The following is a 135,442-nucleotide window of genomic DNA, read 5'->3' as shown; positions in this document are numbered from 1 at the left end:
CCCCTCCCGCCAGCCCCGCCAGGACCGGCGGCTTGAAGTGTGCCTGGGACTGCGAAGCCAAGGGCAGCCTGGAAGTGCTGGACCTTGAGGAAGCTGCCAGGCCGGCTGCTGGCAAAGGCTTCCCCCGGCAGCTAGAGGCCAGGACGGCCTATTTGTGTGTGTGTGTGTGTGTGTGTCTTTGCGTGGTCCAAGTGCGTGCTGCAGACATAAATCCTAGAATCATAGAGCTGGAAGGGACTTCATGGGTCATCTAGTCCAACCCCCCACATTGTCAGGAACTTCTTCCGGATGTTGAGACGGAATTTCTTTTGCATTCATCTCATCCCATTGGATCTGGTCCTGCCTCTGTCTTGCCAAGGGCTAGCCCAGGGGTAGTCAAACTGCGGCCCTCCAGATGTCCATGGACTACAATTCCCAGGAGCCCCCTGCCAGCATTCGCTGGCAGGGGGCTCCTGGGAATTGTAGTCCATGGACATCTGGAGGGCCGCAGTTTGACTACCCCTGGGCTAGACCAAAAAGGCGCTCTGGCAGCAGCACCCACTCAAGGCCACGTCGCCCTGCTGTAGGGCACCTTTGGGACACCCCCCCCCACCCGGGGCCACGGGCCAGGGGAGGACGCGGGGATTCAAAGTCGGGGGTTCGGGAGGCCACGCGCTTCGTTCCCGGAGGCAGCCCGGAAGGGCCCGGAATGCCGGCCGCACGAGCGGGAGCGGGACCAGGAAGCCTCCTCTTGCACGAACACTTCTGCTCCGCCTCCGAGGTGCCGGGCGGCCCCGATCCCCCCCTCCGCGACGTGCCGGGGACCTTGTGGGGGCTCCGGCCAACCCCTCCTTTGCCTCCGAGCCGAGGCGGGCCCGGGCGGCGCTCCAGCAAGCGCTGCGCAAAGACCCTGCCGGGAAGTTGGCGACGCTGGCCCGGCCACCGGGAGGCAAGGCAGCTGACCCGTCGGGGGGCCACGGAAGGAGCGGAGCCGGGGCGGAGGCCGGACGGTCCCTTGGCCTCGGGTGGCCCGCGTCTCCCGAAAGAGGAAGGGCCGCGAGGGGGGGTCGTCTGGGCGGATCCACGGACGGCCCTTCAGACAGGAGCCCGCGTCCAGGAGCCCGTCGGGACGGAGCCAACGGGCCGGGAGCCCCTGCTCAGGAATGGCGGAGTCTTGCGGGGAACGCTCTCTGCACGCGCTCAGAGGCACCGGCCGCCGCCTCCGCCTCCGCCCCCTTTCCCCGCGGCCGGGGCGTCCCGATCCCAGGCGTGGCCCAGGCGCTTCCCTGGGGGGGTGGGGGGGCAGCCGCCCCCTCCCTCTCTCCCTCTCTCCCTCCCTCCGTGGCCAGGTTGCTCGGCCGCGCCCGCCTCGCCTTGACAGGCGTAATGAGCACTAATCAGGCCGCCCAGACGGGCCGTCGTCGCCGCGCCGGATCGCCTTTCCGAGCCGCTAATGACCGGCAATTACCGCCGCCGCCGCCGCCGCCGACACCCCCAGCCGCGCGCCAGATGTGCGCCCCGCCCGCGCCAGAAGGGGAGGGGGAGGCGCAAGGACCCCGCGGGGCCCTCCAGGAGGAGGCGCAGGCGAGCTCTGCCCCCGCCGGCCCCGGGCCCACCGGCAGAACCCCAGGGGCAGAAGCGGGGGGCGGGGGGGGGCAGCCTCTCCCTCAGGAAAGCCCCACCTCAGAAGAAGCAGAGGCGGGACCTGGGGCCACTGGGACAGACGCTTCCCAGGGCCTGGGTGTGGCAGAGCCCGGGCTTCCCTTTCCCAGGCCACAATCCTGCAACTTTGGTTCTGCTGCTTTCGACGAACTGATCCTGTAAACAGAAGTCAGTCGGGTTCCCAAGGGGCCGGGCATTGCACCTGCACACATCCAAACCTTTGCCCTTAGTTCCGAATTGGCTTCCCAGGAAATCTGAAAGCAAAGTGCATTTTCCGATAGGGCCCAATAAAATCTACTTCCACAGTACTTTGAAAGTGCATTATCCAAGGCATGCAGAGTGGCCCCAGGTATTTCCTCAACAGGTAGCCCGATCCTGGTTGATTCTCACTGGCAAAAGTGTTCTGGAATGTCCGCTGAGGGCAGCAGAAGAACCAAGACCAGAGACATTTTCTTCCATGAAAAACTGACATGCAGAGAGACCCTCCCCCCATACATACCTGCCTAGTCCAGATGGGGCTCTGAAGAGCCCAGTTTTGGGACTGCAAAGTCACCACAGGGACAGCGGAAAGAGGAAGAAAGACAGACAGTCAGCCACGCACTGGCGGGAGGAAGAACAGAATGGGTGAAAGAAAGAAGGAAAGACATACACTGGGAAAAGGGAGGAAAGAAGGAAGGAAAAAGACAGACAAACACTGGGGGAAGGGAGAAAAGAAGGAAGGAAAAAGACAGACAGACACTGGGAAAAGGGAGGAAAGAAGGAAGGTCCAGCGGCTGCAGTTCAGTGTAACCAGAGACTCAAAGAGGATGTCCTCAAGGGGTCAATGGGTACCATCCAGTTTGGTGTAGTGGTTCGGAGTGTGGTCTTCTAATGTGGCGAGCCAGGTTTGATTCTGCGCTCCCCCACATGCAACCAGCTGGGTGACCTTGGGCTCCCCACAGTGCTGAGAAGGCTGTTCTGATCAAGCAGCGATATGAGGGCGCTCTCAGCCTCACCCACCCCACAGGGTGTCTGTTGTGGGGAGAGGAAAGGGAAGGTGATTGTAAGCTGCTTGGAGCCTCCTTCGGGCAGAGAAAAAATGCATCTAAGAACCAACTCTTCTTTGATGACAATCTGGTCTCAGGTAGCTCAGAGACTGATCTCACCACCTGCCTCCATGTAGTCCTCTGCCAGTTTCTACACTGCTGGACTTAAGGTGAAGAAGTAGGTGTCACTTTGACATGCTCTCCATGGAGTTCCTCAGATTCTGCATTAATGCAGACTGTGGGGGAACACCCCACTTCTCCCAAGGGCAAAGCCATCCAGCAGGTGCTGCCACCAAAATCCAAGCAGGAACTGCAGTCCTTTCTTGGGCTCCTCACTTTCTACCGTGCTCTCCTGCCCAGCAATACCGCTGTTGCTGATCCACTCCATCGTCTGCTTGACAGGAAAGCACTGTGGAAGTGGAGCTGGGGGCACCAAGCCACATTAACAGTTGTCAAGGCTCTACTATCTTCTTCCAGTGTCCTAACCGACTTTGATGAGAGGCTGAACATGAAGTGGAAAGTAATGAGTTGATAATGCCTTTCTTGCTTTTCTTTCTTTCTACTTGAAATATGCAGAGAGATGCCCGCTAAAATTCCTTTTGGATGACAGGTCCAGTGCAGCCCTGGGAAACTACATGGGTGCCATGGGCAAAGCTCTATACTGACTTTGCAGGACCATTCCAGGATCAGTCATTCCTCATCATTGTGGACTCATACTCCAAGTGGTTGGAGGTGGTGCCTGTCTTCACAGTGTCCTCAAGGGCTGTCTTCAAGGCCTTCAACAGACTCTTTGCAACCCATGGGCTACCATATACCATCATGTTGGACAATGGGGCCCAGTTCACATCACTGGAATTCCAAGCATTCATGGACTCTAACCTGATCTGGCACATCATATCAGCACTCTTCCACCCATCCACCAATGGCCAGACTAAGAGGATGGCCCAGACTACTAAGGAAGCATTGACCAGGATTGTCCAGGTTGAATGGTTACAGAGGCTAGTGGTCTTCCTGCTCCTGCAGAATGTTGCATCCAGCTCTGCAACCAGCTGGAGCCCGGCTGGCAACAATCCTGGGTTGGATCCACCTCAATCTCAATCAGATCATCCATTATGCCCGGTGGCAGTCATGATGCCCTGCTCCTTTGCTCCTGAAGACCCAGCCTACATCCACAACTATGTGAATATTCCTTACTGGGTTCTAATGGTGGTTACCTGGGTCACAGGTCCTGTGTCTTGACAGATGCAGTCTCCAGATGGCTGCACATTATGCCAGCATGCAGACCAGATTTGGCAATGTGTGCTGGCCAAAGGGAACTCTAGCCCAGCAACTGCAGCAGTCCCAGAGCCTGGAACTACAGAGTTGCAACTGTCTTCCCTGGGCGTGGAGAACCCAGGACTGGCAGTGCAAGCCGCAATGCCCAAGACTGCCACTCTGACCCTGGCAACTCTGACTCCTCTGGAACTGTGCTGTTCCCAACAGATCCAGACATGGCACTGCTATCTGCCACTTGATAGAAATGTAAAGTGGGGAGGGGTGTTGTGTATACAGTGGTATAGAAAACAGGCGCTTGAATCCTAGAACTAGCATCAGAGATGCATAATTAACATTGGGTAGCTCGCAGGATTCAGTCAGCGATTGGTGGTTCTAATTACCCAATCAGAGGGCTCCGCTTAGGGCTGATCACAGGGTTTGGCAGGAACCTCTGAACTGTATAAAAGTTCAGGTGGTGGACTGTTTTAGTTCAGTTGTGCGCAATCTAATAAAGAGCGGATGTTTCGGCACATAAATGACTCTGTGTCTTATTAAACCGCCTATTAAATAACATGGTTTTCCATTGATTCAGGTCGGTCACCATGTTAGTCTACAGAACGTTTGAGTCCAGTGACAGTTTCATGGACAACAAATTTCTGGATATAAGGTTTTGTGTGTATACACACGTCTTCGATTTTGTGCATGCACACAAAAGCTTGTAATCCGGGTTAAACTTAGTTGGTTTTCAAGGTGCTGCTGGAATCAGACTTTGTTCTAAGGTTTTCCATAGTTTGGCTAGTTTTTTGCCATATGTTCTGGTGGGCCGTCACAAAACTGAATTTAAATTGATGCTTTCCCGGTCATCACCAGAAACAGTCAGACCATTTCTCTGGGTGCACATGTCTATGCATCTTTTTGTTGGTTTGTGAAATGATCTGGGTGAAAATATGCAGGTTGGATATTAAGTATTCTTTTTTAGAGTATGAATATATTTTGTGAGCTTACAGCAAACATCCTTCTAAGATAAATGTCAGCTTCCTTAAGTGCCCCCCATACCATGTTCAGCCGTCACAGCCAAAGAAAGTTTCGTGGCAGGAGGATAATGGTGGTCTTGATTAATTTAACACTGGAAAGCTTGTATGGGGAGGAGGGCCGCTACCACCGACATATCTCTACCTGTCTTTGGTATAAAGTACTTTCCTATTCTTAAAAGAGGCGTTCAATAATGGAAACTTTCATGTTGCAAATTGGGTGGTCATTCATTCGCTGACTCCATTCTGGCTGGAAGGCTTCAAACAAAATCCCTCCAGGGGTCTCAGTGAAGGCAACTGGTTCTGTTGGACATACATGGCCCACCAAAGGGCTTACTCAGGCCCATTTTATTTCATAGAATCATAGAATAATAGAGTTGGAAGGGACCTCCTGGGTCATCTAGTCCAGTGGTCCCCAACCTTTTTATCGCCAGGGACCACTCAACGCCAGGGACCACTCACCGGGGACCACTCAACGCCTTTTACTGAGGCCCGATGGGGGGGTAGTTTACTCCTCTACTCTCAACCACTGCCCTAACGCTTTCTGATCGCTATGGTAATGTTTAAACATCCCTTCAAAATAACATACAGACACACCACAACAATGAACATAAGGAACATTTTATTTTCATGGAAATTTTAACTCATGACAATGACAAATCAATGGGAACCCTGAGCTTGTTTCTCTGCAATGAAATAGTGATGGGAGACAATGACACCCGAAGTGTGTTGTAAAGGGCCAGGGGGGGTGAAGTAAAGGGCTGGGGGGGGGAGAAGGTGTCCTTCGGGGCCCACCTCCAATTAGTCGAAGGACCACATGTGGTCCGCAGCCCACAGGTTGGGGATCGCTAATCTAGTCAACCCCCTGCACTATGCAGGACACTCACAACCCTATCGCTCACCCACTGTCACCTGCCACCCCCTTGAACCATCACAGAATCAGCCTCTCCATCAGATGGCTCTCCAGCCTCTGCTTAAAAATGACCAAACATGGAGAATCCACCACCTCCCGAGGAAGCCTGTTCCACTGAGGAACCGCTCTGACTGTCAGTAACTTTTTTCGGATGTTTAGATGGAATTTCTTTTGAATTAATTTCATCCCATTGGTCCTGGTCCGTCCCTCTGCTCCGTCCTCTATATGGCAGCATTTTATATATTTGAAGATATTTATCAAATCCCCCCTCAGTTGTTTTATTTATTTACTTCATTTATATTCCACCTTTCTTTCCATTGGGGACCCAAAGTGACCTGCTTCATTCTCTTCTTGTCAGTCATCCTGACAACAAGCCTATGATGTAGGTGAGGCTGACAGTTTGTGACTGGTGACCAGGAAGGTCAGCCAATGAGCTTCCATGGAAAAGAGGAGACTTGTACCTGGCTCTCACAGATCCTAGTCTGACACTCTGCTATACCACACTGGCTGTCATCAAGAGAGACCAGTGAAAAATTGTCACACTCTGAGGTGGCTTAGGCAAAGACTGCAGCAGACCTAGTAACTGCCAGTTACTTAAAGCTGAAAGACAAATTATGCCATAGAGGAGGGACAGGACTGGGAAAAATTAATTGGAACATTAATTAACAAGAATTCAGTAGGCTCTGGCAGCATCTGCTCAATTAATTTTCTAATAAAAATAGTCGTGGGATATAGTCACTGAGAATAGCAAAGGAATATGTAACTGTACATTATGTACATACTAGGATGCAAGACCACTGTATTTTAAATACAGCAGGCACTAGCCTCGGGTTGGGCAAAGGGGCAGTCCTGGCACGTCCGCGGGGCGGTCCCTTGGGCCGGGCCGAGGCCCCCCCCCCCGGCTCTGGTGTGACGCCGGGGCCTCGGCCTGCCCAAAGGGGCAGTCCCATCGCATCTGCAACATGGTGGGGCTGTCCCTCTGGGCGGGCCGAGGCCCCCCTGCCCGGCTCTGGTGCAATGCCAGGGCCTCGGGGCCTACCTGCCATGTTGGCGGGCAGTGCCTCCCAACTAGTCAGTCCTGGGCCAAGGGACCAATCGTTGCCCCCCCGCATCCCGGACAGCGCCCACCCCCACAGCCCTTACTGTTTTATTTATACAGCTCTCGGAGCGGTGTAAAGCTGTAACTGTACATTACAAAAGGTAATGTGTGTAAAACAACACTGAAAGTACATCCTCTGGTTTTGGACATGTCATCATATTGCAGTCCACATTCTCTTGGAATCCCTCTATGAATGAGGCACCATGACTGGAACACGTGAGCTCCACCCCTTTCATCATGAAATCAGTGAGTTTTAAAAGGACTTAATTTTGGGCAGATCAATTGCATGCTGATTCAGAAACCTTCCCCAGAGGTCTTCCTTGCATATCAACTGGAAACCATGAGCAGATGTAGGCATGTCTTGGCTGAGCATAACAGCGTTTAAATCTTGGGCATTTCAGTGGGAGAAAAAAGATAGATGCATGTGCTTAATTTCACTATTGAAATAAACATGTGTCACAAGGGCTAGATGGGACTGAATTGTGCTCTGGTGTTTTTATTACACAAAGCCAAATATTTGGCTTCACATTTTGTATCTGAACAAATCCCAGAATCCGAAGAGTATTGGCCATCTTGTATTTTTTAGGCGTGTCTCAAGACTAGGCACATTTATGCTTGCCTGGAGAATTCTCCCAGTTATGAACTTTGATCTTTGTTCTCAAGAAACTGGTCCCCCAAATGCATATAAAATAGGCATTAAAGTGGCTTTTCTACCCTGGGTTTCTTCATTAGCCGTCCACCTCTACCACCCACCGCCGCTCTGCATTTAAGGGACTTCACGTAATTGAGTCTGTAAATTAACAAACACCCAGACGGCTGCAGAAACCAAGCCCTAGGTGGGACTTTGGCCCTAATGTTCTCATATTAGCACGTTGAACCAGCAGAGGGGGGGGGTGTCTTAATTATGCCTTGTTTTATGGAGGCATGATAAATACCTTTTCCTGGCTTTTCTGCCATGTCAATGGACGTTTTTGTGCTAATGTTGACTTAATAGAGATAAAAAAAAAGCCAAACCCCTCCTCGGCTGGAAGGATTATTCTGTGTATCTGAAAAACATCAGAAGTGGGCAGGAATGAACCTGGAGCACACCCCGGGCTGTTATTCAGCCTCCTAAACTACCAGTTATTCAGCATTACAAACTGACAGCTTGTAAATGTAAATTTTATTAAATGCCTGGCAATAAAAATTTGTAGGTTTCTGTCACTTTGAATTTTAGTGGCTAGAGCCTTTTTAAATTACAGCTTGTACAAGCTCAAGAACAGAACCAGGCAACATTCTGAAGCTGGGACCTTTTAAAAGCTTCATTATTTACACTCAGTCATGTAATATCCTTTGCAGGATCCAGGTACACATGTCTCATGTCACAGGTTGAGGTGACAGTTTTGTACTTTCTGGTTAATTCCCCCACCCCGAAAATGGTAGAGAGCACATAAAACTTGGCTTCTGAAGTTCTTGAAGGATGAGATCAAGAAAATATTTCATAAGGCTCACCATATCACAGGCCCAAACTATGCTTGTTCAGCACTGGTACATGACAGTGTGTGGAAAGAGGGAATAACTCTTAAGAGCACACTTTATTTCAACTAGATTAATATTCATTATCTTTTCCCAAAGAATGCTGGGAGCTGTAGTTTTACACAGAAGGGATGAAGAACTCCAACCAAAATTCACAGTGCCTTGCCAAACTACAATTCCCAGGATTCTTTTCGGGAAAGGCACTGCAGTTCATCTGTTGTGATAGCAATATGCTGTTTAATACAAAGGATAAATATTTGTCTTTTGGCAGCACAAAAAACATCTTTTCCCACATGATAAAGAGCTATTGAAAAGTCAAGGCAGGTGCCTGTTAATACTTCTATCATGAATCAGCAAACTCACCAATCCGAAGTGTGAAAAAGATTTGATGCATATCAAAATTAGGTTAGCAAAGTGCTTGTTATGACAGGCCACCAAAATAAAAAAAATAAGAACAATTGTCCTTAACTGGACAACAACAAATTGTAAGAAATCTATACAATGCAAACAATCAAGTCAACTTGTTTGAGGACACTGAGAAATTGTTACAGTTTACACTATGTGTAGGGGTTATTTACATTGTGTATACTATCAATTTGTTGTTACATAGTAAGGGATAATTATTGTTCTTTTTGTGGCCCCTGATACTATTTCACTCTCTTTCCATCAAGGAAAGTGGCGGTGGCAGCGGGGGAGGGGGGCGGAGGGAGGGCACAGGGATCCCACCACAGTATGCCGCTATCCCAACATCATGGGGGTGTACAAACGTCCGTGTGGCTTTGCGGCACTGCACAGCTGAACAGAGAATTTTGGGGCCCTTGCAGGAACACTGTAAGTGTGGGGAGCTGGGCCTCAAAAGCCTGGCACAGGCCTGTCCTGTCCTTATGCACAGGCCTGTCCTGGCTGGGTCTCTGCTGGCTGCCACAGCAAGATAGGGAACAAGCAAGAATCCGCGTTCCCTTGCTGTGGGCCAGGGGTAGTCAAACTGCGGCCCTCCAGATGTCCGTGGACTACAATTCCCAGGAGCCCCTGCCAGCATTCGCTGGCAGGGGCTCCTGGGAACTGTAGTCCACGGACACCTGGAGGTCCGCAGTTTGACTAACCCTGCTGTGGGCCATCCAAGGTCCTGATTCAGGCTAGGGCTGGGAGGGGGTCGGGATGGCAGTGATGTCATGCGTATGCGGAGATTAGTCCCACTGCCCTGTTTCCGTCAGCCCGGCCTTTCTGCCCGTTCATAATCGGTGCATGAATACTGAAAGGGGCCATGACTATTAGCAAATGTACTAAGGCTATTTTATTTATTTATTTATTTGATTTCTATACCGCACTTCTATATGGCTCACGGCAGTTTACGTACAACATGGGGGGATACATGGAACGAATTAATATATAACATAAACCAATACAACAACAATAATCTAAATAATGCAATTTCAGTGATCTTAAACAACAATATAACAGGAATAGGAACTTAGCTAAGGCCTTTAGAGAGAACAGACTGGTTCAGGCCATAGAGGGGATGTCTGAGGGGGACCTGTTATTGGTCTAAGGCAGGGGTCCTTAAACTATGGCCCGCGGGCCAAATCTGGCCCCCTGAGGGCATTTATCCGGCCTCCCAGGTGTTTTTCGATGCCTGCTTAGCAGCCGACCCCCCCCCCCCCGCAGTGTACATGCTGGAATGTGAGCCCCTCTCTGACTTGCCTCCTTCTCCCTGTATCTTGACTCCTCCTCTCAGTCTTCGGTGTGATTGGAGGATTGCCTGCCTGTGCAAAGGTGGCTGCTGCCTGAGGGTCGAGGTAAGAACAAGTTAGGATTTTTTTTTAAGTTAGGAGAGCCTTTTTTAAAAGTTGGTTAGTTGCTCAATGCTAATGCAAATTGTCAGTGCTCAGGGGAAATGCAAATAATCAGTGCTCAGTGTTATTGCATGGGGGCTTCAAGGCCCCTTGGAAACCCAATTTAAAGGACAGTAGAAGAAGAAGGAGAAGAGTTGGTTCTTATATGCTGCTTTTCTCTACCCGAAGGAGTCTCAAAGCAGCTTCCAATTGCCTTCCCTCTTCTCTCCCCACACCCTGTGAGGTGGGTGAGGCTGAGAGAGCCCTGATATTACTGAAGAAGAAGAGTTGGTTCTTATATGCTGCTTTTCTCTACCCGAAGGAGTCTCGAAGCATCTTACAGTCACCTTCCCTTTCCTCTCCCTACAACAGACACCCTGTGAGGGAGGAGAGGCTGAGAGAGCCCTGATATTACTGACGAAGAAGAAGAAGAGTTGGTTCTTATATGCCACTGTTCTCTACCCGAAGGAGTCTCAAAGTGGCTTACAATCACCTCCCCTTTTCTCTCCCCACAACAGACACCCTGTGATTGAGGTGAGTGTGAGAGAGCCCTGAGATTACTGAAGAACAGTGGTTCTCAACCTGTCTAATGCCGCAACCCCATAATACAGTTCCTCATATTGGGGTGACCACCAACCATCAAATTGCTACTTCATAACTGTAATTTTGCTATTGTTATGAATTGTAAATATCTGATATGCAGGATGTATTTTCATTGTTACAAACTGAACATAGTGATTAATCACAAAAGCAATATGTAATTATCAATTGTGTAATATTTATTTCTAATATTTCTCCAGGCACTGGGAGCAGAAGTCCCCAAAGCTGCCTAGTTCACCCCTCCAACAGCACTTTCCCTTGCCTGTACTGTGGGCCACGCCCTTGCCAAAAGCCAGTTAAAGTGGCAAATAAGGATCTGGGAAATCCAGCTTTGGATCCACACACACACACCTCAGTGTAGCTTACCTCGCAGGGTTGTTGTGGAGATAAAAGGGAGAGGAGAATGCTGTAAACCGCTTTGGGTTACCACCCAGTGGGCAGAAAGGCAAGATATAAAGAAAGAAAGCAAAGCAAGTGCCACCTTAGCAATTAAGCACAATAATGCCAAGATGCCAAGAGTACAGCTATTGCTCAAGGTGCTCTGCAGAAGAAGAAGGGAAATGCCTGTGTCAGGTTCAAAGTAGCCAGCAACTCATTGCTTTGAAACTTTAAACATGTGAGGACACGCTTCCTTAAGCAATGTGGCATATGTGATTCATCCACTCATGCCCCCACCCCCAGGTTACACCATGAAGTTCTGCCCTCCACCTTAGGCAGAGATAACCCCCTCTCAAGGTGCTTGTGAACTGGAAATGAACACTGGCAGGCTATTTGCACTTCAAAAGGATGTCACCACCTCACCTTTGCCTGTAGCCTGAGCAGAGGCAACCAAAGAGAAGGGGGATGCTTGTGCGGTGTCTGACTTCAGGATTCTCATCCTGCCATAGTGGGACAAACTCCAGAAGAGAGACGGAGCTGGCGCAGAGAGAAAGGGAAAACGATGGGCAACCCAAGCTGACGTTCAGCTCACTTCCCAGAAAGCGCAATCAGGATTGCAACCTTCTGCTTGCAAGCTGGGGCTGCAAAGTTCCTTGCATAATTGGGTGCCTTTTTGTTGTTCTTTGCTGAGGATCTCAACAGCCAACCGGGGACAAGCCCCCCCCCCCCGCCACCTGAGCATGAAGAAAGAACCTTTTCTATTCCAAGGGCACTCGGCGAGAGGGATTTTTTTTGGGGGGGGGGGGACACCGACCGAACTAGCAGTGACAAATATGGAACCAGACATGGACCATCTAATTAGCCAAAAGCTAGCCCATAGCTCCCATGGAAATACTGGCAAGTTTGTTGATTTAACTTTACTTGTATTTGTTCCCGTTTTGTTTTTTTTACTTCAAAATAAGATATGTGCAGTGTGCAAAGAAATTTGTTCATAGTTTTAAAAAAAAATTATCGTCTCCAACGGTCTGAGGGACAGTGAACTGGCCCCGTTTAAAACATTTGAGGATCCCTGGTCTAAGGCAAATGTCTGGTGGAGGAGCTCCCTTTTGCAGGCCCTGCGGAATTTTGGGAGTTCGGACAGGGCCCTGATATACTCAGGGACCTTGTTCCACCAGGTGGGGGCCACTTAAGTTTTCGGGAGTGGTGTCAATGGGCACCCTGGTGTACCAAGAAGCAGTCAACAGAGGCCAAGGTCTTCACTGATGTTGCCTTCTGTTATTCAGAGGTTTTCAGTGTGTGAATGTGGTAAAAAGGTAAAGGGATCCCCTGTGCAAGCACTGGGTCATGTCTGACCCTTGGGGTGATGCCCTCTAGTGTTTTCATGGCAGACTCAATACAGGGTGGTTTGCCAGTGCCTTCCCCAGTCATGACCGTTTACCCCCCAGCAAGCAAGCTGGGTACTCATTTTACCGACCTTGGAAGGATGGAAGGCTGAGTCAACCTTGAGCCGGCTGCTGGGATTGAACTCCCAGCCTCATGGGCAGAGCTTTCAGACTGCAGGTCTGCTGCCTTACCACTCTGCGCCACAAGAGGCTCTTAAGTGGATACTTAGAACTCAACATTTCAGTTCATCTCCTGTACGGTGTTCAGTGATGAAATGAGAAACTACAGGTGCTTCTAAAATACCATTCCTGATTCTGCTTCCCCGTCCATTGATTCTGACATGAACTAGACCCTCAGACTTGCCAATGTAATATGCTGGGCGTGAACACTAGAGAATATAGACACCAGAGACTCACTCTCTCTTTCTCTCTCTGATTCAGTGCTTTTCTCATTTCTCTACAACATTTCACCCAACACAGGCTGCACTAGGGGGTTTTGGTGCCTTCAACACACATAATGAGACAACTCCTTCCAAGGGCTGCCACCTTGAGTATGTAAACAGTGGGACAAAACCAGAGTCCAGTGGCACCTTCAAGACCAACAAAGATGTATTCAAGGCAGGAGCTTTCGAGGGCAAGCACTCTTCCAGGGGTAGTCAAACTGCGGCCCTCCAGATGTCCATGGACTACAATTCCCAGGAGCCCCCTGCCAGCATTCGCTGGCAGGGGGCTCCTGGGAATTGTAGTCCATGGGCACCTGGAGGGCCGCAGTTTGACTACCCCTGCTTCAGACCAACATTTGAATCTATTATCATCACTATAGATGTACATTGTTGCCCACTTGCGTCCATTAAATTGCCTGCGAGCCCCCCTAGTACAGATCAAATTACCGGCCTGCGGTTTTAAAGGCCAAAAGGTGTTCATCGCAAATAACGTCCCTCCTTCTCCCGCTCGCGTATTTTTAGCTCAAACCCCCCCCCACCGCATAATCTGGATTAGCCAACGCAACACGCATGCGCAACTCTCTCCTCCCCCCCCCCCGGCCCGCTGCCATTGAGCCTTCCGGCGGCCTCGTTTCCCATATTAGGCCAGGGGGCGTTCCTCCTCGCCTTCCGAGGGCCTTAGTTACCACGCAGGGCGTCACTATCTCGACGGTGGGCGCTTTGGGCCAAACCATTCCCTCGCGACGGTGGCGGCGCCGCCCCTGGCCCTCAATCCCCCGGAGGGAGCCGCGCCTCTTTCCAGCCTTCCTCTCGCTCCGCCCCCGTTCCTGGTCCGCGCAGCAACGCCCCCCCCCTCGCCGGCCTTCCTTTTCGCCCCCCCCCCGTTCCCTCCCGTGGTCTCGTCCAGCGGCGGCCATAGCGACGAGCGGCGGAGGGGGGCGTAAGATGGCGGCGGCGTCGTTCCCGCTGCCGCCGTGAGGAGGAGCGGATGAGCGCGGGGCTCCCTGGGGCCGCGGGGCGATGTCGGACTCCGAGGAGGAGTGCCCCGACCGGCAGCTCAAGTTCGTGGTCGTGGGCGACGGCACCTCCGGCAAGGTCAGCCGGGCGGCCGGGCCGAGAGTCTCGCGGCGTCTCGCGATACCGGCGCTCGGGGCGGGCGGGTGGGCGCCCTCCGCCTCCTCCTCCTCCGCCTCCTCTCGGCAACGCCGGCCGGCGGAAAACCGGCTGCCCGACTCCCGCCCGGGGGAAACGCCGGGAGACTTGGGGGCGGCGCCTGCGGAGGGGGAGGGGCAAACCCGTGGGGATTTGGGGGCGGGGGCGGTTCCCCCGGTCCCGGCGGGAGGTTGGCGCCCCGCAGAACGCCCTTCCCCCGCGGCCCTTTTCTCCCGGGGAACGGAGGGTTGGGGTTAGGGTTAGACCGGCAGCCCTCGTCGCCCAGAGCCGCGCTGGGCCAGCAGCACCCCGGCCCTGTCCGACTGGGCCCGCCCGGCTCTCGCACAGCCCGTGCCCCGGAGGGCCCCCACGCAGAGGCCAAGGCCGCCCCTCACGCCGTCTCCCGCTTAGTCTGAGCATGGAGGCCCCCCTCGGCCCCTGGCAGGCTTCTCCGCCAGAAGTGGGAACATTCCTGGGGCCCTGGCCACATCCACCGGCAGTGGAGCCCACCTTTTCATGACTCCTGTGCAAAGAAGTATTTCCTTTCAAACGTCCTGCCCGTCAACCTCATGGGATGCTCTCGAGTCCTAGTCTTTTGGAAGTATTGTTATTTCTCGTAGTAATAATAATATAATTATTTTATTATTATAGACTGGACTTTCCTAGGTTGCGGAGGGTTTTAAAATGATGTCAAAATTAGAAGCTGCCTTCTGATGGTAATTGGAATCTTATTGGGCTGGTGGGAAGTGTCGGTTGGTCACTGGTTGGGCAAATTTTTCTTGGGTATTATGTTTATATACGGCTCTCCCTGAAGGCTCAGGTAGATGTTCTCAAATCGGGAGAACCAGAGCTCTCAGAGCTGAGTTTTCACAATCTAATAAGCCCATCACTCGGTCAAAGGAGGAAACCAGGTTGGTCTGGCAGGACCTGTTGGGAGTCAAATTGGTGCTGACTTCCCCAGATCAACAAATTGTCCTTCGGATGTTTACGGATCACCCTCTATAAAGTCTCCTCCATTATCTTACCTGCGGTTCATGGTAGACATACTGGCTTGTTAGACTCCGGGGTCGTCTCCTCCCTTTTCTGAAGATTGGGATGACATTTACTTTCCTCCAGTCTTCTGGCACCTCTCCAGGATTCCAGGCAGGCCTAAAGATGATGGGCAAGGATTCCCCAAGTTCTCCATAAAGTTCTTTAAGCCCTCTTTGGTGCACACCATCCGGCCCAGGGGATTTGAACTCATTCAGTGCAGCCAGGTGCCTCTCGACAATCTCCCTGTCCATGTCAATCAGACACTATACCTTGCCTACTAACATCTTGAGGTGTGTTCATATTCTTTTGGGAAAACACAGGCAAAATAATACTGTGCCATTCTGAATTCTCGCTGTCCCCTATCAGAGCCTCTCCATCTTCACCTAGTGGTGGGCCTATGGCCTTGTTTACCTTAAGTTTGCTTTTCATGTATCTGAAGAAGCTTTTCTTGTCCTAGTGGACAGTCTCAGCTCTCTCCCAGCTTTGGCCTTTCTGATGACCAGCAGTGCCTTGTAACCTGCAGATACTCTTCTTTTCTTCCCTTATCTTCATCTTGATGCTTTCTACTGGAGTGTCACTCTCTTCCTCTAGGCAAACCCTCTCCTATTTATTTATTTCATTTTAATTATTTATTTATATTTATATACTGCCCTGAGGCTCAGGGCAGTTCATGACATTGTCCAATACAATATACTACTCCAGTAGAATATACGAAATATAATGCATTCTAAAAAATCATTTCAATAAAATTACATCAACATTGTTAAACATTTAAAACATTAAAAGCATTTAAAACGCTTAACTATAACTTTACAGGTTGGCATCACATATAGTGCTACTCCATCTTCTTTTCGCTCTTTTCTGTTTCTTTTGAACAACCCTTATCCATCCACTATTGCATTGTAGTTATGGGAATCATTCCACCAAGTCTCTCTAAATCATACTTCTCTGTCAGCATGAGAAGCCTGGGCTCCTCCTTTTTATTGCCCATGCTTTGAGCATGGGTAATATGGTACCTGAAACTTTTTACCCTGGGTTCTGTTTGACCTGTGCTTCCTGGGGCAAGCCACTGATACTTGCTTTCCTACATTAGAATTAGATCATTTGTTATCACAGGAGAAGTGTGACAGCCCTGCTGGAGAGTATTGGATCTTTGTTTTCTTCCAAGGCATCAGACTGCAGCTCAGGAAAGTTGCTTACCATTCCAGTCCCTTTACTAGTGGCTGTTTCATGGTGTGAAAAATCTGCTAGTCATACACCCTACCAGTCAGTGGCCTACCCCTCTTTCCTGGAACTATTAGTCTAGTACATCTGTCTCCTGCCTGTTCTTTTTATCCTTACAACAAACTCTTATTGGTCAGCTCTGCTGACTCTGTGTGAGTGTGAGAGAGAGTGAGAGAGCTTGTGGCCACCTTTGACACAGTGGGGTATGTGCAGTCATTAAATGGCTGCTGCAGGCGTTGGAGCAAGCCATACAACAGCTACCTCAGCTTCTCTTCCGCCACACAGCAGTAGTGCTTGTGCTTTTGTGACAGCTGCTGCTGAAACAATATGTTTAGACTTCTGCACAACCAGTCAAATTTCCAGTGGCCAATTACAAGCCTTGCTAAGCAAAAGCTCCACCTGCCCCTGCCCACTTTTTGAAACATTAGTTTTTGGGAGTGGTGTCAATGGGCACCCTGGTGTACCAAGAAGCAATCAACAGTGGCCAAGGCCTTCACTGATGTTGCCTTCTGTTATTCAGAGTTTTCAGTGTGTGAATGTGGTAAGCAGGTAAAGGTAAAGGTATCCCCTGTGCAAGCACTGGGTCATGTCTGACCCTTGGGGTGACGCCCTCTAGCGTTTTCATGGCAGACTCAATATGGGATGGTTTGCCAGTGCCTTCCCCAGTCATTACCGTTTAATCCCCAGCAAGCTGGGTACTCATTTTACCGACCTCGGAAGGATGGAAGGCTGAGTCAACCTTGAGCCGGCTGCTGGGATTGAACTCCCAGCCTCGCGGGCAGAGCTTTCAGACTGCATGTCTGCTGCCTTACCACTCTGCGCCACAAGAGGCTCGTGTGAATGTGGAGGCTACCCTTAATCAACATGACTAGGAGCTACTGATGGACTTATTCTTTATGAATGTGTCTAAGCCCCTTTTGCTTATGGCCATCAACTGCCTTCCTTCACAGTTTGTATCAACTGAATCACTAGTCTGGGTGAAGGAGTTCCTTTTGTTTGCCTGTAATCTGTAGCCATTCACTTTCCTTGGTGCTCTCAAGTCCAAGTGTAATAACAGCAGATCTGTCTGTCTGTACATGATTTTATAAACCTGTATTGTGACTACCCATGTTGATTGATTCATTTGAACTGAGAAGTTCATGGATAGTGCAAGGTTTGAACATGAGTACCTCACATTATAGTTCAGCACTCTAACCACTATAGCATATTGATTCTCATTAGAATTTTACCGTTATCTCATGGATCACTGACTGAGCATGTCTTCTTGCTGGTCAAAGTGAACCCTTGTCAGAGCTAATGCAATGGGATGTTTCTTTGTGCAGAACCATTCCTTGCAGAAGCCATTTAAACAATAAGGTTGGTTTATTGCTTATGTATTTTCAGATTTATATGCCGCCATTCCTCAAGGACTCAGCGGCTCACAATATATCACAAACATTTTAAACATGTTGAATTATGTGTAAACAATCAGAGGATCTCACTGCCTCCTCTCCAGTACAAGAGAGGGGGAGGTAAAGCACATTGTTGTGAAAATACTGGATGGCATACAGATGTTGGATGCTTGTTTGTGTAGGGAGGCCGTCTTATTGAAGGTATTTGTAGGCCTCAACCATAGACCTGGTAGAACAGTTCTGTCTTACAGGCCATACAGAACTGTTTTAAGTCCCATGGGGCCCTGATCTTGCTCAGGGCTGAGAAATCTCTGCCTCTTGTTGAGGTCAGTTTCTCTTGGGCCAGGGATCTTGAGAATATTTTGTATGTTTATAGATTTCTTTGGGGGCATATGGGAGAAGGTGGGTTCCACAGGCATGAAGATCCCAGACTGTTTAGTGCATTAAAGGTAAGTACCAGAACCTTGATCCTGTTTCAGTCCTCAGTCTGGAGTCAGTGCAGCTGGGAAAACATTGGTCAAATATATGCTTTCCACCTGGTTCCTGTAGGGAGCTGGGCAGTTGCATTCTGGACCAGTTGAAGTTCCCAGATCAGATACAAGGGTAGTCTTGCATAGAGTGAGTTGTAGTAGTCAGACCTGGAGGTGACCATTATTTGGTCACAGTTGCCAAGTTGGGTGTTGACAAGTAAAATGCTAGCTGCTGTACGTGGTAAAGTTATTAAAAAGCCTAGTGGACAGCATTTGTGACCTGGGTTTCCATTGATAGGGAGGAGTCCAAGATGTCAAAAATGTTAATTAGATACCATCAAGAGTTGGGAGTTGTAGCACTTCACCTGGGACGTGCCAATCCAGCCAAAGAAACTGTTTTATTTGGATTCAACTTCAGTCGATTCCACTTGAGCCACTCCACCACAGCTTCCAGTCCAATGCACTTGTGGGTGTGGATGGCTGGCTGTCCATCAGCACATAGTGCTGGGTATCATCAGCTTACTCTCCCTTACTGTCACTCTCTGTCCATGACCATGGAGAAAGGCCATACCCTGTGTCTCCATGTTGACTAGGCACTGGTTGAGAAATCCATATTCTGCAGAGGTGAACATTACTGTAAGGTTTAGTGGAATCAGCAGTGCTTGACCCCCCTAGATCCAGCTTTCTCTAACGATTATCTGTGGACGACAAGCGCTATCTCCACCCCACGGCCAAGCTGGAAGCTGGTATGGGAAGGATTAAGGGTCGATGTTTCTTCCAGAAAACAATTATTACACATCCGCACGTTCAACTACCTTATCAGGAATGACAAATATGTAGCCTGGCAGTAGTTGGTTGGGTCTGTTGTATACAGCTTTGTTTTTTTTCAAAAGCAATCTGACCGCTGCCTACTTCAGCTTCTCTGGAAAAGTCCCTGAAGTCACAGACAATTTGGTAATATTTATTATTTATTTATTATTTATTTAGATTTTCATACCACCCTTCCATATGGCTCTGGGTGGTTTACATATAACAGCATGGGGTAATTATATAGAACAGGGGTAGTCAACCTGTGGTCCTCCAGATGTCCATGGTCTACAATTCCCATGAGCCCCTGCCAGCAAACGCTGGCAGGGACTCATGGGAATTGTAGTCCATGGACACCTGGAGGACCACAGGTTGACTATCCCCGATATAGAACATTGCAACAAATATAACAGTCATAACATAACCAGAACAATATTTAAACAGGGACAAGAAGGTTGGCACTGCTTTGGGTTGGTCAGATTCTTTGGTCCTGGGAGCGGGAATCTGGGGGGCAGTGGGTGTTTTTGGGTTGGTCGGCCTCGAGCAAATGTTGGTGGAGGAGCTAGAGAGGGATGCAAGTAAACATTTAAATGTCTCCCAAGGCTTGGAAAACTCTTCCCTCTAAGCTTTGCATGAGAATAGCCTCTCACTAACACGGGAAGCCCCACTCAGCAGCAGTCTGGAGCTGGGCAGGCTCTTGCACTTACCACTGCCCATTTGAAGATACCAGCAGTTAAATTCTGCTTAGGAGACAAACTGTTCCTCTCACTAAGGGGAAAAAACTTAGAGGAAACATTGGTTACCAGTGCATTTTGGGACCACCTGTGCTTGCAAAACATTTATTTTCACATGCTGGCATTAATGTTAATAATCTGCACCCAAGATGGACTCTTCAGAATGTTAACATTAATTTTCCTTAACAAAAGTGAGTAGAAAATCTAATAATATGCAAGAATATATATGTGAGCTGGTTACCCTGTGAGCCTGCTGAAACTTAAACATTTAAAAGATCGTTGCATGATTAAACAACAGTTGCATCCCTAATTCTTTGCACATAGAGAAGTAACATGCTGGAACATCCTGTCGGAAGGGAACTGTTTGTATGGAAGAGCATTCATTTATGCTTTGAGGAGGAATGGTGGCACAGTGATTTTGTCATGTCCTTTGCACTTAGCGGGCCATAAGTTCAGTTGCTGGCATCTCCAGTGAAAAGGACCTCAGCAGGTTTTGGGGAAACACAGTCATAACAGAGAAGATATGACTACTGAAATAGCCCCAAGGCCAGAAGATGCAGACTTAAGATGCTCTGAGGACATGGATGAATGGGTTGGCTAGCGAGTGAGGTAGTTGTATCCAAGTTGGGTTGGTGTGAGCTACACTGGATACCTGAAAGCAGGCTTTCTCAACTAGGGTTTCATGAAGCCCTGGAGATTCTTGATGGCCCTGGGAAGGGTTTCCTGAATTGGGTGGGAGTTAATTAATTTTTGAAATAAATTTGCTAAACATTTATCGGCTGGTATGACCATGTATGGTCATGTTGATCTGCTTCCCCTTGCCAATGATGGGCCTGGGCATGTCCACATCTACGCTTTCCAATCCTATAAAATCAGAACTCAGTCAGGCACCTTTAAGACCAACAAAGATTTATTCAGGGCATGAGCTTTCGAGTGCAAGTGTCTGAGGAAGAGTGCTTGCACTCGAAAGCTTCTTCCCTGAATAAATCTTTGTTGGTCTTAAAGGTGCCACTGGACTCTGATTTTATTGTGCTACTTCAGACCAACATGGCTACTCATTTGAAGCTTTGCAACCCTGTTCTGCATTATTGCACCACTTCTGGGGTTTCTTAACGACCAAAGAATGTTTCAAGGGATTCTTGATGGTGAGAAAGGCTGCCTGAAAGGCTTGATAAGGTGTTTAGGGCTTGCACTTGGCAGTTTTGGTGAGAATCCGTAACTGGCTGTTCCTGATGGAAATTCTGATCAGGGACATTTCCAGGAGCATTTCTGATATCCCATAGCATTTTGGATGTTAATTCTGGGTGCTCTTTTTGACCCATAAGTCAGTGTTCGTTAATCTGTAGGACTAGAGCCTTTGACAAACTCTCCTACCCTGTGAGGCAAACAAAACTTTTGGCTTGATTTATTAGTCGTCCCAGTATTTCACTTTTAGTCTGCAGTGTGTAGATTTCGGAGAAGTTGAAGTAGTCTGAAACTAAGTTGAATGCCAAGATTTTGTTCTGAATTCTCCAATGCCTATTTTTGTGTGTTGCATGTATTAGGGCAAGAAGGCGTGGACTGGTTGCAAGGTATCGTTCTCAGTACTTCAGTGTGTTGAGGGCAACATGACTGTCTGGTCCTGCAAACCAGAGAGTGTATTTTAAGTTTAGAAAAATCTATAAAGACAAATGTTGGAATTAGTTTTCTGGAAGCCTGTTGCTGAATAGAAGAACATGAACTGCTGATGCCGTTGTACTTGGAGTATAAATATTTGTGCTTGAACTAGAAGTCATGTTTTTCCAGGGCTGTTAGAGCAGGACCTCCAATGTAGCACATTCATTAACAGCAAAAATATAAGGGGTCCCAGACAGTCACTGGTTTTCTGCTCTACATTCTTTCTCATTAAGGAGAGGATGTAAGAAGGCTGCTTTAAGAGAACTTTCCTTTGCTGTTGATAACTTCTTGCTCTCACTGGCAGTTGTTAACCCAGTGTGTGTTTTCATTAACACCTTTAAAAACCTCTGGGGAATATCAAGTGTTGGAGAAGGATAAAATTAATATTTACAATGTCCTTAAATCAAAGAGTCAGGAATAAAGTAGATAATCTTATTGGATGATTCTGTGTTTTCTAAATTTGCATCTATATTGTGCATATATTTGCCCCTGAAGTTCAGTTTCTGATCAGACAGAGGGCATAGTTAAAGTTGGGATCAGTTTGGGAAGAGAACCATTGGCTGTTTTCTCCATGAATCTTTTTCTTGCTGTTATTTTTATTTTAGAATTTTCATCTATGTATTATTTAGTTTGTAGCTTTCCTGTGAACAGATTTGAAATTACAATGCTGAAATATTTCTTAAGAAGATGCAGTTTTCAAATCAAAGTTTCAGAAGAATTTCTGGCCTGAATATCCTTTATATTGTAATGAATGGAGTAACTGCAGTTACTAATACACTAGCACAGTACGGTTTGTTTTCTATATTGTTGTTACCTGAAATTAATGTCGTCCTTCCAGAAACCCACACTATTTTAAGCTTTTAATAATGTGACTATAATTGAGGCCCTGGTCACAAGCATGTATATTAGGAAATGCATTCCATTGCATTCAGCAGGTGTTATTTCAAATACTACAAGTTTCTTAGTAGTGTGTTTAGAACTGAAAACCAATATAATATTAGGAAAATTGCTCCTTAGTTTCTAGGAGTCTTCTGTGTGGCCATACTTGACAAGTAGGTTAGTCCTCATGATCACACATGTATAAACATGAGTTTGCCTCAGTTCTCTTTCTGAGCAGTTATCATCAGCCATTGGGATTCAGCACGTTACTTAGACATCTTAGCTGTGTGAGATATTTTAAGCTTCCCCCTCTGTAATCTCCACTTCTCTGTGTCATACTGCTATTCATTTATTTACTCATTCCTTTGTTTGTTCGTTCGTTCATTTTTCAAATATCTATGCTGCTCTTTCCTGAGGGTTCAGGGTGGTGTACAGCATATCATAATAATACAACAATCAAAACATAAACATTTTAAAATTGGTTTGCATTAATTGTCAGATCCTCTTAGCTTTAAGAAATTATGGGGTGGGTGGTGTGGTGTGTGGGTGGGCAGGACTGCTCCAGAAACACAAGAGCAAAAAGCCTCGAGGCATGTGAACAATTTTTGTGAGGTTTTGGATCCTGGCCAGTATTAGTGATCTAGGAGGAAAGGAGCGGTGTAAATATATTAATAAATAAGCAGACATTGTCAGAAGTGTTTTTCATGATTCTGCAATAACGAATCAATACGTGACCTGGGGTTTTCTTGTTCTGTATTGCTGGAGCAGCTGAGAATTTTCATGTAATATTTGTATATACCAGGTGTTTTCTTGACAATGTTATTTATTCTAAAAATTCAGAACTGCCAATCACTCAAAAGAGTGACTTGCAAAAGTTGTCAGTTTTGCCTACCATTACGATTAAAATTGTGATGTCTTTGTAATTATGGCATTCAGAAAAAAACTGACAAAATACATATGTATAGAAGATTGAATTCATATGCTCATTTAGCGAGGAGTGGTGCTTCTCAGTAATCATGCATAGGTTGGGCTGTATAACTGTTTTGTCTTTGTTTTTACCAGCTATGTTTTTAATTCTTTTATCTTCTGTTTAAATTGGGATTATTTTATACATTTCTGTGCAAATCACTGAAGCATTAGCAGTTACTTTAAAAAATGTGTGCTGTTTTTATTTATTTTGTTACTGTTCAGATGTGGCTTTTCAGATACCAAGTGGATTTGATGTGATTCTGTTTTTAGACCTCCTTAGCCACACGCTTTGCTCAAGAAGCTTTCGGGAAGCAGTACAAACAAACCGTAGGACTTGACTTCTTTTTGAAAAGAATTACACTGCCAGGTAAGAAGATAATTAACGTGCACGAATGCAAACAGTGGGGAAAACTAAGAACAGCTGCATTCTGATATAGACAAGATTTAATGTGGTGCTTTAATAATGTTTCAGAGGTGTGCCTCTATAAAGAGTTGCGCATTTGCGGCTGGATTGTTTCAATTTAGAGATGAGGCTCTCAGGAATATATTAGTCCAAGTTTTCTAGGTGTGCGGATTCTAAGTAGGTAAGAAGAACTGAATTAATGTGTTTCTGTTGAAATAAGTGTATGATTTTGGAAAGAAGTATTCCCCACTTTTGCTTAGATTGATGGAGTACATGCAGTGTGGCTGTGGAGTTGCTAGGCTGCGATCTGTGAATGCTGTCTTATGCAAGGCAGCATGAAATTGCTGGCATTTAATAGACCACTAAAATGCAGGGTCCCAAGGCACTCATAAAAATACAGTTTGAGCATTCAAGATGTTTCACTTCATGATGCAAAGCAACTATTTAGATGCCAGTTGTGGCACACTGCATGGAAAACATAAAGAAATAATTAAGAAAGAATGGCAGGATCTTAAAGTTTGTTTCTAAACAAGTAGGGATCTAAAACAAATCATTTGTTCATTTTAGTGTAATTCAATTTGTAAGCATAAAAATATTCCATTAAATGCATTTTCCCTGTTGTGCTTAACAAACCAAAGCTGGAGAGAACACTTTCACTGAGACTGGGAGGAAAAATGATAATGTGGTTGCAAATTTAACCTTAAAAAAAACATTCTGGGATGCTTCAGGAAAATACAAATAGGGCATAGTTTCGTTGAACAGTGTTCAGGGCAGTTTTTCTAACTGACTCTGAATGCTAAATTATAGCATTGACAATTAGATCTCTGAAATATTTAGCTTTGAGTAGCTAGTGTTAAATTTGGGAGAACCAGTATCAAATTTATGGTTGTCATCCATATGGAGATGAAAAATAGTTTAAATATGTAGGTGCCAACATTAGTTTGACCACAGTTTGAGGATTTGGCCTCTAATATTCAGAGGACATAGATCTTCAGTATGACTTTGAATTCCAGGCCACACTGGCTACTTCTCCATGAATGAAGAAATTAACTGCAAGTGTCCCTGGTAGGTACCTGGAAGGGTGGGCAGGTAGGTATTCACGCTAAGACCAACAGAACATATGCCCCATACATGTGAGACTGTGCGTGCTGAGAATATGTGCATATTTTTGGTCTCTCTTGGCAGATGCCAAATTATTTATCTACTAATGTAGACTAAATGCTGCCCCGGAATTTTTCACACTTTTTGGTGAACAAAAACACTTGTGGGTCTCCTCCCCTGAATTTACTACGGTAAAATACATTTTTCCGATTTGGATATATGATTTTTTAAAAGAGAATGGCAGCATTTTAGGGCTAAAAAGTTTTAAAATGTGCATTGCGCTTAGACTTTAATTCAATTTCAAAAATTTGTTAATTTTTAATTATCCCAACAGAAATTTTAAAAAATATAATATAATAATATTGTCTACAGATAAGCATGTATAAAAATATCTATAAATATATCTAAAAATATGTGTCCCCCCCAAGATAGGCCCAAAACATATGTTTAAGAAACACCTCTTGCAAAGTTACAGCACCAAAAATTAAACACATTTCTTAGTCCTTTAATGATTTTAATACTGTGGTGTCCAGTATATCCTAAACATAATTATTTTTCCTGAATAAGTGGCAGAGTAAGGTCCACGGAAACCACAGGTTTAAAATTAATTCAGTTTGAATGGCAGTCCTGATTGTTCTTCAAAGTCAACTGTTAAAGCGGTCAAATTAGTGCTGCAGATGCTCTGTGTAAAAATGATTTTTTTACTGTTTACATTTGCGGAGTAGGTAATCCATTTTATCTTCCTCAGAGGTATATATTTTAGGGGGTTCATGCTCATATATTGGGGTGGTGATGCCTTAATGTGACACTATTATTTTAAGCTTAGTGCTCATCTGCTTCCTCTTTCAAAAACACCCGCTGGTTTATGAAGATCAGTATTCATTTCAGTTATTTAGATTTGGTACCTTACATTTGGCAGATTGGTATTTTTTGCAATTCATGCTGATTAATAAAATTTCCATAATAGACTGCTTAGGGCTGTGTTTCTGACCCAGGTTTGAATTCCCACTCTGTCATCAAATCTTACTGGGTGAACTTGGGCCAGCCACCCACTTACAGAGTTTTGTTGGGAGGAGAAAATGGAGAAGATAGTAATGCAAACTGATTTCGATCCTTAGTGGCTAGAAATAAAATAGTAAATGAAGAAATAAAATTACATTTGTGCGTGAGCCCTATTGAAGTTAATAGGACTTGTGGTTCCTGCAGCGAATTACCGTGCATGCAGTTACTCTAAGATAATGGGCGTGGCTGATGATTATTAAATACGATCTGATTGCAAATCTGGGAGCATGCTGATAGTTTAACCTCCTGCCTTTTAGCAGGCCAGTTTTGCTCCACTTGGTGTGGAAAAATCGTGAAATTTTAAAAATCTGATTGGTTTTGCATTGGACAGATTCCAAAACCTTGATGAAAGATCAGTGTTTGGATGTATTAAAATAACGCATCTGTGACATTGACTTCCAGGCTCCGGTGGGTGGGGCTCAAAGAGCACATTCACCATTAATTTACGACATTTCTCCTGTCTATAGGTCCCTCCTCTCATATTTTCATACATTAAATAATCCAATGCTTAGGCGCTGCTTTATGCAAGCGCAATTAAACCTTCTTTCAACATCTTGGACTAGGGGAAGGTTTGGAAACACTCCCTTTGCTGATCGATTCTGCTCCTGCCGACTCCGTCAAGTTGAGCTGACGGCTCATGTGCTGCTTCTCTGTCTTAGATACTCATTGCAGCGGAAGTTGTTTCTGACTCCATTACTGGGAACGAGACCTTTTTACTCTGATGGGATGCTGATTTGTTTTCCTCTTGAGGATAAACTCCCACAGATCTGCTGTAGCTCTTTTTATTCACAAAGCTTTTAATCCTTAAAAGTGTTTAAAAAAATTTTTTTCTTTTTCTTTTTTAAAAATTTTCTGCTGGGAACACTTTTCTCTTTTGTTTTTTATAGACACTTATTATACCATGAAAGGTGTTTGAATTAAAACAACACTGAATTAAAACAGTGGGTTTCTCTGCCCATTATATTGGCCTGTACTTTGCTGGCTTTGACCGTATTAATAAATCTAATATTGGCCTGTATGTTCAGAAGGGACCTGACATCCAGCATGTGGTACTCCTTCTTAAGCACACCTTGTTGGCTACATGGACAGCGGTGACAGCTTTGACAGAACTGAGGATTTGTTTGGCATCAGAAACGGGGCTAGTTCTATATACCCCACTCTCTCGGTCTCCCCCTAAACAGGTGGAGAGTGATGCTGATAGTGCTGGGCATCTTTTTGCCAGGAGGGTTCTTTCTCACACTCAGATCCCTGCTTTAAGCAAGGATCTCCTCCCTGTGGCCGTTGTGTTTTGGACTGGAGTATGTCCTTTTAGCACATCATCAAATATAGTTGAATGCTTTACCTGGAAATGTTTAAAAATGTCAAAGTGATGTAATTCTTTCTGTTCGAGGAGAAAATTATATTCAAAAGAGGAGCCCTTTTCATTATATTTCATGATCCAATGTGCTGTATAGTCTGGATGCAACCACTGTGCAGAAAATAGTGCATCTGTTAGTCAGAGGTTTTGCAGATAGAGCTCCTTAAGAGTCATAGTCAAAATACTTTCAGGAAGGTTGTGGGTATAGTCCAGCAAACAGGGTTTCACTGTGAAAAGTCTTTAAAAAAATCTCAGTGAAGAGGTGGACAGACATGTGTTTTTAGTTCCATCTTGACTGTAGATTTTTAAGAACGGTTAATGTGCCCCAGGTATACTTTTAGAAGGTTGCTGTTGAATCCTGCTAGTGGCTTCGATTCAGACCAAAAGAGCTTGGATAACTAATAAGATCAACTTTGCTTCAATTAAGCAGAATTTCCTGTAAAGTAGCTCCCAAAAAATGTTTCAACAAAATTCTTGAAGAATTCTTAATATATGATTCCTACAAAAACTTGGAATTTTACAGAGAATTTCCCCCCCTGTCATTGACTGTGAAGGTTATATTATAGATCTGCAGAAATGTTAAATAATACAGCACTGCTAAAATACATAACGCTGTGTGATATCCAACTCTAAACTTTCCAGTTTGCTAGATATAATTAAATTGCTTGAATATTACTGAAAGTCCATGGCTTGAGCTGGAAAATGTACATTTCTGTATGTAATTGATTGACATTCAGCACCCAAAGAAACAGAACTCAGTTTTTCGGATTCCAGTTCAAAGTAGATATTTATTTACCCAAGCAAGTCAGAAAATTATACCTGGAGCAATATGGGCATATTGGGGGACGGACCATACTGTGCTTGGAAAATATTGTTCTGCAAGTTTCTAATCTTATTAAAATACTTTTGCTCATAATTTTGTTGCTAGTGGCTTGAATTCGTCTTTCTCAGCAGCCCCGTTTGGCTACTTCTGGTGCTGTCCACTCAAAGTTTTTTTATTTTAAATGGTCTGTGCTGCAAGGATGGGAATTCCCATTCATTTCAGTGAGGCTTGCACAAGAGAATTTCCCAGTGGACTGTGTGCTTAACATCCAGCTGAAGATGCAGAGTTGCATCTGAATGTAGTTGTTACAGGTATCTCTTCAAGACAGGTGAAAACATGGTGACGATCAGGTAACTTTCTCAAGAGGAGGAGAGTATAGACCAGGGGTAGTCAAACTGCTAGCGGCAGGGGCTCATGGGAATTGCAGTCCATGGACATCTGGAGGGCCACAGTTTGACTACAATTACTAGAAGGAATATGGAAAGTGAAGCTCATAAGGTGCCATAGTTACTGGAAAGTTCTGACTTGTTTCTGTGCTCTTTTCAGAGCAGCTTTCTCAACAGTTAATCGGACACACACTGCGTTGTCTTCTGGTGAGAGGCACAGAGGAGCTGTGTCTCAAAGCAGTTCCCACTGTCTTAGCAGAAGCTGGTGCAATATGTGTGTGTTCAACTATTGAATAAATTGTCCTGATGAAGAAAACTAAATCATGTCAGACATTTTCCATTAATAACACCACACCTTATCGGCTTCACTTTTAGTGTCTCTTTATTGTGATGCCAGTCACGGTGTCCTGAGTCTTGCCTCTTTATTGTTGTCCTTGGTGCAGTTGTACTTCTTGATTTTATTTCGTGCTTGATGCAACGCGCTAAGTTACTAATATCTGCTACTACAATGTGGCAATTTTTGAGAGATTTTAAAAATATGGAATTCTATGTTTAGTAACTAAAAGAAGCCAGTTCAGTCAATTAAAGTTAGTTCGGTCTTGTTTCCATCAACGGAACATGGTAGGGTATAATTCATAAAGCTGGATCTAGCGCTGTGTTTCCGTAACTGCAAGGGCATCTACCTAAGCAGGATCATAACAAATGTTGCGTCTTTTAAATCAGGGGTAGTCAACTTGTGGTCCTCCAGATGTCCATGGACTACAATTCCCATGAGCCCCTGCCGCTGGCAGGGGCTCATGGGAATTGTAGTCCATGGACATCTGGAGGACCACAGGTTGACCACCTCTGTTTTAAATGATACAGAGCAGCATAATCCCAGCAGAGATTGGATCAAACCATCTTTTCTGACCACTCAAAAATGCTATGCTTGATATCATCGAACCTGCATCAGTAAAAGCCGCATGCGCTGGGAACTGCAGTAAGAAGGGGAATTGGATGAGCAAGAGTGGAAAAGATGGCCGTGTCCACTCCGTGCCTTTTTGTCTTGTAAACTATGAAGAAGTGGGACAGTTATTGAAATCCTTGGTATAAGAGCTCTAATAATTTTAAGTACTAATTAAGAAAAATTAAAACTCACCCATTTTGTTTGAGTATTTGAAGAGTTGTGGAATTCACGGAAAATAGAAGCCCCTGCTTTTCTGCTTGCGTGCCTGTTATTTGGGGTACAGTATTTCTGTGCGCAAAAAGATGGCACTCCCAAGATACTTGGGGCTTGATATAGTAGACCCAATGGCAGCATTTTTCCATAGGGGTAACATTGTAAAAGTAGCTCATGGACCTTAGACACAAAACTTTGTTTTCTGAAAGTGGTGCTGTCAGAACTTCATTGCATTAAAAAGTATTTCCTGTTGCCGTAGAAATGTCATGCTAGTTATAACAAATTGCATGGCTTCTGTTGTGTCTATAAAATATTTTGCAAAGTAGGCTCATATGTCAGCCTTTATGACCCCACCAACACTGCTCGATATATTATACTTTGATAAATTGTTTCATATTGATAGAAATGTTCTCTAGTCTGATCAGATGCATAATCCACAGCAGTAACCTGTGACCCCCCCCCCCGGCTGTTAAAAAATTTATGGTATAATCTGACTGCAGTTTGTTCAGTTAAATTTAGAATATCTGTTTTTCACTCATGCTTAACCCTCTCACTAAAAACTGAAGGATTTGAAGGAATTGCTTAAATTGTGTTTCTTAATATTTGTAAATATTATATGAAACTTAAATTAAAACATTTGGCTAGAAAAGAAAACAAGATCCAGTGCTATCTAAAAGCAGAATTCCCAACACACAAGAAATCTAAAATGATGGGATATTTAATTTTAGGATATTTGCTAATGTAGCAATATTTACATTATATTAATGTATTAGAAGATTAGATATGATGACCAGCACATGCATGCACACACACATTCAACTGACCTTAACTATTTTAGGAGCTGAACAATATCAGATATATAAATAGTTTGGTCTATTCAGGTCAGGATACAAGGAAATCAGAATTATTTTGTTACTAAAATTTGCACAAATTATGTCTATATTGCCAAGTGCATAACTGCTGTGTATTGCAGGCCAGGATCTAAGTGGGTAGGTTTTGCATTTCTTGATCATGGGTTCCTCAGGCGATTTCTATAAATGTGAATGGGTGGGCAGGGGGTTTGAAAGTGCAGTTCAGTGGGTTCAGACAACCTAGGCCCAAAAAGCTCCTTGAGTCGAGCCCTGCTTATATGCTTCCTAAAGATAACTGCAGGTAGCTGTTCAGGTATGTCCAAGGCAGCATTCAGGTGCGACTCTGTGAGATTTCTGGGCTGTTTTTCTTTGTCCAGCGGGCACTGCCATTAATCCCATTAAACTTTAATAGATTGGCATTATTTAAACAAAGGCATATTACAGGTGCCAGTCTTAAAAGTTGCCTTCAGTTAAAAAACAAAGGAGGGGGCTGCTACTTGGAGAAACCTAGATGTAGTATCCCTTGAACCCAAGCGTACAAGTTGTGTGGCTTGTTGGATCCGGGTCAAATATAGGTTCCTGTTTGCACAGTCCACTGTAGATGTCCACACACACACACACACACAACCTCCCTCCAAGAAACAAAATGCAACTCATCCAGCATAATTGATATCTATATTATTAAATATTTGTACTTGTTTTCTGTAAATTAAGTATTCAAACACTTATGTTTTGGGTGTTGTTCTCTTGCTACAGGAAATGTAAATGTTACTCTTCAAGTATGGGATATTGGTGGCCAAACAATCGGAGGCAAGATGCTGGATAAATATATCTACGGTGCACAGGTATGGCTTTAGAAATTACCGTTATTTTACTGTTGGCCTTCTGAACATGTTTACATTAAAGAAAAGGTTTAGGAGATAATGTGAAGCAACTAGTAAAATGTAAACATCTGCTTAAGTGAAATTGTTTTGAACTTTGCTTTTGTTAAACTAGCTTAAATTTTTATACAGGATTGCTCAACAGTATTTTCTTTTATGAAGCAAAGGTGCTAGTTTGTATATCCCTAGCAGCTCTCTGAAACAGATGTTCATTGCCCTGCATTGTGGGTTAAGTTGAAAATAGCCGTCTTTGCCGAGGTTATTTAGATATCCCCACGGTATGGTAGGTGTAGTGGCTGTTCTGAGTGCAGATGCTTCCTGGGGAGCGAAGGCAGAGGAGGAAATTAAGACCAATCCTATGCCATTAAACTTTCTCAACCAGCTGAACTTTGAGGAGGCCGAACAAAAGAAGTCAAGCAGGTAGCGAATTTTTTTTTTTGCAGAATGGTTAAAACGCTTTAGATATAACCCCATTTTCAAATATTTTTCTGGATTTTTTAAAAATAAACATTTTAGAAAAAGAACTGTTGGTTATTTTGGAAAAAAAGACACAAAATACCATTTGATTTTGGAACTGCATCATTTGGACTGCTTGAATAAAATTAGAGAAATGCACCAAAAAGGCTATTGCATATTTATATATTAAAAGATTAACTTATATTTGCTTGCTGCTTTTGGGAACATGTAAATATTGTGTGTTAGTATGTAAAAATAGAGGAAGAACTGTTAACTCAGGAAAGCCTGGAAATTACATGTTAGGAGATGAAAAAGGGGCCAAGTTGTTAAATTTTAAAGCTAGTCATTTTCAAAAATGTAGTTAACAGATGTTTAACATAACATAACCCAATCGTGAATCAACTTTGCCACATCTGTGTTGCCAAATCATGTTTTCCTACATATGAAGCGGAAGTGTTGTAAAGTGTGATTAAGTTAAAGCTCCCAATAACATGGGGCTTTACTTGTATGGCAATGAACTCCATGGACAAAGTTTAAAATGATTGGAGACATGAGAAGTAACAGAAATGCTTCTTACACAGTCAGTCCTAAACGGTTTGGGAAATAATTCTTATCCATTTTGATGGAGTTTCATTTTGACTTTTCATTAATAATAGTATTTTGCTGTTGATCTTACTATCAGTTCGTATTTACTTGAAGCGTCTTGAGAACTGTGTTATTTCATTAATCCTTACAACGGATATGGTATGAGGTGTGTTGTTATAATGACCCCTATTGCAGATTAGATGGGGCGGAGAAGAGGCAACTTCATTAAAGATACCCATTGAGTTTATGACAGTGGTGAGATTTGAACCCTGGGGTTCCTGGCTCACTTTATATTCTGACTCACTATATGTCCTTCAGCAAGGAGCGGCTAGCCAGCCTTGTCTCTTCCTCCCGTCCCTTTCATTCGGTGCTATCCTGTTTCATCATCCATGTCCCACAGCCCAGCTTTCCATTGACTGTGGTCACACATTTGATGACAGCAAAATTGCTGGTGATTTTGTAGGTATCCACAGTCCAGATTATGTTTAGAAGTGGGCTTTAGTGATATTTTCTTTGCCTTAGCCAGGACATAGTTTAATTGCCGAACACAAGTATAAATAAGGGATGAGCCTTTGTACAGGAATTATGATCACCAGCTCTTCTATCCAGCTGCTATTTCCTCCATGTCAGACTCAGTCTGTTGCCAGAATGCCCTAGACCAGGGGTAGTCAAACTGCGGCCCTCCAGATGTCCATGGACTACAATTCCCAGAAGCCCCTGCCAGCATTTGCTGGCAGGGGCTTCTGGGAATTGTAGTCCATGGACATCTGGAGGGCCGCAGTTTGACTACCCCTGCCCTAGACTGTTGTCCTGATGTTCAGCATTTTCACGGCCAGTTTACTGTAATTATTGCTCTAGTGGATTTCTGGCAAGGCTCTTCAGACAATTATGGGAACTACAATATGCTGCAAATTAGGGTGCTGGTGTTGATGTTCCACAAGCAGCGAAAGATGTTGATGGCTAAGGAAGCAATCTGGGCCACCTGACCCTATACCATGGTGGAGCGTCATGAGTCAAAAGTTAAGGAACTGTCCGAGCAGGCTTGTATTCCAGGTGAACAGTTCCATTCTTGGATAAGGTGACATTTTCCATAGAGAGAGATGGAAGGGGGATTGATATAAATCAATATTTGATTACTTCTTAAATTAAATACATGTTAAACATATATTTAGTATATGGTAGCTATAAGCATACAACTTATTTTTTTGCTGTCAAGTCTCAGCTGATGTAGGGTTTTCAAAGTGAGAGACGTTCAGAGGTGGTTTGCCCTTGCCTGCCTCTGTGTCATGACCCTGGACTTAGTTGGTGGTCTCCCATCCAAATACTAGCCAGGGCTGACCCTGCTTAGCTTCTAACAGCTTTTTGGAGACAGATGTTGGTAGATATCAACATTAGGAGATTGCTTCCTTTCCCCAGTATTGCTTTCTCTCTTTCCCTTTCTCTTAAAGCATGCCCCTTTACTTTTATATCTGCTGTGGTCCAGTCAGCTAGAGAGGAAATATTTTCAACCAGAATGAAGGTCAGGAGGAAGTAACTGGTTATATCCTTGCTCTTTTAGGAAATAGGTTGGTCATATCATTGCTGTTTTAAGAGGTATCCATGTTCTTTGACAGGTAGGTAAGAACCATAAACATCGGCTGCAGAGAGGTGAATCTAGATAAGAAATGGGAATGAAAGGCCACCCAGTAGATGTCAGTCACAGGGCCGTATGAATGCATGAATGATTGTGCTATATGATTAGTTGATGAAGTTGCATCCGTAAATGGATTAGGGAGGAAGTAAATTTGATTTTAACAGATTGTACATAGATCTTAAGTTCGGATTTTATTTTGATGCTTATATTTAAAAGAGAAATTTACTATAGCCAAAATGTACATACATTATAAATATAATTTAAAATTTAAAAATGATTAATTTTTAAAAAGTTATTTTAAAAATCTATTTTTATCTGCTCTCCTTGTGGGTGGGGTCATGATCCTGAGGCTCCATCTTCTGTGTTCTTCATCCGCGTGCATACTAGGGACCCCGAACATATCAGGCTTGTATAACTTTCCTTTTGTGTTACAGGAATCATATTTACAGAAGGGACTGTCACCATTTTTGAAGACAGCATCAATTAATACACTTTTCTTAATACATTATACTTTCCCTCCTCAGGCTGTCCTTCTGGTATATGATATCAGCAACCAGCAGAGCTTTGAAAACTTGGAAGACTGGTACAATGTTATAAAGAAGGTCAACGAAGAGTCAGAAGCTCAGCCGCATGTGGCACTGGTAGGCAATAAAAGTAAGTTGTTAAATTGTTATTTAGTTGGAATGTTTGAGTGATCTACTAAAATGCATATCAGCATTTATATTCCATCTTCTCAGCTCAGTACTACAACTCTGTGGGCTTCAGCCTTGCAGACACTGGTCTATGTGTGGTCCTTTTCGTTTCACTGGCACCATTGTGCATTGATTTTGGCAAGCTCTGGACTCCAGAATGTAATATTTCATGCGTTGCACCAAATGGGGGGTGCTATATTGTGACAGCAATCACAGTGTTTAGTCTGCTGGGGGATATCACTTCGTGGAAATAACCTGCTTCAGTGATTAGCAGCATGACACTGCCTGTAAAACTTGGGAAGCTCTGCTAGTTTGTTTTTCTTATTTTTCTTCCATAAAATGGCTGCATTATTGTTTATGTTCCCCCTTCAAAAAGCATGCTTGATCAGCAGCACATAACCTGATGCTTTTTTTCTTATTCCTTAAAAGTGAAAGGCTTCTGTTGGTCACCATCTCTTGAGAGAGACTCGTTGGTTGATAACATCATCCCAGTTCAATGCATGACATTCTTCCACCATTTCACTAATGAAAGATAGTGCAGGGGTAATGTCACCTGGTTTTCTTTCTCGTGGCAAGCCTTCACCTGTGAGGCTTTTTTGTTTGTGAGGACAAAAAACCAGGGTTTTTACAGGGTCTCTTCAGGGGTTGCCTGGGGCTGGCAGGAAAAGATCTTGCTTCCATCAGTGGAAAGTGGACAGGGATAATCAGGGATAATCAATAAAGCTCATCTAGCAAAGTGTTTCCGTAGGGGCAAGGGCATCCCATGGAGCAGGGGTAGTCAAACTGCGGCCCTCCAGATGTCCATGGACTACAATTCCCAGAAGCCCCTGCCAGCATTCGCTGGCAGGGGCTCCTGGGAATTGTAGTCCATGGACATCTGGAGGGCCGCAGTTTGACTACCCCTGCCATGGAGTCAGATTTTTCTGTCGCTCCCAAGGCAAATGCCTCCTGAGAGGCACATTGAGAGGGGGCAGTTGTGAAAGTTGCACTCCCCAGGCAGAGCTCCTTGTACGTGTGGAACTGGTGTCCTGGATCAAACTCATAGTTGCCATAAAATGGAAAAATGTAGGTGCCAGGTCAGAGGACCCTAAAGTCTGACTTTGACAATGGTGGGGAGCTGAGGGAAGAAGGATAAGGCTTTGAGAAGGAAGCCATGACAAAATGAAAAAGAGAATCTTTCCTGTTTCTCAATAAAGCTCCCAGTTTCTCTACAGCCAGCCCTTCAAGTTTCATCCTTGCATTCGCATATTAGAAAATTCAAAGTTGGAAATGCTTTGGCAGGCACCGTTTGGTTTAGATTTCCTTCAGTTCTGCTCATCAACTGCATGAGGCCACTGAAGGGCTGGGTATTTCAGCCCTTTTTTGGTGCAGCGTAGCCCACCTGGGTAGAGGTATCTGTTCAGTTTTCAGTTTCTTGACTTTTTTAAAATTTGAAACAAACAACATAATTGTGTTTGTACCTTGAACACTTTTGAACGTGTCATTTCTTCTCTCTTCATCAAAATTCAGCTTGATTGCATCACTTGATTGATTTGGAAAAAAAAAACTTCCTGTCAGTTTGGCACTCATATGATCGCCACTGTTTTTTAATTAGTATACTATTACAAAAGTGTACCAATCAGACAGTGGATTCAAGTGAGTAGCCATATTGAGTCTGAAGCAGCAGAATAACATTTGAGTCTAGTGGCACCTTTAAGACGAGTGAAGTTTTATTTAAGGTATAACCTTTTGTGTGCTGGCACACTTCTTCTGATATAATGAAATGGAAGTTACTGGTCCATACATATAGGCAGAGGGCAAGCAGCAATTTAGCACACAGCATAATAAAGATATTTAACACTCAAGGACCAAACAGAAAAAACAAGCTGAGTCTAGAAGGTTACTATTTATTTGGATTTAATTCTCAGGGGAAACATAGTTAAGGGAATAAATATGTCAAGATTGGAGATTAACAGAAAGATGTACCGATTTTGCTGTGAGTAATTAACGGAGACCCGCCATTACGCTCCATCCATCTCCTATAAGGCATGGAGGCATGTTTACAACATATCCTTCTTTGAAGTGGGGTAACTAGCTGTGTAGAGTTATCTCCCAGACCAGAGAAATACATGCCCATCTACCAGTCCAAATTACATTACATTCTACTATTCTAATCTAGCATTCCAAATAAGAAATAATTCCAAATAAGAAATGAAGAGGACATGTGGCCCTTTTGAGGGATTGTTAAGAAGGCAGATATAAGGGCCGAATGAAATAAGTGAGAAAAGAAACCGATAGCCCTGTTAAATCCTGTGGATTCCATTGTTTTGAGAAGTGTAATTTATGCTTCCAGTCTATTCGTGAAATTCCTTTGTAATAAAACAGCTATTTTGAGGTGTCCTATTAAATGTCTTGGCAGAAGTGTTCTCCTACAAGTTCTCAGTCTTGTGATTCTTGATGTCAGATTTCTGTCCATTTATCTTTTGGCGGGGCATTTGACCTGTTTGCCTGATGTGGAGAATAGAAAGGGCATTGTTGGCATTTAATGGCATATGTTAGAAGATGAGCTGATCTACATCAGATGATGGTAACATTTCCCATAAGCGTGTACTAGATGGAGCGGTCTTTGTACCTTTAACCAAGAGCCACTCTTGGTACTAACATCCTGTAAAGAGAATAGAGACAACTAATCAATCTGCTAAAGTCTGTGGTGCTTTACTTTGCCTTGATTGAAAATCCATTTTAGAGTATCTAGAAATCTCTAAAGTAACATCTTGCTCTTTTGCTGGTTACTGAATAAACGGTGGCTAACTTCCTAGAAAGTGCACACAGGACAGGAGCCCGTATCGCTTAGATGGCCTACTAGAGAATTCTGTATGCTGCACCTCCCTCAATTAATTAAAAAACCCTTTTATATGTTGCTAGAAATATATGTGAGTCTCTTGCTGGCCACTTCCCAATGGCTCTCACTAACATGGCCAATTAGTAGCACTAATTCCCCTTGGAAAAAGAAAATTTCCTGTGGGGTTGCTGTTTTATATTTCTGTATACTGTCAAATAGATCATTGATTTGCCTGGACACTGGAGGGCCTGATGATTGAAAGCTTTTCTTTTCACTATCCACTTCTTGGGGGCTAATTGGCTTATCCAAGGTAAGGAACTGTTATTGTAGAAAAATGCGTCTTTGGGAGTACTGTAAATTTTTTAAAAAACAAATTATGCAGTATTTCCTTATTATGGTGCTCTGGCACGTAGGAGGTAATATAGACAGTTGCTCCTTATTCAAGGAATCTGTAGCTAATTTTAAGATGTTTTCTTCTCTCCTACAGTCTTTTTCGTTTTGAGTAGGGGCTGAGGCAGGAGAGCAAAAGTGTGTGTATTTCAGTTTTAAAACCCATTTTTATGTCCACTACTATGAGTCTACATTCAGCTGGTAGAATAAAATCTGAGTCCAAAGTTTGAATTTAACTTTGTTGGTCTGTACTCAAACTTTGCACTAGGAGAATAATTTCTTTTCCAAAAATGCACACGCTGCTCTCTTCCTTCCAGCGTCCCTCCTTTATCGCATTTATAAGCAAAATCCCTAAGTGTCAAGTCAACATTCCTAGTGGATAAATTGTGACCCAAAATTAACCCAAACTGTGTAGGAGCTGCTGTTACTTGATTTGCAGTGTGCTTCTTGGCCTGAGGGCAGTGGTTATCAGCAACTTACAGAAGGGGTAGGAATTATCAGGCTGCAGTGTAGGCTGGATGGATGAACGATCTCTCTTCTCCTAGATGTTAACCAGAGCCTCTCCCGAAACAGAGTCCAATAAGTCAGCTTTTTAAACAACCATTGTGACAGATGGGGCTGAGAAGAGAGTGCATCCATGCTAATTAAAAATGCTGATGGTATATTTGCCTGAGTGATGATTAATGGATGCCGGAGTGCTGTCTCTGAGCAGGAAATGTTTCACTGTTGTAGTGTGAAGTGTAAAGGTTAACTTCTAATGTAAATTGTAAGGTTAATGCATTGAACTGTCTGATGATCTATTAGGACAACATAATTGCACTTGAAACTATAGATTTTAGTTATAAATCTGAGTATTTAGAAATAATTTTTACTAATGGATACTTGGCAATTTCCAAATAAACTGGCATGTAAGTGTAGCTCTTTGTTTCGGCTGAGAAATGCACTCTTACCTTGCGGAACAGAGAAGCATTACAGAGTTCCCTTCCGTCAAGCGGGAATAACAAACCCCAAGAAAGGATTGCCACAGGGTTTTCTGTAGTAAAATATAGTTTACATTTGCCTGCGCATTCTCTAAAAGGAGAAAGCCAGAAGCCGTCAAATGCCCTTGCCCCTAGAAAAGCAGTTTGGAGAAAACTCTTGAGGAATCTTGTTGCAGCAGCCTTCCGGCCCTGTTCGCAGTTTTAGAATGCTGAACTCAAAAATGACCATGCTCTAGATCAGGGGTAGTCAAACTGCGGCCCTCCAGATGTCCATGGACTACAATTCCCAGGAGCCCCTGCCAGCGAATGCTGGCAGGGGCTTCTGGGAATTGTAGTCCATGGACATCTGGAGGGCCGCAGTTTGACTACCCCTGCTCTAGATTCACTCATCCCCCTGCTTTGGTAGGCATCTCATGATGTAATGTTTCAGGCAGTGCAATGGGAGATCAAAGCAGAGTCCTGCCTTACCTCACAGGAGAAACTCATTCCAAATCGTGGGTTGGATCCAGACAAATTTTTCCATTAACAGAGTTGAAGTTTCCTACCTCCCCCCTTCCCTGCCTGGGGGCAGCCTTCTGTTCTCCCACAGATGCTTTTTGGAGCAGGTGATCCTGAGGAGTGACATGAGATCAGAGCCCTGCAGGACCTTAAACAGTTCCACAGGGCCTGCAAGACAGAGTTTTTCTGCCAGGCCTACAGTGGGTACCTAGAGACAACTTTATAGTTTCTGGCCACCTTGTCTACTGGCCATAACACTCAATGCCATCTGAATGACTTTTATTACTCCTCCCCATCTTTTACAGTTGGGGAAGCTTTGAAAATGCTTTAATGTTCTGTTTCATTTTATTTTTTAAAAATTAAAAACCTAATCAGTGTTTTATTTTTAATGTATTTTAATCGTTTTGATGGGGAAGGCAGGGGTATAAATGCAAAAACAAATAACATCCGGGAGAATTGATGGAAATGGCCAGTTGAGTCTGGATCCAACCCTATATTGACTGGAGGTTGCTTAGTTGTACCAGATTCCTTCAGAGTAGCTGAAGGATCATGAAGGATCAGGTGAAGCTAGGATATTGTAGCCCATTTCTGGCCCCAACAGATCCTTCCTGCAGGCTTTTTTGTGTATCAAGAAGCTTCCATTTTGTTTCCATTTTGACAGGGTTGTGCGTGGCAGCTCTGAATCCGCCGTACCAGGCCGACACAGCCGGCGCCACGGGGGGGGGAGGGGAGGGGGGTGCCTGTGTGTGTGTGCCGAGTTATTCACCGACGCCCGTGCCTTCCCTCCCCCCCACGGTGTGACGCTGGCTGCATCGGCCTGGAACGGCTGATTCAGATGCCGCCGTGCACAACCCTATGAATACACCAGAAAGCCATGCATGGTTGACTGTTTTCCTGCCATTTTGGCTGTTAGTACTTTCTTGACAGTGACAAGGAAATTGTTATAAGACGTTTTAGTCTGGCCACGCATTCGAAGCTTTGTTTCTTGGAAAAGCTTTCCTTGAAGGCTCACCACAGCTTTTCATAGTCTAATGAAAACAGCGGTGTGATGATCGCTAGAACAAGGGCAGCCAAACGGTTTTCCACTCAGTCATAACTTAATTGCTTTGAGAAGCCAAGTTGGCTTTCAAATGAAGCTACCAAGGTTACGACACAAAACTTGCAACAGGATTTTGGTTAGCTCTCCAGCGACCTATAGTAGTCTTTCATGTATAGGGTTGCCAACCTCCTGGTGTCACCTAGAGATCTCCCACTATTCAAATTGATCTCTAGATCACTAAGATCGGTTCCCCTACAAAAAAAAGGCTGCTTTGGAGGGTGGACCGTATGACATCACACTCTACTAAGGTCTCTCCTATCTCCAAACCTTGCCCTCCTGAGGCTCCACCTCCAAGATCTCCAGGAATTCCCTGTTTATGCGATGCACTTGAGTATCCATGACTGTGTGTGTGGGTGTGGGGGGGGGCAATGCTGAAGGTAGTTGTGCTGCCTCTGCGATCATTGAAGCCCGAGGCAGCATGTAGGAGGCCAGTGCCGTGGCGTGGAGAGGAGAGGAGGAGTGGCGGCAGTGGTAGCCAGCGCACCACCACCACCGCCCCTCTTCTCCACACCGTTGCGCTGGTCTCCTACATGCCACCTCGGGCTTTGGTGATCGCTGAGGCAGGCCAGCCGAGCCAAAGCGCACATCCCTACACCATGCATAGTAGCCAGTGAGCTAGCAGGCTTTGATTGTAGCTTCCCTAGTTGAAATTATCTTTGCTGGCTGCAACTCTTCCGCATCTCCTTTCTCCATGGGAATAGTATGATAGGGTGCAAGAGGGAGAGGAAGATGAATTATTTGAGATCCTGGGTAGAAGCTTTGGTGTCCATGCACAAGGGACATGTAAGGGGAAGGGGATGGAAGGGCTACCGGACAATTTGCCCATGGAGGTCCTCCAGTCCCATACCATTAATGTCATTTAAACTGAGGTGTGCATGCGCAAGGAAGCTTAGACCACTTTGAGACTCCTGCTGGTGTGAAAAACTCTTTTTGTGAACTTGTTGGTCTTAAAAGTGCACTAAAGTGCCACTGAACTCATGTTTTGCTATTTGGGAGTCGGTTAGGGATGGAGAGGTGCCTCATGGCATTTTCAAAATCAACAAACGTTGTCAATTAGCTGCCTCATCCTCCTGATTGCATTGCCTTTCATTATGTAATTGTTCAGAGTCTCAGTGAGAATGAAAGGTTGTAAATAACATTCATAAAAATAATGTTTAAAGCCCCATTTCTTATTCACACCGTTGCCTTCCACTGAAATAGGTGCGCCTTCACTTTTGCCTGAACATTTCTCCACCCTCAGTTTAAATTACATGTAGAGGGGTGGGATTGGAGGGCCTTCTGGGCCAAATGCCTATGACTCCTTCATCCCCCCCCCCCCCGCCCTTGTATGACAAGAGCCATTAACAAAGTCAGTCAAGGCTTTCTTTTGTGTATCTGCATGGTGGTAATTGCAATTAGTTAACTAGATTATGCTTTGCTTAGAAATCAGTCAAATTAGTGAAAAGCAAAGGCTTCCCTCAGAGCTGACCAGCTACAGAAATGATAACATATTTTGAAGTGACATCTAAACTTGAAAAGCAAAACTTGGATGGCATTATAATGTTAGACCATATTTTGTGCAGTGACCAGGGTGTTTAAAATCTGCCTGGTGAAATGTGGGAGATTTTTTGTGCAAGGGCCATTGAATTGAGTGGCATTTGCGCAGGAGAACTGCCCAGTGGACTACCCCCTTGGCAGCATGGCCATAATTCTGGTAAACAAAAGAGGCTTCGCGAACCATAGTGAGGATAAATGCATCTCTGGCTTAACTGGAAGTATTTTTCTGGCTGAATCCTTCATTCTTTAGTCTTCTTATAAAAATGATTTTAAAAAATTGCACCTAGTGAACAGTTAAATTATAGTTGAAATATAAATAACAAAATGGGTATCTAGGATAAATGCAGTAAAAATGGCAAGCAGAAAACTTGAGATGGTGCCTTGGGCTGGAAAATGTATTGCCCTGCCTGATTGCACCAGCTCTTATATTTAAGATAATTTTTTCTCTGTTGATAAGTTAACAGCAGTACAGTTTATGAGGAACTTTGCCCAGTAACCCCAGGGAAATCCCTTGTTCCACAAAGTTTGCTACCTGGGCCATCCCCAAGAGTAAATAAGAGTTACCAATAGGGCATAAATAGCACGGCTGCCTTGCTGTGGCAAGGGGGCTTGCGTAGCTCAGTGAAGCTATGAGCTATGCCGTGCAGGGCCACCCAAGACGGACAGGTCATAGCTGAGAGCTCAAACAAAAGGTGATCCACTGGAGAAGGAAATGGCAAACCACTCCAGTATCTTTGCCATGAAAACCCAATGGACAAGTTCAAAAGGCAAAACGATATGACCCCAGAAGATGGGCCCCTCAGGTCGGAAGGTGTCCAATATGCTACTGGGGATGAGCAGATGGCTAGTATGAGTAGTGCCAGAATGAATGAAGTGACTGGGCCAAAGCCGAAAGGACACTCAGTTGTGGAAGTAACTGGTGGCAAAAAGACAGTCCAATGCTGTAAAGATTTTTATTCCATAGGAACCTGGAACGTCAGATCCATGAATCAAGGCAAGCTGGACGTGGTTAAACAAGAGATGACAAGACTGAACATCGACATTTTAGGTATCAGTGAACTCAAATGGACAAGAATCTCGCAGAAGAAATGGAGTAGCCTTCATAATCAATAAGAGAGTAGGAAAATCAGTCTTGGGATACAATCCCCAAAATGTAATCTGGGGATTGCATGAGAATGTTCTCAGTTCGAATCCAAGGCAAACAATTCAACATCACAGTAATCCAGGTCTATGCCCCAACCACTGCTGCTGAAGAGGATGAAGTTGACCAGTTCTATGAAGCCCTACAACACCTTCTAGAAGCAACACCAAAAATGATGTGCTTATCATCATGGGGGATTGGAATGCTAAAGTAGGAAGCCAAAAGATAACCGGGATAACAGGCAAGTTTGGCCTTGGAGTACAAAATGAAGCAGGGCACAGGCTGGTAGAATTTTGTTAAGAGAATTCAATGGTCATAGCAAACACTCTTTCCCAACAACCCAAGAGACGACTCTACTCATGGACATCACCAGACAGTCAACACAGATATCAGATTGACTATGTGCTCTGCAGCCAAAGATTGAGAAGTTCTATACAGTCAGTAAAAACAAGACCAGGAGCTGATTGTGGTTCAGATCATCAGCTTCTTGTTGCAAAATTTAGGCTTAAATTGAAGAAAGTAGGGAAAAGCACTAGGCCACTCAGGTATGAACTAATATCCCCGACGAATATATAGTAGAGGTAACAAATAGATTTAAGGAATTAGATCTGATAGACAGAGTGCCTGAAGAATTATGGACGGAGGTTCGCAACATTGTATAAGAGGTAGCAACTAAAACCATCCCAAAGAAAAAGAAATGCAAGAAATCAAAATGGCTGTCTGAGGAAGCTTTACAAATAGCTAAGGAGAGAAGGGAAGTGAAAGGCAAGGGAGAAAGAGAAAGATATACCCAATTGAATGCAGAATTCCAGAGAAAAGCTAAGATAAGAATGCCTTCTTAAAATGAACAGTGCAAACAAATAGAAGAAAACAATAGAATGGAGAGGACCAGAGATCTTTTCAAGAATTTGGAGATATGAAGAAAACGTTTCATGCAAAGATGATAATGGACCAAAATTGTAGGGACCTCACAGAAGCAGGAGAGATAAAAAAAAGGTGGTAAAATTATACAGAAGAACTATACAAGAGCGAGCTTAACATCCCTGATAACCATAATAGGGTAGTTACTCACCTGGAGCCAGACATCCGGGAATGTAAAGTTAAATGGGCCTTAGGAAGTCTGAGCAACAATAAAACTAGTGGTGGTGACAGCATTCCAGTTGAACTATTCAAAATCTTAAAAGACGATGCAGTAAAAGTGCTACACTCAATATGCCAGCAAATTTGGCCACAGGATTGGAAAAGGTCCAGAGGTATAGGCAGGATTTCGAAGAAGCAGAGGAACTAGAGATCAAATTGCCACCATACGCTGGATCATGGAGAAAGCTAGGGAGTTCCAGAAGAACATCTACTTCTGCTTCATTGACTATGCTAAAGCCTTTGATTGTGTGGAGCACAACAAATTGTGGCAAGTTCTTAAAGAGATGGGAATACCAGAGAATCTTATTTGTCGCTTGAGAAACTTATATGCAGGTCAAGAAGCAACAGTGAGAACTGAACATGGAATCACTGATTGGTTCAAAATTGAGAAAGGAGTTCGGCAAGGCTGTATACTGTCGCCTTGCCTATTTAACTTGTATGCAGAGCACATCATGAGAAAGGCAGGATTAGAGGAATCACAAATTGGGATCAAGATTTCAGGGAGAAATATCAACAACCTCAGATATGCAGATGATACCACTCTAATGGCAGAAAGTGAAGAGGAACTAAAGAGCCTGTTGATGCGGGTGAAGGAGGAGAGTGCAAAAGTTGGCTTGAAACTCAACATCAAGAAAACAAAGATCATGGCATCCGGCCCTCTCAATTCCTGGCAAATAGATGGGGAAGAAATGGAGATAGTGACAGATTTTATTTTCCTGGGCTCCAAGATCACTGCAGATGGGGACTGCAGCAAAGAAATTAAAAGACGCTTGCTCCTGGGGAGGAAAGCTATGGCAAATCTAGACAGCAACCTAAAAAGCAGAGACATCACGCTGCCAACAAAAGTGCGTTTAGTCATAGAATCATAGAATCATAGAGTTGGAAGGGGCCATACAGGCCATCTAGTCCAACCCCCTGCTCAACGCAGGATTAGCTCTAAGCATCCTAAAGCATCCAAGAAAAGTGTGTATCCAACCTTTGCTTGAAGACTGCCATAGTCAAGGCTATGGTCTTCCCAGTTGCAATGTATGGCTGCAAAAGTTGGACCATAAGGAAGGCCGAGCGTCAAAGAATTGAGGCTTTTGAACTCTGCTGCTGGAGAAGACTCTTGCGAGTCCCTTGGACTGCAAGGCAAACATGTCAGTCCTAGAGGAGTTCAGCCCTGCCTGCTCCTTAGAAGGCCAAATCCTGAAGATGAAACTCAAATACTTTGGCTACCTCATGAGAAGGAAGGACTCCCTGGAGAAGAGCCTAATGCTGGAAGCGATCGAGGGCAAAAGATGAAGGGGACGACAGAGAATGAGGTGGCTGGATGGAGCCACTGAAGCAGTCGGTGCGAACTTAAATGGACTCCGGGGAATGGTAGAGGACAGGAAAGCATGGAGGATCATTGTCCATGGGGTTGCGATGGGTCGGACACAACTTTGCACCTAACAACAACAACAAAGCATTTTTTTTTTAAGTTACAACATGGTAGATAATCCGCATTATCCCCATGCCATGTTTTGGCTTTATGGATTCAAGCATTATATGTGGTTGTGCTGCTCCAGCAAAAGGTTAAGTATTAATGGAAAATGTTCACAGCTCTTTTACTCAAAGAAAACATGTTACTTGTAAGTTTTCTTTTGATTTTTACTTTTACAGTTACATTGAATGTCTTCATTCATTTAGCCATCCATAAAGCAAATATTGTTGCACATGCAGTGGATAATAAGTCTTTTTAGGACTACTTGTGTGGTATGTCACAGATCATTAACGGCAAGCAACCACCTGACTTGGGGGAAGTCTGGAAGCATCATTACAGTGAAATGAGCTTTTATTTCTCTATCACTGCAGCACATTGATTTGGAGGAATGTCTCCATTAGCTACTGTGGAAATATATCCTCACCAAAGGAAGCTGATGATAGAGGATAACGAATGTTCGATTGTAAGAAGGACATTAATACTGGGCTTTTGGACAGGGTTTGTAAGGAGGGGCAAATACGTGTTTAAGAATTTCTATAAATCTTTTTCTGTATGTGCCATTAAGCATTTTTTTTTTCAAAATTGTTTCTTTCACTGAAGAGTGAGTCAAATTAGGAGCTGTAATAAAACTTCACAGCCTGCATACAATGTTGCTCCTTATGCCACAGATTCATCTGATTTCTGTATTTGTTTTCAGTTCTAGTGGCATAGCTGTGTGTGTATGTTATGCGCACATGTTTAGGCGGTGGAAGTATGACCATATACTTGAGAAAGGGAAAGAAGGCCTCTTAGCTCAGTTGCGACTGGAGAAAAAACTATTAAGGTTTTTGGTAGTTGTTGTATGTTCCAGCTTTGATAACAACTGGTAGCTAGGAAGCCTGCCAGAATACAGAAGCCTTTATTGGCATTTAAGAACAAGATATACAAAAAATACAAAATGATATAATTATGGTAAAGCACAATTTCCGATTAGGTGCATTGTTCACAACCCTTATAATTAGAATGCTCTTCAGCACTCTTCCACCACTTCAGTTCTGCCAGTAAAGCAGCAATTGCAGTGACCTGCCATATAAGGACTCTGTGAGGATGCGTTCATGTTTGCTGGATTATTGGCGCTGCTTAGCAAAAGGTGATCATAACTGGGGCCCGTTGATTTCAGTGAGAGAGTGAAGTAAGGGCACTGAAATCATTTGGGATGAAAAGTGCCTATAGGTTCTCTGGATCTTCTAGCTGTGAGGTGAATGACGTTTTCTGTAGCGAAGGTGGGAGTTCTCAACCATGAATTGGCACAGTAGGGAGCAGAGTTAAGATTAAGATTGCTTATTCCTTCTGTCTGCTTATTGTCCTTTGGAATCTTGGTCTTTGGGTCGGGCCTGGGTTTAAGAGTCCCATGATTGCTACCAAACATGTACTTTTCCCCTTCTGGAAATTCATTGATGAATTAAACTAAATACAATGGTGAAGCGAGACTTATATTCAAAACTTAGTTTGATGACAATAACTGTAGATGGGAACCGTGCAGATTTACATGGGAACCATATGCAGGGAACCATTAATTCGGGGGTCATCAAGCCCCAGTCAGCGGCCTGGTATCGGGCTGCAAAGGCCACAGTACCGGGCTGCCGGCAGCCGCGCCTACCTCCCCCCCCACAGCAAGAAGGAAGGGAAGAGGCAGGCGCAACCGCCGGCATACCGGCGAGGCAAACGCGCATGTGCGCAGTTGCCATGCACGTGCGTTAGCGCCCCCTGGTGGCGAATACATGCAGGCGCGGCAACTGTGCGTGCGCATTTTCGCGGCACCTGGGCTGTTGGCTCTCCCCTCACCTCCAGAACGGTCCCTGACCTCTGAAAGGTTGGGGACCGCTACATTAATTTACAGGTAAATTCAAAAACTAGAACCCTGGGACCCATGAATGAAGATTTTTGATGTCTCTACACTAATGCATAGGATATGGGGAATTAGGAAGAACTATAAGTCCTAATAGAGGAATGGAACTATGACCTAAGAGGCAGTGGGGTAACTTGGTGGGATAACACTCATAGCTGGAATATTAGGATTGAGGGGTACAACTTATTTAAAAGGGACAGACAAACAAAGAAGGGAGAAGGAGCAGCAGTATATGTTAAGAATGCGTATACTTGAGAGGAATTGTATGCATCTGAGCATAGAAGTTCAGTTCAGAGTTTTTGGGTAAAAATAAAAAGAGTAGGAAATAATCATGGTATCATTGTGTGGGTCTGCTATATACCACCAAGCCAGGCAGAAGACTTGGATGAGATACTCCTTGACCAGATTACAAAATTCTCAAAGAGGAGGGATACAGTTATCATGGGTGACTTCAGTTGCCCAGATATCTGTTGGAAGACTAATTCTGCTAAACATGCAAATTCCAATAAATTCTTGACTTTGTCTTGCCGACAGCTTCATTTCCCAGAAAGTAGAGAGGGGAACCAGGGGGTCTGCTGTTTTAGACTTGATTCTCATCAATAGGGAAGAAATGGTAGACGAGGTGGAAGTAGTGGGCACACTTGGTAGTATTGACCGTGTGCCTTTGGAAAGTATTAGAAAAGCTAACGCTCAATATGTGCTTAGGCCAGCAATAAATGCTAAACATAGCAAAATAGGGTCCAGTTACATTTCAAGTAAGAAAAAGAGTAAGGACATGGTACGACCATTGCAGGGACAAGAAATTGAAATTGTAGCAGGTGATGAAGAGAAGGCTGAACTGCTCAATTCCTACGTCTCCTCAGTCTTCTCTTGCGGGGGAAATCGTGCTATATGCGACAAAATCATATCATGTGACGAGGGATGGGAGTTGTAGCCTAGGATCACTGTAGGGTAGTCCATCAACACCTAATTTCTTTATATGAAATGAAGTCCTCTGGGCCAGATGAGTTGCATCCAAGGGTACTAAAAGAACTTGGGGATGTAATTTCTGAAACCTCTGTCCGTTATTTTTGACAATTCTTGGAAAACAGGTGAGGTGCCAGAAGACTGGAGGCGGGGAAATGTTGTTCCCATCTTCCAGAAGGGGGAAAAGGAGGATCTGGGTAACTACCGACCTGTTGGCTTGATGTTTATAGCTGGCAAAATTTTGGAACAAATCATCAGTCGGTCCTTGGAACAGCTGGAGCAGATGACTGTGATTACTAAGAGTCAGCATGGCTTTCGCAAGAACAAGACATGTCAAACTAACCTTATTTCTTTTCTTTTCTTTTTTTTGAGAAAGTTACTTGGCTGCATTGGGGGAATGCTGTGAATATAGTTTATATCAATTTCAGTAAAGCTGAAAGGTTCCACATAGTATTCTTGTTGATAACTTGGTAAAATGCAGTATGGATCCTAATACTGTTAGGAGGATCGATAACTGGTTGACAGATCATGCCCAAAGGATGCTTGTTAATGGTGCCCCTTTAGAACCAATGGTTTTACTCAGGGTACAAACTTTCTTGTGCACACACACGTCTTTATCTGGAAAGTATGCTTGCACATGGATGTTTATATCTTGAATAAAATGTTGTTGGTCTGATCTGCACCATCCACTACAGGCAGATCCAATTCCTTTAAAACTCGACTCAAACCTTGTTCTGCTGCTTCAGATCAACATGGCTACCCACTTGAATTTAATGTAAGTTTAGATTTGGAAATAAATTAAGCATTACATGTTATTTCAGTTTCCCCCAACATTTCTTTTCCCTCTCCTTGTTTGCAAAATTTCCAGAAATGTGTGTCTGCTCTGCATTTATGCGATCATTTTCAGAGTTAGTCTGGAAACGAATATATTAATGAAGAAATGTTATTAAACCCTTTAGTGGGCATGATTTTGCTTTGTTATTAAAATTCAGAGTATTGAGTGATGTCTAGATTTGGCTGTTTGTTTTGCTCAAGAGACCAGTGTGAAATAGGAGGCCTACTCTGTTGTGGGACTTCCTTCCACTTTACTCTGCCCTTGAAGGTGAAATTGTTCTGTGTCAGTGAAGAGCAAACCAGATGAAATTATTAAGGGAAATATGCCCATCCTTTAACTTGAAAGAAGCTAGTGGTCGTTCCCACCCTTGCCCCATATTTCTTGATTATCCCCATATTTCTTGGCTAAGGCATGAAGAGGTAATGAGCTGACCTAGATATTCATTTAACCCTTTTTTGGTATTTAAGCTTTTACCCCCTGAACCTATGCTCTCCTCTTTCTTCTTCCGTGATGTCAGAATTTAAAAGGGCATGTGTGGATATGCATTGATTCTGTTTAGCAAAAACAGCACTTGTGTGTGTGTGAGACATAATCTGGTGACAGCAAAAGGTTGGCATCTGATGAAGAGAACGCAGGTTTGATCTCCTGCTCTGCCGTGGAAGCTTGCTGAGTGATCGGTCACATTTTCTCAGCCTAATGCACCTCACAGGATTGTTGTTCTGAGAACAATATGGAGAAGAGGAAAACCATGTAAGCTGGTTTGGGTCCCCTTTGGGACCCAGATAAACACTTAGGTAGAAAAGGCATTGATCCAACGTCTGCTACTCTATCTTGTGAGTGGCAAAATATGTGCTTTGCATGGAGAAGGTCCCAGGCAGAAAATGAGGTATGCTTTGCAAGAAGTATCTATATTAGGTGCTGATGAGTACTGGAAATAGCAGGCAGGTAGCAATTTGAAGACTTCTCTTTTAAAAGAGGAAATTAGACGTAGTTAAAAAAAAATTCTTTGACCAGGTAGATTTCTCATTGCAAAATTAATGATTTTCCTAAGATGTCTTTCTGATAAAAAGTCTAACCAGCAGAATCAGTGGAGACTCCCTCTGGTGTTTATAACTTCCCTAGTGAGAACAAAGCCAAGCCAAAGTTTTTTGGAAGGCTGCATGTTTCAAGACATGGATGGCTCAGGCAATAATTTCAGTTTCTGAGCCCAGCCAGTCCTTTTTCCAGCTGCTTTATAGTGAGTGATATCTTGAAGCTTAAAATGTAATCTACCGGGTTAGCCACAAAAGCCACTCAATATTAAAGCAGGCCCAGACAATAAATCACAGTTGCCCAGCTGGCATCACTACTAAAGTCATAAACTTATTTATTAAAAATCTAAACAGAAGGATTATATTAAAGCACGGCATAATTTCTGCAGACCAGGGGATATACTTTAAAACCTGGAAAGTGTTCTAGATTAAGGACCAAATTTATGAACATCTGTTTTGGCAGTTTCTGTATGATACTCATGCTCTTTTACAGTGGAAGTGTGAGATGTATGTCTCCCTTACTGCCCTTTCATATTAATCATTCTATTCTGCAGTTCATAAACCTCTTATTTGACCTTACATGCGTCCGTCCCCCCATTTACACACTTAACATAATTACTCTATTTATTACTCAAAAAAGAAAAAAGTGCATATGTAACTTTGGTGAGCTGGCCTAGAGGTGGCACGATTAAATTCACTTATTTCAAAAAGCTAGTGTCTTTTATTTACAGCACCTGAACTTCAAGTCTTCATATTCTGAAAAAAGCTGAGATGATAATGGGGATTGGTCACTGATGGATCTGTTAAGTATGCTGTGTTTCAGAGAACTGCTCAAGTTTCAGGCAAGAGCATTTGCTGCAGAATTCAGCTTCCAAGAATCTTGAAATTTTGTGTGCGCATTGTTTAGGTTTGATAACATGGTAGGAACACCTGCAGAAATACGGAAACTGGGATTAGTAATACTTTTAGTGGGTCTCCATTTGGACTTCAGATCACAATTCCTAGCTGTTCTGCTTGAAAATGAATACATTTACAGTGTGGTACAAATTGTGAAGTATATTATTATGAAAATAAAACAATAATAAAATACATTTTGTGTAATTTACTCAGTTCATAGAATGAGCTTTTTGTCTTGTGGAAGTTGGGGTATCTAGGTACCTGGATATTATTTTGCTTAGCAAATTCCAGAGGGTGGCAGTGTTAGTTGAGTGTGGTACTTTGAAGGCTAACAAGCTTTACTGAGGCATATGTTTTTCTGAGCTGGAGCCCACTAAGTGTTGGTAGTGATTAATAGCGTTGGCAGTGATCCTCTTTGAATGAATATCATAGTCATGACAAAGTAAATCTCTGGTTCTCCAAACCTTATGCTTCAATAAATTCTGTGGTCTACAAGACTCTGATTAGCAGTAATACAGTCATGCGTTAAATGCCTCAATTACTGAAACAATTCATTTTGCACAGTTATCCAAGACAGGCAAGCAGTGTTCCCTATTGATCAGTGTTCCTAACAGCTAAGTGAGTTCATCCTTTGTCTTGTTACACAGGAATATTTCTGTAGTGACTATGGAGAGTGTGTGTTCTAATTCTGTGTATGTGTGTGTATTGAGTAATCCAAGATAGTTAGGTCATGCCTTTATTAACTCAAGTGGTGATATGCACATTTTTGTTGCATGGCTTCCTCCTGGGTGACCATATGCTGGCCTTCCGTTTTTGGTAGCCCTGTTGTTCAGGCAGCAAGCTCCTGGCTGTGCTCCAAGCCATAACTACTTGGAATAGAATTGATTTAGCCTTCAAAATTCTATAGGCGAATATGGCTCCTTTAAGAATGTACCATCCCCTCTACCAACCACTACCCCCGGGAACAGTTCTCCCATCCAACATTGGAAACTGAAGACACCTTTAGGGGAGTTACTGTGTCAGGTAGGAAAAAGAAGCAGCCCTCCTGCCTGAGGCTCCAGGTAGAGGTATGGCAGTGGATGAGAGAGATTTCCAGAGGCTGCTGCCACAAGGAGAGTTCCCCAAGACTTCAGGCGGAAGCTCTCCCACTGCACAGAGCATCGGAGATCTGAGTACTGACCCTGCAGTGGCTTCCCAGAGGGAAGAATGGCACAGGAACTCCTTGGGACCAGTGAGCCCCAGTGGTGAGCCAAGCCTTCTGGGAAAAGTGCCAGACTTTCCCTTTTTTGGGAAGGGAGGGAGCAAAGAACCATATCCAGGAGGGAGGTTCTACCAGTAATTGTCAGCCCCTCTTTCCAGTTCCTGGCAGAGGAAAAATAGGAGTGGATCCCAAGATGTTGCCACCACATGCATGGAGCACACCGTGCTCCCTCTTACCCACGACCTTACTCTATTGGGCCAGGTTGGACTTGACAGCATTATAGCGGACCCTGATCTTGCGCCACAGCCTGGAGGCCACTCCATCCACTGCATGAATACCCTGCGGCAGCAGGTCAGTATTGTTATGTGGCATGGCTGCATGGGAACCAACTGCGGTGCCAGAAACCAAACACAGGGAGATAGAGTAGCTAGATGTATCAAGGGAGGGCCCCATCATCGCCCTGCCTCTTCTTCTAGAGAGGCCTCAGCTCCCCCCCCCTCCCGGGCCAAATAGTTACGGGCATTCTGAGGCTTTCGGGGAGGAGGAGGAATGGGAGTTAAGGCATCTGTGCTCTGTTCCTATGTCATTCTCAGAAGGGGAAGACACCAAGGCCCCATAGATGTCCCCTCCCTCTACAGCATGGGACTATGTGGATGTTTCTTCCATCATAGCATCTACAGACCTTGCATCAGAGGAGGAAGAGGGGTAGTGGTCAGGGGAGGAGGCTGAGGTGTAACAGGTATCAACTAGACAAGCCCTTCTCAACATTTTTAACTTTGAGAACCCCCTGAAATATTCTCTGGGCTTCGAGAAACTCAAAGTAGCATAATCATGCAGAAAATAATTAGAAAGCATAGCTGTGTACGTGTCCACCCAGAGCCCCCCCTTTCCCACCCCATCTAGGGCCATTGTTAGCCGTATTGGGAGAGGCGGGTGTTAAACAATAAATGTTTAACAAATTTTAAAAATTAATAAACTCTGAGGGACTTCCGGTGAGCTTCTGACCTGGTTGTAGGCTCTATCTTAGAGCTCCTTGGGACAGAAGATATATTCAAGTCTTTTAAGGCTTGTTTTTTCAAAACACTTCAGCAAAAGAAGTGTTACAAAGGCCTCTATGTAAGCCCAGCAGAGCGGGGTTACTGCAGAGGAGAGAAAGGAAAGAGGTAAATATTTACTGTCCCCACCCACCTTGAGCATGTGAACCATGGGTGGAGGAGCCATTTTCTGATCCCTACCCATAGACTCCTTTTGGAGAAAAGGTTTGGAAGGTTGCTCATTTCAAAAACTATTATAAACTTTTATAACACAATCTGAATTGAAGCTTACTTACATTGAATGGAATGTGTGTGAGAGTCAAGAGCCGCCTAGCTGTGTGGGCGTCTGTGTGAGAATAAAGCCAAATTGCCGATAAGAAAGAGAAACAGAACTATGCAGAAAAGGATCAGACAGTGTATAGTTATTAGTATGAACTGTTTAAAGACATTCTCAGAGTCTGAGAGACGGTGTTGAAAATAAAGATAATGAAAACAGCTACAAAGATAGCTAATAATGACCCCACAGAAACGTAACCAAACTCAGATGCAAGCAGCTGATGTAATTGCAACATCAGATAAGCTGAATATGCAAGAATTAATAGAAAAATAGCCAAATGACTAAGACAATCATGGATACAAACAGAAAGGTGGGAAAGATAGACCAAGACCTTTCCAATATTAAGAAGGAAACAGCAAAGATTACAGATATGGAGCAAGGCAAATTGTAGAGGACTTTAAAGTTATAAATGACAAACTAAATCAACTGGAAAATGTATTGATGATTTGGAAGAAGAAAAAGAGAAGGTTGACAACAAAAGACTGATGCTAGAAATTAAACAGAAGGAAAATTCTTAAGAATTAGAGCCTTGGAAGAGACATAGAATGAAGATATTTATAGCAAGATCACTCAGCTTTTGGCTCAGAAGTTAAACAAAGAAGAGAAAGATTTTGATGTTGAGATTGATGAAGTTTTTCGAGTGAACTCTAGCGTGGGGAAAGAGAAAAATCTACCAAGGGATATTTTAGTTAGGTTTACTCAAAAGTCAATGAGATATGCTGTTCTTTATGCTCATTATGAGTCTAAGAAAATTAGATGGTAAAGAAATTATCTTAATTAAAACCTATGCTGGTATTGCAGAAGAGAAAAGAATATAGTTTTGTAACTGAGGCCCTCAGAAAGCATGATATTTATTTTCATTGGAAAGTACCAGAGGGATTATCTTTTCTATTTAAGGGAGGTAAGAAGAGTTTGAGAAACATCCAAATGGCTAAATACTTTATGCCTAAAAAGGACTTCAACTAAGATAAAGAAATGTATATACATAGGAACAACTGAAAATGGTAAGGGTATTAATATTTTATCCTTGAATGTGAATGGGTTGAATGAACCATGTAAAAGTAAAAGGGGTTTTCCAATATTTAAATGAAAAGGAAAGTCAGATTATTTGTTTACAGGAGACACATATTATTAAAGGAGCAAAAAATATTTGTTTAACGAACAATTAGGTAAGGAATTTATAGCAACTTGACAAGGTGCTAAGAAAAATGTTTGTTAAAGATAATTTGAAACCAAAAATAGTGATAGCTGGCAATATGAGTAGATTTTAATTGATTGAAATTATACTTAATGAAATAAAGGTTTCGTTAGTAGGAGTTTATGCTCCAAATGCAGGGAAAGAGGAATTTTTTTGTGTTCTAAAAATAGTATAGAAGACTTATTATATAAGGATCTAATCATGATGGCAGATATGAATGCGGTGAAGGACTCATTAATAGAAAAAAGGAAGAGGGAAAGAACTTAGATAAAAGCCTAGGTAAATAACCACAGATATTTTTGAATTACTGGAAAATCTAGGTTTATTAGATATATGGAGAAACAGAAATAAAAATTCTTATGAATATACATTTTTCTCAGCCAGACATAAATCATGATGACAAATTAATGTCATCTAAAGTGGAAATCCTGCCAGGTGTAATTTCTATAGTTTTATTATTTATTATTATATAAAGCATTTACAGAAAAATTAAGAAAAAAGCGACCAGCTGATATGGTTTGCCATCTCTTTTAACATACACATTCAGTTCCCATCAAATATTATTCCTAATCTAGAAGTTTTTACCATTTTTCTTAGCAAAGTGATTGTTAATACATATGAGAATATGATCTGTTATAAGAATATATTCTGTTATTATCTTAAGTGATATAAGGTCAGTCCCCTTCATAAATTGGCCCTGACCTAGGAGCTACTACTGCCGTCTTGTTAATACCTATGAAGTATAGTTTGTCATCCTCTTTTAGCATACATATTAACATACATATTCAATTCCCATCACATATTGATCCTGATCTAGGAGTTATTACCATCTTTCTTAGCAGAGTAGTTGTTAATACATATGAGAGTATAATCTATTAAAAGGATATATTCTATTATTGTTTTAGATGATATAAAGTCAGTTCCCTTCATATATTGGTCCTGTCCTAAAAGTTACTGCTGCTATCTTTCCCACAGGAAACCAGGAGAATACTCCATTGTTCAACTCAGCCTTCAGGTGGTCGCAGAAGATGAAATTGTGTTTTTTTCCATAGTAGAGTGTTTCTGATTGTCCTTCTGTCAGTGCCAAAGAAGTCTCTTACTTGATTCTTGCTTGCAGTCATCTTTGAGTAGGCTCTGTATACTTTATCAATCTGGATCTCTTCCTCTGGTCGCACAGGAATATCTCCTGATAGCTTCCTGGGTGCTGTCGCTTTTGAATAGACTCTTTTTATTTTGCTGATCCAAATCACTTCCTGCTCTGAATAGATTTCCAGGTTTTCGGTGCTTTCCTTCCTTGAATCTGTTTTCCCAGGTTCTTCAAAGGTACTTTGGGTTTTTACATACCTAGCTCTCTCCCTCTCCTGTTGATTAACTTCCAAACATTGAATTTTCGTTTGATTTATTATTGGCTGAACTATGTCGGCTGTTCTCTCCAGACCGTCGGCTCCGTCCAAAAGCTCCCCCTTAATCCCACAGATTTCCTTTTCCAGCTTATTGACTGCTTTCAGTATCTTTGAGTTCCCTTCGCATAACAAATGGAAAAGCTGTGCCTTAGTTAATTTTTCCATAGTTCTAGGCAGTCACAAATTATAAACAAAGTCTCGTGAGGTCTCGCGGGAGCACGAGCGATCCCAAATTATCAGTTTGTCGATCTCCGTAACAAGTCAGCAACCCCCACTGAACTTTCACCGACAACACTTCAAAGCTCTCTCTTTGTTTGGTTAGTGGGTATAATTAGCTGGGAGTCTCTCACTCCACGAAAGAGGGAATTCACTTGTAAATTGGTTGAGGAGGGGGGGGGGAGAGCTTGTGGGAAAAGAAAGGGAAAAGCCAGAAAGCTTTCAATCCTTACTGTTGTAAACTTCAGCTTCTGTCAGCGCTCCTGTCAATCTGGTAAAAGATGGTCTGGGAAGAATGTAGGGTCAGCTGGTCGTTTCAAGCTTAGAAAGTTGTTTGCGACAAGGGCGCCATCGTGACCTTGAGCACACGCCGCTGTTGATCCGGGGAGCTCGGTATCCCTACCTCCCCACGGATCTGTAGGACCCTCAGGATGCCGTTCCCGGTTCCTGGGGCGACCAGCGAGCAGTTTTGCGTATCTGCTCAGGTCAGCCAGGTGCAGATGCTCCTGACCCTCGGCATGGCTTAAGAGCTGAATAGAAGTCCAGCTTTTACGGCGCCATCTTCAGTCGACTCCCCACCCCCAGTCTCGCCAGGTGTAATTTCTGACCATAAACCTGTAATGTTAGAACTTAAAAACTTGAAGGTTGGAGGGAAATTTAGATGGTCATTAAATGATTTATTGTTACAGAATGAAGAGGTAGTGGAAGACTGTAAACAGATATTGACTGAATTGTTCAATCAGAATCTGAACAAAGGAGTTGACGATAGAATAGTTTGGGATACAAGTAAAGCTTATATATGAGGAATTATAATTGCTCATAATTCTCAACAGAAAATTATCAGGGATAAAAAGCTACAACATATCCAGGAAAAAAATAGAAAAGAAGAAATAGAATTAATGAGAAATCCCAGAAAAGAGGTTGTAACCCAAAGATTAAATATACTAAAACAACAAATAGATATGTTAACAGAAGAAGTTAGTAAGCAACTATGGGTGGCAAAACAAAAATATTTTGAATCAACAAATATACCAGGGAAATGGTTAGCTTGGAAGTTAAAGAAACAACATCAAAAGAAATGGATAGATAAAATCAAAGATGGCTCTGAGGTTTTTAAAAACAGTGAGAAAACATTTAAAAAATTGAATAGAGAATTTACATTAGAGGAATTAAAGGCAGTAGTTGAAGTATTAAAGCCAGGGCCAGATGGCATTACTGCCAAATATTATAAATGTTTTTTTGAAGAATTGTCATTAGTTATACTCATGAATAATATAAAAGATAATGGAATACCAGATTCATGGAAGGAAGCAAGTATTTTTTATCCCTAAAACTGATAATGTTTTACCAAATACTAGTGATTTTAGACATATCTCACTCAATGTAGATTATAAAATATTTACTGCAATAATTGCCCAAAGACTAAAATTAATCGTAAAAGATTTGATTCATGAAGACCAGGCATGGTTTCTTCCAAATAGACAGTTAAAAGGAAATATTAGAACATTAATAAACATGATTGAATATTATCAAAACCATCCAGATAAACAATTAGCTTTACTTCTTTTGGATAGAGAAAAAGCCTTTGATTCTTTGGACTGGAATATGATGTTGGTGTAGAGCCTCTTGTGGCGCAGAGTGGTAAGGCAGCCGTCTGAAAGCTTTGCCCATGAGGCTGGGAGTTCAATCCCAGCAGCCGGCTCAAGGTTGACTCAGCCGTCCATCCTTCCGAGGTCGGTAAAATGAGTACCCAGCTTGCTGCTGGGGGGTAAACGGTAATGACTGGGGAAGGCACTGGCAAACCACCCCATATTGAGTCTGCCATGAAAACGCTGGAGGGCGTCACCCCAAGGGTCAGACATGACTCGGTGCTTGCACAGGGGATACCTTTACCTTTAAGAGCCTCTTGTGGCGCAGAGTGGTAAGGCAGCCGTCTGAAAGCTTTGCCCATGAGGCTGGGAGTTCAATCCCAGCAGCCGGCTCAAGGTTGACTCAGCCTTCCATCCTTCCGAGGTCGGTAAAATGAGTACCCAGCTTGCTGCGGGGTAAACGGTCATGACTGGGGAAGGCACTGGCAAACCACCCCGTATTGAGTCTGCCATGAAAACGCTGGAGGGCGTCACCCCAAGGGTCAGACATGACTCGGTGCTTGCACAGGGGATACCTTTACCTTTATGATGTTGGAAGTTCTAGAAAAAATGGACTGTGGGAAGAATTTTATTGATTGGATAAAACAAATATATAAAGATCAATGTGCTAGTTTAATAATTAATTGAGAAATAACCCCTACCCATAAAATAAACAGAGCAAAGAGTTAAATTAATTAACTCCCATTCAAGAAACCCACCCAAGGCCACCAAGAAACCCCACAGTTTCACGAAAACCTGGTTGAGAAAGCCTGAACTAGATGCTTCCAGATTGGGAATTTCCAAAGCTGCTAAATGAAAGTTGCAGCTCTATCAACTACCTAACAGAACCCTTAGAATAACCTGCTGCAGGTGGCAAATCTGGATTCTAAAATATTCAGAAAGTCAGCAAGGGTCCATGCACTATACCTGTTTCCAGCACATGTGCCATCCCAGAGGGAAGAAGTTCTCTCAGTTCACAAGCAAAATAGATTTACACCCTGCCCCAAGGAACCATGATGGACTTGAAGGTTTCACTGGTAGATATGCTGGCGATAGCACTGCACTCAAAGGCGGTACTTCCAAAGGGTGGGGAAAATGCCTTAATAGACTCCATAGACATAAAGAATGAGGCAGTGCTCAAGAAAGCGCATGAAGCTGCATTGCTGGTGATTAGGGTGTCTCCAGTTATCTCCAGTTTTGCAAAAGCTATAATTGGGCAGATGATCTAGTCCAGAATCCAGAACTTAACCTTCTGGCCTTGAAGAGAGCGCATCTCAAGACGGCTGTGAAGTGCATATCTGATGCCTCAAGGCTAGAACCTAGGCAGTAGACATCAACATCAGAGAGAATATATTGCTCAAGCACTGGAAAGTTAACCTTCCCTCAAAGAGTAACTTGTCAACCAAGAAATTCTCAGTACATTGCTGTTTGGGGAATCTAACCTTAACAAGGTATTAGTGGGGACTAAAGAAAAAGGCAATGCCATCGTCTTCTGCTGCAAGAGACAGCGATGCCAAGAAGCGACCATTACATTCTCCTTGCAGTTTTTGGTCTTCAACTGCAGGAAGGGAGTCTAAGGAGTATAGAGGTTTTTGCTCCTTTGCATAGTGATCAATAACTGGTCATCATCAACAAAAACTGTTCCGGCAGGAAAAAAGTCTTCCAGCCAAAAGACAGTCAACCTGACTCACAGATCGGGGACAGGCTTCAGTTCTTTGTGGACACCTGGAAGAACTCAGTGGCAGACAAATGGGTGCTTTCATTTATATCGAAGAGCTACAGGATATAAATGATGTCTCCAGTTCCTCAATCTCCAGTTCCTCAATCCTCAATCTTGATGTCTCCAGTTCCTCAATCCAGTTCCTCAATCTGTTGGATCGGACAGTGCGACACTTGTGGCAGATTAGGGCCATAGAAGAAGTCCCATCAGAACAATGATTGAGTGCATCTATTCTGTCCTTTTTGTAGTGCTCAAGAAGTTGGGGGCCTGGAAACCAATTTTGAACCTTAGCGGGCTCAACAAATGCATTAGGTGGTACAAATTCCACATGGAATCAGTATGCTATATACTGCAAGCTCTTCAGAAGAACAATGATTTGACTGCATTAGACCTCAAGGAGGTTTACCCACATACACGAAGATTTGAGGAGATTTGTGCACCTGTACTATCAGGGATGCCATACTGCAGCAAGTAATGGTGGACAAAGCATACTAATTCACCCCACTTCAGAGTGAATAAGTGAAGCTTAGGTACAGATAACCAGCTTGGATGACCCCCCTCCCAACTGAAATAGAACAAAACATTGGAACCTATCCACATACCTCTCCCAATAACAACAACAACAACAACGAAACATGGAATCGTCACAATGATTTAAGTGGAAGAAGTAATTCGCAGAGGAGCTTGGACATTACTGAATGGGCCAGCACGTGGCCACCCAAGAGGAAGCTACACAAGAAAAATTTGCATAGACCTACTGAGAGAGCAGATGTGTAACCTAACTAGCTTGACTGACTTTGCCCCACTGAAGAGAAGAAACCTTCCGATACGTTACAAAATTTCGTTCTGCATGTTGGCATCCTTACCTTTTGGGGAGGTAAAACACAGACCTTACTTCCCTACCTGCAGCTTACTATTGGGGGTTTGTGTGTGCTTTTTCATGACACTGTCAAGCAATTGTCTGGGCTTTCCTTTACTTCAGTTTGAATTTTCCTGAGTCTGCTTTGTTGTGATTCTTCAAGAAAAATTGTGTTCAACTGGGCTTCGTGGATGGAAAGATGTGGATTTTTGGACCTCCCTTACCCACCGTGATACAATTTCTCTTCTCTATCCCTTTTGCACCTGAAATAGCTGTCTTCCTTACCACCTATTAGCTTTTTCCTAGCTTTTTAAACATGGGTGCTATATTGCTAAAAGACTATAGTGGTCTAGTTACTACTGGTTTTGAAAAAAAACAAACAGCTTGAGGGAATTGGCTATCAGGGGAAACTGCTAAAGACCTCTGTGTGGCTGCTCTGTTGCCCCTGGGAATGCCTGAGCAGCCATTGAGTGCGTGACAAAAAAGCATCCCTGTGTGGGAAGCAGCCTGATTGTGAGAATACTTACAAACACACCTACACTTCAGCCGTGGAATTCTGTCATAAGAATTAACTACTCAGTTTCTGTTTTTTCTTTCTGATGCCTGAAGATTAGAAGGAGAATTAAAAAGGTTAAGTAGGTGATGTGGGCATGAGACTGGAACCCAGTTCCTCTGAACCCCAACAAAGTTAGCCTTATTGTTTAAGAGGCAGTTGTTGAGAACAGGTGTCGTTCCCCCCCCCCCCCCGCTACTCTAAGGTTGCAAGAAAATAGGGACTGACAAAATGTGCTGCAAAAACCTCTGTTTCCCTCCCTTCCATTTCTGAAATATATAAATCACTGCCCTTTAAGGTTTTCTGACATAGACTTGCGGTGTCTGTAATTAAAGAGGAGAGGGAAAGACCCTGTTTAGTCAAAGGTAGGATCTTTTGTTCATGTAGGTTGCTTAAAACGGTATAATGGTTAGAGTGTCTAGGATCTGGGAGACCCAGGTTCAAATCTTCACTCTGCCTGGAAGCTTGCTGGGTGACCTTGATCCAGCCACATGCCTCCCTTGCAGGGTTGTTGTGTGGATTAAATGGAGGTAATGAGAATGATGGAGGCTGCTTGGAAAGAAAGAAAGATGTGGTATAAAGAAGCAAATAAATAAAATTCAAATGTCACATACTAGGGATGTCAAGTTTTTGGCTTTTCAGTCTCCCTGAAATGTGAACTACTGTGTATTCACAATCCTCTTTAGCCATTTTTTTTTTTTTTGGAATTTGGTTAGAATGTCATTTTAGTATTGTTCTTTAATTCGGTTAGCAGGAGAGATCTTGTTCTAGAGCCAGTGGAGCTGTTGGAGGAAGATTTTCCATTACTAAATATCATTTTTCCTTCATGATCTTAGGACATCCATCTTGGTAAATCTGTTTTCCTTTGAAAATACTTTAGTATCTCTTTGATATAAAGGTATCCCCTGTGCAAGCACCGAGTCATGTCTGACCCTTGGGGTGACGCCCTCCAGCGTTTTCATGGCAGACTCAATACGGGGTGATTTGCCAGTGCCTTCCCCAGTCATTACCGTTTACCCCCCAGCAAGCTGGGTACTCATTTTACCGACCTCGGAAGGATGGAAGGCTGAGTCAACCTTGAGCCGGCTGCTGGGATCGAACTCCCAGCCTCGTGGGCAAAGCTTTCAGATGGCTGCCTTACCACTCTGCGCCACAAGAGGCTCTTTGATATAGATGTGCTTTAATTTATTTATCAATGATTTAAGCAGTTTGATTTCCAGAGATGAATTCCATCTGCCTTTTCTTGTTTGTGTTTAAGTTGCCAAGTTTTTTTTTAATGCAGATGATAACAATCTAAAGATTGGTGGTTGGCTTACGTACATTTATAACTCCAGAGAGGACCTAAATATTACTGTTTCTATGTCAAAAGTCCTTCTCTTTAGTAAAAAACCACCCAAAAACGATGAAGGTGAAAAAAGCAGGCAGTAACAGGTTAGTCTATGGAGCAAACAGAACTATTTAAGTACTTAGGACTTCTGTTTCAAGCAAATGTTTCTTGGAAGGTGCATTTGAACTCTGTAATAATATAAGTCATGAAGGCTATTTTGAGATTTTATGATTCCTCTGGGGGGACAATATGTTCTTGCAGCAGTTAAAGCATTTAATGCTAAAGTTTCTGGGCAATTATTGTATGCTGTATGGGTCTGAGAATTCTGAGATGTGTGGCAGGAATAGCTTTGAGAGCTGAGATGACTTTTGAAGCAAAGTCTTGGTGGAGGGTGTTTAATTGGAAAATTAGGATGTTGAAATTGAATCAGGTGGTCTTGGCTTAGTTATGTTGGATCAGCATACAAATGATTGGAACAAATACTTTGGATTTAAATTATTACATGTGGACATTACCAATTACATAATAGAAACTCTGCATAGTAGTGAATTGAGAATCAATTAAAGGCATTTGAGGGATCTTGGTTATAAGAGTATGCTGGTCAGAGTGAGCAGACAGAGTATGTTAATCCTTTTCAGTTGCTATTCTCACTCTGCCAATTGACCTTTTTGAATGATCTCTTCCAAAGTGCAGGAGGGCATTTATGTGTTTGAACACCTTACCATTGGTGGTGTGATTAGGAAGGTTTAATGGTATTCCATGCTCTCATAGGTGTGGATGTAATACTAACCAACTTGACTGTATTGATTATATTCTTTTGAATTGCCCAGAATTTTCAGATTTGAGAGCTGAATTTATCTTTCCTTTGCTTAAGCTGGACTCTATTTTTAGAAGCCAAATCCTCTTGGTTACTAAGAGATGAAGATAAACAAGTCACTTTGCATGTAGCTAAGTTGTAATACTGGTAGCAGATCATAGGCTTTCCTTTTAGTCTGCGGTGGTTCACTGTTCATGAATTTTGTTGTGGAAATAGTAATTAAGAATATAGATTTGCAGCATACTTGCATTCTGCCTGTGGAATTCTGTTCATTAATTAGGTTCGGCTGTATTTTAAGTTGTTAACCTTGATGATCCGATGATTATGTGCAGTTAGAAAGTGATTAAGTTGCTAGACCATGTTTATATATTTCAAGTTCATTAGATTAGCAGGGGTAGTCAAACTGCGGCCCTCCAGATGTCCACGGACATTCACTGGCAGGGGCTCATGGGAATTGTAGTCCCTGGACATCTGGAGGGCTGCAATTTGACTACCCTTATATTAGAGTCTTACATCCTGAATGGACATCTCAGAATTAGGCGGGTATTAAGCCATTATATTGTAACTGGAAATTAAGCCCACTGTAGATAAAATGCAGCGGGATGTGGAGGAAGAATGTAGTAAAGGAAGGTAGAAGAGGGAAGGAGGGATGGGAGGGAGAAAGGATGGAAGGGGTGGGTGAAGGGATAGAGGCAGAAAGACAGGAAGGGGGAAAGAGAGCAAGTGAGAGGGATCGAGAGAGAGGCAGGAAATAGATAGAGAAATACAGGAAGTGAGGAAGTCAGGAAGGAACGAAGAAGGAAGGAAGGCACGCAGGGAGGTAGGTGGAATGGGATGGTAAAGGGGGGAAGGAGGGTGGTGCATAAAGGGCCCCGGGGGGTGGTTGGGGGGGAGTCGCGAGGGGGGCCAGTTGGGAGGGGGTGGCGGGGGAAGATCATGGGCTATAGTGGGGTGGGTGCATGGGTGTTTAGGGTGGGGGAATGTGTGGCGGAGGGGGGTGGGAGTGCAGGGGGAGACTCGTGGGGGGGTTGGGCGGTGGAAGCACGCAGTGGTTGGGTGGCTGGTTGGGTAGTTTGGCGGTTGGGGGGGCGGTGAAGCGGCGTAGAAGCGGTGGCGGAGTGCGGTGGGGGTTGGGGGCTGGCGGTGAGACCAGGGTGTGTGTGTTTGTGTGTGCGTGTGCGCATGTGTGGGGAAGGGGCGAATGGAAGCGTAGGTGGCGCTGTGGCTTACCTGTGGCGTAGCGTGGTTGCTGGCCAGGGATTGTTCACATTGTTGCTGGCTCGGGGCGGCAGCTGGCAGCCGGCTGGCGCTGTCCGTGGGCGGCAAAGGGACAGAGCTGCCGCATCAGTGATGTGGTGGGGCTGTCCCTTCACTAGGGTTGAAGGCTCCCGGCGCCTGGCTGCCTTCAGGCAGGCAGGGTGGGGCGGATCAGAAGGGGCACGAGTTGGCCCTCCTGGGCTCCGGCTTCCCCCCTTGGCGCCTCCAGCAGGCCGGCCATGGCAGGCAGCCGGCTGTGGGAGCGGCGGGCAGCGTGGAAATGGCAGTGGGGTGTAAGTCGGCTCGAGAGCCGCTGCACGGCTCCCGAGTCGTCAGGTCAGTGGGAAGTGGTGGCTTGCGGCCACCCGCAGGGCAGGACCTGGCCTCGGCATGGGGAAAGGAGCAGGGCCGCCGTGTCATTTCCCGGCGGCAAAGCATGTTATGCCAGTCCCCGCACCCTCCAGTCCATGGCGGGCCAAGCGGCCAATCAGGAGCCGTGTGCAGTGACACACTGAGGAGCCAATTGGGAGCCAATTCGCGGCTCCCAATTGGGTCCTCCGAGTTTTTATCACAGACTCATCTCCGCCCCTTTCTCTACCCACTTAGCCCTTACTGCTTTATTTCCACAGGAGCGGTTTACAGACTAGTCTTTTAAGAACAAGAGAAGAATTGTGCTGAATCAGCCCAAAGGCCTATCTTGTCCAATATATTGTTTTTCATTGTGTTCAACAAGATGTTCTGAGAAGGCCACATACTGGGTTGAAACCAACATCCCTCCACTGCATCTCTAAGCATCAGTTGCCAGTGAGAGGAGATACCCCCTGTGCAGTGCCTCTAATTTAAATGGAGGTTCCTTTTCTTCACAAACAGCCCCTGCAAAATCCAGCCTCGTGAGCAGAGCTTTCAGACTGCATGTCTGCTGCCTTACCACTCTGCGCCACAAGAGGCTCTCCCTTTAAAGCCATCTAAAATGGTGGCCTTGTCTTTTGGAAACAAATTCCATAAATTGTGTTGGATGAGTATGTTGTTCTTCGTGCTGTCCTCAATCTACTGCCAATAATTTAGTTGGGTGATTCTGGTTCTAGTATTTTTGTATCTAATATGAGCAGATATAAAAAGCGTATTCCTTTACCACTTCATTCTCCTCATGTGTAGTTTAATGACAGTAGTCTCTCCTTCGTTATAGCCCCCCCCCCCACTAAACTAAACTTATTTTTCTAAACTAGATTAAACAGTTTTGGAGTAAAGAGGACTGTCTGTTGTGGATCTCTGCAACAAAAAGAGCTAGAAATTTACTTTTTAAATATGAAAGCAGTCAGAAACTAGATCACTGCAGTAGATAACTATAATATTATTGCACTATTGCACAGTGATAATTACTAGTTTTAGATACACTCTGGTAGAATCAGAGTTAGAAGGGACCTCTAGAGTCATATAGAACAGGGGTAGTCAACCTATAGTCAGCCTCCGGGGAGGGCGGTATAGAAGTATGATAAATAAATAAAGTCCTCCAGATGTCCATGGACTACAATTCCCATGAGTCCCTGCCAGCATTTTCTGGGCAGGGGCTCATGGGAATTGTAGTCCATGGACCTCTGGAGGACCACAGGTTGACTACCCCTGATCTAGAAGAATAACTGGTTCGCTCCAGTTTTTCTAGTCCAACCCCCTGCAAAATACAGGAAACTCAGAACTACTTGCCTACCCACAGTGACCCCAATTCCATGCCCAGATTATGCTTCCCCCCCCCAACATCTCCCCCTCCCCCCCAGAATCCCTGGCCAGGCTGGCCGGGAAGAAATTTGCCTCCGAACCCCAAAGTGGTGATTGGTATTTACCATGCAAGAAAGGGCCACAATAGCCAACCCTTCTCCCCTCCCCCACTCACAATCTGCCTAAGTTTACAGAATCAGCATTTCCGCCAGATGGCTGTCTGCTTAAAAACTTCCAAAGAAGGAGAACCCACCACCTCCCGAGGAAGTCTGTTCCACTGAGGAACCGCTCTGTCAGGAACTTCCTCCGGATGTCTAGCCAAAAATACTTTTGAATTAGTTTCAACCCATTGGTTCTGGTCCGACCCTCTATGGCAACTGAAAACAACTCTGCTCCACTATATAGCATCCTTTCAGGTAATTGCAGATGGGTAGCAAATCATTTCTTAGTCATCTTCACTACAGGCTAAACAGACCAAGCATACCACTTGGTCTCCAGACCCCTCACCATCTTCATTACCCTTCTCTGGACACGCTCCAGTTTTTCTATATCCTTCTTCAATTGTGTGGTGCCCAAAACTGAAAACAGTACTCCTAAGTGAGGTGTAACCAGAGCAGAGTAGAGCTGTACCTTAACCTTGCACAATCTGGACACCATAAAAGCCCCAAGTCTCATTTGCCTTCTTAGCCATTGATTCACATTGCTGACTCATGTTTAGTCTACTAAGACCCCTAGATTCTTTTTGCACATACTACTGCCAAGACAAATCTTCTCCATCCTATAATGATCCGTTTGATTTTTCCTACCTAAATGCAGAACTTTACATTTATCACTGTTAAAATTCATTTTATTCATTTTAACCCAGTTTTCTAGCCCTAGTGATCTAGTGGGTGGAAAAAGACAGCTATGAGGGGCTGATAGAAATGGTGCCAACTCTCAAAAAAGGGGAACCTTTGCAAAAGTGCACCTCCTGGCACAGATGTTAATGTAACTATATTGTGTTCTTTCTGGGGAGGGGGATTACTATACCAAACTGAAGAGAAAATGCATTGAGGACAGGAAAGAAGGAACAATGTTACATGGATGCTCTCCCCCCTCCCCCAGCTGCCATTTGGAAGCCAAAGTACTGAAAAAAACTGGAATTTAGGCTTGTGTGCTTCGGCCGCCGAAGCGGCCATTCAAATCTGAAGCAGCCGGCGCTGCGGCGCTGGGGGGGCGGCGACGGCACTGGTGGCAGTGTGCGACCCGGTGCCTGCAGGCAGGTGCAGAGCTCTATACCTGCATGCATAGCTGACTGGCGCACCGGCGCAGACTCTGCCCCTCCCTCCTGCGCCATGACGCTGGTCACTTCGGGCTTGAATGGCTGCTTTGGCCTGGTGTGGATGCAGCCTGCCTTCTGCAGAAGCAATGCTGATTCTTCATCAGCAAGGCCTGTTCTTCCATGTGCTTGATAATGTTTTCCATTTGTTTGCCTGGCTTATGCACTAAGCTAAGTAAACTGTAATTTCCTAAAACAGAGTTCTTTTGGGTAACTTTCAGATCCTTTAATAATCATATTGTCAAGTATAAACTCAGTGATCATGGGAGAACTCTTATCAGTCATCTCTGTGTTAGTTCAGTTAGGTCTAGAATGTTATTTCTTGCCTTTTCTATTTTAATGAGTTATTTAAATATACTAACTTTTATTTTCATATTTCAGTCCATTCATTAAACCAAACGTTAACAACTGTTAACAACCACTACAGCAATAGATTCAGGAAACAAATCCATATCCTACTTAAGCATGCAGGGCTCCCCAAGAATTTCATCTAAAAAGTCGTTTGATCAGGACTGCCAAAAAAATGTTATAAGGCTATATGATAATTTAAAGAATAACTCAGATCACAAAGAATGAAATTCTGGAATACAAAAGAGCTTATAAGGCTCTTTTAAGATAAAAAAGAGATATACAGTCCCTGAGAACTGGTGGTTCTCTCGTTATTCTAGTCCATCCCCCTGCAAAATTCAGGAAACTCCCAACTACCTGCCTACCCACAGTGACCCCAATTCCATGCCCAGATGATGCTTGATGATGATCAAAACTGCCGAGTCTACAATAACATGGGAGATTAATCTCTCATATTCATAACTTTACATCTAATTTTATGGCCAATAGGTGCATCACTTCTCATTATACACTGATCAGCAGCTGATCAGTGTATCTGGATTGCATCCCTCCTTGGCCACCAGGATCAACCTGTGAAATAAAATGATTAATTGAACAATTGAAGAGTGGGAAAGCTCCTGGCAGTGATTTCATTCCGGATGCTTGGCTGAAATCAAATACACACAGGTGAGCTCCAATCTTGACAACTCTTTCTATATTCATTAGATAGCACAGCCCAAGTACCACCAGATAGGGGCTTGGCCATTGTAGTACTCATCTTTAAGAAAGGACTGATCTGACAAATTATAGGCCAGTGAGTCTTTTAAATGTAATCAGAAAATTGTGTACTAAACATCTGTGTTTGAAATAATTTAAATGGGTGGATCAGGGAGGTTATCTTGAGGCACAGCCAGGCTTCAGGCCCAGTAGGTCAACTATGGATCACTGTCTAATTTTAGATTATCTTATTGAAAAACAAGTTTGTTCTGCAAATGGAACACTCTGTGCAGCTTTTTTGGATTTCAAAGTCATCTTCGGTACAGTTCCTTGTGGACAGTTGTGGCACAAACTAATGAACTCTACTATAGATAAACTCCTACTTTTATCTGATAATTAAACTTCATACAAATATTAGCCTATGCATAAGATTTAGCCAATGAGCCTCTTGTGGCGCAGAGTGGTAAGGCAGCCGCCTGAAAGCTTTGCCCATGAGGTTGGGAGTTCAATCCCAGCAGCCGGCTCAAGGTTGACTCAGCCTTCCATCCTTCCGAGGTCGGTAAAATGAGTACCCAGCTTGCTGGGGGGTAAACGGTAATGACTGGGGAAGGCACTGGCAAACCACCCCGTATTGAGTCTGCCATGAAAACGCTAGAGGGCGTCACCCCAAGGGTCAGACATGACTCGGTGCTTGCACAGGGGATACCTTTACCTTTACCTAAGATTTAGCCATGATATCCACCTCTATACCTGCATAGAAAGGAGTGAGACAAGGGGGCCTCTTGGCCCCCCTTGTTGTATATCAACTTCCTTATTACATGCCTTCAGAAGGAGTGATGCATACTTATAGGTGAACAGAAGCTACCCATATTTATGTTTGCAGATGATGTGATCATTCTGTCCCAAACCAGAATAGGCTTAAAATATGCACTGGGTGTGTTAGTTTGGCAATGTCAAACAGCCTAATTAAACATCAATTACACAAAACCTAAGATAATGCAATTTAACTCGTAAGTTTTAAAAAATTGCCTGGCAGATTGATAGATACCACATTTCTGTAAGAAACAAAATGATCTATCAAAAAAGGGGGTGGCCAGATGGCTATGAACTGGGATATCTTTTTGTCTGCCTTTTAAAAAGCATACTGCATTTTGACCTATTTGACATATTTACAGGATGTCTGTAAATATTGTGACGACTTGTTTTTTATTTTACTTTATTTTATTTTATTGCATCGCATTGCATTGCATTGTTTGTGCTAGTCAAAGACTGTAACAAATAAACTAGCTAACCTACTTAATTATGAACATAACCAATCCTACCCGTCTATACTAATTTATCACTGCCATCAAATCCCTAATCCTTAACCTTAATCTTAACTAGAATAAATGCTTTAAATAAATCTCTAAACCTTTTCAGGTATTTTGGTAGGCGGTGAATAAGCTCCATGTATCAGAGAAATCAGTAACTGATTACCCTTTACAAGTCCCCATTGATGTGTCTCATTTTTTGTCCCCATGAGCCACTCTTCATTTAGCCATAGTCCCAGTGACGTTGCTGCAGCTCAGGGGTAGTCAAACTGCAGCCCTCCAGATGTCCATGGACTACAATTCCCAGGAGCCCCTGCCAGCATTCTGGCAGGGGCTCCTGGGAATTGTAGTCCATGGACAACTGGAGGGCCGCAGTTTGACTACCCCTGCTGTAGCTGAACAGCCACCTTCAGATATCCTGTCTAAAAACTGTAATTCATGTGTTGGGTCCCTGTCCAGCATACACGGCAGTGAAAACTGAAGAATAGAATCCTTTCACTTTCATCCGCAGCTGACTTCCTTGGACTTTGGTCACACAAGCCTGTTTAACGACCGATTCCACCACGTCTAAGAACTCCCATTTGAAGTCAGTAGGATACATCACTAATTTGCGATGGGAACATGAGACCACTTGAGCCGACTTTGGCGAATTGGTACAGGCTTTTTAGGAAAATGTACTGCGAATGTTGCTGTTCAAATAGCTATAAGACATATTTACACAAGGTTCACTTTCCATTAATTAAAACAAAACAGCTGTTTAAGGCACCCACTTAGATTTTGTGGAACTCTTTTATATGTTTTTTCCTCGCTTCTTTCTCTGGACGCCTCTCCGCTGGAATCAGCACAGCTGCGGTGCCTGTTGCCATTCGCCTTTTAACCTCTACTTTTAATTAAGAAAACCCTAAATCAAAATTTTTAAAGCTCCTAGCTTAGCAGTAGGGAAATAAAACTTCAATTCTAGCCCAGAGGTACGTGAACAGCTGTTTAAGAGCCACGAGCTAAAAACTTACTTTAAAAAAAAAAGTTTTTAAAAAGGGAAAAATTTCCACCAAGACTTTACCTATCCAAAGCACTTTCACATTGGCTGGCTGCTTTTCACCCTTAGTATTCATTTATTTATTTTTCTAGGGAGAAACTAGAATTTATGTTCTAGAAAGACCACAGTTTTACAATTTTTTTTTGGGGGGGGTAATATGATAGTAGCTCAGACAAACACATTTGAAACTCCTTTGTAGAGAAAAATTTTAAAAACATTGAGGAACGAATGTAGATTAAAATGCATCTAATTGATTAAGAAAATATCTTGTACATTATACCTATATTTTAACGAGCCCATTTAAATTAGGTTGGGTCCGAAGGTGATTTTGTGTGGCCATAGGAGTGATATGAGGCAGTTTCCACCCTGAGGACTCACCCGGCCATCCTTTTGCGATGATTCCTGGTTTTAAAGGTTGGGATTGCACCCTGGACTGTTTCATATTTCTGCATTGGAAGCATTTGGCCCTCTTTTCCCTCTCTTTGCCCTTGATTTGGGCCCCCAGATTCATTTCCACGCTGAAGCTGAGCGACAGGAAGTGGAAACTTCCCAGCAGCCTTTCTCCTCCCCCACTTGTCCATCATGACAAAAACAGCCAATCATCTGCCACCACTATTTTGCTGCCTCTGAATGCCAGACCCGATGCATTACCCCAGGGGTAGTCAAACTGCAGCCCTCCAGATGTCCATGGACTACAGTTCCCAGAAGCCCCTGCCAGCATTCGCTGGCAGGGGCTTCTGGGAATTGTAGTCCATGGACATCTGGAGGGCCGCAGTTCGACTACCCCTGCATCACCCATTACTCTCCAGTTTAAAAAGTAAGAAACAGATTTTGGGGGATTCCCCTGATGTGGGGCAAGTAAGGGGGCAAATTGAGTCTGTGCCCAAAAAGGGGGATTTAAGGGTAGATAATGGATGAAAAACTTGACCTTATGCAAATACAAATCTGAGGCAAAACCCTAGTATGGAAACAGTCTGAGAGAGATTAATTTGTAAGTTGGCTGGTGTGTGTGCATGTGAAACCTCAAATGTATTCAACCGTCCAAATAAAAATCCACTTGGTTTGAATTCACTTGGTTTGAATCCACTTGGTTATTTTTGATTTGAGTTGCACACCCAAAGTTAAAATTCCTGTTTTTATATCTCTTTTTATGGGGTGGAAGGGATATTGTCATCTAATACGAAGCTAACGTGTGCTGTTCCTGCATGCCGGCCGTGGCCCTCAGGCTGCCACCTGATGACCGTTCCCCTACCAAGGTTGGCCCACCTGGCATTGCCCGGCCCCCCCTCCCCCCCTTAGTGGAGCAGGCTTGTTAAAGGAATGAGGGGAGCCCCACTGCAGATCTTCAGGAGGAACCACAAGGGTTGTTCATTTGCCAAGACTTTTAATGGGATATGAGCAGCAGCCATCTTTGGTGGGGAGGAGGGGAGTGGCATTTGGGTTTCTTTAAATTCGTATTTAATTTGCAATGCTTTATGAGCTGCCTTGAGCCAAGGGGAAAGATGGGCTGCACAAAGTTTAATGAGTAAAATAAGTAATGCCAGTGATTCTGTGGAGAGTGGCAGAGAAACTGAAATTCCTTGACGACTTCTGTGAAAGAAAGTTAAATCTAGAGTTGGGTGATTTGGTGGCCGAAGTGGCCGTGCCACGGCGCTGGCTGCTTCAGGCTGGAACGGCCGCTTCGGCCACGAAAGCACCCAACCCTAGTTAAATCCTGTCGAAATCAAGGAGTGGCCAACCACAACTGTGACATATCAGGCACAGTTCTTTGGGTGTGCTAAACTGACTGTATCAAGTGTTCTCAGTAACTGTTCTCGGATTTTTATTTTTGTTTTGCTATTTTAAACAATGTGAAGGAAGGACATGCTGGGGTATGTTTTTTTAAAACATGTTTACAAGTATTACTCTAGTAAAATAATTTCCACACAGCTTTGAATTTGCTTGAGTATCACATTAAAACAACACTTCCTTTCCTTTAATTAAGTGTGTGTTGCTACTGGGACAGAAAACTAACACGGGATACTTTGTTGTTTACTAACAGTGTATCACAACAAACGTGGCAAAGCAGATCATGTCATCAAAACAAAACAAAACAAAACAAAAAACCTTAAGATTCATATTTCCCCCCATAAATCCACATAAGCAGCTGTAAGCATTAGTGCTAGATGACCAGAAATGCCGTGCACATTTCCCCCACAGTAGAGCCAGAGTTCTAGTGGCTAGAGTGAGTTTGGAGCAAGACTTGCAACAAAGTAGCGCAAACATTTTACAGGATGCTTATGAGGTCCTATGAGATGGCTTTGCCACCACCATCGCATCTGCCAGCTCATGCCTGGTAGGATTGTTTAGAATAATTTGATTACTGACCTCCCTTGAAGAAGGGCACTGAAAGGTGAGGTGATTGACCATTAGCTGTGAGGCTTTTGCCAGCCATTTTGCAGATCAAATCTTGTCATTTCACTGCAACCTATCCCCATTAGTTAATACAGAACATGAACTGGAGGCCCCCTGGTCTCCTTTGGAGGTGACTTTCGATAGCTTCAGGTGTCTCAAGATGAAGTAGATAGGTTGCTAGCTATGGTTAGGCCACCACATGCCCTTTGGACCCCTGCCCCTCATGGCCCCTAAAAACAGCTGATAAGTGGGTAGAAGGTGCTCTTTGAAAGATCATCAACCTTTCTTTCTCTTTCTCTTCGGGGCACTTCCTGGAGGGGATGATGGGAGCTGTGGTTTTGCCTCTCTTGAAGAAACCATTGCTAGATCTGTGGGACTCCTCCAATTGCCACCAATATTCTTAGAAAAGGTATTTGAATGGGCCACCGCAGACCAACTTCTACAGACCTAGAAGAAACTTCAATCCTAGACTCCTTTCAGTCTGGTTTCCGACCTGGCCATGGGATGGAGATGGTGTTGGTCACCCTGATGGATGACCGCAGGAGAAAACTGGACTGAGTCACATTGATGCTGCTTATGGTGCTACACCTCATGGTGGTGTTCAATGGATCACATTGTTACCTTACCAGCTTGTTGATGCCAGGATCAGGGGGATGACACTAAAGTGGCTCATTTTTCTGGAGCTGAAGATAGAGGGTTGCAATCGGGGAAGACCAGTCCCATAGCTGGATGTTCCAATGTGGTATCCTGCAGGGGGCGGTCCTTCCCCCAACACTATCTAACTTCTTTATATGCCCTCTTGCCCAGGTGATCCAAAGGTTTTGGGCTTGGATGTCATCAGTATGCTGATGATATCCAGAGCTCCGCCTCCTGATAGGTGACTGACCAAACTCCCTCCTCCCCAGAACAGCTGGTCAGATATCTGGAGGCTGTGGCTGACTGGTTAAAGCAGAGTTGTCTGAAGCTGAATCTTTCAAAAATGGAGGTTCTGTGGCTGGGTAAAGACGGGACCAGCGAAGTATGTTTACCTGGTCTGGATGGCGTGAAACTTACTGCTGCACAGACCTCCAGGAATCTGGAGGTGATATTTGATGCCTTCTAGCAGCTAGTGTTTAAACCTCACTTGCTCACCATTAAGGGGGACTCCTGAGGACCTCCAAATCATGGAGGTGAGGATGAGGTTTATTGGGGTAAGCCTCATGGAACTTGTGAACCAGTTTGTGAGTGGAAACGGCCTCCACATCCACCCATTCTTTAGTGGAGTCAGAAAAACCCTTCCAAGCAATCAAGTATTGCACCTTGGAGTCCAGAACATCAGAGAGCTCATAATGATTATCCTCCACCATGACTGAAGGGGGAAGTGAAGCATCAGAATGCCACTTGTTGAGAGTAGGGGCCTTCTTCAAGAGAGTAATGTGGAACACGGGATGAACTTTCCAAAAAGAGGCAACTCCACTTTGATGGCCACCTCATTGACCATGTCCATGTTTTTTGGAGGGGCGCAAGTTTTTTAGATGTTTGGTGGAAATGAACACCATATCTCCTGCCTTAAACCCAGGGCTGGGGGACCGTTTACCATATCACCTGGTAATTTTTAATATATATATATTAAAATTAATTAACTCCCACCCGATTGGCGAAACCCTTCTGGGGATGTCACCAGACCCTGGTTGAGAAAGCCTGACATAGAGATTCATATAAAAAAGCTTATATGCAATTACACTATAGTCCTTACTTTCAAACACAGAAAAAGGATTCCTGCGTACCTCTTTCTGTATGGTCCTAAGGAAGGCAGTGCTCTGTTGAGGCAAGGAAGCACCTTGTGGTTCAGGGTAGGGTGCTCAGTGGGACGCTCTCACAGGGGCCAGGGCAGGCTGCTCTAGCTGCTGTTCCTTGTGGCCATGACTGTTGCTGCCTCCTCTGGCCGGAATCGGTAGTGACACATTTTCTACATGGCACCTCTGAGGTTCAAGACGTGCTGGAAGCTGGGGTGGCCAAACTGCGGCTGTTCATGGACTACAATTACCATCAGCCTCTGCCATGTAGTCTGCGGACATCTGGGCAGCCACAATTTGACCACCCCTGTGCTGGAGGCTCAGATCTTGCCAATTGTGTATTTCTGTGCCTCAAATGAAACCACCGCTGAAACAACTGTGGTTAAGAAAACATTCTGCGGAACTGCAAAATGTTAGTTTAGTTTATTTTGTACCTCTCTACTTCTGATTTAAAATCCTTTGCCCTCAAATATTCTTTCTGTAGTTTCTGGTGATCAGAGACTTCTAGAAATACACGGAGGAGCTTTTCTTTTATGTAGACCAGCGACTGCACAGGTCACTCGCGGAATAAGTGCATACAAACAATGACAACATTTTAAGTTGCTTCAGAATTTCCTGGCACTTCTTTGCTCCAGATCTCTCTGTAATAACCAGCATTCGGCATGAGGAGCATCACCACGGATTTCTAACAGAGATCTGTAAAGTATAAATTTAAAGGAAGCTAGTCACTCTGAACACACTTGCTCAGAAATAAACGCCACTTTTCACAGTGCCCCCCAGCCTCTCAGCAAGGAGACAGATGGGGCAATACTTCTGCTGCTGCTGCTTCCACTTGGTGGGGTGGGGTGGGGGAAGTACTACATTCCTCAGACATCAGTCACTGGGCAGGTTACAATCCTGCTTATCTTTGCAGTCTAGGTAATCACCAGCTGCTTTGGTGGTGAGCAGTTCAGTGGCCTTCCAAGTACGGGGGGGGGGGGGGGTCTCAGAAAGTCTGTCGCCTCCTCCAGTTGGCCATCCAGCTTGGCCAATGAGGAGAGGCTGGAGAGGGGGAAAGGGAGGTGGGGGCACCAGCAGTAGGGCAGGGGGTGAAAGGGAAACTGGTACCCTCCTTGGGACTGGGCTACAATCACAACAGCTGAGGCTAGTAAGATCTCGTTCATACACACTGCTACACTGGATGGAGGATGCAGTTGTGGAAAAGGAGATGATGAGAAACAAAATAAATGAGACTCTTCTGCCAGGATGTTGCTAGAAAATGCAACAAAACTATACAGATATATTAAAATGCAGACATCCAGTCAGTCTGTTCATTAAGTCCAAACGGTGATGCAGCCCAGGGGCCAGAGCCGTCTTGGTGTAGTGGTGGCTTCTAATCTGGCAAGCTGGGTTTGATTCCCTGTCCCTCCGCATGCAGTCAGCTAGGTAACCTTCAGCTAGTCACAGTCCTGCTACAGCTGTTCTCACAGGTCTCTCTCAGCTACATATGTGGGGAGAGGAAGGGAAAGTGATTGTAAGCCGCTTTGAGACTCCTTCTGGTTGTGAAAAGCGGGGAATAAAAAGCAACTTTTTCCTGTTTGGCCTTGTGGCTCACATTGTTGAGGCTTGGCTTCGGCCAAGTGCCTAGTTTATGGTCCCCTTTGACACCACAGCAGACCAACAAGTTAAAAGAAAAATGGTTATATGACTTTTTAAATTATGCCCCAGACATGTTTTTATAAGACTAATATGTATATAATTTTAAGCATATGTAAATCAATGTAATATATGTTGAGAGCATTTTACTTGTCAGATAGGTGTGGGGTAATCGTAATAGGTCATTATTTCAACATTATGTAATTTTATAACTTGTATGAACAGCTGCAAATGCTTTTTTTTGAGAGATTATTTTTGGTTTTGTACAATATGCTATAGAAAAGCATACATTTTTACACAGTGCCATGTAGATTAATATATATGTATACAATAGAGAATGCCTGCTATTGTAGGCAAATATTAAATTGTTCTGTGACCAGTTTTAGGCATGCCAGCAGGACACTTTTGGTGTGTCCTGTACATGCAGTGTGCATGAAGCAGTATAATAGGTATGTTCATTTTGGACTGCTTTGGTCAAAAAGTACCCAAATCAGGAAGAAGGAAGAAGAAGAGTTGGTTCTTATATGCCGCTTTTCCCTACCCGAAGGAGGCTCAAAGCGGCTTACAGTCACCTTCCCTTTCCTCTCCCCACAACAGGCTTGATTCAGGCTCTCATTGTCTGAAAATAGTTTGATTTGGCCATCTCCACTGATATGCGTGGCCAAATCGTAGCTGTGCAAATAGCTCAAATTGCAATTTGGCACTTCAGAGCAGTCCTTTATTATTATTATCATTATCATTATCATTATCATTATCATTATCATTATCATTATCATTATCATTATCATTATCATTATTATTATTATTATTATTATTATTATTATTATTATTATTATTATTATTATTATTATATTTATAGCCCGCCATTCCCTTGTGGCTCGTGGTGGGTAACAATATCACAAATCCCCATTAAAACCCCATAAAACAATAATAACATTGCCAATATTGCCGGCATGGCAAGAATGGCAGCTCAACTGTGGTTAAAGCTGTGATTCTCAACCTTGGGGTCACAACCCCATTTGGGGTCACTTGGCCCCTTCCCCTGGGGTCACCAGGTTGCCCGCTGCCATGGCAGTGGTATGCGGAGTCGGCGGAGCCATGGCAACGGCCACCTCCCCACCGCCTCAATTGTTGTGCACATGCGCGTGTGCTGCTGCCACCGCCACCACCAAGTTGGAGTCATGGCGAACGGAAGGTTGAGAACCGTTGCTTTAAAGGGACAGCCTGGAAAATATGAGGTCAAGAGGATACATGTCTTTAAATATTTGAAAGGTTGTCACTTAGGTTCCTGTCAGCAGCAGAGGAGAGGACCCTAAACTATGTGTAGAATGGTATCAGCTACAGCTAGATATCAGGGGGAAAGTTTCATAGCCAGAGAGGTTCAGCAGTGAAATGGGCAGCCTCAGGAGGTGGGGAGCTCCCCCTCACTGGTGGTCTTGAAGCAGCAGTTGGACAGAGACTTATCCTGGATACTTAAGGCTGATTCTACACTGGGCTAGATGGCCTGCATGGCCCCTTCCCACGCTAAAATTCTATGAGTCTAACTGGATTTCACTGTGTGGAATTGCAAAATCCACTTACAAAATGTTTCTGAAGTGGATTGAAACTGCATTATTTAGCATGTGTGAAAGTCTCTGCTGGGTCCACCATCTCCACTTACAGTCTCTTTCTCTCTCAGGGGGGATCCATTTTGCTCTCATGCCTTACTCTTAACTGAGTGTGGCACCACCAACAGACAGAGTGACTTCCATTAAATGAGTCCGTACGACACGACACGACAGGGAACACCTGCAGAGGTCACGACCTTGAGCCTCCGTCTTCCATGCATTCCGCCAGCTCCTTTGGGAAGAGGGTGGTTCTGGGATGAGAGCTGGACTGGCAGACGGTGCCTCCTGGCTTGAAACTGGCTCCCATGCTGCACTTCTTAGGCATGCTGCTGGGCAACCTGCGCATTGTGTCACATGGAAACAGCCAGACCCGTGGGTGTTCTTGTTCTGTGAGCAGAGACATCATTCCCTGGCATGGTGGTTTGGCACCGCTTGCCCCTGATCGGAAGCAGATGTGGAGGGGTGGCTTTCCAGACCGGGACTCATTTCTGAAAAGGTAATGTGAGAGTCAACCATAATGATTTATGTATTTTGAAACGTTTGTAGGCTGCCTTTCCAAATGCTTGAGGCAGCTATCAAACAAGACATGTTAAGGAATGCGGTTAAAGCAGAACCCTGTGACAACATTGCTTTAAACCAGGGGTGGGCAAACTGGGGCCCTCCAGATATTCATGGACTACAATTCCCATGAGCCCCTGCCAGGATTTGGTGGCAGGGGATCATGGGACATCTGGAGGGCCACAGCCTGCCCACCCCTGGTTTAAACAATAAGATCTAGCACCGCATTCCGTCAAAATTCAGGCAGACAAAACCAGTAAGGTTGTTGGTGTTTTTTAAAAGCAGTGCTGAATAAAATCTGACTCCTCGTCATTCACTTTTTAAACGCTCGTCTCAGTCCAAAATGGTCTCTAACTTGTAAAACGTGGTTTTGTGTTCATCCAGGTCAAGCAGTATGTTTAATGACATTTGTGACGTGTGGATCAAAGAGCGTGGGCCTGGACCATTCTCCTGCACTTCAAACAGGCCTGCAGTACATCCACCGGGGATCTGGTTGATAAATCTCTGCGTCAAAGGATGGCAAATGTCCTGGGCTGTGAAGATCTTTTTCTTGCCTCATGTCCAAGACAATCAGCTAGAGAGGGGTGGGAAATAGAATGGCAGGAGCCTGCTCCCCCTTCCCCCAGGATTCTTGGGTGGGCATGGCATGTAAGGGGAGAGTTAATACCGAAAGCTGTGCCAAGAATGCCACATCCCTGTATTCTGCTGCTCTGAAGATCTTTGAGTGTTGTTGCAACTTCATTTGTATGTTTGTTCAGTAAATAAGGAAGTGGTTTTTGGATGATTTCTAGCAAAGGCGCTGTTGGCGCTGCTGGTCAATCTTCTTCAAGATCCTTTAGCTGTGAGCAATAACTTTCCTTAGGGACACACATTTCTTACATTTTCACTCTTATACCCTCTTTAAATTTTTGTTTGCTGCCTTTGGTCATTTCTTTTTCTAGTGTCTAGGGCTGGGCATATGGGTATGTGACACATTGGCCAACATGTAGGGCCCTCATGGTAAGCCTGGGAACAAAAAACGGATCCTTAATAATTTCACTACTCTTCTAAGAACACCAGTTAACCTTTCATGTGTATTTTTAAGACTGTACCCTTAAGTGTATCTACAAAAGTCCTACTGAACTTGGTAGAACTTAACTTCTGCTAAAAGTGTACTCTGGATTGGCCAGGCATTGAACTGGGCTTTCATTGCTCAAAGAAACAGCTCAAGAAAACATGTTGTTGGCTTCTGGAAGAGAAGAGAGGCTTGCAGCACAGTTTAGCTATGTGGTGGAGGGCCTCAGCTTTCCTTGTGTTTCCTTATTCACTTAGTGTGTGCACTGAGATCTTCATGAGTTCAGCATTTCCTCCTCGAAAGTCGTGTTTGATCAGGTCCTTAATTTGTTAATCTTCAAGCATACTGCAGCTTTTTTCTATGCCTCTTCAGTTTAGGGAAGGACATGTGATAGCTTATGTTTGTTGGCAGAGTTTCAGTATGCAACATGCAAAGAACACTAGGCTGCTTAAAAGAATAAAATAGTGTTTTTTAATGAGAGAAGCAAACTTTGTATAGGAAGTTTAACTATTCTGTTCTTTGTTCATTCACTCTGTTGAGGAGGCAAGCAGGGAGGAAGTGGCCGCAAAGGAGCAGGGGGTCTAATCAGGATGTTGGAGGAGATTATTTGAAAAACATCAGGAATTTCCCAGACTAACGATGCTCTGATGCCCTCTGCAGGACATTATCCATATTCTGTTCAGTCATGCACACTCTAGGTCTTGCATATTCTAACCAAGGGTAAGATGTATCCTGCTCTCTTGGCAAATGTCTTTCCTCACTCACAGGTGGATAGCTGTGTTGGTCAGAAGCAGCAGAACAAAGTTAGAGTCCATTGGCACCTTTAGGACCAATACAACAGTGGTCATCAACCCCCGCTCCGCGGCCCGGTGGTGGGCCGCAAAGGCCACGGTAGCGGGCCGCCGCCAGCCACGGCTGCCTTCCCCCGCCAGCAGCAAGAAGGTAGGGAAGAGGCAGGCGCAGCCGCCGGTATGGCGGTGATGCAAACGCGCATGCACGCTGTTGCCGCGCATGCACGTTAGCACCCCTAGTGGCAAAAACGTGCACGCGCAGTTGCCGCACATGCACCTTAGCGCCACCTGGTGGTGAAAACACGCATGCGCGACAATTGCGCATGCGCGTTTTCGCAGCACCCGGGCCGTCGGCTCTTCCCTCACTCCGGAGGCGGTCCCTGACCTGAGAAAGGTTGGGGACCGCTACAATACAAGATTTATTCTGGGTATAAGCTAGTTTTATATAGGGTTGGGCGCTTCGGCTCACCTCGGCCGCTTCGGTGATCTCAGTGCTTCAGGCCTCCATGATTGCCAAAGCGGCTGAGGTGTGCCGAAGTGCCCAACCCTAGTTTTATATCCAGAACAAAGCTTTGTTGCTGTTACAGGTGCTACTGACTGGACTGAAGCTTTCTTCTTTTCCCAGCCCATATTACCCTCAAGCCTGCGTGCACGCTCAACGAGTAGATGAAGAGTTATTCCCTAGCCCTCTCGACCAGCCACGGGCTGCTTAGGCTTAGGTTGCCTGTTCCTGCCCTTTCCATCCTGTGCAAAACTCTTCCTCTGCTGGCACCCCAAGCTATAATAGAAAACTCCACCACGGGATGAGAGAACAATCACAGGGTGTTCGTTGGAAGGGGCCTTATTTTCAGCATAGTCCTAAGCACAGTTATACCCTTTTAAGCCCTGCGATTTAGGATCCCTTTTTTAAAAAGCCACTTCTCTGACATCATTATTATTTTATCTTGTTATTGCAAGCAGTCTTACTACTAGGTTTTGATTTCTCTCGGTTGTTAAGATCAGAATGGCTGAAAGACCCATGCTTCCACCAAAGCATGCTAAATAAAAAATGTCTAGGAATTCTGTTAGACCAAAAGGCTTTCAGACCAAATCTCCAGAGCCTATGAATTAAAGACTTTCAGTATCATTTTTAAATAAAGTATTTAATGTGGCATTTCTCCCCCGTTGATAATCAAATGTCACCATTATGCAGCCATACTAGATTTGCCAATTGACAAGGCTTTCACAAGTCAGCTGGGTCCCTTCCTCAGGAAATCACTTGAAGTCCCCCCTCATATTGGCATAAAGAGATTGGTTGTCCTTAAAGCCTTGTGAATGTGTTTGCCTTTTAAATTTGACAGCATTGAATCAACACCCTTATGCAATAAAAAGAGAATTTGTTCACTATCGCTTCCTGTTACTTTAGAGTTAGATTTGAAGAGACTGGAATGTGCACAGTCAAGCCCATACAAACCTTGAGTTCCATGTTATGCTGTACAGGTTTGGACTTTCCAGTGAAATGTGGTGGTGTGTAAAAGCTTTTCTGTACAGCCGGTGGGCATATAGTGGTCCAAAATGAAAACTGGGTATTCATTGATTTGGATTTTATAATACCATATTCTGAAATGCTCATTTGTGAAACAGCAGATATTTATGCCTGTGCTACTAATCACCAAGCAGAAGAAAGTTTATTTGGCTTGACCAAAGGACATTGTATAAGCAACTGCATATGGAGGGAAATTCAGTTCCTTTAACTACAAAAAATATCCCATCTTTCTGTGCTCAAATGACTTAAAATGGCAAATGTTTACAATTCTTGTAAACAGCAACAACTTTCAGGTTAGCAGCAGCAATTCTCTAGACTCATTCTTTTCAAATAGCTTCTAAATATTCTCTTGTAGAGGTAGGACTTGTGGTCCCTCTAAAAGGCATCAAAGATGTACGTGTATGGAACATCTACCTGAGTTTGGCGGATTCTCACCAGAAGAGAGAAGTGTGTACCCTTCCACAGACTTCACCTCTGCTGTGGACCAATAGATTGATTTTGGTTAAGATACCTCCTCCAAAGAGATATCTTGGGGGGCCTCCCAGACGCCTTGGGGGGCCTCCCAGAGAAAAAGGGGTAGCAGCAGCAGCAGGGGCTGACAGTCCGTGGCGCCTCTCCGTGGCTGTGCGGCTTTCAGGGGAAGTGGGTAGCAGCAGCGGGGACCAACAGGGCACGGCACCTCTTGCCTCCCCACGGCGATGGCAGGGCCGCCGCTTGGGAGCGGGACAGCAGCAACGGGGGCTGACAGGAAGCGGTGCCTCCTGTGTCTCCATGGCGATTGTAGGCAGCATGTAGCAGCAGCAGGGCCTGGCAGGCTGTGGCGTTTCTCTGCGGCGATGGCGGGGTTGGGTGGTGGGACGCAGTAGCAGCGGGATCCAGAAGGCTGTGGGGTCTCTCTGTGGCATTGGTGGGGCCTGGCGGCCCGGCGGGAGCTGCGTTGATGGTGGGGCTGGGCGGCCCGAGAGTGGCACGGGCACAGTGTTAGCAGCTTCTGATGGATTGGGCATGGTTGTCTGTTGCGTGTTGGCGGTGGTAGTCTGGCGCCGCTCCCTACGGCCTGGGTGTGGTGATATCAGTGGCTTGACATGGCTCCTGATGGCCTGGGCACGGTGATGGTGGTGGTCTGGCGTGGCGCCCGGCAGCCTGGGCCCAGTGGGAGTGGCCCTCTAGCACAGCTCCTGATGGCTTAGCGTGAGGTGGGATGTGATGGAGGCTGTCCGTGGATGGTGGGAATGGGTTTTGTGGAGGGCTCACCTTCCTCTTTGTTCATTATTCATTTTGGATTTTTTCTATTAGGATTCTGTTTCTTACGTCTCAGTTTCTTTGTGTAATCTGGGTCTGGAGTCGTTGCTTTGCTTCAATTTCTGGTGTGTTAGATTGCTTTGGGGGGGGGGTTGTAGTTAAACTTGATTGGTGTTTAACTTGTCATTTTTTTGCTTGATTTTGGCCATTAAAAAAAATTGGCAACTTTTTGTGGGCTAGGCCAATTTAATTTTGGGAGGAATCTGCATGTTTGACTGCTCCAGCTGCCATCTTTGCCACACCTGTGGCTTATGTGCCAGGAACCATATTTCTCACCTGCTCACAGCTCTGGGGAAAAGTGATTGATGATGATTACTGTGGCTCAGTTCCTTCTGTCAATCCTGTTTTGGGACTGTGGCCACAGTGCTGGATCCTCATTCAAGCAACCAAAGTGGTTCTTTGTGCTGGTGATCTGCTGCAATCTGGTGGTGATGCCTTAGGCCCAGCTCAGGCGAGACAGGAAGACAGGCTGCTTGGGTTGTTTTGAGCTGGCCTTGCATAACTTGGTATCAGCTCTTGGCACTAGGTTTTGTTATAAGCTTCCATGCCCCCACTTTGCATTTCCAGTCATGCAGTAGAATCACAGGCACTCACGTCTGTGCCCGTATCCTGAATTGGTTCAAATCCAGCCAGTACTACACGGAATCTATTGTATCAGTCCCTCGGCAAGAAAGACAATAGAAGAAAAAGCAAAAGTATCCCAATTCTAATTAGTCACCTGAAACGTGCAGGTCCTTCAATCTGCTTTGATCAACCTACCTAGGGTGATGACCACTGCCTACATTCTGACATCCAGATCCTGAGACTAGGGTTGGCCGCTTTGGCGTCTGAAGCGGCTGTTTGCGCCCGCGGCGTTGGCTGCTTTGGCCACAAATGGCCACTTTGGGCACGAACGGCCGCTTCGGACTCCGAAGCGGCCAACCCCACCTGAGACGCTGGAGATCCTCTGGCAGTTTGAGTAGACACAATGCTGGCTTTGTTGAATCCAGACTGATTCAGTATTAGGCAACATCTTGCTTGTATGTGTATTCACTACACTGACATCAACAGAGATACTTGTGTTGGTTCATGAAAGATCAGGATGCTCCGGTTGCTATAGGAGCCAGTTGCTATGACTAGGCCACCTTGCAAGCAGCAGTTGATCTCAAAGCAGTTGATCTCCCACTTTGTCAGAGACAATATTTGCAATGCTACACAGATTAGACTGTGGCTGGCTTCATTCCTTGACTGATGGCAACCACTGTTCTGTAGTTTTTGGAGAGATGATGGAAATAAGTACTTTTGTGGATCTGATCAGGACTGGAATGAAGCCCAGAGATCATTTGCCTATCTTTTCACCAAGACACCAGTTTGAATGAGCAGCTTTTTATGTAAGACCAAGTGGACTCTTTGATCCACCTGTTTCACCAGGTATACATTGAGCAGCAGCTCAGACAATCCCCCCCCCCCAATTTTCCTCCTCCACCTCAGTGGCTGTGTACAGGAATATGAATCTTTTGGCCTCTGTGGCCAGTAAAGGTAAAGGTATCCCCTGTGCAAGCACCGAGTCATGTCTGACCCTTGGGGTGACGCCCTCTAGCGTTTTCTTGGCAGACTCAATACAGGATGGTTTGCCAGTGCCTTCCCCAGTCATTACCGTTTACCCCCCAGCAAGCAAGCTGGGTTCTCATTTTACCAACCTCGGAAGGATGGAAGGCTGAGTCAACCTTGAGCCGGCTGCTGGGGATCGAACTCTCAGCCTCATGGTCAGAGCTTCAGACAGCATGTTTGCTGCCTTACCACCCTGCACCACAAGAGGTTCAGTTCTGTGGCCAGAACCTATGTCCAAGTACATCAATTTCTTATTTGGGTAACCTTATGCGGAATTGCAGAAAGCACAAAAACAGACAGGTCACTTACCTGTAACTGGACCTTCTTTAGTGGTCATCTCTGTTGTTGCCTAACCTGCTGTACTGCTGGATCCTCTCTTTTTGCTTCTTTGAAGAAGCTAAATAGAGGATTCTGAAGTTGGGATGTTAACCTCTCCTCTTGACAAAGCTTACTCTTAGCAGGAAGGATGAGAGTGCCAATTTCTTGCCTGCTGTTAGAGAACTTGCAAGGTTTTGTCTCTGGGGCAATCTTGTCTCTGTGATCGTACAGATGACTGTGCAAAGAAATGTACCAGCTGCTCGATATTTTATGTTTAAAAATGTGTCTAAGGAAATTTCCTTAGATACATATTTCTGTCTGTCTGCTTGTCTGTCAGGAAAACATATATAAGTATATACGTTATAGTAGTAGTAGTAAATTTTATTGCAGTAGGTCATAGGTCATCGCAAGTTCAAAATATACAATGCAATAAATAAAATAAATTCAAGACAATTGCAAAGCTGAGGTATAATTAATAAAAGGAGTTTAGTTGGGACTGTTTTAATATAAATTATTGTTTTAGAATTTGTATGTTTTATGATTGATGTTACTTGGCCTGAGCCAGTTTGGTGTAGTGGTTAGGAGTGCGGACTTCTAATCTGGCATGCCAGGTTCGATTCTGCACTCCCCCACATGCAACCAGCTGGGTGACCTTGGGCTCGCCATGGTGCTGATAAAACTGTTCTGACCGAGCAGTGATATCAGGGCTCTCTCAGCCTCACCCACCCAACAGGGTGTCTGTTGTGGGGAGAGGAAAGGGAAGGCGAACATAAGCCGCTTTGAGCCTCCTTCGGGCAGGGAAAAGCGGCATTTTAGAACCAACTCTTCTTCTTCTTCAGTAATCTCAGGGCTCTCTCAGCCTCACCCACCTCACAGGGTGTCTGTTGTGGGGAGAAGAAAGGGAAGGCGACTGTAAGCCACTTTGAGACTCCTTCGGGTAGGGAAAAGCAGCATATAAGAACTAACTCTTCTTCTTCTTCAGTAATATCAGGCTTCTCTCAGCCTCACGTCCCTCACAGGGTGTCTGTTGTGGGGAGAGGAAAGGGAAGGCGAATGTAAGCCTCTTTGAGACTCCTTCAGGTAGAGAAAAGTGGCATATAAGAACCAACTCTTCTTCAGTAATATCAAGGCTCTCTCAGCCTCACGTCCCTCACAGGATGTCTGTTGTGGGGAGAGGAAAGGGAAGGCAACTGTAAGCCGCTTTGAGACTCCTTCGGGTAGAGAAAAGCGGCATATAAGAATCTTCTTCTTCTTCTTGTGGGGAAGAACAATAAAGTTTATTATTATTATTAAAAAAGAACAAGGGGGACAATTAAAATCCAGCAACTAATTAAGATTTTTACGAAAGATATACTTAAAGATAAGATAAAATATGACAGTTGTGGTGATGAGTCTGCTGATACAGTCCTAAGGTCCTCAGTACCAGAGGGGGACTGCTATTATTATCATCATCATCATCATCATCATCATCATCATCATCATCATCATCATCATCATCATCATCATCATCATCATCATCATCATCATCATTAGATTTATATCCCGCCACTCCCTTGTGGCTCGTGGCGGGTAACAATATCACAATTTTATTTTCCCAATGTCGTAACACCAGTCTTTTAGCCATGGTGATTGCAGGGAGGGTCCATTTTCATTGGGTTAGGCTCCAAGAGATGGACAGGTGGTTTAAAAATACGTGAGCATGCTCAAAGGACAATGAATGTTCTAACACAAAATGAATTTATTCCCAGAAAAACTGAATGACTTAGCTGAAAGTCCGAATGCATCTAAGGAAATAACAACAATAGGCTAATGTTTTTCTTCCCTATGTTTTGTGATCTACAACCGAATTAAAGGGGATTGATCGGCTGTTTTAGCAAACAATTATCATATGGCTGAATTTGGATGTTGTGACACAGTTTACTAATTTAACAGAATTATCTTTTGCTTTATATTCCCACTGTTATGATGGTAGTTCATAGTCTGAGGAAGAGTGCTTGCACTCGAAAGCTCACGCCTTGAATAAATCTTTGTTGATCTTAAAGGTGCTACTGGATTCTGATTTTGTTGTTTTTCTTTCCGGTGAAACTTTTCACAGTTGATTTGGAGCATCTGCGAACAGTCAAGGCTGATCGGCACCATCGCTTCTGTCAGGAAAACCATTGCAGCAGCCATTTTGTGTCCGCCAAGACAGGTGACTCTGTAAGTCAATGTTAAGCGCTCTTTACACTTACCGCCCCAATCCCCAGAGTGGAGTGAAAAGAAACTAAACTATGGGCAATGCTTTTGCGAGCTCACAGGTGTTTAACACGATGCTTTTCAAAAACTCTGTAGGGGTTTTGGGCATGCCTTTAAAGAGCCATTCTGCTGCATGCATCATGCTGGTTCTCGTTGTATGCAAGAGTATCTTCTGCATGTATTTCTTTAGAGTCCCATCGGAAGTCCAGAACATTAGCCCTTTTTCCACCTTGTAATTCAGTTGCTTTAGAACAGGGGTCCCCAACTGTTTGGACTAGGGATGTGCACTTCGGCTTGGCCACCTCGGCCATCACCGAAGCCTGAGGCAGCGCATAGAAGGCCAGCGCCAGTGGCTTCGGTGATGGCCGAGGTGGCCAAGCCGAAGCGCCCATCCCTGGTTGACCCTGTGGGGCACCATTGGAGTTTTGACGCAGGGTGATGAGTGCCGCCACAAAACAGATGCCACGAAACGGCTGCTTCGGGGGCAGAGCCAGCGACACATATCTGCCCCAGCTGACTCCAGGCACACTGGGGGATGCCAAAGCAACATTTTGAAAAATCTGCTCAGCCAATCAGAAGCCTTCCAGGGCAGAAACTCGACCTCCTTTCTAAAAACACTTGGTGAGCTCCAGAAGGGGTGTTGGCGGGGGCCAAGGTGCCCAGCCCTGTTGTAAAATATTGCTGTGCTTATTGGCATGAAATTTACCAATGGAGTCCTTCAGAGATTTTTTTTTGCACAGGTGATATTCCCCCCCTCCCCCCCCCAAAAATCTCACTGTTTATAGTTCAGGAAATGTTTACTGTATTTGAAGTAACTTCAGGATGTCTGTTTCTAATCACTTAAGCCTTTTCTTTTTTTAAAAAAGGTCTTCCTGTGTTTTCAAAGAATTGCTGCCGACATCCTTGACGTCAAATTAAACAGAGCGGAAATAGAGCAATCACAGGTGATCCTCCTGAGCTTGTGGCTGTTGCCAGCTGATTTATTTAAAGCCATCAATAATAATTGGTTTTACTGTGTGGTGTGGCTGCTTTGGGCAATGTGTGATTTGCATACTGAAACAAAATGTACACTTGCAATCATACAATTAAGCTTTTAGCTTTAATTTCCCCCCAAAGTTCTTGCACATCAGTAGGGACCTGCAGCTCCCTGGTATATTTGTTGCCTTCTGTGCTTTTTGTTTTGTTGGGAGCAATGGCTTCCCTGGCCATATCTGAAGATGCCGTTGGGAAACTCCTTGGGGTTCATTCCCCTTATCAGGGAGCTGATGAGAATTTTGCACTTTGCTGACAGAGCAGTATTTCGGACCTCATTTAAACTGTCAACTGGTAAGTTGCTGAATGTCTGGGAAGAACAAGAAAAGTTTGCCCTCCCCCGCCCCCATCACAGAGTCCCCTACTAGTAAAGAGCTCCCAAATGCCAGGGCTGGGATGAGGTTTATCCTCCACCTCTGAGTGCAATACTTCCCTTTGTGTTCTTGCCTACTGTTCCTTATATGCACTGTGCCAAAGCAAGGAAGAGCCTTTGGAATCACAGAATCATAGTGTTAGAAGGGGCCATACAGGCCACCTAGTCCTGCTCCCTGCTCAATGCAGGATCAGCCTACAGCACCAATGATAATTATCTGTCCAACTGCTGCTTAAAGACCACCAGTGAGGGGGAGCTCACCACCTCCTTAGGCAGCCCATTCCACTGCTGAACTACTCTGACTGAACAAATTTTTTCCTGATATCTAGAAGAGTTGGTTCTTATATCCCTCTTTTCTCTAATCGAAGGAGGCTCAAAGCGGCTTACATTTGCCTTCCCTTTCCTCTCCCCACAACAGACCCCCTGTGAGGGAGGTGAGGCTGCTCGGTCAGAACAGTGCTGTGGCAAGTGGGCTGCATGCAGAGCAGCGCAAAATCTAACCCAGCTCACCAGATTAGAAGTCAGCTCTCCTAACCACTACACCAAGCTACCTTTTGTGATCCAGATGTAGAACTCTGCCCTTTTCCTTATTGAGTTGCATTGTGTTCTCATTTGCCCCCTTTCACTGCATGTTCTGTTCTCATTGAACTCTTATCTCTCTCTTCTGGGGTGTTCACTACTCATCTGCCAATAGTAGTCTCTCCACCACCTCATCCAGATCATTGATAAAAATGTTGAAAAGTACTAGACTTGGTCCTGAGCCCTGTGGCACCCCATGCTCAACTCCAATCTGATGAAACACAATTGACAACTACTCTTTGGGTACGATTTTCTAACTAGGTCCCTATCCAGTCTGCAGTCCTCCAGTTTACCCTTCAGAACATCATGGGGGACTTAGTCAAAAGCCTGACTGAAATCCAGTCTTCGTAGCTTCTGTGCAGTCCTGCAGCCCTGCTGTGGAGAAATTCTTACAAGCTTCTAGAGTTCTCTCACCACAAAGAGCACTCCCCCCATCAATCCAGATTGGAGGTTTCTCTCCAAAACTGTCACGTGATTGGGAGAGGTGAGCAATTTTCCCACATTGTTCTCTTTGCTATATCTGGGAGAGGATCTGTTCTTCTAGAGCTCCTGTTCTCACAAGCCAGCTTTCACAATGTTATCCTTTATTTTTATTCCCTAGCCTTAGAATCCTAGAGTTGGAAGGGACCTCCAAGGTCATCTAGTCAACCCCCCTGCAGAATGCAGGAAATGCCTCCTCCTGAACTGTAGAGGATGGCTCTGTTTGAGTGGCCCGGTCTGGTCAACAGGCAGTCTGACTATCTGTGCTTCACAGCGGTTATGATGTGAGCAAGGGTCTCTGGGAGCGGGGTGCAATTTCAGCGTGATGCTGGCCAGCAACTAGAATCATAGGGCTGGAAGGGGCCCCATAGGCCATCTAATCTGACCCCTTGCTCAATGTGGGACCAGCCTAATCCCTGATGAGTGTTTGTTAGATGCTGCTTGAAGACTGACAGTCAGGGGGAGCTCCCTAGGCAGCTGATATCATTGCTGAACTAACCTTTGTATAAAATTCCCCCCTAATACCCAGCTGGTACTTCATATAATATCGCCCCATTCTTGCCACTCCCTTCCTCCCTCTCGACAGCCTTTCCAGTCCTTCAAGAGGGCAGACTTGCCACCCTATGGCATTGCAGGCACAAGCGTCTCATTTCAAGGGGCGTGTGTATAATCATAGCCCACTCGTGCCACTCCCGTTTCATGGTGCAGCAGTGGCACACGGGGCAGTGGAGAGTGCTGTTCCGATGAGATGCTGGTTGGGTGCCACATTTTGTGGCTGGATCCTTGTGCAGTTCTAGGGGCAGGGGAGGGAGCAAGGGTGAAGGGGACACATGACCAGAGAAGAAATGGGTGACAGTTTCTACTGAACACAATCCAAGGAGCCTTGGTGCAGCATAGGTTATGGATCCAGCATCAGGTGACCTGCCTGTCACCCAGCGGCAGTAACCCCCCTCCCCCTCCCCCCAAGCTCTCCTGCTTGCAGGTGCAGCACAGGATGGCAAGCCCTGAGGTTCCACATGGGTGCAAGTTGCTGCACAGGTCCCTCGCCATCTGAAGGGGAGAGCTGGGTGACAGCCCCACACTGGTCCTTTTGGTTAATGTCCCAAGGCCAGAAACCTATTACAGAGGCTCAAACAAGGTAAAGGTAGGCACGAAGGCTTAGCGTCCCCCCAAAATTTGATCTGGCCCTGTTCTCAAAGTGGCCACAAGACCATACAAGCAAACAAACTCAATTGCAGCACATAACTGCGGAGTGCAAAAGACCAAGGGAGGGCAGGAAGATTAGCATCTTAGGACAGATGCAAATTTTCTGCCCCTCAGCATTTCTCCTGTTTTCTAATCCAGCTGATTCCATTTTGCATAATAAATACCTGGGCATCCCAACTAGTTTCTCTGTACCTCCCCTCCCACTGGGAGACTGGGAGAGAAAGACTCAGGGATTTTCATTTCTACTTGTATCCGAAAAAAAGAAGCTTTTACACTGGAAAGTTCATTTCCCAACAGTCGTGTTGGTCCCTGAAGGGCAACTGACTCAAATCCAGTTGATCTGTAAGAGAAGCTGAAGCTTTGTACAGATTTTCTAAATGGATCTAAATGTACCGTCAAGGCAATGCTCTGTTCATTGTGCTTGACATTCTTTTAAGGCTTCTAAATCATTTGTTAATCTTCTGCCATGCAGTACATGAGACATGGGTTCAGTAACCTCCCTGTTGTATACAAGAGAGGATTTGAACCAGGATTTTCCTAGCTGCTGAAGGTAGCATGTTGGGTCTGCTGTATTGAGCTTACTGTTGTTCTTCTGCAAAGATCTTCCTAGGATTGAGCTTCTGATGACACCATGAGGCCGGGAAGCCTGTGAGTGATGGTGCTTGCTTCCCTGATAACAGAATATGATGTCAGTAAGAACTCAAAGAAGAACATGAGCAGCTCATAGACCGTTTATGCACTGGGAACTTCACTGCCCCAGCTCCTGCACAGGAATACAAATCGGGGGCGGATGAGGTACACCAAGCCAAATGCTCCCCCATGTGGGTGCAGGAACAGGTGGGGCAACCTGCCACAACTAAAACTCTAGCCGGCAGCACGGCATGAAACCTCCAGTGCATAAACGGTCATAGACCCCTCCTACCATCTGTGTCCATTACCACTTTGGTTTAATACATACCAAGGTTATCTTCAACTAAAATATTTATATAGTGGGAGAACCTGTAAAAGTTTCTGTGTTTTTCTTTAAAAGAAAATTAGGGCATGATCCAGACCAGCTCCACAGGTTTCACTGAGACTTGATTAAAGTCTGTGGGATTTCGGCACTCAGACTGGATCATGCCTCTGATGTGATTTCATTTTGCCCATTATGCTGAATTAGAAGAAGGGGGGAAAAATGGTCATACACATCTACAAAATATTAGCTGTATATCTGAAGTGCATTAAAACATGTGCATGTTTCACATATTGGGAACACCATTTGCCAAGGATGGTGTAATGTGACACTGATTTAGCTGGCAATAGGTGCTTAAATTAATGAATGGGGGCTTAAATTATTGAATTATAAATTTATTTATTTATATTTATAATCAGATATATGACTGCCCCTCTCGCCCAGTCATCTTGGGGTGGTGTGCATCACATTAAAACAACATTGTTAAAAACTATTAAATTCTAACACTACGTCCGTATCCTGCACCTCCAGGCCTCTCCCACATTGCCCCCCCCCCATGTTGATTGCCATCAGGGGTAGTCAAACTGTGGCCCTCCAGATGTCCATGGACTACAACTGCCATGAGCCCCTGCCAGCGAATGCTGGCAGTGGCTCATGGGAATTGTAGTCCATGGACATCTGGAGGGCCACAGTTGGACTACCCCTGGTCTAGATGCTACAAGGGAGAGGGTTGGGGGGAGGGGTGTTTTTAGATGTTCCTGGCGGCCTGGCCTCAACCATATGGCTAGTGGAAGAGCTCCATTTTGCAGGCCATGCAGAACTGGGTAGGTTCTGACAGGGCCTGGAAGCTCATTCCACCAGGCAGGAGCCAGAAGCGAGAAGGCCAGCCGCACCTCTTGTGGGCCAGGGACCACTAGCGTGCTGGAACTGACTGAGCGTAACACTCTTTGGGGAACATATTTAGAGAAGTGATTCCTCAGGTATGCCGGGTCCAGACCACAAATTAAAGGTCAAAGCCAGCATCTTGAACCTAATTTGTTATTCTACTGAGAGCCAATGCAGCTGCCTGAGCACAAGGTGTGTGTGAGCCCTCCAAAGTGAGGACTCTGGTAGAAAGTATAAAGGAAGGCCCATGAAGAGCGAGTTACAGAAGTCCAGTCTAGAGGTGTCTGTTGCATGAATGACTGGGGCTGAGTGAACTAGAGAGGAAGGCATCAGGTGTCACCCCTGGATTCCTGGTAGTCTGTGCAACAGTAAGTTGCACGCCATCCAGGCTAGGTAGACATACTTTGTCCACTGGTCCCTTCCTACCCAGCCACAGGACCTCTGAGCCAGCCAAAATTAAGCGCTTGGATTTCAGCTGGGAAGATTTCAGAACATGGTTAACTCATTTTCCCATTAAGCTGAAGCAAATAGACCTGCCTGCTGAATTCTGGAGGGGGAAATCAACTGATTATATGAGGCGTCTGAGCAAGAGAGTAACAGCAGAATCTCCACCAAAGTTTTTGAGGGTCACTTCCAGAAAACGCGTACAGAGGCCAAATTTGAAATAAAATGAAAGGATTAGTTAGCAAGAATGTCCAGGTATCTGATGCCCCAGTAATTAAGGGAGATGGCTGAAGTAGGGAGGACTTAATTAAGGGAAAGAATGACCACAGGTGTGAGAAAAGTATCAAAGAAAAGGGCAAGCTCCCAGGTGCCACGATCCCATAAATAAGCCTTATTAATAAGGTGAGGGAAAGGGCAGTGGGAAAAGCCCCTCAAGGTAACAATAATGTTGTTCTGCATACCCCAGGGTCCCCGTGGAGGAACCTTTCTCAACTTTTTTAATGGGTGAGAAACCCTTGAAACGTTCTTCAGAAGTGGTGTAATCATGCAGAATATGGTTGGACAGCATAGCCGTGTACATGCCCCCCCCCCAGGGCCCCTCCAGGCTCATCGGCCATTCTGGGAACGAGGGGGGGGGAGGTTATGACCATATATGGTCATATCAGCTAATAAATGTCTAACAAATTAAATATATATATTTTAAAAATTAACACCCAGCCATTCCGGAAGCCCTTCCAGGGCCACCAAGAAACCCCAGAGCAGGGGTAGTCAAACTGCGGCCCTCCAGATGTCCATGGACTACAATTCCCAGGAGCCCCCTGCCAGCATTCGCTGGCAGGGGCTTCTGGGAATCGTAGTCCATGGACATCTGGAGGGCCGCAGCTTGACTACCCCTGCTCCAGAGATTCATAAAACCCTGGTTGAGAAAGCCTGCTGTGGAGGGATGTATCATGCATCTAGATCAGGGGTAGTCAAACTGCGGCCCTCCAGATGTCCATGGACTACAATTCCCATGAGCCCCTGCCAGCGAATGCTGGCCAGGGATCATGGGAATTGTAGTCCATGGACATCTGGAGGGCCGCAGTTTGACTACCCCTGATCTAGAGCATGAGCAAACTGACGTGACTTAATACATTTCTTGCCAAGCAATGCTTTGCTAATGAGAAGGAGGCCATGTTGCCCCAAATGTGGTTTGTGAGCAACCTCCCCCTTCGCCCATGGAGGAGGGATCCGGGCCCTAAACAATAGAACAATGTTTGAGTCCAGTGGCGCCATTAAGACGAACAAAGTTTAATTCTGAGTAGAAACTTTCAGGTGTGTTCACACTGCTTGAGCTGCCGTACCGTACCCAGAATTCAATCTTCTTGGACTTAAAGGTGCCCCTGAAACTTTATTCAGTGGCTTCAGTCCTACATAGCTGCCCAACAGAATCTCTAGAAGGATATGATGCTGTCCCATGTTTTTTTTAACGCCACATTCATGTCATTTGTATCCCACTATCTCCCGATGGGACTGAAAACAGTCTTCATTAAAAAAAACAAACACAACAATAACTTTAAAGCAGCAATAAAATACAGATTTCTAAATTCTGCCAGAAACCACCTGCAGTAGCAGTTATACAGGGGCAGCCGCCTTTGACCACCTTATAAAAAGCACTCACAGTGAAGCCCTTTGTCCCTTTGACCATGGGGACACCACTAGAAGGGTTCTAGAGCAGATGGCCACAGCTCTCACTTGCAGGCTGGAACGTTCAGCCTGCCTTCTTCAACCTAATGAGAGTGGCACACGGGAGATGCACCAGGTGGTATGTCTACTCTTTGTGGTGTCTGGAATGTGGTGGCTTGTGTTTGTTGTTCCTGTTCATTTGTGTCGATCACTTCTTTTCTAACTGTTCATCTCTCTTTCTCTTTTTTTCTCCCCCCCCCCTCCCACTCACCTCCTTGCTGTCTTCTGTTTGGCACATGGCTGCAGCATGTTGTCAGGGCAGGACTAGTGAAGTATCCTGAAGATGATAACCAACAGGCCAACATGCCCAGCTGTCAGAGTAAAATCTGTTCAGTGCAGTAGGTCAGGTGGTACAGTAAAACGAGTTGGGGTTACTATTTGATAGAGGTGAAATAGTAACTGTGGTATCGTATGTCATTTTGATTTGTACTTTTGCAAAGGATAGAGCATAATGCAATCAAATAATGCCACCCAGATCCAGAAGGGAAACCAGACCAAAGTCTCACCAAATTCACTGAGGCTTCAGTTATCCAAAACTTCCAATTGATTTCATGAGCTAGTTTAGATGAATTTAAGGTGAGGTGGAAGACCTGTGTTTAGAGACATAAATACAGGATGGCTGGGCTGAAACGTGGAGACCTTCACATTTACTCCTCAGGGATTCTCCCCACTCCGTCCCTCTTTGTGGTTGACTGGGAGGTGTTTCTCATTTTCCCCCAAATTTCAGGGATGACTTCTTGGATGGCAATGGGTGAACATCCTGCAAGGGAGATTCTGCTCCACTGTATGTGTGAAGCTTTTTGTATGGCAGACATTATTTATCTCGTGTATTTATGTTGGCTACAGTCCACCTGACTCTGGTACCCGAGGCGGATTACACAGAGTGAGTCACAGGATTAGGGCAGTAGGAGTCTCAGACCAAGTAGAAACCAAAAAGAGAGAAAGAAGTGGAGCAAAGCACAAGTATTAACATGACACATTAAGCGATGCAAAAGTTACATGGTAGGATCCTACTTACAGGAAGCTGTGCATAGTAATACAGACCACAATCCCTAAGGGTTAGTTGATGTGGCCTTTAGGTGGTGTTAGAAGCCAGGATGGGCAAGGGTCCAGGGTACCTTCACCAATCCCAGAATCTGGTCAGCACATCACGGAAACTGAGTCAAAATTCTCCATAAATAGACCAGGCAGAGTATTAGGCCTTTCCTAAATGGGTCAGAATGGCCCATAAATAGACCAGGCAGTGTTTTAAGCCTTTCTTAAATGGGTCAAAACGGCCCATAAATAGACCAGGTCGGAGGGTTGTGTGCTTTGGCCGCCAAAGCGGCCGTTCCAGCCCAAAGCAGCCAGCGCCACAGGGGGGAGGGTGCCAGTGCACCAGTTGGTGCACACATGCAGGCGCACTCTGCATGCATGCGCCAACTGGCACACCGGCGCTGCCCCCCCATGCCGCGGCGCTGGCTGTTTCAGGCTGGAATGGCCACTTTGGCGGCCAAAGCGCACAACCCTACAGGCAGAGTATTAGGCCTTTTTTAAATGGGTCAGAATGGCCCATAAATAGACCAGGCAGTATAATAGGCCTTTCTGCTGGTGTACCTTTGTTGCATCTAACATCTGTATCAGAATTGTTCTTGGTATTTTATCAGCATAATATTACAGCTAATTGTTTGTTCCTGGGACAACAAAGGCTCAGATTTACGTGTCAGCAGGTGCTAAGCCACCTTGAACAACTGGGATGGTTGTGAACAAGTCGATGCTCTAGTAGCAGAGAGGTAACATTTCTTGGCTGCATTCACTGTTGCTTCATAGGTCTTCCAAGGGCCTCTGTGGCCAAGGCAGAGTGGCCAAACTGTGGCTCTCCAGATGTCCATGGACTACAATTGCCTGCCAGGATGCTCATGGTAATTGTAGTTCATGGACAAATAAAGGGCCACAGTTTGGACAGCCCTGGCATAAGGTATCTGTGCAGTTTCTCTGCCAATGTTATTCTAGACCTCTCCCGGCCCTTCTCAGCTCACCCACTTCTGTGGTAAACCAGGGAGGTGGTTTTCACCTTGAGGGCAGGCATGGTCAACAAGTATCAAAAGCTTCAAGGAGCTTCATGTTCCATTATTAGAAGCTCTGACGTCAGCACCTGCTTGTGCTGTTTGGAATACTTTCCAGTGCTGCATCATTTTCTACCATCAGATTCAACAAAACTCTTTCATGAGCAGTATTACCAGTTATTAAAAAGTACATGAAGCCGAAGCAAAATTCGGGAGGACTTTAAGAAAATTTTCTTCCCCCTGCAGAATCACACCTCTCTGCTTTTACTGGTGTGTGAAAGATTCTACCGCAGATTGTTTGCCTGGGTGTGAGGGGGAAATTGGTCAAGTGTTCCCTTATTCTGACGAGTGGTGTCCTTCCACCCCCAGCAGCATTTTTGGGTTTGGGTCTATTGACCTGAAAAAGAATTGGTATTTCTGAAAAATCTCAGAAATCCCAACTGTTTTGGAGTCCAGTAGATCCGAGAAGAAAAAATGCCCATTTAAGAAAGCCACTTTGACCCTAAGGCTGGTTTGGCTTCCCTTGCAGCGCATCTTAAAGAGAGCTGCAGGAGAAGCTGGGCAGGATCTGTGTGGGGTGGAGAGGTGTCTCTCTGCCACATGCCACAGACCTGGCTGGGAGCTCTCTGCCCCCGCTTCCCTAGCTGATCTTGCTATAGCAGAAGATCCCTGAAGCAAAACAAACAAACAAAAAAACTCAGCTTTCATTTAGCTGTAGTGGTAGCCCGTCAGATGCTCTGTAGTTGGCTTAAATTATACCTGGAAAATGCTGATTTTTTTTCTGGCTGGATTTATGCCAGATTCCCACCTTTAATTCTGACGTCACCAGGCCAGTGATAGCTCTCCCTGTCTAGCTGTGCATATTTGACTAAGTGGGACAGAGCATCGGTGGGGCTCCTCATTTGAAGACATGTGGGAATGTTTTCCTGAGTCCATAATTTGCTTCAGCTGCACTAGGCAGGCAGAACTGGCATTTAGCACAAGTGAACCTGGGAGAGCTGTGTGCCCCACAGTCCTGGGAGGCAGCGGCATGAATTTCACCTCAGCAGTGCAGTCATGGAGAGAGAGAGAGAGAAAGAGAGAGAAAGAGAGAGAGATGATTAAGGGTGGCATTTTTACCCCTCAGACCCCACTCTTTACCTCAGAAATAAAATTTCAGCACACTACCATAAAGAAACCAACAGAACAGTCCCCCCCCCCCTCATTTGGAATCAAGGAATTTATTTAGAATTAGTATCAGGACATACCATAATCTTTATGCATGATTTCCAGGAAAAGAGGACGGCCTCATGCGCTCCTGACTAGCTCTTTCTTTTGAATGCTCCATATTTCATAGTCAGGTCTCTATCTTCCCAGACGAGCCATTAACATATGAAATGTTTTACTAGCACTTTGGAACGGCGTTTCCTTTGGATTCTCTCACTATAACCTCTTCTCTCTCTCTCTCTCTCTCTTTTTATGACAGAGGGTGGTGAAGGCAGATATTGTAAACTACAGCCAGGAGCCCGTGTTGAGAAAAGTTAACTCTCCTAGAAGCTCGATGTGTACAATTCAGTGAATTTTTTCTCTCTCTTTTTTTGGTATTTATCTCCTTTAGCGGCTATGCTGCCTTTGCATAGGCGTGTTGTTTTAACTGTGAACATTTCTCTCGTGCAGTTAGAGATTCTGACCATTTGAGAGGCAACAAGCAGCAGGCAGTTTCCTTGGCTACCCAAGGTTTGGATGTTTGGGACCACAAACTTCGCAAAAATTAAGATGGAAATCTAGATATCTATATTCTTGTGAATTATATATTTCCATAAACCAGTGTAACTATGTATACAGATGTCCTTTTACAGATATTGTTAGAATATTTCAGAAAAAGTATAAATTATACATGAAAGGCAATGCTTGAAATAAACCAATGGAGTTAAAATATTGCTTGTTTTCATGCCTGATGTTTTCTGTTTCTTCTTCTTCTTGCTCTTTATGGAGTCCAGTGGCACCTTTAAGACCATCAAAGAGCAAGGAGAGTCTTGGAGGGGAAATGGCTGGAGAGGGCAAAGGGCAGAGCCCACTAGCTGGGAAACCACGCACTGAGGGAGGCCCCAGCTATGCCTTTATAAAGCCTACCTGGACACAGCCAAGGAAGGAGGAGGCTAGTGTTCCCCAAAATGCTCTTAAATGTGGGGGAATTGACTGCATGAGAGGGGAGATCTTTTCCTGTTTGTATACAGGATTCCAGTTCCTATGGGGAAACCCTGAAATAAGCAGGCCTCATTGGGTTCCAAACAGGATTTTGTGTTTTATTAAGAAACACACAGAGAAAACACACACACGCTAAGTTCTAAGCTCAACTTAATAGGGAAAAAGAAAATATCACTTTTCTTGGAGAATGGTGAGTCCAAGAAAGCAAAGAAATGGGGTCGATGACATTGGGTGTGGAAAGCGATGGTCAGTGTGGAGAGAGCAATGCGCACACAGCAGAGCCCACGTTCTGACAGATAAAGGGTTTGACATTCCCGGGCCTGCCCACAGACTGGCCTGCGAGGCAGTGCTGAGTGATGCAGGTGGCAGGTTATAAGTTACAGACCAGGGGTAGTCAAACTGCGGCCCTCCAGAGGTCCATGGACTACAATTCCCATGAGCCCCTGCCAGCGTTCCTTGGACATCTGGAGGGCCGCAGTTTGACTCCCCCTGTTATAGACTGACAGGTGAGTTGAAATGTGATGTGATCGGAGTGGGCTGACTGGAGTGCGACTCTCAGGTGAAGGACTCCTCCAAGATGGACAATCCCTAGGCTGGCTGGAGGCTAACGGGATTAGCGGCCTCCTTCGTCTACTCAGATGGTTTCACTGACAGGAAGTCAGGAGAGACACAATAAGGATCATTAAAGCAAGGGAGACGCTGCTACACTGAACAGAGGCAGCTTGGGGTGAGGAGACAGGACAGGAAGTGAACAAAAAATTAAAGCCTGGTTAGTTCTGCGGGAGCCATTTCCTTCCATGGACAGTCTGGTGGTTCTGGCTGGGAGGGGGTCTTATTGTGTTCCCATAACTGCCCATGTAACTCAGATCTGTTGGAACCGCCTAAAGGAAATGGAGTAGAAGGACATTTTTCTATCTTATTCTAGCAACTCTAGACAACATGGAAATCTGGGCTGGACTCTCGGTCCAAGAAATGAAGCAGCTGTCTGTCTCTGACCACCCCGCACAGGAGGTGCCTTCTGGAAGACTGCCTTCTCTTACCAGCACAGCACTGGGTCTTGTCCTTACCACCAGGCAAGATGCTGGGGAGGGGGGGGGGAACCAGAGGGATGGGATGGCCCTTCCTCTCCATCGCTGAGGCATTTCTCACAGGCGGGCTGGAGCTGGAAAGTGAGCTCCCACCCCCGGCAGCCTGTGACCTCTGGAATCTGACAAATTGGCTGGCGTTGACTGCAAACAAAAATAGGTTTTCCCCTAAACAAAGCTGATATTGGGTTTCAAGCACAAAACACAGAGATGTGTCTTGAATGCCATAATACAACGGCATGTTAAGAGTCGACACAAGGGTCAGTCTCATGTGCCTATATCCAGGGGTAGTCAACCTGTGGTCCTCCAGATGTTCATGGACTACAATTCCATGATTCAAATGCTGGCAGGGGCTCATGGGAATTGTAGTCCATGGACATCTGGAGGGCCACAGGTTGACTATATCTGTGGCTCAAAATAAATCTCAGGGCCCAAGGGCTCCTTCCTCTGATCCTTCAGGACCCCTACCACTCTAGTTGGTGTAAAACCCCCAAGACCCAGCTTGCAACCTTGGGCTTTTCCCCAAATGATCTGCTCAGACTGAGTGAAGATCAGGCAAAGCGAGTCCTCAGGCCAGTAACAGAAGGCACAGAAGACTGAGCAGATGCTCCAGGCTTTCTCCCATTGCTCTCCACGAGGCACATATTAAAACCAGCTGGCTCCTTCTCATCGGTTGACATCAGCCAATATAGGGGAGCGCTAACATGAGCCAGATGTTCGGCCAATCCCACAGCACTTCTGGAGGGCCTAGAGCAGGGGTAGTCAAACTGCGGCCCTCCAGATGTCCATGGACTACAATTCCCAGGAGCCCCCTGCCAGCGAACGCTGGCAGGGGGCTCCTGGGAATTGTAGTCCATGGACGTCTGGAGGGCCACAGTTTGACTACCCCTGGCCTAGAGAAAGGAATACCAGTCCCAGAACGACTGTGCCCCTGTCCATCAATGGAGGGGGGATCGAAGGAACATTGCCCCCTTTCATTGCCCCCTGCGTCGCACAGCTTGTAACCAGCTTATCCACCCCCTCTTGGAAGGAAGGTCACACCAAGCAGGAGCAGATTGGACCAAAGAGCTGCTCATGGGTGACAGACAAGGCCTCCAGTCTCCACAAACAGCGAAATTTTGTATCTACATGACTGAAGCCTGCCAGAAGGAAACAAAGCACCTCTAACTTTGCTTTTTTTTTTTTTACAAGGGCCAATTTTATTTTCTACCTCACTCCACATGTTTTTAAAATCTTAATGTTTTACCATTTGTTATCTTTTTATATCCTGGTCTGTGACCGTAGAAATAAATAAACGAAATGAATATAAACAAGGGTGTCAAACACCAGGCACCACTGGAATAAGTCAGGTTTGTTTTCATCCCCTCCCCCTCAGCAAATACTTGGACCACGCACAGTACCTTGAACAACCTGCTTTCTAGTTAATGTAAGCATCCATGTTTAATTTACAAATCTTCTGCCCAAAGGTGAGAAAGCAAAAGCCCTGAAGTTTCCCAGAACAGATACCTGTTTTTTGAGTTTACTGTAGCACGGAGTTTCTGCCCTAAGTTGGGTCTGTCCCGTTTTATTTATTTATTTTTTATTAGATTTTTATACCACTGTTCCCAGCCAGCTGTTCGCAAGAAAAGCGTATCATAAAACATACAATCAATTTGTAAAAACCAGATACAATACACTGTACAACAATTATACAATAGTTCCCCACAATATACAACAATTTACAAATTACAAAATACAAGGCTGTAAAATTAGATTCCTCCCCCAACATCTCAGAGCCCTTGTAGCCGATATGGGTTACAATCACACAATTGGTGATGGAAAAACAGGATCATTTTCAAAAAGTGTCACTGGGTCAGCTGACCCCAAACCATTTCAGTTTCAGTAATCTGCCAGAATCCAAACAAGAATGCCACTTGAGCTGGGTTTTGGATGTTGTAAACCCCCCGCCACCGGGAGACTTACCCTTTGAAGTGGTTCTCAATCTTGGGGTCTCAACCCCAAGTGGGGCCTCCTGGTCTCTTCTGTGGGGTCATCAGGACAGGTTGGTGGTGGTGGCCAGCAGGGGTGGCAGCTGCTGGTGGCGGCCGGTGACGGCAGAGCCGTGGCACTGGTCGCCTCCAGATCACGGTGTGCTTGTGTGTGCACCTGCGTGCCTGCATGCGTGTGTGTGCCACCACAGCCACACCTGGGGTCTCGGCTTTACAGAGGTTGAGAACCGCTGCTTTAAAGCAGGGGTAGTCAAACTGCGGCCCTCCAGATGTCCATGGACTACAATTCCCAGGAGCCCCCTGCCAGCATTCGCTGGCAGGGGGCTCCTGGGAATTGTAGTCCATGGACATCTGGAGGGCCGCAGTTTGACTACCCCTGCTTTAAACAGTTATCACATTGAGTGCTTCATATTGTTGCCAGCATGGGATCTTGATATTATACAGAGCACAAACTCATTAAGCAGTCTTCATTAACAGGCCTGACCTGGATGGCCTGGGCTAACCCAATCTCATCGGATCATGGAAGCTAAGCAGGGTCAGCCCTGGCTAGTATTTGGAACACCAGGGTCATGATGTGAAGAGAGACATTGAACAACCACCTCTGAACATCAGTTGCCTTAGAAATCCTGTGGCAGGGATAGCCAAACCGTGGCTCTCCAGATGTCCATGAGCCCCTGCCAGGTGGCCAAACTGTGGCTCTCCAGCATTCTAGCAGGGGTTCATGGTCATTGTAGTCCATGGACATCTGGAGAGCCTCAGTTTGGCCTTCCCCTGTCCTATGTGGTCACTCCTAGTCAGCTGTGACGTGACTGCACTTTCCCACCACTTCGCCTAGGCCTGCCTACTGCTGAAGAGGAGCTTTGTGACTTGGCACTGTGGAAGGGTTTTTTTTAAGGAAATGGGATGAGTCGTGGCTTTTGGGACTTACTGTTTGGTGACCCTGTAATAAAGCAGCGAAGGAGAGATGAGTCAGGCCAACTGGAGTAGGCCAAATGCATGGGGACCAGAATCCCCAACCCCAGATTAAAACACACCGTGCATCCATGTGTACTGTCTGGATCAAGGCCCTGACACAAAACGCAAGTTGCGTCATCTTGGTGATATTTGGGGCGTTATTTGATCTCTAGGAAAAAATGAAGTGCGGTTCCTGGATCTGTTCTTGTATTTGTCAAAAATGGATGAGGTGGTGCTTTAAGCCACGTAATGGAAACATTATCTTCTCAGTCCATTTGCTTTGAAAAATCTCTCCGTAGTCTTGAGAGAAAGAGCAAAGTAACCAGCATGGGCAGAAAAGGATTGTCTCGACCACTGATATGAGATTTGGTTCTCCATGATAACCATGCAGCAGAGGCCTTGTTTGCAATGGTAAAAAGGTTTGCGTAGCCCTTAATATACTGGAGAAGCTCTCAGTGAAGAGCGAGGTCCTGACAGAAGGGAGGAAGTGAAAGCCTCCTGTGCTGGTTTGGTCATTTCTAGATTCACAAGTGTAAATTATTTCAGACCCATTTGTACGTACAAGGATTCCAATGTGTATATGTTGCAGAACTGCATTTTATACTTGCTAGAATATTAATGTACAAAGTCCCTCTTTAAGGTTACTCTGTGATAGAAGATATGTTTTGCCTCCTGAAGGTCTCTGGTTCCATCCTTGTTGTCTGCTTAAGTTGCAGGGCTGGGAAAGATCACCGCCCAAAATAGGGGTAGTCAAACTGCGGCCCTTCAGATGTCCATGGACTACAATTCCCATGAGCCCCTGCCAGCAAGCTCATGAAAATTGTAGTCCATGGACATCTGAAAGGCTGCAGTTTGACTACCCCTGGCCCAGGAGGTGTGGTGGGTCAGGCTGCACCTGTTAAAGCGGTGGGAGACCCAGATTTGAATGCCTGCTCTGCTATGGAAGCCTGCTGGTGATGAGTTCCATTCCTGTGCAGAGGTGCCCACCCTGAAGCAGACCCCCTAAGAGCCTTGATGCATCCTGTTTCAGACCGTTTCTGTGTGTGGTGAGGGTAAAAGGGCACTATCAAGGCTGACCCTCACTTGGCAGAGCTTAACCTTGGTTTGGTCTCAGTAACTCCCCGAGTAAGGCACATCACAAAGCAAATGAAGGCCTTCCCCAAGAAATTCAAGGTAAGATACTAAAAACAAGGCATGTAGTTGGGGGCAGGGACAAAACTGTCCAGCTGTCTTGTTTGCTTGAGTCCTGATGCAACACAGTTGGTTCTTAAAGCAGCACAGAGCACCATGCACGTCTCTTCTTGGCAGCAAGAAAGGGTAGGGAGGAACGGTAAGAGGGAATAATAGAAAAAGCCTGCCTGGAGCTTCTGGACCTCCTCAGCCAATTCCTGTCCATGGACTGGTCCAGGGTGTGAGTGAGTTCCCCCCCTCGCAACAGATCCACAGCTGAGTTGTGCGAGCCTAAGGTCTTGAGGAGTAACCACTGGTGTGGGAGGATGGCTGCCATGTGCAGAGAATCAGAGAACAGTGAACTTAGCTGGAAAGGGTTAGAGAATTCCTTAACAGGCACTGGGTTCAGATCCCCCTACTGTGATGCTGCATCATAAAAGCAGTGCCCATAATCAGACTCACTCTCTGCCTGCACTCAGCAGCAATGCCTGGGTGGGGTTTTTGAGTATTGGTGCCCCAGAAGACTCCATTTTGGGTCAGATGGGCACCCTCAAGTGCAGGGATGGCCAAACTGGCTCTCCGGATGTGTACAGACTACATTTACCATGAGCCCCTGCTAGAATGCTGGCAGGGGCTCATGGTAAGTGTAATCCATGGACATCTGGAGAGCTACAGTTTGCCCACCTCTGCTCTAGAGGATGCACTTCTGACCCCAAATTCCTAGTCAGTGTGAAGAAAATGAGAAGAAATGAAGCTCTTTGGCAGACTGGCGCTTTAGGAGTTAATCACATTGAGAGGCCATCTCTGCCTCCTTCCCCCAGCAGGGAATTTTTAGGGGCAAAGAAATCAGAGAGAGAGAGGGGGGGGGATTATTGGTTGAATCTGCATTTTAAGGATGGTGCTTGGTGTTTCTGCTTTGCAGCTGTACAAAGGTAAGATTCCCATCTTCAGAGGGGAGCAAAGCGCCAGTCAAAAGAAAGGGTTACGGCAGAACAGTGGCTCATTAAAGGAAACGGAGCAGAGCAGTGTTTTGCTTCCCCGTCCCGATGACTCTGGCCTGGGGTCTGCCCCGGTGTTAATTTATCTCCAGAGGAGCTGCTTTTCAAGTTAGAAACAATGTGCCCAAGAGAGCTTCTTGGCAATAAGTTGGAAAGTAACTCAAAAATAGCAAACTTTCAGAGCTTCATATAAAAATAAAAGAAGAGGAATGGTATAAATTATTTAAGCAAATCCCCTTTAATTCAATATCTAGGAATGTTCAAGAACATGGTTTAAAAGTTATTCAGAAATGGTACTATACACCAATTAGATAATATTATCTACGTAGTTCTCGAAACTGTGGCCAGTTGGGGACCTCTATTCATGTGTGGTGGGATTGTCCAGTAGTTAAAGAATTCTGGGGGGAAATCTTTAAAGAAATAGAAGAAATCATAAAAGACAAGATAGAACCATCAGCTTCATTAGCTCTTCTTAACTTATTTTTGAATAATAACATGTTGTAAACAAAAAACTTTGGTTAATGTTATGATTGTAGCTGCCAGAATAGTCACTGCTAACAATTGGAAAATGCTGAAAATTTGGTGATAGACAAGTGTAATAAACTAAAGCAACTTATGATACTAGAAAAAATAACTTACAATATAAGAATAATTCAAGGAGTCCGTCAAACGAATGAATTTGATTTAGTTTGGAAAAATGTAATAGAATACAAAAAAAATCTTTAAATAGCAATGTTTGGGAGTTAATTATGTAAATATGTCACTTTGTGTATTTAGTTAATTTAGTGGTGGTTGTTTGTTTTTTGGGGGTTTTTTTCTACACAGTATTTGTGATGACTATTTTTTTTTTCTTTTATAGGTCTAAAATAAAAAACTGGGACAAAAAATAACAAACTTTCCACCAATGCCCAGAGTCCTTGGGATTGTGAACCTTAATCCACACTGTTACTGTTGAGCATAATAGGATAAGGAAGGTCAGCAAGGTTTAAAATGGGATGTGTGGGTTGGGGACTGTGTGTTTTTAATGCCAGAGAAGAAGAAGGCAAGGACTCTGCGAGGCACCTCATTTCCCTTTCTTGAAAGCCTCCATAGGTTCTCCCCTTTTCCTGCCTCCTTCTGTCCTTCCCGCCCAACAGCCAACCTATTTTTATCTGGCTCTCAATCTTTAGCTCCCACCCCCCACAGGAAACCTGTGGCTTGATGCTGGCCTCTCTTTTCTCTGCCTCCCATCTTCAGCTACATTGATTCTTTATTTACTTCATTTATACCCCCACCTTTCCCACTGTGGGAACCAAAGCAGCATTATCCTCACAACAACCCTGTGAGGTAGGTGAGGCTGAAAATATGGGGCTGGTCCAGAAACCCCCAGTGAACTTCCACAATAAGATGGGAATTTGAACCTGGGTCTCCCAGACCATACTCTGAAGCTGTAACTGTTCTACTAGTGTGCTGCCCTAGCCGGGCACACGCAGGGTTAGTGCAAGGGCAAGCACAGTTACCGAGTCCAGCAAGTTCAAAGCGCATACCAGAGAGTAGTCAAAAGTCCAGCCCGGGTCTTATCAGGAATGGTTAGCTGACGAAGTCCAAAGGAGAACTGAGTTGTCATTTATCTTTACCAAGGTCAAGCCGGGAATCAGTCAGAGCTTCACCGAAGCATCGGGGAGCAGGAAACCAGTCAAGGCAACAGTGTGATGTGCGCTGGAGAGGCTAGACTTGGTTCCGAGGGCGGCATGCAGCTCACGCCAGAAGCGGGAGGAGAACTGTACACTGCGATCCATTACAATGCGATCTGGGAGGACATGGAGCTTGAAGATGTGGGCCATGAACAGGCGAGCTGTCTCCCGAGCCTTTGGCAACCCTCGGCAAGGGATGAGGTGCGTCATTTTGGAAAAGCGGTCCACCACTACCAGAATGGTGGTGAACCCTTTTGAGGCAGGCAGGTCGGTTACGAAGTCCATTGTGAGTTCTCGCTAGGGTCCAGAGGGCAGAGGCAGTGGTTGTAATAGTCCTGCGGGCTTACCATACAAATCGGACAGGAGGCCACGTATCTTTCCACATCTGCCTTTACTCGGGGCCACCAGAAATATCGGGTTACCAGTTGCAGGGTCTTGTACTGGCCAAAGTGTCCGGCTGCTGGGTCATTGTGGGTTGCCTTTAAAACTTGGGTGCGAAAGTCAGCAGGTGGGAGTACTACACTGACACTGAGTTTCTGACGCTACGCCCCTCTCATGAGGAGAAGGGGGGCATGTTTCTAAAAGACAACCGTTTGTACGTTCCCTTGAGCGCCACAAAGGAGGTTTTGAAATTGTGCCACGACTCGAAACCCGCTGGTCATTTTGGTTTTGTGAAAACACTCCACCTAGCTCGGCGGCATTATTGGTGGCCTTCCCTGAGGAGGGATGTGGAAACTTACATTCAGGGGTGCCCTGTCTGTTTGACTTCTAAGCCAATGGGGGGAAAGAAGAAGGGCTTGTTGCAACCACTGCCCACTCCATCTCGGCCCTGGTCGGATGTCACCATGGACTTTATCACAGACTTGCCCCTCAGCCACGGAAAAAGTGTGATCTGGGTGGTAGTGGACGCTTTTTCCAAGCAAGCGCATTTTGTCCTGTGCGTGGGGATGCCCTTGGCTGTGAAGCTGGCCTCCCTGTTTATCAACCACGTATATCGACTACATGGAATCCCTAGTAGATTGCTCACGGATCGGAGCCCACAGTTCGTTGCCAAGTTCTGGCGGGAGCTTTTGAGACTCCTGGGGGTGGAACAAGCCCTCACTTGTTCCGAAATGAATGGTCAAACTGAAAGTGTGAACCAGATACTTGAACAGTACCTCCATTGCTTTAACAACCATCAACAAACTGACTGGGTGTCTCTACTACTGCTGGCTGAATTTGCCTATAACAACGGGGTGCATGCCTCGATGGGTGTGTCCCCTTTCAAGGTGGTCTATGGGGCAGACCTCTTAGCTGTGCCCACCTGGGAAATCTCTTCCCCCAAAGCCCTGGATGTGCAGAAGTGGGCTGGTGAAATCTCCAAAGCCTGGCCAGAGATTGTGAAGTGCTTGGAGAAAGCCAAGTTGGCCTATAAGGCTCAGGCCGATAAGAAACGGGTGGCGAACCCATCCTGGGTGGTGGGGGACCTAGCTTATTTATCCACGAAAAACCTGAGGTGCCAGCAACCCTCCCGCAAATTGGGGTCTAAGTTCGTAGGTCTGTTCCGGGTGACCAGACTGATAAATGCTGTTACAATGGAACTTGCCTTGCCTAAAACCTATAGAAATGTACACCCCGTTTTTCATTCCAGCTTACTGAAACGTGCCCCGCCTCTGGATGATTGGCACCCTCCCTTGTCCACACCTGTACCTGTTTTCATCGACAAGGCCACCCACTGTGAGGTCGACAAGATTTTGGACTCTCGCTGGCATAAAGGCAAACTGCAATATCTGATTGAATGGAAAGACTTCCCCATGGGGGATAGGGAGTGGGTGGGGGCTTCTGATATCAAGGCTCCCAGGCTACTTAGGGTGTTCCACTGGGAATTCCCCATGTGCCCTAGGCGGATGAGGGGAAGTTGTTTTTGGGTTGGAGGAATGTCAGGATCAGTGCCTGCTCTCTGCCATGTTTTGTCCATGAACAGGGGTTACCCCATTTTTTCTGTATTCCATTATTCTTTCCCAGGCTTTTTATGTAACCAAAGCCTCCTCTCTATGTAACTGAAGCTTCCTTTCTGTTTCCATGTTATGATTTGTAGTGCTGTAGTGCTCTGAACTGTTTGTCCTTTGATCCCTGCTCGCTAGCTCCGCTTTTTGTAACAACAACATTGTATCTTGTCAATAGGCGCGGCCAGTCCAAGGAGTGTGAATTGTAGCACCCCTGGCAGGATGCCTGGGCTGACACCTGGGGATGCGGCACCCTCCCCTCGGGAACATTCAAGTTTTGGGCGGGAGAATTTTATTGGAAAGGGCTTGCAGTTCTATCGTGGGGTAGATTTGACTTCTTGAGTTATAGTGACTACAGTACTTCCATTAAAGCTTTCTTATTATACAGGTTTTTGTTGTGAGTTCTTTTAGTGCTTGACACTGCATAGTCCCTCACGGACCGGGCCCCTTGGCGTAGCTGCCTCAAACACCGGCTGGCCCGAATAACCTTTTGAGCGTCCCCAAAGGCTTCATCCATTTTAGCTACAAAAGCCTGGAAGTTAGCCAGCTTGGGGGCGTCTGCAATTAACAGTGGTGTAGCCCACCGGGCAGCTGGCCCTTTAAGCAGGCTGATGGTAAAGCTGACCTTGGCCTGCTCCGTAGGAAACTCCCGGGGCCGGGGAGAAATAAACCTCTTTACCTGGGCCAGGAATGTGGTAAAGGTCTCCCGGCTTCCCTCATATTTTTCTGGAGCCTTGAGAGGGCAGGAGGGCAGAGCAGCTTGGGCAGCTGCTCCAGCTGCTTGCTGCAGTCCCAACACAGCAGTGGTAAGCTGCTGCACTCTGGTTTCCAGGGCTTAGTTCTGCCCGTTCAAATCAGCCACCTGTTGTTCTAGCAGCTGATTGCGGGCAGCCAAGTTGGCTGCTGTACCTGGGCCCATCCTGGCTGGAGCTGCTGGCTCTGAATTCCAGCCGCAAGGATGGGAGAAGTGGTGGCTGCAAAGTGTGCTGCCCTAGCAGGGCACACGCAGGGTTAGTGCAAGGGCAAGTACGGTTACCGAGTCCAACAAGTTCAAAGCGCGTACCAGAGAGTAGTCAAAAGTCCAGTCCAGGTCTTATCAGGAATTGTTAGCTGACGAAGTCCAAAGGAGAACCGAAAGAGTTGTCGTTTATCTTTATCAAGGTCAAGCCGGGAATCAGTCAAACAGAGCTTCGCCGAAGCGTCGGGGAGCAGGAAACCAGTCAAGGCAACGGGTGGACATGTGCACAAAGTTGTAGCCACACTGGGAAGCACTTCGGCTGTGCTTAAGAACAAGCTGAGCTGTCATACCAAGTGGCTGCACCTGGCTGCCTTCCTCCGATGAATGAGCCCAACCTAGCCTGTTGCTGTAGTCTAAGCCGAGCACTTTGCCTGCGTGTTGCCAATGTTGTCCCCCTGCATTCCCTCCTGCGCTCTGGAGATGAGTCTGGGCTGTTCAGGGGTGTGGCTGCAGGCTGAGGTAATGCTGGTGCAGAGGGCATGGTGCTTGTCTGGCTGGGACCTGGTTGTGGCTCCCTATCGGGACTTGCCTCTCTAAGCAGCACCCTGCTGCTTTGCTCCAGCTCCTCCACTTCTTCCTCCGAGGGAGCTGGCAGAATGATCTCAGGCAGTGGTGCAGAGGCACCCTCTGGAGACGGGGCCATGACAACTAGTTTGGTGGGCTCCTCTCTTGGCTGCTCTCTTTACTGTAATTAACAAAACAGGCCTAATGCCTGACTTATGGACAAATGCAATCCTTGTTCCAGTATTTAAAAAGGGTGACCGCTCGCTCCCAACCAATTATAGACCCATCAGCCTTCTCTCTATTGTTGGGAAGCTATATGCCAAACTTCTATCAAATAAACTTACCTTGTGGTTGACTAAGGAAAAGATTCTAGGCCCTGAGCAGGTTGGATTCTGTCAAGGGAAATCCTTGCCCACCTTGTCAACAAATATAGTAAGAAAGAGGGTCCAAAGCTCTTTGCAGCTTTTCTGGACGTTAAGGGGGCCTTTGATTCTATTCCTAGAGATCTTCTCTGGGATAAGCTGTTAAAGATGAAGATAGATAAAAGATGAAGATAGATAAAATAGATGAAGATAGATATCTTATAAGGAAACTCTATTCTTCTACCTGTTGCGAAGTCAAACTCACCCCCCTTGGGAGTCTTACTCCTAAAATACCAATCAACAAAGGGGTAAAACAAGGATGCATTTTGGCTCCCCTCCTATTTAACCTTTTTATAAATGACCTTGCTCCGTCATCCCCCAATTCTGGCCATAGCCCAAAAATTGGTTCTCTTCACATCTCACTGCTTTTATACGCAGATGATGCGGTAGTGCTATCCCATTCACAAATTGGCTTAAAACGCTAAAAACGTTTGCTCGCCATTGAGCTTGGGGATCTCACCAAGCTCTCAGCCCCTAGCTGCGTACTTCTACCATCTAATCATCCCACAACAGCGTAGAGCATTCATGTTAGCTAGAACTAATGTTCTACCTTCTGCTGTTCTATATGGGAGATTTCAACAGATCCCATATTCAGCTAGGTTGTGCCCATGTGGACAATGCTGTATAGAATCAATTACACACATTTTCTTCCATTGTCCATTTTATTCTTTGATCTGAGCCAAATTTCTTAACTCACTGCTGCGTAAAAGAGAACTGCATTCGGATGAACGAAAGACTCCGTTTCTTTTGACATCCCAGAACCCTGATATAATTGAACCAGTAGCAAAGTTTTTACATCTTGCCATGAGAAATCGTGAATGTATTATATCTAAAGCATGATCTTTGCCTTTGTTCTCACTAGCAGTGGATCCTTTTGCACTTTCCCTTCTTATATTGTACTTTTATATGCTATTAAAGGCTTGTTGTTGACAACTAGTTTGTATAGAATGGTTGCTGTTGAACAGTAGGAAGTACCCAGGCCTAGTTGAGTCAAGCAATTTGGGTGGTATCAGGTCACCCAGAGGTTGCTTCCAGGCTTAGCATTGCCAATCTCCAGGTGGAACCTGGAAATCTCCCAGAATTACAACTGAACTCAAGTTTTAGAGAGCCAGCTTGGTGTTTCATGCAGGTGAAGGAGTTCAATGAAGAAGTTCGCCTGGTTATTGCATCGATGTTAATATTCTTAGACTCCCCAATTTAGATATATCTAGTATTTAAGCCCGCTGTAGCCAAAATACAGTGGGAGCTAGCAGGCAGTGGGTGGGTGTGGGAGGTCCCCACTGGCCTCCCCATCGGCTCCCCCGCCCCCTGAGCCCCCAGCTTCAGCGTGGGGCTCAGAGCAGGCCCGCTGCATCTGGGAAAGACCTCAATTGGATATAATGTCATAGAATCCACCCTCCAAAGTAGTTATTTTCTCCAGTGGGACAGATCTCAGGAGGAAGAAAAAGAGTTGGTTCTTATATGAGACTCCATGCCAAAGGAGTCTCAAAGTGGCTTACATTCATCTTCCCTTTCCTCTACCCACAACAGACACCCTGTGAGAGAGATGGGGCTGAGAGAGCCCTGATATTCCTGCTCGGTGAGAATAGCTATCAGTGCTGTGGCGAGCAAACCAAATAGGGGGCCGGACGAGGGGGAGCAACTAGGGAAAGAAGCAGAGGAAGAGAAGGAGACATACCTGTGGGCACTGCCGGACTCTGCAGAGGAACTTCAACATACTCAACAAGGGGGAGGGAGCAGGGGGGAGGGAGACCTAAGGTCCCACAGCCACTTCCCCCAGAAGGGTAAGTACGAGGATGGCCGGAATATGAAATAGAGAAGAAAATGGAAAAGGCGGTGGATGGTTTGGATGGCAGAAGGCAGATGTAGACAATGCCCAAGAGCTGGGCTGGTTAAGGAAGGAGGTAGGCACAGCAGAACAGGAGCTTGACAGGGTGGGGCTTGTGGAAAAGGATAAAAGACAGGGAGAGCACGAGGAGGGTGTAGAGAGTAGGAATGGCTGGGAAAGAAATGGGAGGAATCTGTAAAGAGAATTTGTGCTTCAATAAATTCATTGTGGTTGCAGCCAACTGCTTGTGTCTCTAGAAGAAGCCCTCATAGGAATCCCAAAATGGCAGAAGGGGGAGGAGCCCAGGGGGGCTCCCCTAGGAGCACCACACTGGTGGAGAATGCGGGCAGTGCAGACTCACTGAGTCCTGCAGACTCACAGATTCCTGCCACACCTACCTGGGTGGCGCTACACCCACAGGGAGACCAGTGAAATCGCAACCGAACCAGCAGTGCTGGTGAGCTTGTTAGGAGAAGAGTCTGACATGTCTTCTGATGACTCCATGATAGAAAGAATGGCTGTAGAGCCTCTGAAGGATTGGGCCCAGTTCAGGCCGTTGTTGGTTGAGAACCAATCCTGCGTGTGGCAAGAGGTCGTAGACTGGCAGACCACGTTGCAGGAGAGCAGGTGGACTCCAAGAGTGCTTTTTCAAACATCTCCAGTTACTTCATATTTCTCCTTCTCAAGTTGTGATTCAGCATCTCCTTATAAAGATAATAAAATGGAACTGAAAAACAGAACTGTGCTTTTCAAAAAGATTACTTGGTTAGGTTCTAAAACATCCATGTGCTTCTCTTCTAGAGAGTGACCTGTCACCCATTAACTTGGCCGAAGTTCAGTTGAGTCCCAGACAACTCAGGCTGAATCCATGTAGGTTCAACCTGGGTTGCCTGCTAGGCAGGGAGGGGCAGCCTGAAAATGAATGAATGGATGGATGGATAAAATAGACAAATAAACAATTCTCCCTGATTTCCAGCTAGCAAAATCATTCCATTGTGCCCCTAAGCAGGTCTCGTATGCAGAATAGCCAATCCCCCCATTTTCCTGCGAGAAATACAAATTGGTCTGAGATGAAGGGATTGGAAGAGAGGGATGTTGTCATAAAGCCACTGCCTTCCTTGGCATTTCGAAAGAGAAACGGGGTGATCCCTCTGTGCTGTTCCTCTGGTCGGCTTTCTCCTTTGCCCCCTGCCAGCAGAGCTGCTCTGGAAAAGAAAGATGCAGACGGGCGAGACATTATTATTGAAGGTGAAGTGGAAGTGCTAAAAGCTGATGGCAAGACGTATTTTTGGGAGAGAGGGTGAAATCAAGTGAGGTCAAGGTGGCTAAAGAGAGAGACTATTGTGGGTTTTTAATGCTTTCGGTTATTTTTGGCAGAAACCTGCAAGGGCTTTTGCTCTCTTGCTCTTTTTAATGTGATGCTGTGACTCAAAAATTTGGAGTTTTCAGTGCTGCTTAATTCTGGCCAGGTTTTGCATACCAATCAGATTATCAACTTGGTTCCTTTTTCCAGCCTACTTTTGCAAAAAGGGAAATGAGCCCAGGAAGGAAATGAGCCCAGTCTTGCTGTGGCAGGCTGGGTGTTCTCTGACAATGGCCTGGACCAATGTAGGCATCAGGGCCAAAGCCAATGGCTTTTGTGAACGTCTCCAGCAAAGCCACTTCCCTGTTTGGTGACTGCGCAAGAATTCCAGTGACTTATGTCATACTCACTTGCAGCCCTTGAAATAGTCATAGAATGGGGCAGAGGTTGGGTAGAGCAGAGCCAGATAAGGAACTCACCAGGGAGACGATGTGCTACGGTCAGGAGTGCCCAGCCTCCTGCTGCCCCCTCTTCTCTTACCATTTTGGCAACTGGTGGGAGAAATGGTAATGGAAGAAACCACTATTGGTGTCATGAGATAGAATCATAGAAACATAAAAGTTGGAAGGGGCCACACAGGCCATCTAGTCCAACCCCCTGCTCAACGCAGGATTAGCCCAGAGCATCCTAAAGCATCCAAGAAAAGTGTGTATCCAACCTTTGCTTGAAGACTGCCAGTGAGGGATGATGTCACTGCCAGAGAAAACCCAGAAGTGATGTCATGCCACTCTGGGAAACACCGGAAACATGATGGTCTTGCCACAGAGCAATTGATAGAGCAGTGTGATGTCACTTCTGGTTTCTCCCCAGAAGTGACATCACATCATGAGGGCCATTACAGTTGTATGCTTCAGCTTGGTTCGGCCGCCTCGACGGTCACTGTTAATTCTATTCACCTAAACCCTGGTACTTATAGGGTCATCAGACCTCAATCTACCATTGTCCTACCTTAACAGGAAAGCCCATCGAACATTTTGCCGTATATTAGGAACACCTTTGTGGATTTGTTCTCCCCCTCCCCTTTCCCCGCACAGCGGAAAACATTTTGCTCTTCAATTTGCTGCTTCTGCGGACTTCTTCAAGATTGGAAATTATCGCCTTTCCCTGATCTCTCCCCTTTCCTCCCAATTTTTCTTACTTAGCTCTTGCATGTGTTTGGGTTCTTGTTTATGTTCATGTTCTTTCTAATAAAAAACCTTTCCAGTTGAACATCAGCCTGATTTATTGGAAAGTTCTTTTAAAGGGAAAATCCTGGTATACAAAAGTGGAAACACCCAGTTACTCCCGCTTGCTTTGTCTCCTCAAAGCTAATTTCCCCAACTAATTAGGAGCCTGTCTATTTGGGTAATGCTGGGCTCTGTCTCAGGATGAACTGCATTTTCTGGGACATCAACCCAGGTAGATTTCCTGCCATGAGCCTTTTCCTTGTCTCCTCTTTCCGTAGAACCTTTCTGAAATTTCAACCACAGACAAACAGACAAACAACTCCTTTCACAGAAGTGGAAGTTTGGACACCCTGCTGTGGACAGCTGTGCTCCTTGAATTACAGGAATGGTTATGGATGTCCCACAACATCAGCCCACCTCAACCCATCCCCTACCAATTGTCTGCACACGCACACACACAGCTTTGCATTACACCTTGGAAACTATTGTTAGTATTCAGTTTCCATTCAGTTAGACCTGCCTTTTCAACTTTTGTACTGTTGAGCAACCCCCGAAACATTCTTCAGGCTTTGAGAACCCCCAGAAGTGGCACAATCAGGCCGTATATGGTTGGGAAGCAGAGCTCTTTACATGCCCAAATTGGGTCCCTCCCTTTCCCACCCCCTCCAGGATCATCATTGGCCATTTCTTTTTTTTTTGGGGGGGGGCAGGTGAACATGATTATATATGGTCATATCACTTGATAAATGTTTTTAAATAACTTTACATACACACACACACACACATATATGTGCCACACCAGTTTTAGTGTGAACAAAAACTATCTTTATGCATCAAAATTATATTCCAAGAGAACAAAAAAGACTTTTATATCTATTCCCCTTTTAACCACAGATAAGCAAAGTGCATGGCTGAGTTTCCAAAAACCACGAATCTTTTACGGCAAACTCAATATACACAGACTAACCTAACTGCATTAAATTGCCCTGTTTTAAAAATCACAGCTTAAGAGGGTTTTTTAATAATAATTCTGGTTGACTTGCAAAAAAGGGTATGAATTTCTCTTGCTACTGCCAGGAAAAAAAGAAAAGAAAAAAGAAGTCACAAGAGGATTTATGGTTTTAGTCAAAAGCCTGCTTTGAGTATGGTCCATCTGTTAGAACACATAAATTTATAGAAAGATTAATTGGTTCATAGGAGTTAAATCTTATTAAGGGGTCTCTCCTTGTCCAACTGCCTGTCTAGGCTGTCAAAGAGATAATTGCCCTGATTAAAGCTGTCCAAAGTAAGAAATACTAACCAGATGAGTCATTAATAAATGTGCCATTATAACAATTAGAAACATCACTTTCGTCAGCTTTCAGTGAAAGGGCGAGTTTATGATCTCTTGTAAGGAGGGTCTGTTTCTCGGCTTTTAGATAATATCCTGCAGAAATTATCCTGAGTTAAAGTGCAGCAGTAATTAGTTTCACAAGTTACTTTCTATCGACTTCTGAGATTCCAGAGGGTTTCCTACCATCGTGGCCTATTATTTTCTATAGAGCGCTTCCATGAGACGGATGCTGAATGCAAATCCAGGCTCAAGGGACCGCCCCCAAGCTCGGCTGCACGAGTGCTAGCATCAAAAGCTGCTGATCCTTCTGGGCAAAAGGTTTTGAAACCCTGTGCTAGAAATGCAACATACACGGGCATTTCACCATCATAAGTGTAAGGGAAAATCTATATCCGTGTTTCCCAACCTTTGAGTCAGGACCCAAAAGTGGGTCAAAAGGTTTCGGGGCAGGTCATGGGCCTGGCTTCGTGAGCATTGCAGCAATCTTTCTCACCTCATTCTCCTTGTCAACATCTTAAATCTTTGTGACAATTGGGGTGAGGGAATCTATCCAGCAACTAGTAACCTTATGACAGTAGCTTGGAGGGAGGGCAATGGAAGGCTGCTGGCTTGGGGGCAGCTGTACTCTTCATGCGATGCTTGTGGGAGTCTCAACAACCTCTAACTGGCCACTGTAGGGAACAAGGCAATGGCCCAGGTGGGCGATGTGGTCATTGTTTGCCTTGGGTGACAAAAAGCCGCAGGGGCACTAACTGGGTTATTTGGAGAGCTTCAAAAGAATCTGAAGAACTGAAGAGGACAGGTGTAATTTATTGTCCATCGTGTAGAACCTTGCCAACTGTAGAAGAAAACGAAGGTTTAAAGAAGAGACAATCCTGACATGGTATTTGGCTGACCTTTATAGGGATAATATTCAAGAATTGTTTTTCCTATTGTTTTTTGAACTTTGACCCATTTTAACAAGCTAATTATCTTAACTTTGTGGTATACTGATGATCAGAAATCAATTGCTGCTTTCCTTTGTCTTTTGGGCCTTGTCTTAATTAAGTGTGCTGATACTAAAAATCAATCTGGGTGTTATTATACGTTAATAATTGATTGTTAACTGATGATCTAAACGAATTTGCCAATTTGATTAATCAATTATTTTTAACCAGTGTTTTAACAATATTTTAAAACAGAGTTTTACTAACAGTTTTGCCAATATACGTCTAATCAATTAATTCTGGATTGATCTAATATTCTGGCTTCTCCCAAACAAAAACACTTGGCAGACCTAGGAGCTTACTGGAGAAGAAAGAAGGACATGTCCCAAAAGACAAGATGGAAGAAAACAGGAGGAGAACAGCAACAGCAACAATGACAATGATAGATAAGTCACAGATTATGCGGGGCTTGGATGAATAACCTAAGGTAGGGGTAGTCAAACTGCGGCCCTCCAGATGTCCATGGACTACAATTCCCAGGAGCCCCCTGCCAGCATTCGCTGGCAGGGGGCTCCTGGGAATTGTAGTCCATGGACATCTGGAGGGCCGCAGTTTGACTACCCCTGTTAGGAGCTTCAAGACTTAATTGAAGGCATGAGAAAAGTAATAGTTGATGTGAAGAAAGAAGTGGTGGGCACTAAGAAACAGCTAGCAGCTAGAATTAATGACCTTAAGCAATCTGTGGAAATAAATACAAGTCAAATAGAAGACACTCAGGCCAAGGTACAACAATCACAGTATGATGTTAAAAAGATAAAAGGGATGGCAAGACTCAGCTGAAGACAGGCTGGAGCATTTAGAGATTCAAGGCAGATGACAGAACCTGAGGGTGAAAGGTTTTCCAGAAGATTTTGGCAAAGATAATCTGACCCAAGATGTCAAGGATTTAGTTCCAGATTATTTGCTGGATGAGGAAATTTGAATTGAAAAGATCTATTCTTTAGATTATTGTTGTTGTTGTATTTGTTTATATTATACTAGAAATTAAGCCCATTTTATGCCTGAATAAAATGGGTGCTAGGAGCCTGTCTTCTCTCGGCGGCGGGAGCAGCCTCAGGGCGGTGAGGCTCTTCCCGGGGCCGAGAGAAGTCAGAGAGAACCCTGCGGGCCCCTCCCCTCCCCCTCCCGAAAGGCCAAAACGGCCTCCTCTCGCCCCGGGAGCGGCGAAATAAATAAATATTCCAGGGCACCAATCAACCAACACAGGGTCTATCTAAATCAGGATAAAGACTGAAGGTGAAAAGATAAACATATGGAGAGACTCAAAATCCTTTCAAGAAATGTGAAAGGTCTAAATGTACCAACAAAAAGCCTTAGCGAGATGTCTGGAAGAAGCAACGAGGTGGCTCAAGCAGAATCGTTTGATGCTTAACCTTTCAAAACCTGGACAGAGTGCAGCTATCGATACCTCACTTCACTAGAAACCTGGGTGGGATGGAGGAACAGGTCACGAGTGAAGCACAGCAGGCTTTCTACCATCTACACCAAGCCAAGCTACTAGTGCCCTACCTGGCCCCAGAACACCTAGCCACAGTGATCCATGCAACGGTCACCTCTAGACTAGACTTCTGCAATTCACTCTATGCAGGTCTACCCTTATCTGGAAACTGCAACTGGTCCAGAATGCTGTGGCCAGGATCTTCACAAGTACTCCATGGAGGTCCCACATGAAGCCTGCTCTCCAATAGCTGCACTGGCTCCCAGTTGAATTCTGGATCAGACTTAAGGTCTTCAAGGCCATACACAGTTTGGGACCAGTGTACCTGAGAGACTGTCTCTCTGCCTACACCTCCCAAAGAACCCTACGCTCTGCCATGTCCAACTGGCTGGTGATTTCTGGCCCCAAAGAAGCATGTTGGACCTCAACTAGGGCCAGAGCTTTCTCTGTCCTCCTGGCCCTCACCTGGTGGAATGAGCTCCCTGAAAAGATCAGGGGTCTGCTTGAATTCCCACAGTTCCACAGGGCCTGCGAAAGGGAGCTCTTCTGCCAGGCATTTAGTTGAGGCCAACCAATCCAACAGCATCCATTGGGTCCCCCAGAAACCCCTAATGATCTAAATTCAAATTGGCCACCTACAGGATTAGGGTTAGAAGTTAATGTGGTTAATGCTGGTTGTAATTCTTGTTGTCTTCAGTCCTGGTACCCATTGTTATCATTGTTCTGATGTTCTACTATGAATTTATACTGTAATATCCCTATCTTTTATGTAAACCACCCTGAGCCTCAGGAGAGGGTGGTATAGAAATATAATCAATCAATTTTTAAAAACCAATTTTAAAAGGCCGGAGTGGATATAGTTTGTTTACAGGAAACATCAAACAAAAGCATTAAAAAATTGAATGTAAAGAAACAAAAAAGTTTTTATAGTTATCACAAAGGTTAAATAATGACGGGTGGCTGTCTATATCTCAAATCCCAATGTTAATGCAAAACTTTTGGCCCAAGATGTGGAGGGTTGCTTTACTATTAATGTGGAACACATCTTCTGCTGTGTTGCCTGGACAGAAATAGTTATGGATGTGATGTCTGTAGTCCTGCCCCAGGAGCACACCCGAAGAGACAGGGAGGCAGCCAGTGGAGGTGGTGGCTACGAAGCCATAGGAGGCCAAGGCACTGCCTGCATAGCTGGAGGAGGCTGGGGCACTACCCACAAAACTGGCAGAGGCCTTGGTGGCACCTGCAAAGCTGGCTGGGGCGCTGCTTGTGTATCTAGAAGAGGCCAAAGTGGCTCCTGTGAAGCCAGCAGCTGGGGTCCTTCTGCCGCAAGAGGTAAGGGGGAGGGCGGAGTGGAAGGTGAAGGAGTTCATGTGTGTGTCTGAGAGAGGGGGAGGGGGAGGGACTGGGGAAGACATCGGAGATCCAAGAAGGAAGGAGGAGAGAGGGGAGGGGAAGTAGCCTGTGTATGTGCCTGAGAGAGACGGAGGGATGAGGGACCAAGGAGCCTCAAAGCAGGTATGTGTTCCACATAACTGTGAGAATCAGACTGTTGTTACTTTTTTATTGTTAAATTATTCTTAACGACTTGGACCCTGGTCAACATAGCACCAAATAATGGAAAAGAATTTTTTTGGAGAGCTGTCCCAGTTATATGTAGAATTAATATATACTGAAGTGATTAGGAATGGTGATTTTAATGCAGTCACAGATCCATTGATGGACAAATCAAAGAAGATAAATGGTGCTAAGATGCTAAAGATGGCATCATTAAATGTTAAGCAACCAGCTCTAGTAGATGTTGGGAGAGAATCGCATCCTAATAAATGCAGATATATTTTTTCTCAGAACAACATAATTCTTATTCAAGAATTGATCAGTGTTTGCTTTCCAAAACCTTTGATGGCTAATGTAGAAATATTACCTAGCACATATGCAGACTACAACCCCCTTGAAGTTATAGTATACAGATGGAGCAACGGGAACAAATGTGGTAGAAAGGTGTTACATTTACATTAAGATCCAATTTAAAGGAAACATTTTGACAAAATAATTTACAGCTGGTAAATGACACCATCAAAATTGACTAAAATGTATCAAACAAATATTAGGAATATGAACGACAATCAGGGGCATTTTACCATATGTGATAGACCTTCTGGCTACATTCTTGCATACCAAGATCTTAAAGACTGTTATACAAATGAGACCAGAAGCATTCTTGTTGGGCTCGATTGATTAATCAAGGAACTTTACCCGTATGGTAAATCTGCCTACAGTAGATGATTGAATTGTAAAGTTGCTAGAATTAGCCAAAATGGCCAAACTCATAGCACTGGTTAGGGAAAATACAACAGCTTCCTTTATGATGCACTGGAAACCTTTTATGGACTTTTTACAGGAAAGTCAAAAAAATGATTGGATGAACTGTGACAAATGTAGACGTGTTATAATCTGAATATGAAGAAATAGCTGTATGGTCTAATTAGAAGGAAATGTATAGTTTATGGGTTTGATTTACACTTGGGAGGGATGGAGATGAAATAAAATAGCAACAATAAGAATAAGAATAATGTGGTGTTATAATGTAATGTAAAGGTGCCTGCTCTCTTACTCTTTTGACAAGTTTCTCTTTTTCTGTAATTTCTATTGAAATAAATTTTTTAAAAAATGCAGAAAAGCCCTCGAGAAAAATACATACGTGCCTTCTAGCCTTACCCAGCTCATGGCAACTCATGGCAAGTGAGAAGCAGAGAAATTTTGTCAGTGCTTTCCTCTGTAGATTCATCCTTGGTGGTCTCTCATTGAAGTACCAACCCTTTCTCATCCTAGGGCGGTCTCAGGGGAAAGGCATTACAGTCACCATGGCATTACAGGAACAGGAAGAAGAACGTGGATGTCATATCTGAGTCTGTACTGGTTCTAGACTCTAGAGTCTAGTGGCGCTTCTGGGGCTCTAAATTTGTTCTGTTGTTTCAGACCAACACAGCTACCCTCTGGGAGCTATCCTGGTTCTGTATTCATTGGAAAGAAAAAGTTACAGCCTATAAAAGGAAAATTGCAGAGCGCTTTGGACACCATCACGCTCTTTCAACACTGCAGCAGGCCCCCCCATGCAAACAGGTCTTTTCAATTCATTCCCCCCACTTCTCTGCTTAACTCTAACAAAATTATTTACAAGAAACATTCAAAATGTGGCTTACCAGCAAGTAAGTTGCTGAAGCTGCATTCCTGCCAAGCCATACTGTCTGAGCCAGAATTCCTAATTCCCCAAGTTCCATGCTAATGTGTGTAACCCACAACTCCACAGGGTATATACGTCAGTTTCCAGAAGAAGAGAGAGAGAGAGAGCTCCTTCTATGCGCCTGGCTGAACACAGGCTTGCAGATTTCACGGCGCTATACCCCGATTTGGCCAGCAGGTGTCGAAGCGATCTCCCACTCCGATATTACTCCTGTGATCTCTGGGCTGAACTGACTTTTCTCTCTGCCTTGGCTGCTCATACAGAAGATGCAAGGAGGGATTCTGGTAGCTGGATTCAGCAATGCTGTGCTGAAGAGGATTAAGGGACCGCTGGGGGTCGGAAGGCAGTGCCGGATGAACCTACAGGTCTCGTCACCTGTTTCGAGGAATTATATAAACGATTAGCAAAATCCAGGCTGACTGTGCAAACATTAAAAATAAGGGCCTATTTAAAAAAATTTAAGGGTAGCTAAAGGAAATATTTTTTTTACACGGAAAATGATTCAAATGTGGAAGTGGCTCCCAGAGGATGCCGTGATGGCCACAGGAACAAGCAGATTTCAAAGGGGCTGGAGAGATGCATGGAGGAGAAATCCGTCAGCAGCTGGGGACTGAGGGGGACCCCCACGTTCAGAGGAACTAAGCATCTGAAGCCCAGAGCCAGGAGGCAGCATCGGTACTGTCTCTCTGCCCCGTGGCTGGCCCTGCAGAGGGACTGGATGGCCCCTGTGTGGGGCGGGAGGCTGGACTGGAGGGACCCTCCCTGGCCTGACCCAGCAGGGATCTCTCAGTTTAATACTTCCTAGCAGGAACACCTGAAGGCAGGAACACATGATGAAATGCCGTGTGTCCCACTGACAGTACACAAATAAAAAGACTAGACAACCTTTTAAAAATCTCAAAGAAAGCCCCCACAGCCCTCCTTCCCTCACCATGGCAAAGCTTGGTGAATTCCAACTATGACTCTCCTGCAGTTATTTGCTGTTCTTGCCTGCTTTACTCATCTATCTATCTATCTATCTATCTATCTATCTATCTATCTATCTATCTATCTATCTATCTATCTATCTATCTATCTATCTATCTATCTATCTATCTATCTATCTATCTATCTATCTATCTATCTATCTATCTATCTATCTATCTATCTATCTATCTATCATGTTTCAATTCATAGGCTGCCCTGCTCCTTGCCATTAACAATAAGTTAAAAACCAGGACAGTAAGTTTCAGATTTAAAAATACATTGAAACAGTCTGTGTCCTCGCTCCTACCCTCAGTGCCTGGAAGTAAGGTGGGCTGCAGCTGGCCAGGCTCAGCGGAGGAGTAGTGGGGGGTCCGGCCAGCATTGATGGCGATGGCGGTCCTGGGCCTCAACCACATGCCTGCTGGAAGAGTGCCGTCTCGCAAGCCCTCCGGAAACTGGAAGGCTCCATAAGGGCTCACATTGCAGCCGGCAACACAGTCTACCAGGCTGTGGCCAGGGCTGAAAAATCCCTGGTTGAGGCCAAGTGAATTTGGGGGACCATCAGCAATCACTGGATGAAGAGCTCTCTAGCGGGTGTCTCCGGAGAGGCTTTCCCTCAGGTCCACAAATGCATGCCAAGCAAACAAACTGCTAGGCTCCAGGCTGACTCCGACAGGGGTGTCCGTGGCCGTGGCCTTTCCTTCCACGCTGGCCACCAGAACCTGGCAATGCCATGTGGCTGACATGGTGCGGGGGGCATCATGGCTTCTGCAGCCAATCTCCTTGTGGCCCAAACATGAGCCGGCAGAAGAGAGAGACAGCAGGGCCTCGTTCTACACCAGTTTTTAAATAAAATAGGACAGGCCCTTTTCTCACAAGGCCTGAGTCTAATTGTACACTTCATTGGTCAGTGGGACTTTGGAAACAACTCAAAAGACTCCAGGGCTATGCATTTCCAGGGACTTCCAACACTAGCATGGCGTAGTGGTTAAGAGCAGTGGGATCTGATCTGGAGAGCAAGATTTGATTCTCACTCCTCCACACACAGCCAGCTGGGAGACCCTGAGATAGTCACAGTCCTATTACAGCTGTTCTCACAGATCAGTAATATCAGAGCTCTCTCAGCCCCACCTACCTCACGGGGCACCTGTTGTGGGGAGAAGAAGGGAAAGGAGTTTATAAGCTGCTTTGGGACTTCTCTGGGGAGTGCAAAGCAGGGTTTAAAGAACCAGCCCTTCTCTCTCTTTTTTAACACGTTTCCCTGGCCGAGTGGGGATTTGAACTTGGGCCTCCCACATCCTAGCTCAGCACTGTCACCACCGCAGTGTACTGGCCTGACCACTCCAAAAGGGGGAGGGAGCCTTGTCATGACCCCATTAGTACAAGGCGAGATTTGATAATGTCCATCTTTCCGGTCAGTCCTAGAGGAGATCAGCCCTGACTGCACTTTAGAAGGCCAGATCCTGAAGATGAAACTCAAATATTTTGGCCACCTCATGAGAAGGAAGGACTCCCTGGAGAAGAGCCTAATGCTGGGAGCGATCGAGGGCAAAAGAAGAAGGGGACGACAGAGAATGAGGTGGCTGGATGGAGTCACTGAAGCAGTCGGTGCAAACTTAAATGGACTCCGGAGAATGGTAGAGGGCAGGAAGGCCTGGAGGATCATTGTCCATGGGGTCGCGATGGGTCAGACACGACTTCGCACATAACAACAACAACAATCTTTCCCCTATAAAACAACCCGGAGGGAGCTGGAAAGTGGCCTTGTCAGGAATGCAGCAGCTGAACCGAAGGCAGAACTGAACATGGCTACAAAGGACATCATTTCCCCCGCTGGTTCTCTTCTAGCCCTTATATGGGAAACTTGGATCAAACACGGGAGCAAGAAGGCATCCACAGCTGACAGAGGCAAGCCAAGAACAAAGGCCCACGTAACGGAGGTGGGGGGCTCTCACCTAGGAATGTAAAATGATGGCAGCACTTAGTGCTCCTCATGTGCAGCCAGCCAAGGTGAGGCTCCAGCGCAGGGGTAGTCAAACTGCGGCCCTCCAGATGTCCGTGGACTACAATTCCCAGGAGCCCCTGCCAGCGAACGCTGGCAGGGGCTCCTGGGAATTGTAGTCCACGGACATCTGGAGGGCCGCAGTTTGACTACCCCTGCTCCAGCGGTTATCATCTGTTTTCCTGCCACCGTGAATCAGACGCAGGGCGTCCTCGGAAGGATGCCTTTGGGGAGGGGCTGTCTCCGGACGAAATCTGCAGCTGGGCCTTGAGGCCGGACAGAAGGCAGGCCTTGCTCTTACCTCTTCGATTTTACTCGGGGACCTTTGCCGTTGACATCAGTATGGATTTGAAAAAAGAATAAATAAATAAAAACATGATCCAGCAAATGTTTTCCCAGTTTAATGATGCCTCCCGTTTTAGTCATCCTTGGAACTGGTTTCCTGGACTCAAATGCCAAATAAATGAGAGAGAGAGAGAGAGAGACAGAGAGAGAGAGAGAGAGAGAGAGAGAGACAGAGACAGAGAGAGAGCGACAGAGAGAGACAGAGAGAGAGAGAGACAGAGAGAGACAGAAAGAGAGAGAGACAGAGAGCGACAGAGAGAGACAGAGAGAGAGAGAGACAGAGAGAGACAGAAAGAGAGACAGAAAGAGAGACAGAGAGACAGAGAGACAGAGAGGGACAGAGAGAGAGAGAGAGACAGAGAGAGAGGGAGAGAGAGAGAGAGAGAGGGGCAGGTGAGAGAAGAGCTTGTTTAATGTAAAGTCTGTCATTGTTTTAGAGGCTGCTGTCTGTAGCTGATAAATAGAAAGCCAGCACATGGGGTGGGGGTGGGGGGTGGACGCCCTTCTGCTCCTGCCCGTCTTTGAACTGAATCAGGCCTCCCCTTAACTCTTCAGGGAAAGGGGTCCAAGTGCTTTGATCTGGCTTCAGGGTGGTATTTTGCTGCAAAAGGAAACTTAACAGTTTGTGGGGAATTGCAGCATTCTGGACGGTGGATCAAATAGAAGCGTTCTGGTATTCGTGGGTAGTAACCACTGTGACGGCTGAGTGAGCATGACTGAGGGTTGCCAGCCTCCAGGCGGCACCTGGAGATCACCGTTATGATGATCTCCGGACAACCAACATCAGTTCAGCTGGAGAAAATGGCGGCTTCATTAGGTAGACTCTCTGGCATTGAACTTGCTGAGGTCCATCCCTCCCTTAGTCCCGCCCACCCCAGGCTCCACCCCCAATCTGTTCGTATTCCCAACCCAGAGGTGGCTACCCTAGCCCCACTGAAACCTTGGGAGTCATCCAGAGACTCATGTGTTTGTGCCTGTGGACCGAGACAAGGGGCAATGCTCCCTCTAATTTCCTCCCTCTTGCTGGGTGGAGCAAGTTTACCTCCTGAGCAGGATATAAGTGCTATAATTTTAAAATGGGCAGTGCAGGACCCTACATGGCTCCAGACGGCTGCTGATGGGGGCGTCCTGTGTGAATGAGCAGCTGGTCAGGCACAGCTTACATGGCAAAGCGTCCTCTCAATTAATCACACTTTATATCCCCGTGGAGTTCACAAAGAAGAAGAAGAAGAAGAAGAAGAAGAAGAAGAAGAAGAAGAGATGCCACTTTTCTCTACCCGAAGGAGTCTCAAAGCGGCTTACAGTCGCCTTCACTTTCCTCTTCCCACAACAGACTGAGGCTGAGAGAGCCCTGATGTCCCTGCTTGGTCAGAACAGCTGTGGTGAACCCAAGGTCACCCAGCTGGCTGCATGTGGAGCAGAAGCGGGGAATCAAACCTCACTCACCAGATTTGAAATCTGCTTTCCTAACTGCTACACCAAGCTGGCTCTCCAGTAAGCTTCAGGAAGGTCGCTTTCCATTAAACAGAAATCCTTCTCTTTTCTTGAAACAGCTTCTAATTGAAATGCTTTGGATATATGAGAGCCATTGAGGCACAGTGGTCAGAATGTCGGAGTATCTGGAAGACCCGGGTTCAAATCCCCCTTCTGCCACAGAAGTGACCTTGGGCCAGTCACACACTCTCAATCTAACCTACCTCACAGGGTTGTTGGATCCAGATGGGGAGCCATGTTAGTCTGTAGCGGTAGAAAAGAACCTGAGTCCAAGAGTATCTGAAAATTCATGTCAGCGGAGGAGCTTTCAGGAGTTACTGTAGTGTAGTGAGACAGCGATATGTTGTTTCCTTGAGGGACTCTTGTTATAGACAATCGATTTCTCAAAGCACTTTAGATTGAACTAGGGTTGCCATGCCAGTCACTGGCAAAGGAACGGGGGTGGTGGTAAGGTTGCCAGCTCCAGGTTGGGAACGCCTGGAGATTTGAGATGGAGCCTGGGGAGGACAGAGAACTCAGTGGGGCATGATGCCCTAGATTCCCCTCCAAGACAGCCATTTTCTCCCGTGGAACTTATCCCTGTAGTCTGGAGATGAGATTGTAGTTACAGGGGATCCCCAGGCCCCACCTGGAGGCTGGCAGCCCTAGAGCATGCAGGATGTCCCAAATGTAAACAATATTCCTCCTAATCCCCAGGCTTTTATCAGCTGCAGAAGAAAAAGGAGCTCCATGTTCTGTGAAAAGCCTTCCCTCCTTTACCCCTCCATTTCAAAAGTTCCCTCATGAAACCATCAGCCCTCCCCACCTTCTTCTAATCATCATGCAGCTCCTGATGCCCCCTAATGTCTCCTAATAGCTTGTCCCCGGGGTCCTCCGGAGCCATGACTGCCTCTTTCACAACAGCTGAGCTTGCTGTAAGTACTGCATGAACAATTTTGAAATTCAGGCTGGCTTTGCTGACCGCCGTCTGAGGAGAACTGGTCCTGAGAGAATGATCTCTTCAAAATAGACCCCATAGATTGACTTCTGTTTATTTGCAGGCTGCAGGAACAGAGGGACCCAGTGAGCCTCTGCCAGAGCACTTCTACAGAACATGGCTGGTGCCAAAAGAAGGACTGGAGAGGGGTGGGGGGGGGAGACAAGGGGGATCTTGTTGACCCTTTCTGGGACTTCTTTGAGGCAGGCTCAAAGGGGTGGGTCTTCAGCCAAACCACCCAGGCTACAGCCTAGTGTGCCAAAGCCCAGCAGGCACACGGTTTGCCGACCTCCAAGTGGGACCTGGGGATCCCCTGGAATCACAGTCCCTCTCCAGACTACCTTTGTTGGTCTTAAAGGTGCTCCTGGACTCTGATTTTATTGTCCGGACTTCAGAGATCGGTTCCCCTGCAGAAAATGGCTGTTTTTGGAAGGTGGGCTCTGTGGTGTTATGCCCAGATCTCCAGGAGCATTTCTGCACCCATGAAATGTAGTGAAATGCTTACCTTAAGTACTTGTTGTATTGCGCCCCTCCATAGGATGTCGCCAACATCCAGAGTCTGGACAGTAACTGGCTGGCTACATCCTCCATTTTAAAGCACTAGTTGGTGAATCCCCAAAAGCAGATTCACCAACCTGTGTAGCGCTAGCTAATGGAGAGCAACCAGCGGAGGGAAGTTATGGAAGCTAAAATGCATTAAAGGCACTTGCCTCGTCCTACCCTCACACCCGCCTCCCTCTCCCTTGTTCTCGGAGATAGGAATTTCTTTTTAAAAATGGCTAACATCCTGGAGCAGGGAATACATGGACAAGCATGTAGGCAATGCCAGAAATAAAAGAATTCCCCCCCCCCCAATGTTGTAACACAAAGCATGCCTCTTGAAAGTCTCCCCCCCCCCAAAAAAAAACCCCCAGGAGCTATTGTGCACATTCTGAAGATTAAGAACTAGATTAAAACATAAACATCTGAGCAACCTTGCATGTACAGTCCCAATGGTTACACATGGCATCACCATATCTTCACCAGTGGTCAGATAAAAGGCATGCACAGAAATAAAGATACAATATTGACAGTAAGACCTGGGCAGAGTCTGCACTTACTTTGTTTATTCCATTGTCAATCCTGTTGAATTCAGATCGCTTTGAACTCGGGTCTTCCCCACCCCCATTGAAACAGGATAGTGTTCTAGGGTAGTTCAGAAGGGGGGGGGGGCAAGCCTCTTTCTTTCTTTTCTTGAAGGTGGGGGGGAGAGGAGCCAAGCAGGGAGCCTCTTTCTTTTCTTGGAGGGGGTGGGGGAGAGGATCAAAAAAGGCAGAGAAGGGAGAAAAAATCCAGGACCGACAGAAGTTGAGAGAAATTAGGGGCTTCTCCTTTAAGGCAAGTTTGTCACATGACCACCTGTGGCCAATCACAGGTTCTCTACCATGGAGGAGAGCCCAGATTCAAAACAGCCTTAAAATACTGAGGTTTAAAAGCACTCTAAGATATCGCACAATAAAGGTAGGGTCACTCCGGATCAATCCTTCTTGCTGCAGAAGGAAATTTTAAATCGCCCCAAATCCAAACGGAAATCGCATTCTGTGTAGAGGGCAGGGACTGAATCGATCTGGGGTTGGAATAAAAGCTCTGTGCACTTTACACCCTGGTTGGTAGCATAGAATTCTGAAATAAATAAAAAATATTGTTACGTGAATTTTAATTTTTTTATAATTTCAAAATATTCAGGGAATGGTAGCTATTTACAGATAATGTAACCCCATAGCCTATTTTATTATTTTGTTGAAATTTTAAACCCTATTTTTATATGTCTTATTCATATTTTATGCTAATAAAAGGTTACTGACTGACAGATAATGTGTAGTAATAATAACTGTGAACTGTGCCTGGTGTGAATTCCCATGGGAGGGGGGAATGAAGCCCTATATTGCTTGCTCTATATCTTGTGACTATGCCTTCATTGTAGATGCTTTCATTTTCTTAATTAAAGAAACTTTCATTTCTGTTGTTGTTAGGTGCAAAGTCGTGTCCGACCCATCGCGACCCCGTGGACAATGATTTCATTTCTATGAGGTTATTTATTTAGAAATTTAAGTTATCACAGTTTTATGTGTTAATTGCCAGTTTTATGAGGATATTCAGGTTAAAAAAATATCTTCAACCAGGAAAGCTAGATCTTCTAACCAGAATAAAGTATTGTTTGTATTGTGGGACACAACTTCTGGCGCGCCTCGTCAAATGGAAATGTAGACGGACGTGACGTCCGTCATCCCACCCACGAAACGTGCCAGAAGATGGAGGGCCCAGCCAGTGGCCACGCTGGCCCCTGGCCCCTGGGCGGCTGCTGCATTACTTGCGGAGGCTGAGGCAGCAGCTGCCCTGCCCCCGAGGCCTAGGCAATGGCTGAGGCAGCAAATGCACCAACCTTAGGGGCAGCCTTTGTATGACCCACAGGGGCCAAGGCAACAGCTGTCCCACCCCGCAAGGCATTCACAGTGGCTGCTCTGCCCCTATGGCCTGGGCAGCTGCTGTGCGACCCACGGGGGCCGAGGCAGCGAAGAGGAGCAGGTAAGAATGAGGGAGAAGGGAAGGGAGTGAGTGTGTGTGCATGTATGCATGTACTCATGCAGGTGAATGTGTGCGTGTACTCATGTGCATGCATGCGTACATGCGTGTGTGTGACCCATGGTGATCGAGGCAGCAGATAAGCAGGAGGGGGGGAGTGAGTGTGTGCATGTGTTTGTTTGCTTGCTTGAAGGGAGGAAAGGAGGTTGGGAAGCCATTAGGTAAGGGGGGAAAGGGAGGGGGGAGGACAGTGAGTCTCTCTTGGTCTTTCTCTGTGTGTGTGAGCATGGTTGCTTGCTTGCTTGCTTGCTTGCAGGAAGGGAGGTTGGGAAGCCATTAGGTAAGGAGGAAAACAGGAAGGGGATGGGGAAGTGAGTCTCTGTTTGTGTGTGTGCGTTTGGGAGGGAGGGAGGCGGGCAGCGTGGCCCTGGCAAAGTTGTTCCAGAGGAGGTATGTGTCCCTCTGAGAGTCAGACTGTCAAGACAAATTTTTTAATGAATAGTCAGAATCCAATAGCCTTTGGCAGGTTTCTAGATATAGGACTGCAGAAGAGACGCAGTTTGGAATTCCTAGAATTTTGCGCAGGAAGACAGATTTGGTTTCTTTTGGCATCCCAGAATCTGTTCTAAGTTGAATCAGTTGCAACATTTTTGCACCATGAAATGAGGTATCATTAATGTATTCCTTCTCACTCTAAAGCAAGGAAGTCCCGCCGTGATTTCATAAACTGCCTATTATGGTTTTCTCCCTTATGACATGCCAATAAAGGAGTTTCGGTGGTTGTATTCTTATTCAGTGGGTTAGGCTAACCATGGGTGTTCCCGCAGTGATCAAAATTTTTGAGTTAGCACCCTTTTGGCTGTGTGGCATTTCCTTAATTTTACACAAGAATTGGGCTCTTCAGGCGCAGATTCGGAGGAAAGTTTTCCATCACCCAACTTTCTGGAGTTCAGAATTCCCGGGGAGAGAATTTGTGGTAATACAGTGTGTGTGGTCAGCATTTGAAGCTGCTTTTCTCTTCTTTCCACACCTTCAACATGCTTTTGTGCACCTGCGAGGCCACCTCCCTGCTTCTCTGCCACTCCTTTTGTTCCCTGCACCTTGCCACTATTTTTTTTTGTTGTTGTTAGAAATTAACACATCCACAAAATAAAAACACTTATCTCCAGTTAGCAACTAAAATCAGCTTAGAATGGGCACCTAATGTGTGTTCGGAACTCTTAGGAACCCCTCTGATACCCCCAACCACGGCACGAGATGTGGGGTTTCTGAGATACAAGTTCTCGTGTTTTTTTTCCCTTTCTGATTGCGTTAAGACACACAATCATATTTACGATTATGCAAACACCCCCCCCCCCATGAGGGCTTCTCCATCTCAGCAAGGCTACAGAGTCGTTTTTATCATATCCTTCTCCAAACCATTTCACTGGGAAGTGCAAAAAGCAGAAATCATGTGGCTTTATTTTATTATATATTAATTATATATTATGCATATACTAGGGTCAAAGCCCGTTGTATCCAAGAATACAACAGACACTAGAGCTTGGCAATGGGAAGAGGAAGGGGAGGACTTGTCCAGTCTGTAAGGGCATGGGGTTGTCATGTGTGTTGTGTGGGAGGTTGTGGTGGCGTGGTGGCAAATGAGGGCATGGGTGTCAAGATATGGGTGTCAAGAAACTGTGGTTTGGAATGTTAGTTGAGTGTGGGAGAGCACTGACCTTTGGGAATTGTGGCATAGTTGTTACAGATGAGCTTTCCAGAGCCATGTCTTCAGATATGTGAAAAAACTGGAGACTCTTCTTAGGGGGAGATTACTTGGCAACCAATTCCCCCCAGTTCTGCATTAAGCATCATTTCCATTCTTGTCCCCCTGCCCTAATACACATGGGGTAGTCACAGTACACAGGTGTCCACGCTGCTTCTTCTGTCTCCATTTTTTTACTGTTGATAAAATGTTATGTGGCCAAATGCTTCTTTCACGGTTGCTCCTTAGAAGAAGAAGAGCTGGATTTTTGTACCCTGCTGTTTACTACCCAAAGGAGTCTCAAAGTGGTTTACAAACACCTTTTCCCTTTGTCTCCCCACAATAGACAACCTGTGAGGGATGTGGGGCTGTGAGAGGTCTGAGAGAACTGGGAATGGGCTGCAGTGACCCAGCAGACTTCAGGTGTCTCAAAGCAGTTTCCAATCGCCTTCCCTTCCTCTCCCCATAGCAGACTCTCCGTGAGGGAGGTGGGGTAGAGAGCCTCACTTGGGAGATGGCAACCCTAAGAGGAGCTCCCTCTGTGCACAGCAGTCTTGACCTTAGTCAGGTTTATGCACACCTAGATAGTGTGGAATTCCAGAAGATGAATCTACACCAATCTGGCAACCTTACCTCCTCTCTGCAATGTTTTCTTGACCTAAAATATGTCAGGGGGGCACTAGGTAGCTGTGGGGGCATTACACACTTTTGAAGCCCCAATTTCAGACTTCAAGGAATATGTTCAGACAAGGGACTACCAACCTCCAGGTGGGGCCTGGAATTGCTGCTCATCTCCAGACTATGCAGACCAGCTCTGCAGGCAAAAATGGCTACTTTGGAGGGGTGACTGTGTAGCATTGTATCCCCCTGAGGTTTAGGGAAGCCAGCCTCCAGGTGGGGTCTGAGAATCCCCTGGAAGTACAGCTCATCTCTAGGCAGTTAGGCTGAAGGGAAAGCTCTCCCCCCTGTCATGCACCCCTTCAAAAGGAATGCACACGGCCCCAGAATCCTCTTGGTTGCTTGGCTGGTGATTTTGCCCTTCTGAAGCCTGAGGCCTACTGCTGGCAACTGCAGTCCCTGTTGTTGTCTGCAAGGCCAAGTTGTTGCCTAATAAAGGTGGATCACCTAGTTTCCCCCTAAGTCTCACTGTCTACTTTATGTAAAGCTAACTACACTTGAAATTCTGGGCCACATGTCTTTGAGTTCATAGGAGTTTTTATTTACCAGACCAAGCTTGAAAAAAGTCACTTAAGTTACCATGTCTTTCCAGCCATTTACTTGTTCACTATTTACAGTTTCAGGCTGTAAATATTCTTTATTTAGATCTTCCTGAACTTTCCAGACTCGAAGGATTGATATTGGTCTGTCTGTCTGTCTGCACCCCAAAATACAAACAGTTGCTGGTAAGGGCTGGCCAAAGCCCATAGCCCAGGAAGGACACACCCACAACCACTCCACCCCAACCACAGTCCCTGAGCCTCTACCATCTTCTCTAGATTATAATGATCAGCTCTGCAGGCAAAAATGGCTACTTTGGAGGCCGGACTCTGAGGCATTGTATGATTTTAAGGCCCTCCGCCAAACCTCCAGGAATATCTCCAACCCAGGGGTAGCCAACCTCCAGGTGAGGCCTGGAGAGCTCCTGGAATCACAGCTCATCTGCAGAGTATAAAGATCAGCTGCCCAGGGAGAAAGGGCTCCTATGGAGTTTGGACATGGCTGAGGAGAAGAAACATTTAAGGTCTCCCACACAGGTTGTTGTGAAGCTGAAACACTTGAGGCCTACTGTTGTGCAGATGTAACAGGAGGTAAAAGAACCTCTGCAACAGCTTCCAATTTCACCTGCACAACAACCCTGTGCGGTAAGTCTCAAAACTGCAGAGAGTTGCTTGGCTGTTTCTTCAGCAGCATGGCCAGCCACAGCAGTATTTTAAGTGAGAAGGGGCTTTTCTGTGGCCTCCTTGTCAGCCAAGGAGGAGGGGAAGGAGGGGAAAGCTCCCCCCCACACAAAAGGAAGGCTCCCACCCATGCCCGC

At 45.2% G+C, this 135,442-nt stretch overlaps 1 protein-coding gene and 1 long non-coding RNA gene across 7 annotated transcripts; both read left to right on the top strand.

Moving 5' to 3' along the window:
• The first annotated feature begins 13,790 nt into the window (after positions 1–13,790).
• Positions 13,791–99,896, top strand: RAB28 (RAB28, member RAS oncogene family). Of its 6 annotated transcripts, XM_077300617.1 has the most exons (9): positions 13,791–14,208; positions 14,917–14,981; positions 23,698–23,794; positions 31,326–31,414; positions 34,649–34,778; positions 88,119–88,222; positions 89,125–89,202; positions 96,181–96,276; positions 99,445–99,896. In XM_077300617.1, exons 2-8 carry the CDS (start codon positions 14,979–14,981, stop codon positions 96,274–96,276), a joined length of 597 nt encoding a protein of 198 aa, XP_077156732.1. In that variant the 5' UTR covers positions 13,791–14,208; positions 14,917–14,978; the 3' UTR covers positions 99,445–99,896. The 6 variants fall into 6 exon arrangements, with proteins under 6 accessions (XP_077156732.1, XP_077156730.1, XP_077156728.1 ...); XM_077300615.1 differs by lacking the exon at positions 14,917–14,981 and having other exon boundaries at positions 13,800–14,208; positions 96,181–96,281; positions 99,636–99,896; XM_077300613.1 differs by lacking the exon at positions 14,917–14,981 and having other exon boundaries at positions 13,800–14,208; positions 96,181–96,281.
• A 6,316-nt stretch (positions 99,897–106,212) lies between these two features.
• On the top strand, positions 106,213–110,505 carry LOC143819484 (uncharacterized). Its single transcript, XR_013224987.1, has 3 exons — positions 106,213–106,295; positions 107,221–107,335; positions 109,665–110,505. It is a non-coding gene; the product is annotated as an uncharacterized LOC143819484 (long non-coding RNA).
• Positions 110,506–135,442: the final 24,937 nt, after the last annotated feature.

The sequence above is a fragment of the Paroedura picta genome, chromosome 10, assembly GCF_049243985.1.
Source record: "Paroedura picta isolate Pp20150507F chromosome 10, Ppicta_v3.0, whole genome shotgun sequence".
Classification (NCBI taxonomy): Eukaryota; Metazoa; Chordata; class Lepidosauria; order Squamata; family Gekkonidae; genus Paroedura; species Paroedura picta.
The sequence above is the reverse complement of the archived record's forward strand: the minus strand, read 5'-3'. Positions and strand labels throughout refer to the sequence as shown.

Bases quoted from the DNA above. Each gene is read 5' to 3' on its own strand.
- RAB28 (XM_077300615.1), top strand. From the start codon at position 14,134: ATGTCGGACTCCGAGGAGGAGTGCCCCGACCGGCAGCTCAAGTTCGTG. The intron at 31,415-34,648 runs GTATGGCTTTAG...TTCCCTCCTCAG, and splicing joins AATATATCTACGGTGCACAG to GCTGTCCTTCTGGTATATGA. The intron at 34,779-88,118 runs GTAAGTTGTTAA...AACTTTTCACAG, and splicing joins GGCACTGGTAGGCAATAAAA to TTGATTTGGAGCATCTGCGA.